At 50.8% G+C, this 110,279-nt stretch overlaps 5 protein-coding genes and 1 long non-coding RNA gene across 24 annotated transcripts; 5 read left to right on the top strand and 1 right to left on the bottom strand.

Moving 5' to 3' along the window:
• The first annotated feature begins 1,866 nt into the window (after positions 1-1,866).
• Dhh (desert hedgehog signaling molecule) lies at positions 1,867-7,370 on the top strand. The gene is given in 3 exon segments (NM_053367.1): positions 1,867-2,464; positions 5,216-5,477; positions 5,745-7,370. Coding segments are annotated over 3 exon segments (1,191 nt in total). The 5' UTR covers positions 1,867-2,161; the 3' UTR covers positions 6,371-7,370.
• An 18,717-nt stretch (positions 7,371-26,087) lies between these two features.
• Positions 26,088-30,197, top strand: Rhebl1 (RHEB like 1). 6 transcript variants are annotated; one of them, XM_087557629.1, is made up of 9 exons: positions 26,088-26,137; positions 26,315-26,438; positions 27,021-27,092; positions 27,786-27,853; positions 28,129-28,211; positions 28,301-28,357; positions 28,559-28,606; positions 29,327-29,408; positions 29,567-30,197. In XM_087557629.1, the coding sequence occupies exons 2-9, from the start codon at positions 26,387-26,389 to the stop codon at positions 29,654-29,656; spliced, it is 552 nt and encodes a 183-aa protein (XP_087413755.1). In that variant the 5' UTR covers positions 26,088-26,137; positions 26,315-26,386; the 3' UTR covers positions 29,657-30,197.
• A 5,183-nt stretch (positions 30,198-35,380) lies between these two features.
• Kmt2d (lysine methyltransferase 2D) lies at positions 35,381-75,592 on the top strand. 12 transcript variants are annotated; one of them, XM_087555243.1, is made up of 56 exons: positions 35,904-36,357; positions 40,408-40,493; positions 40,667-40,793; positions 40,958-41,181; positions 41,278-41,387; positions 41,503-41,665; positions 41,925-42,090; positions 42,184-42,298; positions 42,419-42,576; positions 42,757-42,902; positions 43,020-44,426; positions 44,516-45,624; positions 46,262-46,375; positions 46,651-46,761; positions 47,858-47,962; positions 48,821-49,002; positions 49,185-49,349; positions 49,437-49,546; positions 49,637-49,684; positions 50,247-50,468; positions 50,681-50,800; positions 50,889-50,993; positions 51,191-51,321; positions 51,402-51,552; positions 51,708-51,773; positions 51,912-52,022; positions 52,218-52,355; positions 52,458-52,542; positions 52,742-52,983; positions 53,063-53,136; positions 53,325-53,375; positions 53,458-55,272; positions 55,371-55,553; positions 55,629-55,765; positions 55,963-57,869; positions 59,697-59,820; positions 59,952-60,036; positions 60,133-60,199; positions 60,281-60,528; positions 60,631-63,522; positions 63,624-63,764; positions 63,888-64,055; positions 64,212-64,371; positions 65,099-65,174; positions 65,280-65,455; positions 65,565-65,695; positions 66,206-66,338; positions 66,413-66,540; positions 66,687-67,827; positions 69,891-70,027; positions 70,111-70,241; positions 70,712-70,759; positions 71,847-72,132; positions 72,322-72,395; positions 72,484-72,592; positions 72,693-75,592. In XM_087555243.1, the coding sequence occupies exons 2-56, from the start codon at positions 40,445-40,447 to the stop codon at positions 72,783-72,785; spliced, it is 16,695 nt and encodes a 5,564-aa protein (XP_087411369.1). In that variant the 5' UTR covers positions 35,904-36,357; positions 40,408-40,444; the 3' UTR covers positions 72,786-75,592.
• Positions 75,593-75,753: 161 nt separating this feature from the next.
• On the top strand, positions 75,754-93,395 carry Prkag1 (protein kinase AMP-activated non-catalytic subunit gamma 1). Of its 2 annotated transcripts, none has more exons than XM_087555831.1 (12): positions 75,754-76,131; positions 81,132-81,177; positions 90,484-90,593; positions 90,742-90,823; positions 90,910-90,968; positions 91,104-91,149; positions 91,240-91,294; positions 91,606-91,732; positions 91,905-92,070; positions 92,208-92,245; positions 92,446-92,592; positions 92,708-93,395. In XM_087555831.1, the coding sequence occupies exons 3-12, from the start codon at positions 90,522-90,524 to the stop codon at positions 92,813-92,815; spliced, it is 900 nt and encodes a 299-aa protein (XP_087411957.1). In that variant the 5' UTR covers positions 75,754-76,131; positions 81,132-81,177; positions 90,484-90,521; the 3' UTR covers positions 92,816-93,395. The 2 variants fall into 2 exon arrangements, with proteins under 2 accessions (XP_087411957.1, NP_037142.1); NM_013010.2 differs by having other exon boundaries at positions 75,804-75,828; positions 92,708-93,390.
• Positions 93,396-95,430: 2,035 nt separating this feature from the next.
• LOC148004976 (uncharacterized) lies at positions 95,431-100,144 on the bottom strand. 2 transcript variants are annotated; one of them, XR_015626005.1, is made up of 3 exons: positions 99,911-100,144; positions 98,797-98,892; positions 95,431-97,316 (listed from the first exon to the last, which is right to left on the bottom strand). It is a non-coding gene; the product is annotated as an uncharacterized LOC148004976 (long non-coding RNA). The 2 variants fall into 2 exon arrangements; XR_015626004.1 differs by lacking the exon at positions 95,431-97,316 and having other exon boundaries at positions 97,770-98,892.
• On the top strand, positions 99,332-103,313 carry Ddn (dendrin). Its single transcript, NM_030993.2, is given in 2 exon segments — positions 99,332-99,526; positions 99,935-103,313. Coding segments are annotated over 2 exon segments (1,962 nt in total). The 5' UTR covers positions 99,332-99,479; the 3' UTR covers positions 101,850-103,313.
• The last annotated feature ends 6,966 nt before the right edge of the window (positions 103,314-110,279 follow it).

Here is a 110,279-nt window from a genome sequence, read left to right as displayed (position 1 = left end):
GAACGTATATTTACCATGTATGTGCCTGGTCCCCCAAAATCTCAGGAGGTTATCAGACTCCCTGGAGCTGGAGTTGTGCATAATTGTGAACCACCATGGAACAGAACCTGGGTCCTCCAGGAAGAGCAGCCAGTGCTTTTAACTGCTGAGCCATCTCTCCAGTCCCCTTCCTGATGCTCTTGTCTTGACATCCCTTCACGAATGGACTGCGTTTGGAACATGTGAACTGATTCTTTCCTCCCCAAGTGGCTTCTGGTACCTCATGTTCTCCACGACATTCCTCATAGAGGAACTGACTTAAATGCTAGCTAGGAACTAGTGGGCGAAGTGTCTCTGCCATGAGGCCTGAGGGACTGGAAATCGATTCCGCGGTCCAGAGGGAGGATGTAGAGGATGGAAGGGGAAGGGAGCCGTTCTCTACAGACGAGGACTTTAGGTGCCCACGGTCCTTCAGCAGCTTCCGAATGACAACTCAGACAATGATGAGCTGGATGGAGCCCAGGCTTACAATCCCAGCATTCAGCGCAGCAGGTCTGATGCCAGCTTGGCTACATGTGACTGTCTCAATCAGAGGGAAGTGGGACTGCTGCTCAATACATGAAGATCAGTCGTGTGCTTGCCTAGCATGCCCGAAGTCCCGGGTTTTTATTTTTAATTACTTATTTTTTTTCTGGTTTTTATTTTTGATTTTTAAAAAATGTCTCTCTGTGTAGCCCCGGCTGTCCTGGAACTCACTTTGTAGACCAGGCTGGCCTCAAACTCACAGGATCTGCCTGCCCCTGCTCCCCAGGTGCTGGGATTAAAACCACACCAGCCCTGAGGTTTTGTTTTACATGTGTGGGTGTTTTGCTTGCATGTGTATCTGTGCACCGATTGCATGCCTGTTGCCCGAGGAGACCAGAAGACAGCATGGACCCCTGGTAGGGGGTTAGTTAGCCACCGAGTGGGTGCTATGAGTCTAACTCAGGTCCTCTGGAAAAGCAGCCAGTGCTCTGAACTGCTGAGCTATTGCTCAGCACCACATAAACATGACAGTTCAGTGCTGGAAAGCTAGAGGCCAAAGGAGAAAACACTCAAGGACATCCTTCTCTGTGAAGTGAGTTTGAGACCAATCCTGAACTACATTTGATCCTGTCAAAAGAGGAGAGGGGGAATAAAAAGTGACCCTCGAGTATCTGGCAACCATTTGAGAGGACACCAACCTTGGAAAGTCCTGGTTTGGTAGATCAGCAGGTAACATCACTTAACGCACATGCCCAATTAACGTCCCACTGTGGAAGAAGAAAGCCGACTCTAAAAAGCCCTCTGACCTCCACAGGTGTGCTATGGCGTCCTGCACACGCACAACATATACAGACACAGCAGTGACAAAAAAATATGTCCCAAACTGGATTGTGAGTGTCAGGCTCTGTTCCCAAGAAGACATAAAACCACCAAGGAAAATGCTCCTCTGGGCGTCAGCCTTGGTTATGGGTGAGTATGAAGAGAAACCCGGGAGGACTTGAGGAGCACAGAGAAGGGAGGCTTTGATGGTTTGCCCAAAGGGCTTGGATGGCCTTGGAACTCACACTTCCTGGAGGACAGCAGAGGACATGGTCTGCCAGGGTAGACTTTAGGAGAGCAAAGACCAGTGCCCAGGAAGATAGCTTGGTTCCTAATTTAGACTCGGAGGTAGAAGGATGCTTATCCAGGCAGCCAGGACTCTAAAGCTTCAGGGATTTCCTAAGCAGGTGCCTGCATGGTTTCCAGGATGGGACACACTTCAATGGAGTAATGGAACAGTGGTGACCGCTAGATCCCCCGCCCGGGTGGGAGGGGGCGGGACAGCCCTGGGAGAAGGGCGGGGGGCGGGGCCAGGGACCACTTAAGGCGGAGTCAGGGCGTTTCTGGGAGCACCGGAGCTGGGCAGCAGAAACCGCCTGGGCTGGCACTCACCCTCGACCCACCTGCCCTGTAATGGTAGTCTATCAGTAGTAGGTTCCAGGTTCCCCAGGGCATGTAGGCAGAGTTAGCGGCTGCCAAGTGGTCAGAGCCACAGCGCTCCAGGTACTCTGGGACTTTCTCTATCTGCAGTGCTCTCTAGCTCCTGCGGAGATGCCAAACTGACAGGAGAGCCAGTAAGGACAAGAACGCTCCCTTTCGACCCAAGTCCACTGCACCCATGGCTCTGCCAGCCAGTCTGTTGCCCCTGTGCTGCTTGGCACTCCTGGCACTATCTGTCCAGAGCTGCGGGCCAGGCCGAGGACCGGTTGGCCGGCGGCGTTACGTGCGCAAGCAACTTGTGCCTCTGCTCTACAAGCAGTTTGTGCCTAGTATGCCCGAGCGGACCCTTGGCGCGAGTGGGCCAGCGGAGGGGAGGGTAACAAGGGGGTCGGAGCGCTTCCGGGACCTCGTCCCCAACTACAACCCCGACATAATCTTCAAGGATGAGGAGAACAGCGGCGCTGACCGCCTGATGACAGAGGTAAGGAGAGTTTCTCCCCACCTGCTATACCATACACCACCAGGTCCCCAATTTTCCCACCACAGCCCTGGAGGATAAATTGTCCCTTCATCCTCAGAGACCCTAAACTAAACTAAAATAAAGTAAGATCTCCTTCACCACATCCCTCAAGAAAGCAAATAACCTTGTGGCTAGATAGTGGTTTGGAGGTATCCAAACGGGGCGAGAGCCTGGGATGGGGAGGGGGAGGAGAAACTGGCTAGTGAGAGTGAATCTGGGAGAGGCTGGAGGGAGGGCGGGGAAAGGAGGATGGCGGCAGGCGAGACGGGAAATGGCTGAGGCGTGGACCGGGGGTCAGCTACCGAGCCAGGCAGGAAGGGCTGGGGTGAGCTGGGGGCCAGAAGCTGGCTAGGAAAGGTAGCCTACATAAGGCTTTATACTTAGCCTGGCCCTTAGTCTACTGTGCAAAAGCTCTGTGAGCCAAAAAGAAGGGGGCTGGGAAAGAGATGGGCAAGAGTCAGGTTACCAGACCGTCTACCTGAGAATGGGGTGGTCAGGAATTGTCGTTGCTAATCAGTACAGGCCTGTACTAGGATGAAGGTGGGGGAGCAGTCCTCTGAACAGATCGACACACCTGAGAATCAAGGGTTTCTGGGCCATCTAAACTCAGCTTAGCTTGAGGACTTTGCTTCGAATAAATAAATTCAACTACCATTCTGGAACACGTACTAAAGAGGGGCACTGAACCGACCTGATTCAGTGGACCAGGGCTTGGAAGGAAAGGGCCTAAAAGCCCTATGGCCAGTGCTGGAGGTGTCTGAAAGGAAATTCAGAGGATATATTTCTCCTCCCCACCTCATTTTATATCTGAGTGCTGGGCTTCAGGAGGAAAAGGCATTTAACCAAGGCCTCACAGCCAAACAGTAGCATTGCTGAGACTAGAATTCAGGACTCCTGGTTCTGAGTCCTATATACTTTCCATCACATCACCTAATTGTGTGGGGGGGGGGCGGGGGGGAGTGCGGATTTCCTCTGACTAACTGCCATAGTTTTCCAAGTTATGTGGTTTGGAAAACCCGTACAGAGAAGAATTTCTTTCTTTCTCTTTCTTCCTTTACTTACTTCCTTATTTATTGAGACACTATGTAGCCCTGACAACCTAGAACTTGCTATGTAGCATTCATAGAAATCCTCCTGCCTCTGCATCCTGATTGCTGGGATTAAAGGCGAGAACCAATCACTCCAAGCCAAGAATTCCTTCTTATTCCAGTGATGAAGCCATCCTCTTTCCAGTAAATCTGGACGGAGCATCCCTTCCTTACCTTGATCAGGGGACACTGCAACCTGACCAAGGTTTTGCCTCTGGCCGAAAGTTGCAGAAACCTGCAGTAGATAGAACAAGGGCTACGCTTAGGAGGCTTCCAAGGGCCTGGGAAACCCCCTAACACACACACACACCCAGTCTTGCTTATCTCCCACACCATGACTGCAAAAGGACTCCATTGAGTTGGCTCTGTACTGGGCTACTGCCCCCGCAGGTCAGGGCCTTCTTAGGGGACAAAACAGTTAGAAAGAGCTACCGCTTGTCCTGTGCCTCTGCAGAGGTGAAGTTGACTATAAAGAAGGGTAGGGGCAAATGTCTCTCTCTTCATGTTGAGTCCAAGTTTGAGATGAGAGACAAAAAAAAAAAAAAAAAAAAAAAGTTGCTTTCTGCCGGTCCTCCTGTGCTTCTGCTCCAGCAGTGTCCCCAGCTCTGGTGCGCCAAGGTCTCCAACTCCCATACCGGAGCAGCCAAGATAACTGTGGCATCCCTCCCCCGGGGGTGCGGGCCTGCGGCTGTGGCTCCTTTTCCTCCACTCCCACCCTGAGCGGGGAAGTGGGGGCAGCTTCACGCCGGGGCAGCTCCATTCTCAGGTGCTGCTGCTCCCACGCCTTTCAGGGACGATTCTGGAATAGAGACGGGAGAGATGGGGGGCTCTCAGGACTGACACAGTGGCCGGCTGGCCACGCTGGGGGAGGGGACCTGGCGGGCGGGAGCGGGGATGTAGGGCGCGGCGCTCTGCCCTTTCCTCTCCCTGAGCCGGGGCGGCTGAAAAGCGTCTTTGTAGCTGTGGTTGCTGAGTCCGCTTCTCCCGACGCGTTCCCGGCCCCGGCCCGAGATTCTCGCTTAGTTAAGTCATCCCGGAGAATGGCCATTGTACTGCGTGCAGCCCCCGCCACCCAACCCTTTTTCCAGCAGCCTTGATCCCACGCGGCTCCTCTTGGGCACCTCTGTAGGGGCGCACCCAGACCACCAATGGGTTAATGCTAGAGGCTGAAAGGAGGAGGAGGAGGAAGGAAGGAAGGAAGGAAGCAATGCCCAGTGCCAGGGAAGGCAACCAAACAAAAGATGAATCAGACACAGGGAGGGCAGCTGAGGCCCGGGGCGGGGGTCAAGCTCAAATAGGGCTCGATTCGGGGAGCCAGGCCCTCCCTAGCCAAACTTCCATTCTCCCTCTCTACTATGGTTCTCTTTCTGATTGGGCTGAGGTCCTGGAACAAATAAGAGTGAGGGCAAACATTGGAAATGGGGGAATAACTAGGTATGTAAGCCCCTTTCAACCTCAGAAGGGTTACCCTCCTGGTTTGGTTCTCTAAACATGCCCAGGCAAAGGAGTACAGGTTGGTGACTACACCTATTCAGATCCTCTCTTCCCCACGACTCCCAAACGCTGGGAGGGAGTGAAGGGTATCCAGAGAACCGCTCCTTTATTTTCCCCCGACCCCCATTAGCGTTGCAAAGAGCGGGTGAATGCTCTAGCCATCGCGGTGATGAACATGTGGCCCGGAGTACGCCTACGCGTGACTGAAGGTTGGGACGAGGATGGCCACCACGCACAGGACTCACTGCACTACGAAGGCCGTGCCCTGGACATCACCACGTCTGACCGTGACCGTAATAAGTATGGTTTGTTGGCGCGCCTAGCAGTGGAAGCCGGATTCGACTGGGTCTACTACGAGTCCCGCAACCACATCCACGTGTCGGTCAAAGCTGGTACAGTAGAGGCCAGATGATGTTCTGTCCAAAGGGGCTTTTCTTAGGAAACCGAGTCTACTATAGCCTTCTTGCTACCCTAAGGGAGACCAAACAGGCATTAGTGTTGTAAAACACTTCCATTTCCGCTCACGGTGGGGCTGGATCCTTGGGAAATTAAACTGTCCCGGGGCTGGTGAGATCTGCCTTGGGCTTAACCTACATTTTCGAGACGGTACTTGCACTGGCTGATGGGTACTTAATCCTTTTTATGATTGTGGCTTGCAGATAACTCATTGGCGGTCCGAGCCGGAGGCTGCTTTCCGGGAAATGCCACGGTGCGCTTGCGGAGCGGCGAACGGAAGGGGCTGAGGGAACTCCATCGTGGTGACTGGGTACTGGCCGCTGATGCAGCGGGCCGAGTGGTACCCACGCCGGTGCTGCTCTTCCTGGACCGGGACCTGCAGCGCCGCGCCTCGTTCGTGGCTGTGGAGACCGAGCGGCCACCGCGCAAACTGTTGCTCACACCCTGGCATCTGGTGTTCGCCGCTCGGGGGCCAGCGCCTGCTCCAGGTGACTTTGCACCGGTGTTCGCGCGCCGCTTACGCGCTGGGGACTCGGTACTGGCTCCCGGCGGGGACGCGCTCCGGCCTGCGCGCGTAGCCCGCGTGGCGCGCGAGGAAGCCGTGGGCGTGTTCGCACCGCTCACGGCTCACGGGACGCTGCTGGTCAACGACGTCCTCGCCTCCTGCTACGCGGTTCTAGAGAGTCACCAGTGGGCCCACCGCGCCTTTGCTCCTTTGCGTTTGCTGCACGCGCTCGGGGCGCTGCTCCCCGGGGGTGCAGTCCAGCCGACTGGCATGCATTGGTACTCGCGCCTCCTTTACCGCTTGGCGGAGGAGTTAATGGGTTGAGCTTCCAAGGACAGAGGTCCACCAGGCTTTGCAAGAAACCGAAGGCCCGGAGACCTGCTAGCTGAGATCTGAAGATGTGGGCAGCAGGTGGGAGAGAGGGCGGCGGGAAAGAGAGAGAAAAAAAGGTGGGCTGTGGTTTAGGCAATCTGAGAGGAGTGGTACCTGGTCCTTGATAACTGGGTTTTGCTGGTAGGCACTCTTTTTTTTTTTTTTTTTTTGGAGCTGGGGACCGAACCCAGGGCCTTGCGCTTCCTAGGCAAGCGCGCTACCACTGAGCTAAATCCCACTGAGCTAAATCCCGACCCCTGGTAGGCACTCTTTAACGAGGACTTTTTTGCGGTTTCCCCAGTCGCACGGATAATTTTATTTCCTATTTATAATTTGTAATATGATGATGCGCTTGCTCAGCCCACCAAGGTGAGGACCTGGAGTGTGGCTTTAACACTGTCTGACCCAGCCAGTCAGCCTGACAGCTCACACTTTCACTTTCTCCTCCTCAGGTGGGTTAATAAAGGGAAGGCTTATTGGAAAACACCTTCACTTGGGTGATTCGCCTCCAAAGAGGAGGAGAACTAGGACTAATCGCGTCCACACCTTGCTTCCAGCTCGCCCTTCTTCCTCAGCAGGATCTTCCAAACCCTCTTGCTGAAAAGGGTGCCCCAATCTGTCAGGAATGGACCAGAAATATCCTGTCCTTTTTAAGGTACTGGTTCCACTACTAGCCGGGACCAGAACTTTGCTTATGAGGATGTGTACCAACTTTGAGTGGGGTGGGACTTACCAAGGGAGCACGAAGATTGATGCTCGACCCATTTGGAGTTTTCTATTGTTAGCTATTGTGACCTAACCCTGTAGACTGGATCAGCCCAGCAGTCATCCTGCCTGCTGAAGTGGTCTGATTTTTATCCTGGGATTTTGTTAGGCCAACTGATGAACCATGGGTGTTCCTTACAGTTCACCACACATTCGTGGCCAAAATAAAGATCCTAGAGTGAGCAGGAATGGTGGTCAAATTACAGGAGTACACACTTGCAATCCCAACACTTTGGAGACGGAAAAAGGATAGAACAGGAGGTTCATGAATTCAAGGCTAACTTGGGCTGCACAGTAGGACAGAGAGAAAGGGAGAAAGAGAGAGAGAGAGAGAGAGAGAGAGAGAGAGAGAGAGAGAGAGAGAGAGAGTCAGAGACAGTGACAGAGACAGATGAACAGAGAGAGACAGAGAGACACAGAGAGAGAGAGACAGTGACAGAGACAGAGAGACAGGCAGACAGACAGAGAGACAGAGAGAGACATAGACAGTGACAGAGAGAAGTCGAAGGGAATACTTTCTCATGAACTGCTGGAAACAGGTTTTGGCCTGGGTGTATCAGAGGAAAAGGGGCTCCTCTGTCAAGTTCTAGTAAGGCATTGTGAGTTTCCTCCTTCAGTCCAGTGGTTGTTTCTGCTGGTTCCCCATCCACCCTTTCTTCCCTGTCTCTCATTACTGGCTGGGCTTCTCTGGTTTCTCTGGGCGTTTGGAGAGTTTTTGAATTCCAATGTTGCAGCTGCAGACCGCTGAAGTGCAGCTAGGTTGTTGTCTCTGAGTTAGGGACTGGCATGTAGGACTGCCCTGGAAGTGGGTGTGTAGGAGGGATAGTTAAGGATATGAGGGATAGTTAAGGATATGAGGGATAGTTAAGGGTATGAGGGGTAGTTAAGGGTATGAGGGATAGTTAAGGATATGAGGGGTAGTTAAGGGTATGAGGGATAGTTAAGGGTATGAGGGGTAGTTAAGGATATGAGGGGTAGTTAAGGGTATGAGGGATAGTTAAGGGTATGAGGGGTAGTTAAGGATATGAGGGGTAGTTAAGGATATGAGGGATAGTTAAGGATATGAGGGGTAGTTAAGGATATGAGGGATAGTTAAGGATATGAGGGGTAGTTAAGGATATGAGGGGTAGTTAAGGATATGAGGGGTAGTTAAGGGTATGAGGGATAGTTAAGGGTATGAGGGGTAGTTAAGGGTATGAGGGATAGTTAAGGATATGAGGGGTAGTTAAGGATATGAGGGATAGTTAAGGGTATGAGGGATAGTTAAGGGTATGAGGGATAGTTAAGGATATGAGGGGTAGTTAAGGGTATGAGGGGTAGTTAAAGGTATGAGGGATAGTTAAGGATATGAGGGATAGTTAAGGGTGGCTAGTTAAGGATATGAGGGATAGTTAAGGATATGAGGGATAGTTAAGGGTGGCTAGTTAAGGATATGAGGGATAGTTAAGGATATGAGGGGTAGTTAAGGGTATGAGGGGTAGTTAAGGGTATGAGGGATAGTTAAAAATATGAGGGATAGTTAAGGGTGGCTAGTTAAGGATATGAGGGATAGTTAAGGATATGAGGGATAGTTAAGGGTGGCTAATTAAGGATATGAGGGATAGTTAAGGATATGAGGGATAGTTAAGGGTGGCTAGTTAAGGATATGAGGGATAGTTAAGGATATGAGGGGTAGTTAAGGGTATGAGCGATAGTTAAGGGTATGAGGGATAGTTAAGGGTATGAGGGATAGTTAAGGATATGAGGGGTAGTTAAGGATATGAGGGGTAGTTAAGGGTATGAGGGGTAGTTAAGGGTATGAGGGGTAGTTAAGGGTATGAGGGATAGTTAAGGATATGAGGGATAGTTAAGGATATGAGGGATAGTTAAGGATATGAGGGATAGTTAAGGATATGAGGGGTAGTTAAGGATATGAGGGGTAGTTAAGGATATGAGGGGTAGTTAAGGGTATGAGGGGTAGTTAAGGGTATGAGGGGTAGTTAAGGGTATGAGGGGTAGTTAAGGATATGAGGGGTAGTTAAGGGTATGAGGGGTAGTTAAGGGTATGAGGGGTAGTTAAGGGAATGAGGGGTAGTTAAGGGTATGAGGGATAGTTAAGGATATGAGGGATAGTTAAGGGTGGCTAGTTAAGGATATGAGGGATAGTTAAGGATATGAGGGATAGTTAAGGGTGGCTAGTTAAGGATATGAGGGATAGTTAAGGATATGAGGGGTAGTTAAGGATATGAGGGGTAGTTAAGGGTATGAGGGGTAGTTAAGGGTATGAGGGGTAGTTAAGGGTATGAGGGATAGTTAAGGATATGAGGGGTAGTTAAGGATATGAGGGGTAGTTAAGGGTGGCTAGTTAAGGATATGAGGGGTAGTTAAGGGTATGAGGGGTAGTTAAGGATATGAGGGATAGTTAAGGATATGAGGGGTAGTTAAGGGTATGAGGGGTAGTTAAGGATATGAGGGGTAGTTAAGGGTATGAGGGGTAGTTAAGGGTATGAGGGGTAGTTAAGGGTATGAGGGGTAGTTAAGGGTATGAGGGGTAGTTAAGGGTATGAGGGGTAGTTAAGGGTATGAGGGGTAGTTAAGGGTATGAGGGGTAGTTAAGGGTATGAGGGGTAGTTAAGGGTATGAGGGGTAGTTAAGGGTATGAGGGATAGTTAAGGGTATGAGGGGTAGTTAAGGGTATGAGGGGTAGTTAAGGGTATGAGGGGTAGTTAAGGGTATGAGGGGTAGTTAAGGGTATGAGGGGTAGTTAAGGGTATGAGGGGTAGTTAAGGGTATGAGGGGTAGTTAAGGGTATGAGGGATAGTTAAGGATATGAGGGGTAGTTAAGGATATGAGGGGTAGTTAAGGGTGGCTAGTTAAGGATATGAGGGGTAGTTAAGGGTATGAGGGGTAGTTAAGGATATGAGGGATAGTTAAGGATATGAGGGGTAGTTAAGGGTATGAGGGGTAGTTAAGGATATGAGGGGTAGTTAAGGGTATGAGGGGTAGTTAAGGGTATGAGGGGTAGTTAAGGGTATGAGGGGTAGTTAAGGGTATGAGGGGTAGTTAAGGGTATGAGGGGTAGTTAAGGGTATGAGGGGTAGTTAAGGGTATGAGGGGTAGTTAAGGGTATGAGGGGTAGTTAAGGGTATGAGGGGTAGTTAAGGGTATGAGGGGTAGTTAAGGGTATGAGGGGTAGTTAAGGGTATGAGGGGTAGTTAAGGGTATGAGGGGTAGTTAAGGGTATGAGGGGTAGTTAAGGGTATGAGGGGTAGTTAAGGGTATGAGGGGTAGTTAAGGGTATGAGGGGTAGTTAAGGGTATGAGGGGTAGTTAAGGGTATGAGGGGTAGTTAAGGGTATGAGGGGTAGTTAAGGGTATGAGGGGTAGTTAAGGGTATGAGGGGTAGTTAAGGGTATGAGGGGTAGTTAAGGGTATGAGGGGTAGTTAAGGGTATGAGGGGTAGTTAAGGGTATGAGGGATAGTTAAGGGTATGAGGGATAGTTAGTTAAGGGTATGAGGGGTAGTTAAGGGTATGAGGGGTAGTTAAGGGTGGCTAGTTAAGGATATGAGGGGTAGTTAAGGGTATGAGGGGTAGTTAAGGATATGAGGGATAGTTAAGGATATGAGGGATAGTTAAGGATATGAGGGGTAGTTAAGGATATGAGGGGTAGTTAAGGGTATGAGGGGTAGTTAAGGGTATGAGGGGTAGTTAAGGGTATGAGGGGTAGTTAAGGGTATGAGGGATAGTTAGTTAAGGATATGAGGGGTAGTTAAGGATATGAGGGATAGTTAAGGATATGAGGGGTAGTTAAGGATATGAGGGGTAGTTAAGGGTATGAGGGGTAGTTAAGGGTATGAGGGGTAGTTAAGGGTATGAGGGGTAGTTAAGGGTATGAGGGGTAGTTAAGGGTATGAGGGGTAGTTAAGGGTATGAGGGGTAGTTAAGGATATGAGGGATAGTTAAGGATATGAGGGTAGTTAAGGGTATGAGGGGTAGTTAAGGGTATGAGGGATAGTTAAGGATATGAGGGTAGTTAAGGGTATGAGGGGTAGTTAAGGGTATGAGGGGTAGTTAAGGGTATGAGGGGTAGTTAAGGGTATGAGGGGTAGTTAAGGGTATGAGGGGTAGTTAAGGGTATGAGGGGTAGTTAAGGGTATGAGGGGTAGTTAAGGGTATGAGGGGTAGTTAAGGGTGTGAGGGGTAGTTAAGGGTGTGAGGGGTAGTTAAGGGTGGCTGGTACTTCCAGGAAGTGGGTCCAAGTCGGCTACAATTGTTGCAAGGACGATTGGCTCTTCCAAGCCAACCAAGTCCATGCTGTAAATACGCTGCCCTCTGGTGGCATTGGAGACAATTCTAAGCTTGGGTTCCCTCTGCACCAAAGGGAAATGTATTGCAGTGTTGCACCAGATTTGCTCATAGGAACTACCCGAGAGGGCAGATATATGTGACTTGCACTAACTTTTTTTTTTATGGTGCTACTGTGTCAGGAGATGGTAAGGAACCTGCCTGATTCTTTCTCAGTCCTTGGCATTTTTTACAGCCCTTGTGCCTAGTTCAGCTCTGGGGCTCTGGGAAGCTCAAAGTATAGATAAAGTGCAGAGTGTCCCTCACTCTGGTGACCCTAAAGTCGTGTGGTCAGAAGATAATAGTAAATAGAGCTTCACATAGTTCCTGGTAAAGGTCCTCTATTCACCAATGTCCAAGTCTGCAGACACCAAATGCCTGTTGCCACCCTGCCTTCTCCCTGCCTCGGAGACACATCTCAAACAATAATAGCCTTTTCTACTTTCTTACCGTATCTTGCCTGCATCTCTTAGATCCTGGTACCTCCTGTTATCACCCAGGTGATGAACAGTCTGATAAGCTAACTAGTCTTTCTGTGGTACCTGGCAATCTGTGTACCACTACCTTCCCTAAGTACTACTTGTATCTAAGCTGACATTAGCCTAGTGTGCCCAGAGCCCCAATTTCAATCTCCAGTACCACTCAAATGGTTATGTAATATATTGGTAATATATTGGGGGAGAAGAATTCATTGGTTTTCTTTTTTTCTTTTCTTTTTTTTTTTTTTTTTGGTTCTTTTTTTCGGAGCTGGGGACCGAACCCAGGGCCTTGTGCTTCCTAGGTAAGCGCTCTACCACTGAGCTAAATCCCCAGCCCCTTCTTTTTTTTTTAAAAGATTTATTTTATTTATATGAGTATACCATTGCTCAGAAGAGGGCATCATATCCCATTACAGATGGTTGTGAGCCACCATGTGGTTGCTGGGAATTGAACTCAGGACCTCTGGAAGAGCAGTCAGTGCCATCTCTCCAGCCCCTCATTGGTTTTCATTAAATCATATCCTATAGGTTACTTCCCAGGTTTGAGGCTCACCTCTCCCTCCAATTTTATCCCTTGAGGCCCCTCCCCTCATTCTTTTTTTTTTTTTTTCTTTTTTTTCGGAGCTGGGTACCGAACCCAGGGTCTGGCAAGCGCTCTACCACTGAGCTAAATCTCCAACCCCCCTTCCCCTCATTCTTATCCCTTTGAGGCCCCTCCTCTCATTCTGTCCCCTTGAGGTCCCTCCCCTCATTCTGTCCCCTTGAGGCCCCTCCCTCCGTTCTGTTCCCTTGAGGACCCTCCCCTTATTTTAAACCCTTGAAGTCCCTCCCCATTCTGTTCCCTTGAGGCTCCTCCCCTTATTTTAAACCCTTGAGGTCCCTCCCCCCATTCTGTTCCCTTGAGGCTCCTCCCCTTATTTTATCCCCTTGAGGTCCCTCCCCAGATTCTGTCCCCTCGAGGCCCTTCCCCTCATTCTTGTCGTCCTGAGGCCCCTCCCAGCTATGTGAAAAGTCTGTAAACAGGTAAATGCACCACGTGCTGGCCACAGATGAGCACACTTAACTTGGCTGCCCGCACCTTCAAACAGCAGCAACTGTTCTCAACCCAGGAACCGAGCACACTGGCTTCACATTCCTCTCTCACTGCTGTTGTTGCTCTCTGCTGTCTACTTTCTAAGATTCCACTGAAAGCGTTGTCAGCCTACGCATTTCAGGGCTGAATTTTGTTTTGTTTTTTCAAGCTGGGCGAAGAAAGGAGGAATGTCTTGAGTTCAAGGGCAGCCTGGGCTACTTAGTAAAGCCCTGCCACAAATAAATCTTAATATTTAAAATCAGACGCAACATGACAAATCGGATTTATTTATTTGTTTATTTATTTTGAGATTCAGTCTGCCCTTGAGCTCATAATATTCCTGTTTCAGTTTCCAGAACATTGGGATTGGATTTGTTTTAGGATAAAAGAATAATTTCGAGAAACATGATGGTGCACACATTTAATCCCTGCACTTGAGAGGCAGAGGTAGGGAGATCCCTGAGTTCAGGCCAGCCTGGTCTCCAGAGTGAGTTCCTGAACAGCCAGGGCTACAGAGATACCCCATCTCAAAGAGCCATATTAAAAAAGAAAAAGAAGGGCTGGAGAGATGGCTCAGTGGTTGGGAGCACTGGCTGCTCTTCCAGAGGTCTTGAGTTCAAATCCCAGCAACCACATGGTGGCTCACAACCATCTGTGATGGGATCCTATGCCCTCTTCTGATGTGTCTGAAGACAGCTACAGTGTACTTATATAATAAACAAATAAATCTTTTTAAAAAAAAGGAAGAAAAAGAAGAAGTACAAATACTAGGCACTCTGGCCTGGTGGTGCCCACTTTTAATCCCCACTCTTGGAAGACAGAGGCAGCTTGGTCTCTGTGAATCTGAGGCTGATCTAATCTATAAAGAGTGCACCTGGGGTCGGGGATTTAGCTCAGTGGTAGAGCGTTTGCCTAGCAAGCACAAGGCCCTGGGTTCGGTCCCCAGCTCCGGAAAAAAAAAAAAAAAAAAGTGCACCAGGCCAGCTAGGACTAAACAGAGAGACCAAGTGTCAGAAACAACCTTTCAACACAAAGATATAAAACAAACAAACAAACAAATGACTTTTGGCTAGAGAGATGGCTCAAAACTTATTTTGTCTTAATTTTTATTTCCGGAGCTGAGGACCAAACCCACGACCTTGTGCTTATTAGGCAATCGCTCTACCACTGAGTAAATCCCCAATCCCAGCTCAGAAGTTAAGAACAGAAAACTGACTCTCTTTTGAGAATTTCAGAACAATTTGTGATAACCCTGACAAGACCTCTACATACAGGGTCATCAGAGTTAAAGCCACTACTTAAAGGTTTGGGTCACTTTAAATCCATCTTTTTTTTTTTTTAAACAAGAATTGCTGACCACTTATGGTATAAAACACCATACACAAACGATCAAGAAACTGTTTTCTTGGAAAAGTAGCCATTAATGTATAAATTCCTAGGCTTAGGAATATTATACTACTTAAAGCAATATTATTATCTAGGGGCAAGCCAATTGTCAGAATATACCATGTCAGTATAGAGGGCCTTATGAATAGGGGGGAGCTGAAATGGCGTTTTTGAGGGGTGTGTAGGCGGTCAAGACTGGAAAGGGTATCTCAGGCAAGAGCTTGGCGTCAGGGAGGATATTTGACAGTAGACACTGGTCAGTGGGGTGTGTGGCTGGAGAGATGGTTCGGTGTTTAGGAGCACTGGCTGCTCTCCCAGAGAACCCAGGTTCAATTCCCAGCACCCACATGACAGCTCAACCTGTCTCTAACTCCAGTTCTAGAGATCCAACACCCTCACACAGACATACATACAGACAAGAGACTAATAAAAATAAAAGTAAGTTATATATATATATATATAGCTTATATTTCTGAAAACTCAGTACACAATAGGCCCTGTTCTAGCATGCTCTGCAAATTCCCATTGAATCCTCATAGCATCACAATAAAAGCAACTTAAATGCTGTTCTCTTAACCACCGAGCCATCTCTCCAGTCCCCTTATATGCTATTAACATTGCCTACTTTTTTCTTCTACATTAAGTGTCTTGCCTCCTTAATTAAAATAACATAGCCATCCAGTAAAAGAAATACACAGTGTTCAGGTTTCCAGCAGGCTAGAACCGGTGAGGAAAAGGGTAAGAGAGAAAAGGACAGATTCAGTGGTGGCACACATGCCTAATGTGGGCAAAGCTCTGGCTTTGAGTCAGCAGCACAGTTCTTTTCGGACAGAGCTCTGCAATGTACTGAACACACAGGGTTTCAGAAGAAGTAATTAAGGTGAACTGAGGTGGGTCAGTGACCCACGGCTGCAACCAGCATTCAGCAAGTTGAGAAAAGAGATGACTTACTGGTCAAGAGCACTCTGATTACATTGTGAGTTGCAGGCCACCCCTGGCCTATAGAATGAGACCCTGTTTCAATTTTTAAAAAGTTGGCTATGGGGCTGGAGAGATGGCTCAGTGGTTAAGAGCACTGACTGCTCTTCCAAAGGTCCTGAGTTCAATTCCCAGCAACCACATGGTGGCTCACAACCATCTGTAATGAGATCTGATGCCCTCTTCTGGTGTGTCTGGAGACAGCTACAATGTACTTATACATAATAAATGTTTATAAAATTAAAAAAAAAGTTGGCTATGAGGTCACTATGTCAGCAGATAGACCAATGTGAGTTCAAGGACAGCCTGGTCTACATAGTGAGGGCAAGGTCACCAGGGGCAACACAGTAAGACAGAAGATCCTGTCTTAAAAAAAAAAAACCAAAAAAAAAAAAAAAAAAAAAAAACAGGTGATTCATTCCTACAGTCTTGGGAGTCTAAGTTTCTTCATGGAGGCCATCCTAGACTACATGATACCCTGTCTGAAAACAAAAAAAAACAAAAAAAACAAAAAACAAAAAAAACAAAAAAACAAAAAAAACAAAAAACAAGCAAACAGCAAACCAAAAAGTTAACTAAAGTTTGAAGTACGGGTGGTGTCCCAATGCTATAGGACTAGACCACTTTAAAGAAGAAATATCAAAACATCCCACCTCTCATACACCTTTTAAACATTCGTTATTTTTATTTATTTTTAGTATTTGTGAATAGGTATTTTGACTACAAGTGTGTAAGTCTAGCGAGTGAGTGTAGTTCTTCTATAGGCCAGAAGAGGGCATTATTCCCATTAAACTGAAGTTACCAACAGTTGAGAGTCGCTGTGTTGGGGCTGGGAACCAAACCCAGGTCCTCTGTAAAAGCAGCAAATGCCCTTAGCCATTGAGCCAGCCCTCTGCCCCTCCTAAGTCTTGGGGAAGAACCACATGTGAGAACATATGGGAAGGCTCTGTCTAAAACCCTTAATTGGGAAGAATGTTGATGCTGGTCTCCCAAACTCTAGTTATGGTAATGATGTGTTACCATTACCATTACCATTACGGAGACTCTCATTCTGCAGTCCAGGCTGGCCTGGTGCTCACTTTTTAAGGCAGGCAGACATCACTCTCACACAGTACTCTCTCTCTCTCTCTAAATGAGCCATTTTGTCTTTTTTTTTAAGATTTATTTATTTATTATATATTAGTACACTGTTGCTGTCTTCAGACACACCAGAAGAGGGCATCAGATCTCATTACAGATGGTTGTGAGCCACCATGTGGTTACGGGGAATTGAACTCAGGACCTCTGGAAGAGCAGTCAGTGTTCTCAACCACTGAGCCATCTCTCCAACCCAACACAGTGTGTGTCTCTTTAGTGTTAGGAGCACAGACTCAAGCTATCACATGTCTGTGATGTTTGACTATGGTAGTCAAGAAATAGAGACTTCCAATCTTTAGGAAGAGATCAGAAATAAGGCAAAGACTTTACTTAATAAAAATAGTCCTCTCTTTTGCTGGAGGTGAGGGCCCACACCCACAATCCTGCACTCAGAAGACAGAAGCTGGAAGAGCAGAGCTCTGGGTCAGCTTTGGCTACATTGTGAGTTGTAGAGTGACCTCTGACCTCAGCGCCCACTACTCTTCCAGAGAACTAGAGTTTGATTTCCAGGGACCATATTAGGGGCTGCTGACAACGACTTGAAGCTCCAACTTCAGGGGATCCAAATGTCCAATGTCCTCTGCTGGCCTCTGCAGACAGTGCATCCATGTACACACACACACACACACACACACACACACACACACACACACACCACTAAAACATTAAAACCTAAAAGTAAAACCTTTAAATAAAACAAAAAAATTCATGAAAATTATCATCTCTCTTTCATATAATTTATTTGTATTTTATTTAGTTCATTGGTGTTTTGCCTGCATATACGTCTCCCTGGAAGAGGAGGAGTTACAGAAAGTTGTGAGCTACCATGTGGGTGCTGGAAACTGAGCCCTGTCCTCTGGAAGAGCAGTCGGTGGTCTTATCCTCTGAACCATCTCTCCAGACCCCCAAATCATCAAAACAAAAGAAAAGGAACACCCCCCCCAAAAAGGACAAACAAAAGGAAGAAAAAAGAAAATAGGGAAAGAAAATGAGCATTTTCATTAAGAATCCCTGTCTGGATCTCTAACGATATTTTTGTGAGCTGTGCTTATCAGAGGAGCTTTCCTCTCAGGTGGGGAAACTGAGGCAGCTGTCTGTAGAAAAAAGGCCACGAGCCAAGTGTGGTGGCACATACCCTCAATCCACGATATTCAGGGTTCTATGGAAAAACCGTGTCTCCAAAACCAAACAAATAAATGAGAATCTGGGAGCTGGAGAGATGGCTCAGTGGCTAACAGAATTTGTAGCTTTTGTTGAGGACTCAGCTGGATTCCAGCACACAATTGTCTGTAAGTTTAGTTCCAGGGGATCTGACATCTTCTGGTCCCCACTTCCACCAGGCATGCAAGTGGTACCCTTGCAGGCGAAACACCCATTAAATTAAATTAAATTAGAATTCGGCATCAGACAGGGCTTTTGAAGTGTCCTCATCTCTTCATCTCTAGATAGATTTTTCTCATCTGAAAGTCTGAGTTTCCAGGCTGGAGCTTCAGCCACGAGTAGGAAATGTTCCCACTCTCATGCTATGAAAACAGGTGGAAGTGACACCAGGCTGGGCTGAGAACAGAGCAGGATGCAAGGTCTTTGCTGCTTTGGAAACCCAAGTCCAAACTGTCTCTTAATCTGTCTCCCTATACCCTAAGTATACAGTTGTGCAAACGAACTCTTTAGAAGTAGGGACACGTTCTCTGCTGTTCCCTGTTGCTTTCAAGCGGTTCTCTGAGGAGAACCTTGGCCTTGTTGGAGCTGATGGCTACTGGCTAAGACAGAGCTGCCACCCTAGCAGCCAGGCCTGGAGACTGCAGCTGGAGACTGCAGCTGCCCAGGGGACAGGTGCTTAAGTCCTCAGCAGCTGCAGCAGCTGAGATTAATCTCATATCCACCACACGGCACATCCCTTCCTTGTTATACTCCTGGGCTAGCCTGCCGAGTCTCAGAGCTTTTGTTTTCTTGAGACAGGGTCTCATTGGCAGTTCTGCTCTCCTGGAACTCACTATAGAGACCAACCTGGTCTTGAACTCACAGATACCCTCCTGCCTCTGTTGGCATTGAAAGTGTGCAGCATCATGCCGGGCTTAAAACCACCTAGAACCTTATTATGGATTTTTTTTTTTTAAACTAAATGAGCTAAGTTTCCTACCTACTTCTCCCTGGCACCGCTGGCCCAATACCCTTGGACCTGGATAGGAAGCATTGCATGAGTCTGACTCCTACACACAGCCTCCTCTTTCCCTCCCTCTTATTCTTTTCTTTTCTTTTTTTTTTTTTTTTTTTTTTTCCAGAGCTGGGGACCGAACCCAGGGCCTTGTGCTTGCTAGGCAAGCGCTCTACCACTGAGCTAAATCCCCAACCCCTCCCTCCCTCTTATAAACGGATAGGAATGGAGTATTTCAGCATATGGAGTAAGAATGGAGTTCCGTTTTCAGTGACAAAGTCTAGTGGTGAAGACATTGGTAGGATGAGAAGGTAGATTGGGTTTCTGTTTCTTTCAAAGACCAAGCTAAGTCTTAGAAATTGTTGGCAGTGTCTTGGGGAGAACCCGTGTCATGCTGGAGGTCCTCACTTTTAAACCGGTTGCTTCTCATGGGAAGGAGACTGCACGTCTGAAAACAATAGAGCTGTATGTACTGTTATACTTTTTGGTTCCTTGATGTTGTTTTTGAAACAATGTTTCTCTGTGTAGCCTGAGATCTGCCTGCCTGCCTCTGTCTCCTCAGTCAGTGCCGGAATAAAGGCACGCACAGATACAGCGGCCACCTCTATCACCCCGCCCTGCTTGTTTGTCCGTTTATTCTGTACTTTTAGGCTTTTACCCAACAGTCGTGTCCTTAAGGAAATCACTTTGTTTGGGGTGCTTGAGGATATGGTAAGGTGCTCCCGGGAGGCTGGATAACAGATGCTATAAGATTTAAAAATTAGGGAGCTGGAGAGATAGCTCAGTGGTGAAGAGCTAGAGGTCCTGAGTTCAATTCCCAGCACCCACATGGTGGCTCACACCCATCTGTAATGGGATCCGATGCCCTCTTTTGGTGTGTTTGAAGACAGCTACAGTGTACTTATATACATAAAATAAATCTTTTTTTTTAAAAAAAGATTTAAACAATTAAATAATTAAACAATTTAAACAAAAAAAGGTGAATTAGCACACGGGGAAAGATCAGATCCAGAGACTTGCTTCTCTTTGCTGCAAATACTTATCAGGGCCCGCCATTACTGATAGGTTTTGTGCTGTAGTAAGGACATCTCCCTGTCCACCTTTCTGGTTGATGATGTCTTGCTTTCCTGCCAGCCGTGAGCACCCGGCTCCACCTGGGCATTAATGCAACACCCCTGCCTCAACTCTAATAGCAGGGACTACAAGTGTCTGCTGCAATACTCAGGAGATTTTTAAAATGAAGTGATTTGAGTAGATATATTAATACAATTAAATTTTAGATTGGGGGGGTGGTACAATCAAACTTGAGCTTTTAAAGGTCCTAAGCTTTGTTTGAGTCCCAATGTGGCGGCATGCCTGCTCTCTCTGCTGTCATAGAACCAGGTATAATAGTTAATGGCCCTGCTCAGGAGGCTGAATCCAGGGAATCATGGCTCATGCACCTTGGGGCTGTAAGTTCAAGACCAGCCAGCCTGGTTAACTTAGTATGACCCTGATTCAAAATATAAACTTGGGGTTGGGGATTTAGCTCAGTGGTAGAGCGCTTGCCTAGCAAGCACAAGGCCCTGGGTTCGGTCCCCAGCTCTGAAAAAAAGAAAAAAAAAAAAAGTACACTGTAGCTGTCTTCAGTCATAACAGAAGAGGGCATCATATCCCATTACAGATGCTTGTGAGCCACCATGTGGTTTCTGGGATTTGAACTCAGGACCTCTAGGAAGAGTAGTCAGTGCTCTTAACCACTGAGCCATCTCTCCAGCTCAAGGTTTACTATTTTAATTTTATGTGTATAAGTGTTCTGCCTGGATGCATGAGTGTACAGCATGTGAGTGCCTGGTGTGCCAGGGGCCAGAGGATAGCATCAGATCCCACGGTACTGTGGTTACAGATGGTTGTCAGCTGCATGTGGGTGCTAGAAACTGAACCAGAGTCCCCTTGAAGACCAGAAAGTGCATTTAACTGCTGGGCCATGTCAGCAAGCCCCTTGAAATATAAAGTTTAAAAATGCATAGGGACGGGGTTGGGGATTTAGCTCAGTGGTAGAGCGCTTGCCTAGCAAGCACAAGGCCCTGGGTTCGGTCCCCAGCTCTGAAAAAAAAAAAAAAAAAGGAAAAAAAAAAAGGAAAAAAAAAAAGAAAAAAATGCATAGGGACGATAATTCAGTCTTGGTAGTGCAGAGTTGCCTAGAATGTGTGGGCCCCATGAACAATTCTCAAGACTACCCCACCATTACTACACACACACACACACACACACACACACACACACACACACACACGGGAGGTGGAGAATCCAGAGTTTAAAACCAATTCTCAAACAAACAAAAATACAATCAATATAGCATCAGTAGGAGCTGTGAAGAGAGCTCAGTAAGCAGCAGCCATGCAAATATGAGTGCTGGGGTCTGACCCAGTGCCATGTGAAAAGCTGCCCGTCCTGTCCTGCTCATGAAGTCCCAGCCCTGGAGAAGTGGCACAGAGAGAATCCCAGGGTTCATGGGCAGCAGAGAACCTCACCTAGTCCTGCTACCCAAACCACCCCTACGTCCTATGGAGAGACCCTAATGGAAAAGGCAGGGCTGTTGAGGCAGCTCAGTGAGGAAATGGCCTCCAAAGCCTGGCAACCTGAGTTCACTCCAAGGAAACTACATGAAGATGAAGGGAGAAAGCAGATCCGACAACATGTGTCTTTGACCTTTATGTGAGTGCCCTTCCCCAATACAAATAAAACAACAACAACAACACTATGATAATAAAAAGTAACTACAAATAAAACATGATACCCAAGATGAATAGATCGATATTTGGCCTCCACACACACATGCACCACCCCTGTGAACACACAAACACACACACACACACACACACACACACACACACACAATTTTATCTATATTTGTTTTGTTTTATTTGAGACAGGATCTCTCTATGTTGTTCTAGGTATCCTGGAACTCAATATACAGACCTCAAAGTCACAGGGACCCTTCTGACTCTATCTCCTGAATCCCAGGGACTAAAGGCATGTGCCACTATGTCCAGCCAATATTTAATTTAATTTTTGGTTATATGTATATATCTGTGTCCCTGGATGTATGGGGCCATGAGTGTTTGGGTACCAGGAGGACCAGAAGATAGCATCTGAAACTGGGGTCGCAGAAAGTGACTGACATGGGTGTTAGGAATATAACTCAGATCCTTAGGAAGAACAGAATGCAATTTTAACTGCTGATCCATCTCTACCACCTACACCCCTCAAAAAAAAGACATAAATGAATAATTTAATAAGAATCACCCTCAGGCCTTTAATCCCAGCACCCAGGAGGCAGATGCAGGCAGATCTCTTTGAGGTCAAGTTTAGTCTGGTCTACAAAGGAAGTTCTAGGACAGCCAGGAGTATAGAGAACTACTGTCTCCAAAATCTTAAAAAAAAAAAAAAATCACTTGATGCCAGGTGTGGTGGCTTAAAACTCTGATCTTAGCAACTGGGAGCCTGAGACAAGAGGATTTTCAGTTTGTGGCCAGCATTGGCTATATGGTAAAACTATTTTAAATAAATAGTATAGGCTGCCAATAAACCACGATGCTGTCAAAATTAAATTTGAGTTCAATTAAAATTAAACTTGGTTAGAAGAGACATGCCACCTCTGGTAAAACCAAATAGCCAAGTGCAGTGGCATAGGACTCTATCCCGGCACTGGGAAGGTGGAGGCAGGAGGATCTCTTGAGTTCGTGGCCAGCCCAGCCCGGTCTATGAAGGGAGTTTTAGGACAGCCAGGGCTACACAGAGAAACCCTGACTCTTGGAAGAAGAAATATTCCTGAATGGAGACTCGCTTGGGTTGGAGCTAAGAAGTTAAGAGTGGAGTATAGGGGCCGGAGAAATGGCTCAGTGGTTAAGAGCACTGACTGCTCTTCCAGAGGTCCTGAGTTCAATTCCCAGCAACCACATGGTGGCTCACAACCATCTGTAATGAGATCTGGTGTGTGTGAAGGCAGCTACAGTGTACTCATATATATTAAATAAGTAAATAAAAAAAAAAAAAGAGTGGCGTATAAGGAGAAAGGGTGGGGCTGCAGATAATCGGTTTCTCCTTAAGACACCGGGCAGCAATGGAGATGGAATGAGAGCCACGGAATCGTCTCCAGGCTACAACAGCCATGAATGTGGACTGGAGTTCACATGGCTTAAAGCCCAGGATTCAATCACCAGCAACATGGATCCTTCCAGCTTTCTGGAGTCCGAGGCAGGAGGATTCCAAGTTCAGTAGGTCTATTTCCAAGCACCCGCATGGCAGCTCACAACTGTGAAAATCCAGTTCCGGGGGATCATATGTAGATAATACACCCGGACTCATTAAAAAAAAATAATAATTAGGGCTGGAGATAAGGCTCAGTGGGTAAGAGTCTTCCAGAGGTCCTGAGTTCAAATCCCAGCAACCACATGGTGGCTCACAACCATCTGTAATGGGATCCAATGCCTCCTTCTGGTGTGTCTAAAGATAGCAACAGGGTACTCACATTACTAAATAAATAAACCTTAAAAATAAATAAATAAAGTTCAGGCTCATCCTTGACAGTCGGAGGCTGGCTGTCCCAAGCTGTTCATTATTTTTGTGAGGCAAGGTCTCATTAGGTAGTTCAGGCAGGTTGGGAACTTGTGCTATTTTATAAGTTGTGGCTGTGTGTCCGAGGATTGAACACTTTCCTTCTTCTTGATTCCTCTATCAAGGATTTGCCACTTCCAGGGCCCAAAGCCCAAGAGGCCCTTCCCTTCCTATGGCCTTCTACATCCTTGTAGGAAAGTTCAGGCTCCATCACTCATTGACGAAAAACACATGAAGGGAGTGGGGGAGGGGCAGAGACAGAGAGGAGTCAGACTCAGCCAATACTCAGCACACAGGCCCAGATACTCAAGGTCCTTCTGGACTTTCTACTTCCGTTGAGACGCCAACCCCAGGAACAAATAGAAGACAGGAAACAAGAGAGCAGCTAATTGAGCCCTCGGATCCCAGAGAACACACTGTTTTTCTGGGCCAGCAGTTGGAAGGAGAAGCAGGTGCATCTCTGTGTGTTCAAGGCTAGTTAGTATCTATGACAAAGAGTTCTCTAGGCCAGCCAGGGATACATAGTGAGACAGTGTCTCAAGAAAAGGAAAGGGAAGGGAAGGGAAGGGAAGAAAAAAAAGGCAAGAAAGCCAGTCTTGTGGCGATCACCTTTATCTTAGCACAGGGAGGCAGAGGCAGGCAGATCTCTGTGAGTTCAAGGCCAACCTATTCCAGGAAAAGTCAGAGTTATGTAGTAGAGAGATCCTGTCTCAAAAAACCCAAACCCAACTCAAACAACAACAAAATGCAAAAAGAATAAAAATCTCCCCAAACTCCATATTGTTAAGCCAAAGCCACTAAGTAATGTTGATTATTACTATTATTATTGTTGTTGTTATTATTATTATTATTATTATTATTATTATTATTATTATTATTTTCTCAAGACAGGGTTTCTCTGTATAGCCCTGGCTGTCCTGGAACTTGCTCTGTAGACCAGGCTGGGCTTGAATTCAGAGACCTGCCTGCCTCTGCTTGCTGAGTCCTGAAATTAAAGGTGTGCCCACCACTGCCAGTGGTGTTGTTCATGATGACAAGGACACTTCTTTTTTTTTTTTCCCCTTTGGAGCTGGGGACCGAAACCAGGGCCTCTAGTGCTCTACTGCTGAGCTAAATCCGCAAAAGATGATAAGGACACTTCTTATACACCAAGGAGGAGGTGAATTCTTAGCTGTGGAAAACAAAGACGTCCTAGGAAGCATAGTGTTAGTCAGAATTTTGTATTGCTGTGTCCAAAAAGTGTATTGAGAACAATACACTTCAAGGGGGGAGAGGTTTCTTTCTTTCTTTTTTAAAAATTTATGTATGTGACTATACTGTAGCTGTCTTCAGACACACCAGAAGAGGGCATCGAATCCCCTTACGGATGGTTGTGAGCCACCATGTGGTTGCTGGGATTTGAACTCAGGACCTCTGGAAGAGCAGTCAGTGCTCTTAACCACTGAGCCATCTCTCCATCCCCCTGGAGAGTTTTCTTTTTGGCTCAGAATTGCACATGGTTAGTCTATGATCACTGGGCTCTAAGTTTGTGCCCGCCATGACGAAGTCTCATGGATAGTGGGAGCATGTGATGGAGGAGCTTCTTCTCGGCCGACAGCAAACAAAACTAGGCAGATAGGAAGGGTCCAGAGTGAACCAGAACCTCAAGACCACTCTCCACCAGTGACCGACCTCCTCAGTTCTACCTCAAAGGGATGAAAAAAACCACTGATTAATTTGAAGCTGTCCATGACATACTTGTCTCCCTAAGGTTGTGTGTGTGTGTGTGTGTGTGTGTGTGTGTGTGTGTGCACGCGCTTATCTCTTTGAGCAAACCTACCAGTGTCTTGTCCAGAGCATGTCGAATATGCGCAAATTTCTTTTTCTAAGGCAGGGTCTCTTGGGCTCAAGCTCACCATGTAGCTGAGGCCATAATGAATTTGAACTCCTGACCTTCCTGTCTTCGCCTCTTAAATCCTCCGATTAAAGACCAAGGCTTTTCTTTTCCTTCCCCCCCCCCCCCCAAGGTCTTGGATGGCTTGATCGTGTATAGCCCAGGCGGATCTCAAAGTCACAGCATCCTCCTGCCTCAGTATTTGTTGAATATGTGAATGTCCCTGGTATGATAAGGAAACCTGAGACTGCACACACACACTAAAGAAATTTCCCCAAGAACAAGAACTCCAGTTCTGTGAAAACAGAGACCTAAAATCCCATACCCCACCCCCAACCCCTCCTGAGAATGGGTTTCTCTGTGTATCCCTGGTTGTCCTGAAACTCACTCTGTTGATCTGGTTGGCCTCAAACTCTTGAGATTCGCTTGTCTGCCTCCAGAATGCTGGGATTAAATTCGTGCTTCAGAGGCCTAGAATCTTTTCAACAAAACCTCCAGCTCGAAGCCACGAAGCCACGTGTAGTGGTGCACCCTTTGATCCAGTACTGGGGAGGAGGAGGCAAGTGGATCCCTGTGAGTTTGAAGCCCAGCATAGTTTCCAGTGAGAGCTGTAGGCCAGCCAGGTTACACCAGTAAGACCCTGTCTCAAAAACAAACACTCCAGCCCAACCACAACAGATATTTTCCTTTTTTTTTTTTGTACTTTCACAACAGGTGTTTTCCACCTGAAATTCACATCTTCGTTGGCTCCGCAGCAAGGTCCTCTAGGACCCCGAGTTCCTTTCTCTTTCTTTATGAATGAACAGGCTCACGTCTACGCATGTGCAGCTCCCAAAGATCCCGCTCCACGTGAGGCCCACCCTTCCCTCCCTGTGGGTGACTCCGCCCTCCCCCATTCTAATAGACCAATGGGGAGCAGCATGTGGGGCGGAGCCGGGAGCCGCCCGGCTAGGTATCCCGCTCCTCTTGTCCCCTCCCCTGCCCCCCCCCCCCCGCGCTGGGCTCCCCTGCGTACAGCCGCTGTGTTGTGATCACGTGGGCTGCCCGGGGCGCGCGGCTTGTTTTGGTTTTTCCTTGCGTTTGCCGGGTGAGCTCCGGTGAGCTACTGTCCTTCCCCGTGTCCACCCAGGCCTGCACCTCGGCTGATCTTTGGGCTCCCTCAGCCCGCACTCTGACGAGCCCCGCGGGGCGGCGTCCTGTCATGCCGCTAGTGCGCTACAGGAAGGTGGCCATCCTGGGGTACCGCTCCGTAGGTGAGTCCCCGCCCTCCCGAGAGCACCGTTGCTTTGTGGCCAGAAGAGGCGCGCTGTCGCGGAAATGTGACACGAGGACCCAATGTGGCTTGGGAAGAAATCGGGTTTACTGGCAGGAGATGGAAGGGTGGAGGGATGCTGGAAGAGGAGCGCGCAAGGGTTAAAGTGTATCGGGCTGTGGTTGCACCAGTCATCCCCGCGTTACTCTGGGAGTGGGGGTGGGATCAGTATTTGAAGGCGTGGTGGGGATCTGCGCAGGGTAGACAGTCCTTAGTTTCCTTGGCCTGGTGAAGGAGATCCTGGGGAATCTTTTCCAAAGGGTGAGATGGGGTGGGGGAGGGTTGGGTGGGGGAGGGGAGGGTTTCCTGCGGGCGTCACTGAATGCATTGAGTAGCTAAAACGCTGTGGAATCTATACGTAAGGATGGTGGCAATAAAAGACCAAGGGAAAGCACTGCTTGAGGGGCTCCCACAGCCTAGGAAGCTGATTTGGGGTGCTCTTTGGTCCTGGCCACAGTCCGAAAGGACAAAAGGTGTGACTGTGGGTGGATGATTGTATTACAACGATCTCTGGTCCTGAAAGGGAAGACATCTTTGGCACATCAATTTGTGGAAGGGGAGTTCCTGAAAGGCTACGATCCTACAGTGGAGAATAGTGAGTAGCATCCCCCCCACCCCCTCTGTGTTTGTTTGGAAACAGGCTTTCTTTATGTAGCCTTGGCTGTCCTAGAACTAGCTCTGTAGACCAATTCTGAGATCCGCCTGCCTCTGCCTCTGGAATACTGGGATTAATGTGCCACAACCGCCTGGCATGAGTAATTTTCTTTTAGTGTGAAGGAAACAGAACCTAGATAGATTGGGTGCCCTCTCTAACTCCATAATTTGAGATTTCTTTTTTGCCAAGAGGCTGGTTTATTTATATATTCCTTTGATCAGTTCTGGGAATCCTGTTCTGTAAGTGTCTAGAAAGTGGAGTTTGCAAGGTTTGTCCAGGGATAGTATGGATCAGTGGTTCCCAATCTGTAGGTTGAGACACCCTTTGAAACCCTGTATCTCCAAAAATATGTATACATCATGATTCACAACCATAGCAAAACCATAGCTATGAAGTAGCAACAAATGTAATTTTATGGTTGAGGGTCACCACAACACAAGGGAGTGTTTTAAAGGGTCACAGTATTAGGAAGGATGAGAACCACAGGTGTTGATGAAAACACTTAAGTCTGTGTGTGTCACTCCTGGGGGCCGGAATCTATAGGAACACACGTCACTGGCACTACCAATCACCTCACAGTCAAGAAGCTTTTGTTGTTGTTGTTGTTGTTGTTGTTGTTGTTTGATTTTCCAGCTTACAGCAAGACAGTGACTCTTGGCAAAGATGAGTTTCACCTACATCTAGTGGACACAGCAGGGCAGGTACCAGTGTGGTAGGGTGTCCAAATGTTATAGTTCAGCCCTATATAAAGAAGTCTGGTGGTGTGTGTGTGGTTCATGTGGGACATAGTATGAGAAGAAAAGCATTTAGCTGTTAGCAGTGTGCAAGGCTCAGTGGAGCTGCTTCCTAAAAACTTATTTAATGGAAGAGACTGGAGCAAGGGATGGCCCAGGGAGAGTCACTCGTTTGCTGTGCCACCAGCTTACGCCGTTTGCATGGCATGGGTGTAAATACTCACATTTTTGTTTGATTCTAGGATAAGTACAGCATTCTGCCCTATTCCTTCATCATTGGGGTCCATGGTTACGTGCTTGTGTACAACGTTACCTCCCTGCGCAGGTATGTGACTGGGATTCTGAGTGGGGGCTCGTCAAGACTAACGTCTAATCCTAGAACTAAAACTATAGCTCTGTTTCTTATGTCTGAAGCTTCCAAATCGTTAAGAACCTGTACCAAAAGCTACAGGAAGGCCATGGTAAAACTCGGTAAGTGGCCCTAGGACATAGAGACGTGAGGGGGTGGAAGGAAGCCAAAGGGTAAACTCTTCAAGGAGGCTAGAGGTAGATGATGGCTGGCTTGTTTGGGGAATCACCTAGCCTTGATGGAGTTGGAGTAGATGGGGTCCGTGGAGGATGGGAGAAGGGGATCTTACAAGCATAACTGTAGTAACTGCTTTTTCATCCCAGACTGCCAGTGCTGCTTGTGGGGAACAAGGCAGATCTCTCTGCAGACAGGTGCGTAAGACTCTGCTGCTCGGCAAAGGAAAAGTGACCTGTACCAGGGATCCATCACGATGTAGTCCTTCCCAGCTCTGCTGCTTGACTGAAGCAATTTTACAGCTTGGTTTTTTGGTTTTTTTTTTTTTTTATGTTGTTGTCTGGTTTTTTTTTTTTTTCTTTTTTTTCTTTTTTCTTTTTTTTCGGAGCTGGGGACCAAACCCAGGGCCTTGCGCTCGCTAGGCAAGTGCTCTTCCGCTGAACTAAATCCCCAACCCCGTTTTTTTTTTTTTTTTTGTTTTTGTTTTTGTTTTTGTTTTTGTTTTTTTGAGACAGGATCTTCTTCACCATGTAGCCCAGGCTATCCTTTAACTCCCAATCCTCTAGCTTTCTAAATAGTGCTAGCCTAGAATGTAGCAGTGGGTCACCATGCCTAGCTGGTCCATCTCTGTCCCTGTCCATCCGTCCATCCGCTGCCCCCCCCCCAGCTTTTCATCCTTACTTTGAAGGTCACTTAAGGATGATCTTATCATAATTGATATTTCAGTATTAATACTTATGTATCGTGCTTTTGTTTATATATATATTTTCTTCTCACCTCCTCAAACCTTGGGGTGTGTGTGTGTGTGTGTGTGTGTGTGTGTATTATCAGAAGGAATCTAAATCCTAAAGATTTTTCAGAGAACTTGCTGACGTTTTTCTTTGCTTTCTCTCTTTATGTTCCAAATCTGCTTCCAGAGAGGTGCAGGCAGTTGAAGGGAAGAAGCTAGCAGAGTCCTGGGGTGCAACATTTATGGAGTCATCTGCACGGGATAATCAGGTGCTGTACGTAAAGATTATACTTGGTGGCATGGCTAGCAGTGTCTTCCTTCCTTGAGGCTCGGTGGTGGGGACAGTGAGGGAGTGCTGTGTTTGCCTCAGGGCTGGGTAGTATTGGCCCTGACCCAATCGATGGACCACAGATCTTATTCCTTGTAGCTAATTCAGGACATCTTCATCAGAGTCATCCAGGAGATTGCCCGTGTGGAGAATTCTTATGGACAAGACCGCCGATGCTGTCTTATGTGAACTCTTGGCATGGAATAACTGCCCTGTTTCGGCCACAGGCATTGACCAACCTGCAGCAGTGGGGTCGACCCTCAGGACTTAAGTACTAGGGTTGCCAACTATGTCCTTACTCCTCTGGGCACACAGTAGGGGACCCTTATTTTTGCACACTCATCCCAGGTTCTGGTAACCTGGATGTTAATGTTTACAAAGGGGCAAAACGTCTCAGGGACACTGGCTTCTAACTCCTTGTTTTCCTAAACGAATTTTTATAGTCTGTACAGTTGGGATGAGTCTTGGGCATTGATTACCGAGGATCTGCCCTCCTGGGTATATTTTGGGTGTTGGTTGGGTAAGGGTGTTGGTCACTTGGCAGTTCAGAAGTAGAACTGTCCGGGCTGGGGATTTAGCTCAGTGGTAGAGCGCTTACCTAGGAAGCGCAAGGTCCTGGGTTCGGTACCCAGCTCCGAAAAAAAGAACCAAAAAAAAAAAAAAAAAAAAAAAAGAAGTAGAACTGTCTACTGGGGTAACTGTATATTTCCAAATAAACTGAGAAATCTTTTGTTGTTGACTTTTTTGTCTGGGGAGAGCTGAGGACTGGTGGCTTCAGTATTTAGTATGGCCTCTTGTCTTACTCCTCACTAAGGACCCTACCCTAAGACATAACTTCTCTCCCTTTCCATCTATTTTGATGTTTCTTTTTTGTTTGTTTTGCTATGTTTTGTTTTGTTTGTTTGTTTGGTTTATTTTTGCTTCACCAAGTTCTATTGGGCTGCCCCACCCATCTAAGTTTGTGGGTTCTGAAGATCCCCTTAACTACAGATATATTGCCCTCTAGTGGCTAATTGCTATATGCTGACTCGCTGTTGTCCTGGGACCTTGACATTTGCTGTGTCCCCTCGTTTCGAATGATGTCAAGGAGTGTGTAGGCAGAGACTAGAAGTGTGTGATAACCCAAGAATCTGAGAGGAGAAAGGATGAGCTTGGTGTGAATGTGCTCTAGTAACCCCCGTGCCTCTAACCCCCCCCTTTTATACTCCTACCTCCCAACCCTCCATGGGGTTTCTCTGTGTAGTCCTGACTGTCCTGGAACTCACAGGGATCCTATACACTGCTTTCTAAGAGCCATTTCTTTTTCCTTTATCCATCTGGTCATGTTTTGGCACCTCGCACACCTTTGGGACTGTGCTGTAATTTTTAGTGTTAAAGATGTTGTTTTTCTCATTCAGGGTGTGACAGTAGGATGGCTGTTTGCTAGTAATCGGTAGGTCTTCTTCGATTTTTAAATTACGTGTTTGCATGAGAATACAGGTATTATAAGCCACTGAACATGAGTACTGGGCACTGTACACCGGTCCTAGGCACAAGCAGCGTGTACTCTTAATTGCTGAGCCATCTCTCCAGCCCTCAATTGTCTGCCTTGACTACTCAACCAGTTCACCCTCAGAGAGTTGTAAGGGTGACCTAAGAGCCACTGTAGCGTAGTAGAGGACAAGGACCTTCTCTGCTGACTGTGGGAAGCTGAAGTATCCAATTAGCCTAAGTTTCCCGTTTGTAAAGTATGGTTGAATAGTCTTCAGAAGCTGAGTGTTGTGACACACACACACACACACACACACACACACACACACACACACAGACACATGTAATCCTAGGATTTGAAGGCTGAGGCAGGAGGCCATCCTGGGCTATATATAAAGATGTTACATACTAGCCAAATATTCTACCATTGAGCTGTAGCTTCAGTCCTTTTGTAAAAGTGTGTGTGTGTGTGTGTGTGTGTGTGTGTGTGTGTGTGTGTGTGTGTGTGTGTGTGTGTGCGTGCATGTTCCGGCCATAACATGCAAGTGGAAATTAGAACGCAACTTGCAAGAATTGATCCTCTCCTACATTGTGGGTCCTAGGACTCAGATCTTCAGGTCTGGCAGCAAAGTGTCTTTTATTCGTTGAGCCATCTTGTCAGCCCTTTAGAGAGTTCTTTTTTTTTTTTTTTTTTTTTTTTTTTGAGACAGGGTTTCTCTGTGTACCCCTGGCTGTTGACCAAGTTGGCCTCAAAGTCAGAGATAATCTGTCTGTGCCTCCTAAGTATTGTAATTAAAGGCGTGTTGACACCACCAACAGGTGCCATACTCCTTTTTTAAAAAATAAGTTTTATTTTATATATATGAGTAAATTGTAGCTGTCTTCAGACATAGGAAAAGGATGAGTAAATTGTAGCTGTCTTCAGACATAAGAAGAGGGCATCGGATCCCATTACAGATGGTTGTGAGCCACCGTGTGGTTGCTGAGAATTGAACTTAGGACCTCTGGAAGAGCAGTCAGTGCTCTAAGCTGCTGAGCCATCATCTCTCTAGCCCCAGCTTTACTAATTTTTATCTTTGAGTGTTTTGCCTGCCTGCTTGTCTGCGTCACCAGTGTGCCTGGTGCCTAGAGTCCTTTATCTATTTGGTCATCTTTTTGTGCTTTATGCACCTTTGGAATTGTGCTGTATTTTTTAGGTGTTAAATCAGAAGACGGCATCAAATCCTTTGGAGCTAGAGTTAAAGATGTTGTGAGCCACCATTGGGAATGAATCCTAGGTCCTCCAGAGGAACAAGTACTCATTAACCCCTGAGCCATCTGTACAGTTATAATTTTTTTTTTTAAGATTTATTTTTAGCTAGACGATGGTAGCACACACTTTTAATCCCAGCACTTTGGGATGCAGAGGCAGGGAGATCTCTGAGTTTGAGGCCAGCCTGGTCTACAGAGCAAGTTCCAGGACAGCCAGGGCTATACAGGGAAAACCTGTGTTGAATAAACAAGGAATTCTTTTCTATGAATGGTTTTTTTAGTGTTATGCCTACGTACATCTCAACACCACATCTGAGCAGTGTCCTCTAAGGCCAGAAGAGGGCATCAGACCTCTTGGAAATGGAGTTAGGGATGGTTGTGAACCAAGTCGGTTCTGGGAACCAAACCTAGGTTTGCTGGAAGACCAAGCAAGCAAGGAGTGCTCTTAGCCACTGAATGACCAACTCAGCCTCTGAATGGACTGAAATAGCGTTTCCTTCCCTAGTTGCCCAGGCAGGCCTTGAGTCTGCTGATCCTGCTTTCCCCTTCCCAATAGCTACAACTACAGGTTCCAGATTGTGAATCACAGATTGTGAGAACCCAAGCGTGGTGTTTCTTTTAAAATCTTTTTGTGTGTCGATCTTTTGATGAGATTGTGTGAATGTGGTGTGTGTGTGTGTGTGTGTGTGTGTGTGTGTGTGTGTGTGTGTGTGAGACAGGTGTGCTTTGGTGCAAGTGTGGAGGTCAGAGGACAACTTTCAGGAATTGGCTCTCTACATCCACTCTGGGTCCTGGGAATCAAATTCATGAGGTGCGGTATTGAACTTCCTACGGAGCCACCTCAGCTTAGAGAGTGACTTTGAAGTCCTCATCATCCTTTGCCTTCACATCCCAAGTGCTAGGTCACAGGACTGCAGTGTCAAACTTGGCTCAAGAGCTTGTAATAAAAGGAGTCTTGGGGCTCAGTGGTTAAGAGGGCTCACTGCTCTTGGGGAGGACCTAGGTTTTGTTGTTCCCGGCATCCATACAGTGGCTCACAACCACCTGTAACTCCAGTTTTAAGGGCTCTCATGGCCTATTCTGACTTCCGGAGGGTCTGTATAGTACATAGAAGTTCACAGAACTACACGTCATAAATAAAACTTTTAAGTCTCTCTCAAGAGGATAAAAGAGGGAATGAGGGGCCGGGTGTGGTACATCCGTGTGTGATTCCAGCTCTCAGGAGGGAGAAGTAACAGGGGTTGTCTCTCCAGTTGAGGGGCAGCCTTGTCAGATTCCAGGTCAGTGTTACATAAGACCATGACACCCGCCCGTGAGAACTGAGGTAATATACCCAAGGTTTAGGATAGTCCATGATAGATTAATTAGTATTATCTTCTAGTGGGGGGGTCTGCTTTTCAGTTTTGGGTCTAGGCAATGGGGAGATGCCTTCGACTTTTCAATTCCTAGATAAACTTGTACTATAGCTGAGATAATTTGTGGGATCACCTGAAGTTTCTTTTCTAAGAATTTTGTTGAAATTGGCTTTAGCAATCAGACTAGAAACCTTGACGCTATGTACAGATAGTAGGATGTGCCTGCTATTGATCTCTCCTCCACCATGGCCAGATCCACACGTCCAATATGGAAATCTCACAAGGTTAGGACTAACATAGTTATAATTAAGTTACTGAGTTGCACCACCTACATTTCAAAGTACTCAATAGCTACATGTATCTAGTGGCTCTTTCTGAGGATAAAGCACATTCCCACCAGAACGAACCATGCTGTACTTTTTCCACTGAAATAGACTCAGACCTTACTTGCCAGTTTCTTTTCGCTTTTTTCCTCTTAAATCTTTTTTTAAAAGTTACATTTATTTTATCTTGTGCATTTGTGTGTGCGTGCAAGGGGGGCGGGGGGGAGCATCCTGGACCTGTGAAGGTCAGAGAACAATTTGGATTCAGTTTTCTCTCTCCACTATGTGGGCCAGAGGGATGGAACCCAGGTCTTAAGGCTTGACAGTAAGTGTCTTTTACCCTCCAGGCCATCTTATAGACCCTTAAATCTTTTTTTTTTTTTTTTAAACTAGGGGGGGGGATGTTCCCTCTGGTTTGCATTAAGGGTTAACTTCTCAGAGTGATTCCTTGGGCGATTTCCTCTTGTTTAGCCTCATCCTTTTCATTTGCGATATGGAGATAATTCCACAATCTTGGTGAGGAAAAACGGGGATATAAAGTATCCAGTACACAGTTAATTTGTCTCAACCTGTTTATTCCATGTATACAGTCTATGCAGAAAGGAAATTCTAGTCTTCCTATCTCCCAGACTTGGAGTGCAGGAGTTTGAGGGTCTTATCCAGATTAACAATATTCCAACCAAGTAGCAGAGTATTTATCTTAGTTTAAGGAAGAAAAAAAAGACAGGTTCAGAAGATTTTCGGGAAAATTAAATATGGGGTGGGGACACACTACATTGATGTTTTGGTAGGGAAGTGGTTGGTTGGGGATCGTGAGGACACCGACAATACTTCTGCACCAAAGGGTCTTGGAGTTAGAAGACCTTAGAGTCGTCCAGCTTTCTTCCGGCCCCCAAACGTGGCAAGAACCCACCCTTTACAGCGCCAGGCACCGTGCCTCACTTTCTCCATTTGCGGACTCCAGTTCCCAGGATGCAGAGCTGCGGCCAATCTCCAGGCTCTTTCCACCCCCCAACCCCCCTTGGCAAAGATTGTCCCCGGCCAAAGCAAGGAGTTCCAAGGGTCAGTGACTTTAGGGAACAGAATTAAAAAGTGGTCAGAATCCCAGCTTTACCACCCAGAAGGTAAAGGAGGCAGCTCCTGGGCCGGGGTGAAGAAGAGGGGGGCTTTATTCCCACGTGTCTGCCCGGCGGCCAGCCTGGCGCAGTCGGGGTTAATCTGCGGCGGAGGGATCCCTCAGCGTGTGCGTAGAACTGCAGAGTCACAGCCTTTCCTCCAAGAGGGCTGTACCCCTCCGCCGCCCCGCTCCAACACAAAATAGGGCCTCCTCTTCTCCTTTCTCCCCTTCTTGAGTGGGGTTCCTCAAGCAAAAGGCCCCCCTGGATCTCGCGCCGGACGCTCCACGAGTCTCTACGACCGCTGCCCAGATCCCAGGCGAGGAAAAAGCCTCTTCGCAGGAACCACCCTACCGGCCGAGCAGGAGGCGGAGGGGGGAGGCGGAGCGGCGCCGCGCTGCACTACTTTCCTCTCCGGTTGCAAATGGCTGCCTCGTTCCCCACTTTCCGCTCAGTTTCCTGACCCCCCGGCGCCGGGAGCCGGGGTTGGACCATGCACCTCTAGACCCCCCGCGATCAGAGCCTGCCGGGGGTCTAGGGGGTGCTGCGGACCACAGCCGGCCAGGCCGGGGGCGGGGCAGCTCCCGAGGCCAGAGGGGAAGGGAGGCGAGCGCTGGGCCTGGAGCGGCCGGAGGGGAGCGGGCAGAGGGCTCGCACCGCCCGCCCCTTCCTCTTCCTCGCCCACCAACCCTCCTCCCTTCCCCGGGGGGAGCAGAAGGTGGGGGGCTCGAAGCCGCCGAGGGGGGACGCTCGGGGTCGCGGAGCCGGGCGCTGGGTGTGTGTCAGGTTCGGCCCCGCCGGCTCCGCGTCGCCGTAGCTCGCGCGGCCCCGGGGCGCCGGCCGGGCGGGGAGAGGGGTTCGGCGCGGCTGCGAGGGGCTCACGTTCCATCCGGGCCCGGCGCGCGGCGCGGCGCGGCGCGGCATTCCTTCCGGGCTGCTGGGGAGGCGCCTCGACGTTCCATCTGGAGAGCCTCGACGTTCCGCCCGAGCCCGGCGCGGGCGGCCGGGGCGCTGGCCGGGCCCTAGGACTGAGAGGCCGCCCCGCGACGCGGATGCGGAGCCTGCTTGCCCAAGATCAAAGCCACCGGTGCTCTCTTTGTGTCCGCTCGGGATTCGCCGCCCTGGGGCTGTTCATGGAAACCTAAACTGCTGGAACCCGAGGCAGAGAGCCCTCTTGGATTCTTGCTGCTTTTTTTTTTTTTTTTTTTAAACCCGGGGGAAGGGTGACCACTCCGACCTGGATTTACCGTTCTTGGCCTCCCTAAGCCCCCCCGAGTGGGGGGCGGCTGTGCTCGCTCTGGCGGTTGGAGGTCGGGGAGCGGCCCGGGCTCTGGCCATGTTCTCGGATGAGGATTTCTGGATCGCCCTGTGAAGAGGTGAGTGAAGTCCGCCCGGCCTGGGCCCAGAAAGGGTTGGACTGGGGGCACAGCCAGATGGACTATCTTGGCCGGTGCTGGCCTTTAGGTTGGAGAAAGGGGTGCCAGAGCTGGGGAGGGTTCCTTTGGCAGGGTCTGTCAAGGGGAATCTGAGCCAGTTGCCACGGCAGAACTGAGGCCTGGTTTCTTGGGGTGTGCCTCTTTAAAGATTGGGGGTTCAGGGAACTACAGGAGTTTGGGAACATGTCCAGATAGCCTCTCTGCCTGTTTATTTTTGTGTTGAGGGAGTTCGACCAAACTAGAACCCAGGCCCCGATGCCAGTGCCAACACCAATCCCAGGCTACTATCCCCCACCCCCACCCCTACCCCTACCCCCACCCCCAGGGTTCCTTGGGACAGAACTACTTTGGGGGGGGGTGGCACTGCCAGGTCGGACTTACTGCCAGATTGGACTTTAATGTTGTTCCTACCCACCTGGGCACCCAAAACAATCTGTGGGGAACTCAAGGAGCCCTGGGTCCTTCACCAGGGTCGGGTGTGTGGGAAGCGGTGAAGAGGGGAGCTGGGGCAGCTCTGTCCCTGCCGTTCAACTTAACTACCTCTGCCTTGCAAAGTGACCCCAGCAAGGCCTAGTGGTGTCTTAGCCTGCTTTGCTTCCCCTCCTCTTGGGATGGACATAATCTCTGGGGGATTATAGAAGAGACCGTTGAGATCTGTTCTCTACGAATGTGGGCTGCAAAAAAATGGCTTTTGTCTCCTGCTTTCTCCGGGCCTAGTGTAGAGTTAGCTGCCCATGAGTCCCTGGCCAATCCTGAAAGCCCCTGCCAGACCTCTACAATGCTTTTCAGGCTACCGAGTGGTAAATAGTTCTCAGGTGCTGCCCCGGCTGTACAGAATAGGGGTAGCTTGCACGTCTTTGATGGAGAAATGACTTTATTTATGCTCTTTTCTGCTGGAAGCCAGTGTTTCCAGCCCTGGTAGGAGGTGCTGGGGAGAAGGGGTGTGTATGTACAGCATGAGCCTCCCGCCTCAGCCTCTGGGCCCTGGGCTGGGACAGCCTCTCTCACACCTGTCGAGTTGCCCAGCAGGAATTTGGCTAGTGCATTTTGCTCCCTCATTCCACCCCCTCCAAAATACATTTGCTCAGTCTCCTTGAGTCTTGTCTCAGAAAGGGAAAAGTAGGGGGTTTGCCCTTGAAAGATTTCTGGGAGGTGGCATAGGGGTGTGGAGTAAGGTGAGCTGTCATCTGTGGCCTCTGCCTCTCTAGTCTGCTCTTAGGTTAACAACCTTAGGTGGGACAGTATCTTGTTAGCTCTGGCTGCCCCCTAGGCTACCCAGGGACAATGTGTTACCATTTGGGTCCTTCCTAGAAGGCTGACCCAAAAATGGGGGTGGAGAGAGGTGTGGTTTGATTTCCTAGCTGGGAACCAGGAAGTCCTGAGTCCCACTGAAGAACTGTTGGTTCACTCAGGCCGTCTCCAGCCTTTCACCCCTCCAAGCCTCCATTTCCTCCCTTGCAGAGAAAATGGAGTGAAGTCTTACTGGTCTAGGGTGAACACAGGAAGGAGAGTGGTTGGAGTAAATCTCTGCCACCTTTCTTGCCGTTTTGGGTGTTTCAGGTCTAAGAGTGTCAGCTTCCTAGCTCAGAGCAAGCCTGGCCCAGGTGTTAGCCTAGCTTGACCCAGGGAAAGCCCCTGGGATATATGTGTGCCTCTGTTTACCGGCTATGAATGATGGGACAGGGGCCTTCTCTGCTCAGATGCCTCCAGGAACTTGATTGCTATGGTACTTGGCGTTTTGGTAGAGACGCTGGGCCGAAAGCTTGAGTAGTTAAGAGGCTAAGGTTTCAGGCCTCTTGGAGATGTCCCTGGACTCTTTATGGTACAGAAAAAGGACAGTTTGCTGGTCCATGGGTCTGAGAGTGGGGTGCTTCCTTTTTCGGGGTTCCTACTCTGACCCTCAAGGCTGGATGAAGAAGGTAGTTTCTGTACTTTCTTGGGCATCTGTAGCTTTAGCGGCCTGAGAGAGCTGCGCTTGGGGGAGGGCCGAGGAATGTGTCCCTCTGGCCTTGTGTCAGGCGGCCCTCCTACCCACTGTATCATCACTGTTGCCTTCTATTTGTTGCTGTTTGTGACTCCCTTGGCCTCAACTCTGAGAACAAAGTTGGAAGAGGATCTGTTAGGAAGACATGGTTAGATGGCAAACATTTGGAAAACTTTTAAAGTCCTTGTGGACCTTTGGTGCGACCAGGCTTTGAGGGGTTGAGTGTCAAGAGGGTCCTGACTTGAATCTCAGAGCATGTGCTGTAAGCAGCTAGATAAACACCCTGCCTTCCTGCAAACGGACTGTTGCGCCTGACGCTTGGGAAGAGGTGCTTTGGGAATGGCGGTGATGGGTGTCAGGTGATGTGCTGCTCCTTCTCTGGCAGGTTCAGAGAGTTAGAAGGAAAAAGCAAAGTAGCATCATTACTTCCACGTGGCTCACAGGGGATCGCCAACATTTGGGAGTGGAATTGTGAGCTCAGGGAAGGAAACTGATACTGTGGTAGCTGGGAATTGATTCACTGGTCATCAAGCACTTGGAGGGTTCCCTTGCTGTGATTGGCTGTGGTATTTGCCTTCCAGTGTTAGAGGACAGGATTATCTGTACCCAGGTTGGTGTGGTCACTGACTAAACAAGGGGAGATGAATTGTTCAGCCCTTTATCATTTACAGTTGTTTTTAAGGGAGTCTTCTTACCTCACACCACCACCTTTACAAGCACTAGACACTGGTGAGAAGGTCTACCAACAGCTGCAGGCACTAATCCCGTCTCAGCTTTCTTATGTGGGGTTTCTTTCCTATTCATAATTTTGGGAATGTTTGTCTGTTTAAACAGTTTCACTGTGAAGCTCTGGTTGGCTTGGAGCTTTCAGTGTAGACCAAGCTGTTCTCCAACTTTGATCCCTCTGCTCTGTCTTCCAAGTTATGGTGTCATCAGTGTCTGCCACCAGGCCTAGCATCTGTAATTCTTACTTTCGACTCCTCTCAGTCTTTGTACTCTACTTCAGTGTGCTGCCTTGGAGGGCAACAAAAATACACCCAGTGTTGCATGAGTCTTAAGTTTTCTGATGAGGCTTTAGCGTGTTTCATTTGGTTTTTGAGATACATTGGACTATATGAAATAGGAAAGAGGGACCGTTAACTCTTGAGTATTTGGAAACCCAGCTTGACTTAAGAGGAAGGAAACTATTCTGCTCTGTTAGGTCCTGCCCCATTTAGCCCTCTTCCAAGTAGCAGTGTGCTTCCTGAGACTACAACTCCCAGCATGCTTAGCCCCAGGTCTCCTTACACATGCTCAGTAACTCTTAAGGCCCACTTCTGTTAACTAGGAGCATCTAAGGAAGAAGGGCAGTTGGCGTTGCTAAGGGCAACAAACCTGAGGCCTTCATGTTAGGTGAGACCCAGGGCTCATTTAGGGCTGGGGCCAGTGGTGGTCCTGAGTTTCATATGCCTGGCAATCGAGGTTCCTTCTGTTGTATTTGGGATATCCTTGTTAAAAGCAGTGGAGATCCATTCATAGCTATCCTTTAGATTAGTGTTGTGTTGACTCTTGCAAGAACCTAGGACTCTGCTTTTTGTGAGAGGGATTTTGACATGACTAAGACTTCTGGGTCAAGTGGGTTGCAACGTTCAGGCCTGTAAGACAGTAGCTGACCTGAGACCTAAGAATAAAGGCCAGGGATAGGCCAGGGGTTAAGATGAGGCAATGGATGTGGTTTTAGTTGGAATGATTGCCCTAGGAACTGTTACAGAGGCGGGTGGAAGTGGGAAAATGGAATGGACACCTGAGAATCCAGGATGAGAGAAGGAGGTATGTGCTTGGAGGAGAAGTGGGCAGTGGGGTAAGAGTCAGAAAATGAATTCCCTAGGCACTACGACAGAGATTTGTAGACAAGGCTTGTCTCTGATATCTAAAGGGTCTGCTTACCATTAACTGACTTCTTATAATGGGAAGAGGGCTCACTGGGGAAGCTTAGTGGACATACAAGTATCTTTTGGCACCGACAGGTCTCCCCGAGAGGGCCCTGCCCAGTCGGAGAGAGGGATGGACAGCCAGAAGCCGCCTGCTGAAGATAAAGATTCAGACCCGGCAGGTGAGGAGGACGCATCTCCTAGTTTGCTGACAGCTTTTGGCTCCTCAGGGGTAGCCCTTTATTTCTGGTCCTGGCACAAATCCTGGCTCAGTCTAAAATACACAGGTAGATTGCTGAAGAACTTTGTTCTTTCAGACAAAAGTTTAAATGCCATCTCCTCTCTGTTCATTCAGCTGATGGACTTGCAGCCCCTGAGAAGCCAGGTGCCACTGAGCCACACCTTCCCATCCTGTGTATCGGGGAGGTCTCAGTCCCCAGTTCTGGGAGTTCTAGGCTTCAGAAGCCGCCTCATGACTGCAGGTAACTTGTTTGTGGAAAACGGGGCTTTATGGGCACACAGGGATTTGATTGGAGAGGCAAGGGCTTTCCAGAAGTGTGAGTAGGATGCACGGGTTTGCCAGATCACAGGGTTACGGGGGTGAGGGGTGTTGTCTGCCATGGTGCTGATGTCTGTGTGTCCACAGTGGGGGTCCAGCACGGCGTTGTGCGCTCTGTAACTGTGGGGAGCCCAGTCTGCATGGGCAGAGGGAGCTGCAGCGCTTTGAATTGCCATCTGACTGGCCCGGGTTTCCAGTGGTATCCTCTGGGGGAAGCTCAGGTCCCTGTGAGGCAGTGCTGCCCAATGAGGACCTATCACAAATTGGTTTCCCTGAGGGCCTTACGCCTGCCCACCTAGGAGAGCCTGGAGGTAAGTGGGTTTGGAAGCAGGGTGGAGGCTGGATCGTCCTGAGCTGGTCACAGTGTTAACCTGTTCCTCTCTGTTTACCTCATTCTACCCATCAAGGGCACTGCTGGGCACATCATTGGTGTGCAGCATGGTCAGCAGGTGTATGGGGGCAGGAGGGCCCAGAACTATGTGGTGTGGACAAGGCCGTCTTCTCAGGGATCTCACAGGTAAGGTTAAGGTCAAATGATCGCGTAGGTGAGGGCGGAGTGGGCAGAACTGGGGAAGGGCTAGCGGCTAACCTTTGTTGAGCTGGTTGGCTCTGAGGCTCTCACCTCCTTGCAGCGCTGCTCCCACTGCGCCAGGTTCGGTGCCTCCGTTCCTTGCCGCTCACCCGGATGTTCACGGCTTTACCACTTTCCCTGTGCGACTGCCAGTGGCTCCTTCTTATCCATGAGAACACTGCAGCTGCTCTGCCCGGAGCACAGTGACGGAGCTGCACATTTGGGTGAGAGAGCAAAGGGGGCCGAGTGTGCCTTTGACTTTGGTACTCCACAAACGTTATTCAGTCAGAAACTATAGTCTTTCTGTCTCTGCAAAATAGATGCAAACTTTGTGAGTACAGGGGCTCTGCCCGTATTTGCCTATCTGTAGACACTCCAGTGTCTGCAGTGCCTAGACTAGTATACCTGTTAGCTCTGTGTGACTGTCTTGAGTAGCATGAGCTCTCCGTCACTGACCTGGACTTTCCTTCCTTCCTACTGTAGAGGAGGCTCACTGTGCAGTGTGTGAGGGGCCAGGGGAGCTGTGTGACTTGTTCTTCTGTACCAGCTGTGGGCATCACTATCATGGAGCCTGTCTGGACACTGCTCTGACTGCTCGCAAGCGTGCCGGTTGGCAGTGCCCTGAATGCAAAGTGTGCCAAGCCTGCAGGTAAGAGTGTGAGGGCTAAAGAGTAGCCATATGCAAAGTTTGGATAGAAAATGAGGCTAGGAGGGATCCAACAATGTGTCCTGTGCCTTTTAGGAAACCTGGGAATGATTCTAAAATGTTGGTCTGTGAGACGTGTGACAAAGGGTACCATACCTTCTGCTTAAAGCCACCCATTGAGGACCTGCCCGCTCACTCGTGGAAGTGTAAGGTGAGTGTCTGCTGATAGCCCCTTAGCACGTCCACAGTCGCCTTGGGCTCGTGGGTCACGTGCATGCCTGTGTCCAGCTGTGCTTTGACTAGTGTCTATCTTGCCTTCTCGCTTCCCTAGACATGCCGGATATGTCGGGCCTGTGGGGCAGGCTCAGCGGATTTGAATCCCAACTCCGAGTGGTTTGAGAACTATTCACTCTGTCACCGCTGTCATAAAGTCCAGGGAAGCCAGCCTGTCATTTCTGTTGCTGAACAGCACCCAGCTGTCTGTAGCAGGTAAGTAGTGTCAACTGACTCAGGACAGGGCATCAGGAGGGGTGAGACTGAATGGGCTGGGTTAAGTAGGCAGCCAGCCTGCAGTGCAGCCCCGCCCACCGACACCTCGTCCCAGTAGGCTCCTAGGAGTCTCGTTAGCTGGAGAGAGCCACAGTGCTTGCTCCCCTGCACCTTCTGCAGATTTTCACCCCCAGAGCCTGGTGAGACGCCCACCGAGGAGCCCAGCGCTCTGTACGTCACATGCCAAGGGCAGCCAAAAGGCACACACGTGACCTCTGTGCAACCCAAGGAACCGGGGCCCCTGCAATGTGAAGCCAAACCACTAGGTGAGTAGGGCTTAAAGGTCCCTGTGGCAAGAGACAGTTTTTGCTTTGCCTCAGACCCTGCACTTTTTGTAGAGTTCAATCTGAACTAGGTAGGAAGACGATGTGTTGTGTCTACAGGGAGAGAAGGGACCCAACTTGAAGCCCAGTTGGAGGCTCCCCTAAATGAGGAGATGCCACTGCTGCCCCCACCTGAGGAGTCACCCCTGTCTCCACCACCTGAAGAATCACCAACATCTCCACCACCTGAGGCCTCTCGCCTGTCCCCACCAACTGAGGAGTCACCCCTTTCTCCACCCCCTGAGTCATCACCTTTTTCTCCACTGGAGGAGTCTCCCCCATCTCCTGCACTAGACACACCCCTGTCTCCACCGCCTGAAGCCTCACCCCTATCTCCACCATTTGAGGAGTCTCCTCTGTCCCCCCCACCAGAGGAACTGCCCTCTTCTCCGCCACCTGAAGCATCTCGCCTGTCTCCACCACCCGAAGAGTCGCCCATGTCCCCTCCACCAGAAGAGTCACCCATGTCCCCTCCACCTGAGGCATCTCGTCTTTTCCCACCATTTGAAGAGTCTCCCCTATCTCCTCCACCAGAGGACTCTCCTCTGTCCCCACCTCCAGAGGCATCACGGCTTTCCCCACCCCCCGAGGACTCGCCCATGTCTCCCCCACCTGAAGATTCACCCATGTCCCCCCCACCTGAGGTAGCACGCTTCTCGCCTCTGCCTGTCCTGTCACATCTGTCCCCTCTGCCTGAGGTATCACGGCTGTCCCCGCCACCTGAAGAATCTCCCCTGTCCCCACCACCTGAAGATTCTCCCACTTCACCTCCACCTGAAGCTTCTCGACTGTCCCCACCACCGGAGGACTCTCCTGCCTCACCTCCACCTGAAGCTTCCCAACTGTCCCCTCCCCATGAAGAGTCACCTGCTTCACCACCACCAGAGGACTCACTTATGTCCTTGCCGATGGAGGAGTCACCCTTGTCGCCACTGCCTGAGGAGCTGAGACTCTGCCCTCAGCCCGAGGAACCCTACCTGTCTCCTCAGCCTGAGGAGCCCCGACTTTGTCTCCAGCCCGAGGAGCTGCCGCTGTCCCCACAGTCGGAGGAGCCATGCTTGTCCCCTGTGCTTGCAGAGCCCTGCCTATCTTCTCAGCCTGAGGAACTGCGCTTGTCCCCTGTGCCTCAGGAACCACACCTGTCCCCTCAGCCTAAGCAGCTCCACCTGTCTCCCCAATCTGAGGAGCCATGCCTGTCCCCCATGCCTGAGGAGCCATGCCTGTACTCGCAGCCTGAGGAACTACACCGCTCTCCTCAGCCTCAAGAGCCTCCTGAGGAACCAAGCCAGTGTCCTGCACCCAAGGAGCTGTCCTTGTTTCCCCCAAGTAGGGAGCCACCTTTATCCCCAATGCTTAGAGAGCCAGCCCTGTCTGAGCCTGGGGAACCACCTCTATCCCCACTTCCTGAGGAGCTGCCCTTGTCCCTGTCGGGGGAGCCAGTCTTGTCACCTCAGCTGATGCCACCAGGTAAGGAGGTAGTATTGTCCCATTACTTGGGGTAGTCTTAACACTATGGCAGATCTAATCTAAGAGCCTCATTTTCTCTTCTCCCCCAGATCCTCTTCCTCCTCCACTCTCACCCATTATCCCAGCTGCAGCCCCTCCAGCCTTGTCTCCTTTGGGGGAGCTAGAGTACCCCTTTGGTGCCAAAGGGGACAGTGACCCTGAGTCACCGTTGGCGGCCCCCATCCTCGAGACACCTATCAGCCCTCCACCAGAAGCCAACTGCACTGACCCTGAGCCTGTACCCCCCATGATTCTTCCCCCATCTCCGGGCTCCCCGATGGGGCCTGCTTCTCCGATCCTCATGGGGCCGCTTCCACCACCTTGCTCTCCGCTCCTTCAGCACTCCTTGCCTCCTCCAACCCCTCCTCCCTCCCACTGCTCACCTCCTGCCCTGCCCCTCTCTGTTCCCTCCCCACTGAGTCCTGTGCAGAAGGAGGTGGGTGTCTCAGGTGAAGCTGGGCTGCACGAGATGGAGACTGAGAAGGGTCCAGAGCCTGAGTGCCCAGCCTTGGAACCCAGGGCCACCAGTCCTCTGCCATCCCCTATGGGGGACCTCTCTTGCCCTGCCCCCAGCCCTGCCCCAGCCCTGGATGACTTCTCTGGCTTGGGAGAAGACACAACGCCCCTAGATGGGACTGATGCTGATCCTTTGCAGTCACAGACTGGACAGAACTCTGGCAGTTTGGCTAGTGAACTTAAAGGTTCTCCTGTGCTCCTGGACCCTGAGGAGCTGATCCCTGTGACCCCTATGGAGGTCTATGGCCCAGAATGCAAGCAGGCAGAGCAGGGCTCACCCTGTGAAGAGCAGGAGGAGCCTGGTGCACCAATGGCCCCTATGCCACCCACGCTCATCAAATCCGACATCGTCAATGAGATCTCTAATCTGAGCCAGGGTGATGCTAGTGCCAGTTTTCCTGGTTCAGAGCCCCTCCTGGGCTCTCCTGACCCTGAGGGAGCTGGCTCCTTGTCCATGGAGCTGGGAGTGTCTACAGATGTTAGTCCAGCCCGGGATGAGGGCTCCCTGCGCCTCTGCACCGACTCGCTGCCAGAGACTGATGACTCCCTGTTGTGTGACACTGGGACAGCCACCAGTGGAGGCAAAGCTGAGGGGGACAAAGGGCGGCGGCGCAGTTCCCCCGCCCGGTCCCGAATCAAACAGGTAAGAGGCTCTTGTGCCCCAGATGTGCTCAAGCTCCTGCTGCCTGCCATGAGTCAGAGCCTGGCGCTACCTTTGCACTTGACTTTGTGCAGCCTAGACTATAGATCCTGTAGTCCAACTTCGCTGACTGCCATGCGTAGAGGAGGTAAATGATTTACCCTGGTTCATGGCCACTCAGAAATACAATTGGGACTGAAAACTCGGTACTCTGAAGTCATTTCTTGTTGCTTTTGTCCTTCTCCTGTGGTGTCTGTTCTTGGAAGGCAAGGCCACTCACTCAGTATTTGTCGATATTTGGAACTTTGACTTTTTTTCTGTTTTTTTAAAGTTCCTCTTTTATTTTATGTATATGAGTACATTGTCGCTGTCTTCACACACCAGAAGAGGGCATCAGATCTCATTACAGGTGGTTGTGAGCCACCATGTGGTTGCTGGGAATTGAACTCAGGACCTCTGGAAGAGCAGTCAGTGCTCTTAACCGCTGAGCCATCTCTCCAGCCCGTTTTTTTTTCTGTCCTTTGAGTGGGACATCTGGGTCATTTTAAAAATGCTGTTAGATTCTTCATTTGTCATCTTTCCCTCCAAGCCTGTGGGTCCAACATACCCAGTCCTGTAATGGGCCTCTCCCATCACTTAGGGTCGGAGTAGCAGTTTCCCAGGAAGACGCCGGCCTCGTGGAGGAGCAGCACATGGAGGACGAGGGAGAGGACGGGCCCGACTAAAATCAACCACTTCTTCCATTGAGACACTGGTAGTAAGGACAGACTTTGCACACACACACCCCGCCCCCCAAGCATGCCTCATGTTCCTTAAAAGTTAAGCATGCTTAGAATCCTGTCAGTCCGTTGTTTGCCCTGAGGATTCTTAAAACCTCTGCCATGGGCCCCCAGCAGGGGAGTCAGTGTTCTGTCTCTCAGGCCTTTAGCTTAGCCAGGCATTCACACCTGTTTTCTGAGTATGGGAGAGAGGGCAGCTTAGCTGAGGCAGACTTTCTTCTTCACTTTCTACAACTTTCTGCTTATTAAGGTGGCTGATATTGATAGTTCTCCTAGCAAGGAGGAGGAGGAGGAAGATGATGACACCATGCAAAATACCGTGGTTCTCTTCTCTAACACAGACAAATTTGTCCTAATGCAGGTACTGTACTGAGCTGCAATGACCCAGCTTTAGCAGTAAGAGAAGGCATGCTGAGTGCATTCGCTCTCTTTCTCTCTCTTTCTATCTTGGCATCTCTCTCTCCCCATCACTCTATCTCGCCCTCTCTCTTTCTCTCTCTCTCTCTCTCTCCATCTCTCCATCTTGCCCTCTCTCTTATCTCCCCATCTCTCTCCACTGCTCTATGTCACCTTCTCTCTCCATCGCTCCATCTCGGCTCCCCCCCATATGTGCGTGTGTGCGTGCGTGCGTGCGTGTGTGTGTGTGTGTGTGTGTGTGTGTGTGTGTGTGTGTGTGCTTGCTCATGAGCTTACTTTGCTGAGCAGGTGGATGGGAAGAATCTGGGGCTTATTTTGCCTGTTTGAATGCCTACCTGGTGAGATGGCTTGTAAATGCTGCAAAGGACTGGAAAGGGTAGGAAATGTAGCCCAGGGAGCCTGTGCAGTTGCCCCCAGATAATCTTGAGCCTACTTTCTTTGTTGTCACAAACAGCTCTTACTGAATAAGTCTCTACCTGGCTGGTCTTCCTGTAACTCCTTAAACTGGTGATAGACTATATTTCTAGTTACTCAATTAGACCAGGAAGGTTTCCTAGGGGCACAGCTCTTCTGAATTGGGAGGGAGATGTAAGGGACTCCTGGTGACCTAGTGCTGTCTTAATACTTTGGGATGGACTTCTGATTCCCTGGTCTTTGGCTGGGACTGGGGACAACAGACATGTTTACAGGGCTGGGTAGATGGCTTTGGAGTAATGATTGCTCTGCAAACAAGAGGCCCTGAGTTTAGATCCCCAGGACCTATTTAAAAGCTGGCTCTGGCCGTGCATGTCAGTACCGGTGTTCGGGGAGGGAGATCGCAGGGCTTGCTTGTTGGCTAACTATCTTAGTTGGAATTGTGAACTTTGGGTTCAGTGAGACTGTGTCTCAAAAAAAGGGTGCAATATAATAGAGGAAGACTTTGACTCCCTCCATATACTGTTTTCATCCCCTACCTCGAGATAGACAAACATAGGGACAGAGATAGACAGAAGACAGAGGCAGAGGCATACTTGCACATTGGGGTTTTTGTTCCTCTGCAGGACATGTGTGTGGTGTGTGGCAGCTTTGGCCGGGGTGCCGAGGGCCACCTCTTGGCCTGTTCGCAGTGTTCTCAGTGCTATCACCCGTACTGTGTCAACAGCAAGGTAAGCTCAGGGCCTGGAATGTGTGGGCAGTGGGTAGAGTCAGTTCTCTATTATCCTAAAGCCCCACACTATTTATTTCATTATTTTATGACATTTATTTATCTGGTGGGGGGAGGGGGAACACATATGTCAGGGTATAATTGTTGAGGTCAGAGGACAACTTGGATCACTTCTCTCTTTCCACCATGTGGATTCCAGGGAACAGACTCAGGTCATCAGGCTTGGTGGCAAGGGCCTTTATCTGCTGAGCCGTCTCACCATCTGACACTTGATTTACTAGTAGAAAACATGCGTTATGGCCAGGAGTAGTGGCACATACCTTTAATCTCAGACAGAGACAGGCAGATCTTTGTGAGTTTGAGGTCAGCCTGGTGTACATAGTGAGCCCCAAGTCATAGTGAGACCTTGTCTCAAACCAGACAGATAACAAAACCAGACCATGGTGCAGGCTGGAAGTAGATCAGAGGATCGAAACTGCAGCTCCACATGCACAGAGAGGTAGCATTATTTTTAACCTAAGGTCTAATCAGTCCTAAAACTACCAACTTATTAATTAATACACTAGTAACATTTATTGGCTCGTATTAGTAACAGGTTCTAAAAGGTGAAGAAAAATCGAGGGGAATTAACCATGTCGGTTTGGTGCCTGCTTAATGACAGATGTGTTGTTCACGCAGGGAGGCTGTGGCCAGAGGCTGTCTGTTCACTCAGCTCCTGGGAGTCTCTAGAGAGGCACTTTTAGATGTCAGAGTGCGCTCTACAAAGCCCTGTGTGCTCAGAGATCTGCCTGCCTTCGAGTGTGTGAGCTCTGCACACCTTCTCGCACCACTGAGCTGAGGCGTGTCTTTTCTCCCCCAGATCACCAAGGTGATGCTGCTTAAGGGCTGGCGTTGTGTGGAGTGTATCGTGTGCGAGGTATGCGGCCAGGCCTCCGACCCTTCACGCCTGCTGCTCTGTGATGACTGTGACATTAGCTACCACACATACTGCCTGGACCCCCCACTGCTCACTGTGCCCAAGGGTGGCTGGAAGTGCAAGTGGTAAGGAGAAGGAGCCTGGGATCTGACAGGAGATGGTGAATGAGCCTGAGAGACACTTAGAGCAGACACAATGTTGAATGCATGATACCCTGTGTTACAGAGAGCAGCCTGCTGGGATGGTTCTCAGTGGGGCGTCTCTGGGGTCCTAGGTTGGGTGCTGAAGGTCTTTCTGCTTCTACTAGGTGTGTGTCGTGTATGCAGTGTGGGGCCGCCTCCCCTGGCTTCCACTGTGAATGGCAGAATAGTTACACACATTGTGGGCCATGTGCCAGCCTGGTGACCTGTCCTATCTGTCATGCTCCCTATGTGGAGGAAGACCTGCTGATCCAGTGTCGCCACTGTGAACGGTGAGGGCACCCCTTCCTCCTCAGGCAGCTCCGAGTGCTGCTGTTGGCTGGCCTTGCTGAGGCTCATCCTCGTCTTCCCCTCCCCAGGTGGATGCATGCTGGCTGCGAGAGCCTGTTCACAGAGGATGAAGTAGAGCAGGCTGCCGACGAGGGCTTTGACTGTGTCTCCTGCCAGCCCTATGTGGTTAAGCCTGTGGGTGAGTATCGGGTTGGAGAAGGACGGAGGCTATGAGTGTCTTACCTTGGACAGTGTCCTGAGCTGCCTTTGGTCTGTCCTCCTTCCACAGTACCTGTTGCCCCACCAGAGTTGGTACCTGTGAAGGTAAAAGAGCCAGGTAAGCCACCAAACCAAACTAGCTAAGACCATAGACTATCTCCTCTGCTCCAACCTCCAAACTTTTAAAGACTTAGGGTAAATGGCCAAGTCAGTGGCAAAGTTATGATCAGAACCAAGGTTTTCCTATTCCCAGACATGGTTCCTTCAGCAGGCAAATCAGCTAATGAGCTTCTTTACTACACGAATCTCATTCCAGAGAGCACAGCTTTCTCCTCACAGATGGGACAAGGCCATCTTTTCCGCCAGTGTGGGCAGCACTCTTAACAAGTATGCTGGCGTTCATCAAGTAGAGGCCTTCCTGTCTCTTGACAGCTAGAGAGTCCGTTTGGTGAACCTGTGGTTGGTTAGTAGGTTCTGGACATGGCTAGGCTTCTCTAACAGCAGACTTATCTCAGGACCCCTCAGTCACTGCTAGAGCCTTTAGTGGCCTGCTATTTCAGAAACAGACAGGACTGGTCTGTCACTGCTTGTGTCTCAGTTGGGGACATGGGTTGACGTGTGGAGTTTCGGTTTCCCTGGGGCCCCTGTCCAGGGGTCATATGTTTTTCCCTGTTGTCCAGAGCCCCAGTTCTTTCGCTTCGAGGGTGTGTGGCTGACAGAAACTGGCATGGCGGTGCTGCGTAACCTGACCATGTCACCACTGCACAAGCGGCGCCAGCGGCGAGGACGGCTAGGCCTCCCAGGCGAGGCAGGGCTGGAGGGTTCTGAGCCCTCAGATGCCCTTGGCCCTGATGACAAGAAGGATGGGGACCTGGACACTGAGGAGCTGCTCAAGGGTGAAGGTTGGGCTGGGATCTCAGAGAAAGGCAGAGAGCGGGACACAGCCCATTTGAGCTGGGATGTTGGGTAGGGGCTACAGAGCCACTCCTGGTCTTGCACTAGCACTTCGTCTTGCTCAGGTGGCACTGTGGCAGGTTACTGGGTTCCCTCTTCAGCGTAATAAGGATAAAAGGACCCATTCTCTGATCTGCCGATCTTCTTCTGTTACATGCAGGTGGTGTTGAGCAAATGGAATGTGAAATTAAACTAGAAGGCCCCGCCAGCCCTGATGTAGAACTTGGCAAAGAAGAGACAGAGGAAAGCAAAAAGCGCAAGCGCAAACCCTATCGGCCGGGTGAGGCCCTGGAGTGGTGGTGTAGGGCAGTAAAGGGCAGCCCACAGGCTCTGGTGGCTGCTCACTCTTGGCTTGTGTTTGCCCACAGGCATCGGGGGTTTCATGATCCGGCAGCGGAAGTCTCATACCCGAGTGAAGAGGGGACCTGCTGCACAGGCGGAAGGATCGAGTGGGGACGGGCAGCCCGACGAGGGTGAGACGTTGAGGGCTCCAGGGGGCTCTGGGAAGGTGGGGATCACAGCGCACAGGGGCAATGGCAGTGAGGCCAGAGTGTGAACTCACCCTGAGAAAGCAGGGGTAAGGTCTAGTTGGTTGGGGAACCAAGGCAGAGGTAAGAGTTGAAGCCAGCCATGTGTCTCCAGAAAGCCTGAGTCGTCCTCTTGTCTGCAGTGATGCCTGCCGACCTGCCTGCAGAGGGCTCTGTGGAGCAGAGCCTCGCTGAGGGGGATGAGAAGAAGAAGCAACAGCGACGAGGACGCAGAAAGAGCAAGCTGGAGGACATGTTCCCTGCTTACCTGCAGGTAGGTGTCACAATCCTGCAGTGAGGGACGGCTGTACCTGCAGGCCATCAAGGAATCATTTCTCTTGATGCTTCCTGCAGGAAGCCTTCTTTGGAAAGGAACTGCTGGACCTGAGTCGGAAGGCCCTGTTTGCAGTTGGGGTGGGCCGTCCAGGCTTTGGACTGGGAACCTCAAAACCCCGAGGGGACGGAGGTTCAGATCGGAAGGAGCTTGTGACAGCCTTGCACAAAGGTTAGTTAATAACAATGAACTGTTCTGAGGTGTCCAGTCTCCCTTCTGCCTTGTAGCTGGCAAGGGTGTCTGGAGGTGGGAGTGGGTGGGGTATTAACTAAGGGTGGGCATCAGGCGTCACTCGTCTCTGATTGGAGTGGGACCCTTGCTCTTAGGAGATGATGGTCCAGACGTTGCAGATGAGGAGTCCCACGGGCCTGAGGGCACGGCTGACGTAGCAGGTGAGGGCTGCGGGGATTGGGCCCTGTCTTGCTCTTGCTTGTTATCAGTGGACACCGTTTTGTCTCTTGTGGTTCCTATCGGCTTGAAGGGTGTTTGTGCCTCCATTCTGCTGATGGTACTCTCTTCTGGTATTATAGGGCTTGAGGATGGGGCTGTAAAGGCATCCCCAGTGCCCAGTGACCCTGAGAAGCCAGGCACCCCGGGTGAAGGAGTGCTTAGCTCTGACTTAGACAGGATTCCCACAGAAGGTGAGGCCTGCGTGGTGTCTTCTGGGTATGAGGGTCCTCCATGGGAAAAGAAGGCCCCACCTGTGGCCTGGATCTGTACTGCTCTGGTGGGAGCAGCCTGCTTACACTCCTTGGCCATGAGCTGTGGATCAGTGGTGATGTGTGACACTCTCTTATACAGCTCAGCAGCATGTATACCTTGTCATTCTCCCACAGAACTGCCCAAAATGGAGTCTAAGGACCTGCAGCAGCTCTTTAAGGATGTCCTGGGCTCAGAACGAGAACAGCATTTGGGTTGTGGAACTCCTGGCCTAGAAGGTAGCCGTACGCCACTGCAGAGGCCCTTTCTCCAAGGTACTTCTGGCAGGAGGTGGGCTGCAAGTCTGCCTGCTGTAGCCAGCCTTGTGACTGAGCGGCTGAGCGGCTTCTTCCCCTCTGACCCTGATGCTCTTGCAGGTGGGCTCGCCCTGGGCAGTCTCCCCTCCAGTAGCCCAATGGACTCCTACCCAGGCCTCTGCCAGTCCCCCTTCTTGGATTCTAGGTTGGTTTCTATGCTTAACTGTCTTTGGTGTTCCCTGTTATCCTTTCCCTCCACGTGGCTGCCTGCTTTGCCTCCTTTTGACTTTGAGCCATAGGACTTCCTTAAGTGGGGCAAAGCAGGGGCTTGGGGTTCTGCGCAGTTTGTCTGGGGTGAGTCTTGAAATCCCTGCCCTATATGACTCTCTGCCCCTGCGCCCCAGGGAGCGCGGGGGCTTCTTTAGCCCAGAACCCGGTGAGCCAGACAGCCCTTGGACAGGCTCAGGGGGTACTACCCCCTCCACCCCCACCACGCCTACCACAGAGGGCGAGGGCGACGGGCTGTCCTATAACCAGCGGAGTCTGCAGCGTTGGGAGAAAGATGAGGAACTGGGCCAGCTCTCCACTATTTCACCTGTACTCTATGCCAACATTAACTTTCCTAATCTCAAGCAAGATTACCCAGGTAGTTCTGGGCGAGGGCAAGGGAAACAGCCTGGGGCAGGTGGAGGGGTTTCCTCTGACTTGACCTCTCTACTCCCCAGACTGGTCTAGCCGATGTAAACAAATCATGAAGCTCTGGAGAAAGGTTCCAGCTGCTGACAAAGCCCCCTACCTGGTAAGACAGCATGGGCCAGCTAGAAGCCTGAAGTAGCATTTTTAGGTGCTTCCCTCAGGTCCTTGTTTTCCTGTCATCCCCTAAGCACCTGGGTGAGGGACTGACCTCTGGGGAGGCGGTTTGATAGGAGGGATGGAGCTCGGCTGCAGGCTGAGCATGAAGCCCTATGTTGTGTCCTTGTCCCTCAGCAAAAGGCCAAAGATAACCGGGCTGCTCACCGCATCAACAAGGTGCAAAAGGTGAGTGGGTGACTGTTCTAGGATTGAGGGATGTGGATCGTACCTTCATCAGCAGCCTGACTGCTCCACTTGGTCTCTGTAGCAGGCTGAGAGCCAGATCAGCAAGCAAGCCAAGATGGGCGACGTAGCCCGGAAGACTGAGCGACCGGCCCTCCATCTCCGCATTCCCTCCCAGCCAGGGGCACTGGGCAGTCCGCCTCCTGCTGCGGCCCCCACCATTTTCCTTGGCAGCCCCACCACCCCTGCTGGCTTGTCTACCTCTGCGGACGGGTTCCTGAAGCCACCAGCGGGCACAGTACCCGGCCCTGACTCACCTGGTGAGCTCTTCCTCAAGCTCCCGCCCCAGGTGCCCGCCCAAGTGCCTTCGCAGGACCCCTTTGGACTGGCCCCTGCCTACGCCCCGGAGCCCCGCTTCTCTGCGGCACCACCCACTTATCCTCCTTACCCAAGCCCTACTGGAGCCCCTGTCCAGCCCCCAATGCTGGGTACCACAACTCGACCTGGGACTGGCCAGCCAGGGGAATTTCATACTACCCCACCGGGTACCCCCAGACACCAGCCTTCCACGCCTGACCCTTTCCTCAAACCTCGCTGCCCCTCATTGGACAACCTGGCTGTGCCTGAGAGCCCAGGGGTAGCGGGAGGCAAGGCTTCTGAGCCTCTGCTCTCACCCCCGCCTTTTGGGGAGTCCCGGAAGTCCCTAGAAGTGAAGAAGGAAGACCTTGGGGCATCCTCTCCTGGCTATGGTCCCCCGAACCTGGGCTGTGTTGACTCACCTTCTTCAGGTCCCCATCTGGGTGGCCTGGAGTTAAAGGCACCTGATGTCTTCAAAGCCCCCCTAACCCCTCGGGCATCTCAGGTAGAGCCCCAGAGCCCGGGCCTGGGCTTACGGGCCCAGGAGCCACCCCCTGCCCAGGCTTTGGCCCCTTCTCCTCCCAACCATCCAGATATCTTTCGTTCTGGCCCATACCCTGACCCCTATGCCCAGCCCCCATTGACTCCTCGGCCCCAGCCACCACCCCCTGAGAGCTGCTGTGCCCCGCCTCCCCGCTCACTGCCCTCTGACCCTTTCTCCAGAGTGCCCGCCAGTCCACAGTCCCAGTCCAGTTCCCAGTCCCCATTGACCCCACGTCCTCTGTCGACTGAGGCTTTCTGCCCATCTCCTGTGACCCCTCGCTTCCAGTCTCCTGACCCTTACTCTCGCCCACCCTCACGCCCTCAGTCTCGTGATCCCTTTGCTCCATTGCATAAGCCACCCCGACCCCAGCCCCCTGAAGTTGCCTTTAAGGCTGGGCCCCTAGCCCACACACCGCTGGGAGCTGGGGGCTTCCCAGCAGCCCTGCCCTCTGGCCCAGCAGGTGAACTCCATGCCAAGGTCCCAAGTGGGCAGCCCACTCATTTTGCCCGTTCTCCTGGGACAGGCACATTTGCGGGCACCCCATCTCCCATGCGGTTCACTTTCCCACAGGGGGTAGGGGAGCCTTCCCTAAAACCCCCTGTCCCTCAGCCTGGTCTCCCTTCACCCCATGGGATCAACAGCCATTTTGGGCCTGGCCCTACCTTGGGCAAGCCTCAAAGCACAAACTACGCAGTAGCCACGGGGAATTTTCACCCATCAGGCAGCCCCCTGGGGCCCAACAGCGGGCCCACAGGGGAGGGCTATGGGCTGTCCCCACTACGCCCCGCATCCGTTCTGCCACCTCCCACACCTGATGGATCCCTCCCCTACTTGTCACATGGAGCCTCACAAAGGGTGGGCATCACCTCTCCAGTGGAGAAGAGAGAAGACCCAGGAGCTACAATGAGTAGTAGCTCTGTGGCAACACCTGAACTCTCAAGTGCCCAGGACACAGGCATGTCTAGCCTCAGCCAGACAGAGCTGGAGAAGCAACGGCAGGTGCGCAGATCTACATCTGCACCCACGGTGCTCATACCCACCCTGTACCAGCCCTATGGTTGGAGTGGATTGGACTGACTTCTCTGTTTTCCGGACAGCGCCAGCGACTACGGGAACTGCTGATTCGACAGCAGATCCAGCGGAACACCCTACGGCAGGAGAAGGAGACAGCTGCAGCAGCTGCAGGTGCAGTGGGGCCTCCAGGCAACTGGGGTGCTGAACCCAGCGGCCCTGCCTTTGACCAGCTGAGTCGAGCCCAGACCCCTTTCACCGGGTCTCAGGTAGGTAGATTGGCAAGGGGTGGTGGGGCCAGCGCCCTGAAGGTGGCTACACCTTCATCCGTTCCTGTCATCTAGGATAGGAACAGCGTTGTGGGGTTACCCTCAAGCAAGCTAGGTGGTCCCATCCTGGGACCAGGAGCCTTCTCCAGTGATGATCGACTCTCTCGGCCACTTCCACCAGCCACACCTTCTTCCATGGACATGAACAGCAGGTGAGGTTCCAGGATTACGTGTGTGATTTTACCATCACTATATTCTGCCTCAGGTCTTTCTCCTGTCACTGACTCTTCTGTTATGACTTTCTCTTCCTCCTCCTTTCCCTCTCTTTTGTCTTTCCTCACTAGCCTAAGCACTCTGCTCTTGCCCTCCATGCTGATTGATTCTCATAGACTACTGTATATTTTTCCAGGCAACTTGTTGGAGGCTCCCAGGCCTTCTATCAGCGAACACCCTATCCTGGGTCCCTGCCCTTGCAGCAGCAGCAGCAGCAGCAGCAGCAACAGCAACAGCAACAGCAACAGCAACAACAACTGTGGCAGCAGCAGCAGGCAGCAGCGGCAGCAGCAACCTCCATGAGACTTGCCATGTCTGCTCGATTCCCATCAACTCCTGGACCTGAACTTGGCCGCCAAGCACTAGGTTCCCCCTTGGCAGGAATCCCCACCCGCCTTCCAGGCCCTGCTGAGCCAGTTCCTGGTCCAGCTGGTCCTGCTCAGTTCATTGAGTTACGACATAATGTACAGAAAGGACTTGGACCTGGGGTATCTCCGTTTCCTGGTCAAGGCCCCCCTCAGAGGCCCCGTTTTTACCCAATAAGCGAGGAGCCCCATCGATTGGCTCCTGAAGGTCTTCGGGGCCTGGCTGTTTCAGGCCTTCCCCCTCAAAAGCCCTCAGCCCCACCAGCCCCTGAGTTGAACAACAGCCTCCATCAGCCGCCCCATACCAAGGGTCCTACCCTACCAGCTGGCTTGGAACTGGTCAGCCGCCCACCATCGACCACTGACCTTGGTCGTCCCCCTCTGGCCTTGGAGGCTGGGAAGTTGCCTTGCGAGGATCCTGAGCTGGACGATGACTTCGATGCCCATAAGGCCCTAGAGGACGATGAAGAGCTGGCTCACCTGGGCCTGGGTGTGGATGTGGCCAAGGGTGATGATGAATTGGGCACCCTGGAGCACCTGGAGACCAATGACCCCCACTTAGATGACCTCCTGAACGGAGATGAATTTGACTTGCTAGCATATACTGACCCTGAGCTCGATACTGGTGACAAGAAGGACATCTTTAATGAGCACCTAAGACTGGTGGAGTCAGCAAATGAGAAGGCTGAGCGAGAAGCCCTGCTTCGGGGGGTGGAGCCAATATCCTTGGGGCCTGAGGAACAACGCCCTCCACCTGCCCCTGATAACTCTGAGCCTCGCCTAACATCTGTGCTCCCTGAGGTGAAGCCCAAAGTGGAGGAGGGAGGACGCCATCCTTCTCCTTGCCAGTTCACCATTAATACCCCCAAGGTGGAGCCAGCTCCTCCTGCCACTCCCCTAAGCCTGGGTCTGAAGCCAGGGCAGACTGTGATGGGGAGCCGGGACACTCGAGTAGGAGTAGGAACAGGACCGTTCCCCAGCAGTGGACACACAGCTGAGAAGGGCCCATTTGGGGCCACAGGAGGAACCCCAGCTCACTTGTTGAACCCCAGCTCACTGAGTGGCTCAGCTGGATCCTCTCTTCTAGAAAAGTTTGAGCTAGAAAGTGGAACCCTAACCTTGCCAAGTGGAAATGTAGCACCTGGGGATGAGCTGGACAAGATGGAGAGCTCACTGGTAGCCAGCGAGCTGCCCCTGCTCATTGAGGACCTTTTGGAGCACGAGAAGAAGGAGCTGCAGAAGAGGCAGCAGCTTTCAGCACAGACTGTGCTCCCTGCACAGCCACAGCAGCAGCAGCAGCAACACCAGCATCCCCTCCTTCCCGTACCAGGCCCTGCCCAGGCCCTGCCCTTGCCACATGAGTCTGGGCCACCACAGCAGCTTGCTCTGGGTCTTGGAAGTACCCGACAGCCAGGCCTGGGGCAGTCAATGATGGCTGCCCAGTCACCAGCTCATGCCCTTCAGCAGCGCCTGGCCCCATCTGTGGCTATGGTGTCTAACCAAGGGCATATGCTAAGTGGGCAGCAAGCGGGGCAGACAAGCCTGGTGCCCCAGCAGAGCTCACAGCCAGTATTAGCACAGAAGCCCATGAATGCCATGCCAGCATCCATGTGCATGAAGCCCCAGCAGCTGGCGATGCAGCAGCAGCAGCTGGCTAACAGTTTCTTCCCAGACACAGGTAAATCCACATTGGCTTGTAAGTCTGATGCTGCTTATCACCAAGTGGGCACTCAGTCTAGTTAAGGGAGGTGGGACACCAGGGATGTTGGCTGAAATAGCAAAGTACTGTAAGAATGTTGAGGCTTTTAAGAAGAGAGATGGATGGGTGGGTGGGTGGGTGGATGGATGGATGGATGGAACGAACCTGATGAGCAAAGACTTTATGTCTGGTTAAGTTTGGAACTGGGAGAGAAATGGATGTGCAGTCAAGGTGCGTGAGGTTAAATGAAGCTGTGGCAGGCAGTGAGTGTGGCAGAGAGCGGCACTGCTCTTGTTCAGTGGGTTGTAGTGAGGATCTCCTCAAAATGACAGTGTTATTGAATAGTTACTGTGCTGGGTGCTGTTTGCCACCAAATGCTTGATTTCATAACAGACTCATGAAATAAGTCTAGTTGGTTTTGATTGTAGATGAGGAAACTGAGGCATAAATTAAGTAACCTGTCTGAGCTTATACAAGTAGGAGAACTGGGTCTGAACTTACTGGCATTAAAATTTCATGAGCATGAGATTAATTCGTCTTTTCCAAAGCTGAGGGTCAGTTTCCCAAGCAGGAGAGATACAACAGTGTAGGCTGGGCATGGTGGTGTAAATCACAGCACCGAGAGACAGAGGCAGCAGGATCTTTGCCTGTTGAAGACCAGTCTATTCTATATACTGAGTTCCAGGACAGCCAGAGCTATATAGGGAGACCCTTTCCCAAATAAATAAACAGTTAAATAAAAGCACCCCAAAAACAAAGTGTAGGGTTTTACAGGTTTGGTTTTTGTTTTTTTGGTTTTTTTCATGCTTTCTTTATGGTTTTGTTTGTTTGATGGGGAGGGGATAAGAGTAGAACGGGAGGTGGGATCTCATGTTCCCCAGGGCTAACCCTCAGACTCTCTGTATCTGTGTTCGAGGGTGATGTTGAATTTAGGACTCTCCTGTTTCAGCCATCAAGTACTAGAATTATAAGCATATGCTGCCATACCTGGTTTATCCTTGTTTTTTTTTTTTTTTTTTTTTTTTTTTTTTTTTTTTTTTTTTTTTTTCCCAGAGCTGGGGACCGAACCCAGGGCCTTGTGCTTGTTAGGCAAGCACTCTACCACTGAGCTAAATCCCCAGCCCCCCCCCCCCCCCCCGGTTTGTTTTTTAAGGCAGGGTCTCACTATATAGCACAGACTGGTCTTAAATATAAAATCCTGTATAGTAGACACCATGTGCTGGAATTACAGATGTGCACCACACCACTGTAGTCCTAGACTAGCAGGACAGCAGGCTGTTGGGTGATGTTTTGTGTCACAAACAACTGCTTTCTAAGGCTTTGCCACGGTGCCTTTACCTTGGGTAAGCGGGCTGTGTTGGTTGTAGAATACTACTTGAAAGAGGCTGGCTCAGAAAGCGCTCCCTTATTCTTGTCTCGGGATCCTCTCTAGCACTGGGAGGTAGGCAGAGTAGCAATCTTTGTCTCTCATCAAGTGAGAGACACTGAGGCTTGAACCAGTAGAGTGACGCATGCCGGCTGACTGCACAGATGCCCGCTGACTCCGTCTTCTTACAGTGTGCAGACAGATATGAGGACCGTGTTTCAGGGACACTGGTGCTGCATCACCAAGTTCCTGGCCTACTGAGTGGACTTGACACATCATTGTTCTTATGTAGAGGGCAGGGCATTGGAGAAGCAGCCATGGCTGTGGGGCCTTGGCTCTCAGACCCAGTTTCTTATGTAGAGGGCAGGGCATTGGAGAAGCAGCCATGGCTGTGGGGCCTTGGCTCTCAGACCCAGTTTCTTTATTTCTTCCTTTCTCAGACCTGGACAAATTTGCTGCAGAAGACATCATTGATCCTATTGCAAAGGCCAAGATGGTAGCTTTGAAAGGCATCAAGAAAGTGATGGCTCAGGGCAGCATCGGGGTGGCCCCTGGTATGAACAGGTGAGACTCAGGGCTGGGTGGGGCTGACTTAGCTATGATGTCTGTTGTCCTGGTTTCCTCCCAGCATGCCCGTTTGTGTGTGACCTGTGCCTTCACTGACACCAGAATCCCCTCTGCTTTATAAATTGTAGGCAGCAAGTGTCGCTGCTGGCGCAGAGGCTCTCTGGGGCGTCTGGCAGTGATCTTCAGAACCATGCGGCAGCTGGGAGTGGCCAGGTAAGGGGAAATGGAGACCTGTGTACTGTCTCACCGGGCTACTTCTCTTAGGGCCTGCCATGAACAATGACCTTCTAAAAATCTCTCTTACCACAGGAACGAAATGCTAGTGACCCTTCCCAGCCTCGTCCCAACCCACCCACGTTTGCCCAGGGAGTAATCAGTGAGTACGGGCAGAGAAGGAGGTGCAGAGCGGCGCCGAGGAGTCTGGGGGGAGGCCATTGCTTTGTGCATCTTAACATAGAAGCTCTGTCCCCAGATGAGGCTGATCAGCGGCAGTATGAGGAGTGGTTGTTCCATACCCAGCAGCTCCTACAGATGCAGCTGAAGGTGCTGGAGGAGCAGATTGGTGTGCACCGCAAGTCTCGGAAGGCTCTGTGTGCCAAGCAGCGTACCGCCAAAAAGGCTGGCCGTGAGTTCCCAGAAGCTGATGCTGAGAAGCTCAAGCTGGTCACAGAGCAGCAGAGCAAGATCCAGAAGCAGCTGGACCAGGTGGGGAGAGAGCAGTTCGACTTAGATAAACCCAGAGACCAGGGAAAAGGGATGGCAGGGTGGGCAGTCCCCAGGCTGACCTCTCCAACCCTCCTATGTTAGGTCCGAAAACAGCAGAAAGAGCATACAAATCTCATGGCAGAATATCGGAACAAGCAGCAGCAGCAACAGCAGCAGCAGCAACAACAGCAGCAGCACTCAGCAGTACTGGCTGTCAGCCCTTCTCAAAATCCTCGGGTACTCACCAAACACCCTGGCCAGCTGCTCCCTGGCCATGGGTTACAGCCGCCACAGGTACCTCCTGGTGGACAAGCTGGAGGTCTTCGTCTGCCTCCAGGGGGCATGGTACTACCTGGACAGTCTGGTGGTCCGTTCCTCAATACTACCTTGGCCCAGCAGCAGCAGCAGCAGCAGCAGCAGCAGCAGCAGCAGCAGCAGCAGCAGCAGCAGCATTCTGGTGTGGCTGGATCCTTGACTGGCCCCTCGGGGAGCTTCTTCCCTGGCAATCTTGCTCTCCGAAGCCTTGGACCTGACTCAAGGCTTTTACAGGAAAGGCAACTACAGCTGCAGCAACAACGAATGCAGCTGGCCCAGAAACTGCAGCAGCAGCAGCAGCAGCAGCAGCAGCAGCAGCAGCAGCAGCAGCTCTTAGGGCAGGTGGCAGTCCAACAACAACAGGGTCCTGTAGGACAGAACCAGGCTCTGGGTCCTAAGCCTCAGGGCCTTCTGCCTCCCAGCAACCACCAGGGTCTCCTGGTTCAACAGTTGTCCCCCCAACAATCACAGGGGTCCCAGGGCATGCTAGGTTCTTCCCAGGTGGCAGTGCTGCAACAGCAGCAGCAGCAGCAGCAGCAGCAGCAGCAGCAGCAGCAGCAGCAGCAGCAGCAGCAGCAGCACTCTGGAGCTTTGGGTCCTCAGGGCCCTCACAGACAGGTGCTTATGACTCAGTCCAGGGTACTGAGCTCCCCTCAGCTGGCACAGCAGGGTCATGGCCTTATGGGACACCGGCTGCTCACAGCCCAGCAGCAGCAGCAGCAGCAGCAGCAGCAGCAGCAGCAGCAGCAGGGATCTATGACCGGGCTTTCCCAGCTTCAGCAAGGAATGATGTCACATGGTGGACAGCCCAAAATGAGTGTTCAGGCCTTGGGTTCTTTACAGCAGCAGCAGCAACAACAGCAGCAGCTACAGCAGCAACAGCAACAGATGCAACAGCTACAGCAGCAACAGCAACAACAGCTACAGCAGCAACAGCAACAACAGATGCAGCAGCTACAGCAACAACAGCAACAGCTACAACAGCAACAACAGCAGCAGCAGCAACAGCAGCAGCTGCACTTGCAGCAGCAGCTGCACCAGCAACAACAGCTGCAACAGCAACAGTTGCAGCTTCAGCAGCAGCAGCAACAGATGAGCCTGTTAAACCAGAATCGAACTTTATTATCTCCACAGCAGCAGCAGCAGCAGCAGCAGCAAGTGACACTTGGCCCTGGCATGCCAGTCAAACCTCTTCAACACTTTTCTAGTCCTGGAGCCCTAGGCCCAGCCCTCCTGCTGACAGGCAAGGAACAAAACATTGCAGAGACAGCACTTCCCTCAGAGGTCACTGAGGGACCCTCAGCACATCAAGGAGGGCCACCAACAGTGGGGACTACACCTGAGTCGATGTCTGTTGAGCCAGGGGAGGTAAAGCCCTCCATTTCTGGAGACTCCCAGCTCTTGCTTGTCCAGTCTCAGCCCACCTCAGTGCAGTTGCAGCCACCACTAAGGCTCCCAGGACAACCCCAGCAGGTGAACTTGCTTCACACGACAGGTGGAGGAAGCCATGGGCAGCAGCTAGGGAGTGGATCGTCCTCTGAGGCCCCATCTGGACCCCACCTGTTGGCCCAACCCTCTGTTTCCTTGGGGGAGCAGCCTGGACCTATGGCTCAGAACCTTCTGGGCTCCCAGCAGCCTCTTGGGCTAGAGCGACCCATTCAAAATAACACAGGGTCACAGCCTCCCAAATCGGGACCTGCCCCTCAGTCTGGGCAGGGTCCTCCTGGAGTTGGAGTCATGCCTACAGTGGGTCAACTTCGAGCACAGCTCCAAGGAGTCCTGGCTAAAACCCCGCAGCTGCGGCACCTCAGCCCCCAGCAACAGCAGCAGCTCCAGGCACTCCTCATGCAGAGGCAGCTACAGCAGAGCCAGGCAGTCCGCCAGATGCCACCAGGCCAGGAGTCCGGGACCCAGCCCTCCCCTCTACAGGGCCTCCTGGGCTGCCAACCTCAACCTGGGGTTTTTTCTGCTTCTCAGATAGGACCCCTCCAGGAGCTAGGGGCAGGGTCTCGACCTCAGGGCCCACCCCGGCTCCCTGTCCCACAAGGAGCCTTATCTACAGGACCAGTGCTTGGCCCTGTTCATCCCACACCTCCACCTTCCAGTCCCCAAGAGCCAAAGAGACCTTCACAGTTACCTTCCCCCAGTGCCCAGCTAACCCCAACCCATCCAGGGACTCCCAAGCCCCAGGGGCCAGCCTCGGAGCTGCCTCCTGGGAGGGTCTCACCTGCTGCTGCCCAGCTTGCAGATGCGTTCTTTGGCAAGGGACTAGGGCCTTGGGACCCCTCAGACAACCTCCCAGAGGCCCAGAAGCCAGAGCAGAGCAGCCTGGCAGCCGGGCGTCTGGAGCAGGTGAACGGACAGGTGGCACATGAGCCATCCCATCTCAGCATCAAGCAGGAGCCTCGGGAAGAGCCGTGTGCCCTGGGTGCACAGACAGTGAAAAGGGAGGCCAATGGAGAGCCGGCTGGGGCGCCAGGCACCAGCAACCACCTTCTGTTAGCAGGCTCCCGCTCGGAGGCTGGGCATCTGCTCTTGCAGAAGCTTCTGCGAGCAAAGAATGTGCAACTTGGTGCTGGGCGGGGGCCTGAGGGGCTTCGAGCTGAGATCAATGGACACGTGGACAGCAAGCTGTCTGGGCAGGAGCAGAAGCTACAGGGCACTTCCAGCAGCAAAGAGGTGCGTGCTTTGGATAGAGTGCTGTGGCAGCGGAGGTCAGAGGAGCAGGGCTGGGCCACAATAGATAAGGCAGCTGCCTTCATGGCACTTCTCTGGTTTAGGATGCAGCCGCAAGAAAGCCTTTGATGGCAAAGCCTAAGCGGGTACAGAAGACAAGCGACAGATTGGCCAGCTCCCGGAAGAAGCTGCGGAAAGAAGATGGTGTCAGGGCCAATGAGGCCTTACTGAAACAACTAAAACAGGTGATCCCAGGAGCCTGTCCCATGGTCCCCTCAGGCTAGGAGGAGGGGGGTAGCCTGTGCTCCAAGGTCTGAAGGGCGGCTGTGGAGGCCACAGCTTCCCAGCATTGTCATCTTGCCCCCTAGGAGCTGTCTCAGCTGCCGCTGACGGAGCCTACCATCACCGCCAACTTTAGCCTCTTCGCTCCCTTTGGCAGTGGCTGCCTAGTTGGTGGGCAGAGCCAGCTCAGGGGGGCCTTTGGAAGTGGGGCTCTACACACCGGCCCTGATTACTATTCTCAGCTGCTCACCAAGGTCAGAAAAATGGCAATACTTTTTGGGAATTATAAGATTGTTGGGGTTGGAGGTGGGGATGAAAGGCTGGAGGGAGATGCTGGTGGAATGTGGGGCCAGGAGGTTATTCCAGCCTCCCTATGCCGTCTTGCACACAACACCCACCCCACCCCCCAGAATAACCTGAGTAACCCGCCGACACCACCCTCGTCGCTGCCCCCCACCCCACCCCCATCGGTGCAGCAGAAGATGGTGAATGGTGTCACTCCTTCTGAGGAGCTGGGGGAGCACCCCAAGGACGCAGCCTCTGCCCAGGACAGTGAAAGAACGCTGAAGGGTGAGTGAGAAGCTGGCCTGTCTTGGACGTGATGGGTGAGTTCAAGGTGTAGGGTGGTGTCCTGCCTGCCACTCAGTGTCAGAAAGGGGAAGGGTTGCGCACTGCCTTGCTGCACTTACACCGAGACATTGGTGGGAAGGGACTGTTCGGAAGGGCAGAGGCCTGCAGAAGTGACAGGGTGAGTCTGAGGGCATCTTGAGAAGAAACGGCCCAGCGTTTGTGGATATGGAACCCCAGCCTAACCCGCATTTTTTTTTTTTTTTTTTTGGTTCTTTTTTTTTTTTTTCGGAACTGGGGACCGAACCCAGGGCCTTGTGCTTCCTAGGCAAGCGCTCTACCACTGAGCTAAATCCCCAACCCCCTAACCCGCATTTAAACCTTAGCGCATGAGCGTGCTTAGCTGTGACACTTGGGCCAAGTAGCTTGATTGACTTGTTTGAGCCATGCAGTCCGTACTCCTCATAGACTGGGTACTGTAAACGTCATCTCCCGGTTGTTAAAGGGTGTAAATGCAGATACTGTGACTCCGCACCTGGGATCCTGGTCGAAACCGAGGAAGGAAAAAGATTGTAGGGTTATGAAGTCAGCTAGCCTGTGCTGAAATGAGTGTGGCACACGAGGAAGACTCAGTGTCTGTAGTTCTCCTGCCCCAAACTGTTAGTCCAGTAGGTAGTTGATCCCAGTAGCTCACAGGACTCACCTGACTGTCCTCCCTCCCACCCCTCAGATGCCGCAGAAGTGAAGAGCTTGGACCTGCTGGCTGCCCTGCCTACGCCCCCTCACAATCAGACTGAGGACGTCAGGTGGGGACAGGGTGGAGGGTTGTAGTTATGGCTGCACCTCCTGGTCTCTAGCTCTGAGGGGGAATCCATGAGGCCAGCCCAACACTGTTTGCATCCAACCTGCAGAATGGAGAGTGATGAGGACAGTGATTCTCCTGACAGCATTGTGCCAGCTTCATCCCCTGAGAGCATCCTTGGGGAAGAGGCCCCACGTTTCCCTCAGCTGGGCTCTGGCCGGTGGGAGCAAGACACCCGGGCCCTCTCTCCCGTCATCCCTATCATCCCTCGCACCAGCATCCCTGGTATGTGCCGCTTCCTGCATGGGGCTGGCACAGTGTGGCTGGGTAGTCCGTGGGGACTAGGGTGATGGTGGGAAGTGACTGAATATACCTGTTCCTTTTCTCCATCCAGTCTTCCCAGATACCAAACCTTATGGGGTCCTTGACCTGGAGGTCCCTGGAAAACCACCCGCCACAGCTTGGGAGAAGGGCAAGGGGAGTGAGGTGTCAGTCATGCTCACAGTCTCTGCCGCCGCTGCCAAGGTGTGTCCCAGGGGTACCTGGAGGCCATGGAGCACTTGGGTCAGAGGATAGTCTTCAGAGCTTGTCTGGATAAAAAAAAAAATTGTAACTGTTCAAATATTTGTCCCAAGTGCCTGCTCTTTTTTTTTTTTTTTTTTTGAAAGGTTGGGCTAAGAACTGGGCTCAGTGAGGGAAGTAGGTCCTTCCTAGGGCTCATCATCCACAGATACAGAGCCAATCATCCTACAGACTGTCAAGTGTCAGATGCTACAAGTCCTCCCCTCCTCCAGTCACAGGTCTGCAGTCATAGTCTGCAGGGTCTATGGTCAAAGAAAGCTGGGAAACAGTGAAAACAACCGCAGCAGTTCCTCGATGCAAAGCTCTGTGTGCCTGCCATGGCTTAGGAAAGGCTGTGTGAGGAGAGCTCAGCGGGACAGGGAGCTCTGAGCGCCCTCATCGGTGCTTGCCGTGTGCTCACTGCACACACTGCCATGGGTTGGCTCACATCCTCTCTTCTGCCTGCCTCTGCAGAACCTGAATGGTGTGATGGTAGCCGTGGCTGAACTGCTAAGCATGAAGATCCCCAACTCCTATGAGGTGCTGTTCCCAGATGGCCCTGCCCGGGCAGGCTTTGAACCCAAGAAGGGGGAAACTGAGGGTTCTGGTAAGTAGAGCAGGAGACCACCTTCAGACCAGAGAGAAGCTGTGCTGGAAGACTGACCCTCTTCCTTTCTATAGGTGGGAAAGAAAAAGGTTTGAGTGGCAGGGGCCCAGACACTGGACCTGACTGGCTGAAACAGTTTGATGCAGTGTTGCCTGGCTACACCCTCAAGAGCCAGTTAGACATCTTGAGCCTCTTGAAGCAGGTGGGTCGGGGAGAAGGGTCTGTTTTAGGAAGTGGTGCTCCCGGAGCAGAGAGTACAGTGGCCTTGTGAGGGAGTGGAGTCTGGTTGGAAGGGCTGGGGTTGGTTGGCTGAAGAACTGGCACTAACATCCAGGGGTGTTCCTGTAGGAGAGTCCTGCCCCAGAGCCATCCATCCAGCACAGCTACACCTACAATGTCTCCAACCTGGATGTGAGGCAGCTCTCTGCCCCGCCTCCTGAGGAACCTTCCCCACCTCCGTCCCCTTTGGCACCCTCTCCTGCCAGTCCTCCAGCTGAGCCCATGGTTGAACTTCAGGCGGAACCGCCCGCTGAGCCTCCCATCCCTTCACCTCTGCCACTGGCTTCATCCCCCGAAGCTACCCGCCCCAAACCCCGAGCCCGGCCCCCTGACGAGAGCGAAGATTCCCGTCCCCCACGACTCAAAAAGTGGAAAGGGGTACGCTGGAAGCGGCTGCGGCTCCTGCTGACCATCCAGAAGGGCAGTGGTCGGCAAGAGGATGAACGGGAGGTGGCAGAGTTTATGGAGCAGCTTGGTACAGCTTTGAGACCAAGCAAGGTGCCTCGAGACAACCGCCGATGCTGCTTCTGTCATGAAGAGGGGGATGGTGCCACTGATGGGCCCGCCCGCCTGCTTAACCTTGACTTGGACCTCTGGGTACACCTCAACTGTGCCCTGTGGTCCACGGAAGTGTATGAGACCCAGGGTGGGGCATTGATGAATGTGGAGGTTGCCTTGCACCGAGGATTGCTAACCAAATGCTCCCTGTGCCAGCGGACTGGTGCCACCGGCAGCTGTAACCGCATGCGCTGCCCCAATGTCTACCATTTTGCCTGTGCCATCCGTGCTAAGTGCATGTTCTTCAAGGACAAGACCATGCTGTGTCCAATGCACAAGATCAAGGGCCCCTGCGAGCAGGAGCTGAGCTCATTCGCCGTCTTCCGGAGGGTCTACATTGAGCGGGACGAGGTGAAGCAGATTGCCAGCATCATCCAGCGCGGGGAGCGGCTACACATGTTCCGAGTAGGGGGCCTTGTGTTTCATGCCATCGGACAGCTGCTCCCACACCAGATGGCTGACTTCCACAGTGCCACTGCCCTCTATCCTGTGGGCTACGAGGCCACTCGCATCTACTGGAGTCTCCGTACCAACAATCGTCGCTGCTGCTACCGCTGTTCCATCAGTGAGAATAATGGACGGCCTGAGTTTGTGATCAAAGTCATTGAACAGGGTTTAGAGGATCTGGTCTTCACTGATGCATCTCCCCAAGGTGAGCACCTCTGGATCTGGGCAGGTTATTCCGGGAGTTCACTTTGCAGAGAAGGAGGTGTCTGTCCAGCTCTTACATGGTGCCCTGAAAAATGGGGTTCAGCCTTTCTCAGTCACTTTAAATACCTTTGCCGGGGCTGGGGATTTAGCTCAGCGGTAGAGCGCTTACCTAGGAAGCGCAAGGCCCTGGGTTCCGTCCCCAGCTCCGAAAAAAAGAACCAAAAAAAAAAAAAAAAAAAACCTTTGCCATTGAAACTTGGCCAAGCATACTGCCTATAATCCCAGTACGTGGGAGGTTAAGGGTGGAAGCTCCTGAGTTCAAAGCCGTCCTCAGCTATCAAGTGAACTGGAAGCCAGCCTGGGCTACATGAGACCTTTTTTCAAAAAAAAAAAAAGTTTCATATTTTAGTTTTTTTCCCATGACCTTGGTAGATTAAATGGTTGGGGGTGTGTGTGTGTGTGCATGTTCATGCATGTGTCAGTGTGCACATGTGTGGTTTGATTTTTTTTCTTTGGTTTTTTTTTTTTTTTTTTTTTTTTTTGAGACACATTTTTTCTGTGTGGCGTGGCTGTCCTGGAACTCACTCTGTAGACCATGCTGGCCTTGAACTCAGAAATGCTCCTGTGAGGCGTGTGTCATCGGTGCCTGGCCTTTTTTCTTTTTCTTTTTCTTTTTTTTTTTTTTTTTTTTTAAGGATGTCTTTTTTTTTTTTTTTTTTTTAATTTTTTTTTTTCAAGCTACTTTTTTTTTTTTTTTTTTTTGGTTCTTTTTTTTTCGGAGCTGGGGACCGAACCCAGGGCCTTGCGCTTCCTAGGCAAGCCCTCTACCACTGAGCTAAATCCCCAACCCCCTTTTTTTTTTTTAAGATTTATTCATTTATTATATATAAGTACACTGTAGCTGTCTTCAGACACACCAGAAGAGGGCATCGGATCTCTTTACAGATGGTTGTGAGCCACCATGTGGTTGCTGGGAATTGAACTCAGGACCTCTGGAAGAGTAGTTGGGTGCTCTTAACCGCTGAGCCATCTCTCCAGCCCCCTTTTCTTTTTCTTTAACTTTGTGTGTATTGGTGTCTTTCCATGCGTATGTACCACATGTATTGAGTTAGTCTTTTGCAAGCTGCCGTGTGGGTGCTGGGATTGAACATGGGTCTCTGGAAGAGCAGCCTGTGCTCTTCAACCGTCAGGCCATCTCTCCAGCCCCCCAATTTTTTTTTTAATTTGAAAGTTTTTTGGTTTTGTTTTTCAAGACTGTTTCTCTGTGTAACAACTCTGGCTGTCATGGAACTAGTTTTGTAGACCAGATTGGCCTTGAGTTCAGAGATCCACCTGCTTCTGCCTCCTACGTGCTGGAATTTGAGGTGTGTGCCACCTTGCCTGGCTGTATGTTTGTTTGTTTTGTATTGTGTGTACGGGTGTTTTCCAGCATGTATGTCTGTATTTCATCTATACAGTACCCTTGGAGGCCAGAAGTAGGTGTTGTTAGATCCCCTGGGAGTGGTGTTAAAAGATGGTTACTGGGAACTGAGCCTGGGTCCTTCGGAGAGCAGCCATTGTTCCTAACTGCTGAGTCGTTCTTTCATCCCTGCTTCTGCATTGATGATAAGTAAGGCAGCGGGCAGTAGGTTTGCGAGAGCATGTGCGTATGTCACAGTTGAGCTAAAAGAATGAGTCGTGCAGGTTGTTCTGTCCACTGTGACGCAGGAGGTGAGCCCTGTCATATGGGTGTAGACACACAGTGACTGAGTCTCGGGAGACTTGAGTGTTTGCCTTGAGTCCCATAGCCATTACTCTAACTTCAGCATACTCTTTCCAACTCCAAAGCGTGTCCGTCCATTCAGTAAGAACTGTGGCTTCCGCTAGGTCTCTGGGCCCTGTGCTTCTCTGCCACAGGCTCTGTCACTCCCCTCCACATTGGAGCTTCTCTAGGAAAGGAGGAGGATCCTGAAGGGCCATAGGGAAGTGATGGCCACGTGGTGGAAACTAGAGCTAAGGAGTAGGATTAAGCTGCGATCAGTGAGCAAATGAGACCATAGAGGGTGCTGTCTGCCTCCCATCTAGCTGTGTGGAACCGCATCATCGAGCCTGTGGCTGCCATGAGGAAAGAAGCCGACATGCTGAGGCTCTTCCCCGAGTACCTGAAAGGCGAAGAGCTCTTTGGGCTGACAGTGCATGCTGTGCTTCGCATAGCCGAATCGGTAAGCGGGTGGCAAGGAGCTGGGGGCCCGGCGGGAACATTGGTCCTGTCTCATGAGTAAGGCAGTGATCCCTGTGTCCACAGCTACCTGGGGTGGAGAGCTGTCAGAACTATTTATTCCGCTATGGACGCCACCCCCTGATGGAACTACCGCTCATGATCAACCCCACCGGCTGTGCCAGATCAGAACCGAAAATCCTCACACACTACAAGCGGTGAGCTTGTGCGACTGGGCCACGGGCTGTAGGTGTGGATGTGGGTAAGGCCATCCGGCCTCTTTCTGAGGGTTTGAGATGCAGATCAGAGTTGTTTCCAAGAACCTGAGAGTCACCCTTAGACCTGATTAGAGGTACACAAGTGTTCTAGGGTACCCCTTTCTTCTTCCTAATCAGCTCAGGTCACTGGGTTGACCAGGAAGCAGGACAGAGTACTCTTGGGTCCCTGGGAATGGCTCCTGGGAGGTTCTTGGTAGACAATGGTGAAATAGATATGGGAGCTGGTCACTTCTTTCTTCTTGGGTTTTGCTTCCAGAGGGGCCGGTGATTCTCCCAAACTTGAGACACCCCTTGGTGACTAGGGCACATTGCCTTTGCAAAGCTGAGGTGATTTGGAAATAACTAGAAGTTATAGAAAAGCAGTACTACAGCCTTCCATTGTACAGCACTTTATACTTTTTTTTTCAAAGCGTTTTCACATCCATTATCTCATTTGATCCTCACAACAACCTCATGAGGTAGGTAGGGCAGGTGGTATGACCCCGTGTTATAGCTGAGAAAACTGAGTCTCAGAAAGACTGTGTGACTAGAAGGTCACACAGCTGGGACTAGGCCCTCCTCTTAACTTGTGGGTTGCTGGTCTTTCTGTACCACAGTAGCCTAACCTTGGTCCTCGGGTAGAGGGAGGCAGAACCCACGGTAGTAGGCTTTCCATGAAGGCCTTTGGTGGCTTGAAGGCTGTCATAGAATGTCGAACACTCTACCCCTAGTTAGCCCTAGACCTTGAAGCTCTACAACAGTGGTTTTCAAACTATAAGCATATTGTTCCCAAAGTCCCAGAACACAGAAGCCAGTGGGCAGACTTGCCCTTGTGTGTGTAACTGCACCTTCTTAAGATTGGACTTAGCCAGAGAATCTCTGTTTTCACCTGTGGATTGGAGGTACAGTCAACATTTTGCTGAAGAAAAGAATCCGCTAAATAAAACAGAAAATCACCCAAGTGTTTGAAAACCACTGCTCCGGGCCAGGCCTTCCTAGGGCGGTGAAAGGCCCCCGCCAGGCAGCAGCCTTCCCCTGCACTGAGCTGTCTGCACAGAGCCCAATGCTATGCTGCAGAGCGGAACAGCCTGAAGAGACGACAATATCATCTTCAGGCTGTGAACTCCCAGCCCCTTAAGAGTCAGATGGAGCCACTGTGGCACAGCGGCTCGTTTTCAGGGCTTACAGCATACTCGGAGGAGGACTCACCTGAGTAAACAAACCGTCAGCACAAATTGTGGGCCTGGGGCAAGACTCCGAGAGTGTGGCATTGAGCCTAGTTTGGCATGAGGGTGGTAGACAGTATGCAGTGGGAGAGCGGGCTCAGTGTAGGGGAATTGGTGCCTCTTCCCTTTCTACCTGCTCCCTGTTCTGGGTGGTCTTTGCTACCCAGGGTGTCTGGAAGGGTCTCAGCAGGGAGTTGCTGCCTCTTCAAAGCTGAGACCCAGGCGCCTTCACTCCACTCCTACAGCAGCAGGCACTTGTACTTGCTGATGGCACATTCCCAGGGAGGAGGTGGGCAAGGTTTGCTTGGTCTGCCGTGTCATGGACTGTATCGCCTCCCAGGCCCCATACCTTGAACAGCACCAGCATGTCTAAGGCATATCAGAGCACCTTCACAGGCGAGACCAACACCCCGTACAGCAAGCAGTTTGTGCACTCCAAGTCATCTCAGTACCGGCGCCTGCGTACCGAGTGGAAGAACAATGTTTATCTGGCTCGTTCACGTATCCAGGGCCTAGGCCTCTATGCAGCCAAGGACCTCGAGAAGCACACAATGGTCATCGAGTACATTGGCACCATCATTCGCAATGAGGTGGCCAATCGGCGGGAGAAAATCTATGAGGAGCAGGTACTACAGGAGAGCTGGGGGCTGGCGCGGTGCAGTGTACACCCTCTGCCTAGGAGCATGGGGGCATGTTTGAACCCAGGAAGCAGTTGGAAAACAGCAGGGAGGGAGAAGACAGCAGAACTTCTGTCCAATAAGCCCCTGTCTGGTTTGCTTGCTAACATTCCTGCTCCTCCCCAACCGCCTTTCTAGAACAGAGGCATTTACATGTTCCGGATAAACAATGAGCACGTGATTGACGCCACACTGACCGGAGGCCCTGCCAGGTGAGAGAGGAAGGATTCATGTGTCTCTGGTGGCCATGTTGTGGGTGTTGCCTGGTATCTCTGACACTGACTCTGTCGTGCCATCCAGGTACATTAACCACTCCTGTGCCCCTAACTGTGTAGCGGAGGTTGTGACATTTGACAAGGAGGACAAAATCATTATCATCTCCAGCCGTCGAATCCCAAAAGGAGAGGAGGTGAGAGGAGAGCCTTTGCCCTGCGGCTCCCAGGACCATCGAGGCCCCTTGCCCGCATCCCCACAGGCTCGCTTTGACTCTGTCCCTCTTTTCCTTCCAGCTGACCTATGACTATCAGTTTGATTTTGAGGATGATCAGCACAAGATCCCCTGTCACTGTGGAGCCTGGAACTGTAGGAAATGGATGAACTAAGAAGCTTTGAGGCTACCAGGCAGGGGAGTCCCCACTCCTGCCTCTTCCCTGAAAGGGAGGAGGGGGAAGAGAGGTAGCAGCCAGAGCCAGGACCCAGGGCTGGGGCTGCCGGCTGACCGGAGCCCCTGGAGCAGGAGGCTGGGGATGGAGAACCCTAGGCCAAGCCTACCCTGGGCACCAGGGACAACCTTCTTCCCTGCCACCGGCCCTTAGGCTGGCATCTGCCCCCAGTTCCAGGAGGGGACAGACAGAAGCAGCCACTGGGCATCTCAGGTTTGAGGGGGATATGGGCCGGGACTACCCAGAAGTGTCAGGGAGCAGGAGGGGTGTGCAGCCGGGCCTCACAGCCCTGCTGCCTCCACCAACCTCGCTGGCCCAACTCACGGCTGCAAAGAGACTTGACTAAGCTTGACAATCCCAAAGGCCGGGTCCCACACCTGGCCCTGCCTGCCGGGTCCTGCCCCTACCCTCACCCCCACCCCTTCCTCTCTGTCTCTGTCCCCCTCTTTTCCTCTGTGTTTCTGTCTCTCTATGGGTTGTGTTTCCTTGTTTTCCACTCTGACAAATGCAACATGACGGGAAAGAGGCATCCAGATGCCCAGGAGGGCAAGCCGGGCAAGCCGGGCAAGGAGACCCCGCACCCACACCTACCTCATTTAAGTGTTGGATTTTTTGCTGTTTTGAAATGTGAGACCCTCTCCGAGCCCCCTACTGCCCCGACTCTCTCCCCCACCTCACTGCCCTCTTCTAGTGGGTGGAAGGGGGGGTAGGAGAAGGACAACAACAACAATAACAACAACAAAAATCCATCTTTGTTTTTAATTATGGGCGTGGGATGTCGGCTGAGGCAAATGGTGATGAAGATTGGGGTAACTGGTCTCTAGTTGCTCTAGGACCTCCTTCTCCATCTGGACATGGAGGCAGGAGGGGTGTGCTAAACCTAGGACCAGGATCTCACTCTCCTGTTTTCCCAGCCTCATCCTGAGCCCGTCTGCCCTCCAGCCCCTGGACGGGGTGTGGGGGGTAGGGTGAGGGCTATCCCTGAGTGGCGTGCCCATACCCAATGAGGCAGGGTGTGGCCCAGAGCTCTCACTTGCCCTCAGTCACCAAACTGCTGCTGGTCTGGTGGGAATGGGTGGTGATGTGGGGGTGGGGAGCTTAGTGTCAGCGCGGGGAGGGTGGGGGGTATTTATCTATTTATACATGGGGTTGTACATAGTCTTGTGGGGCATGGGGGAGCCGGCCGGAGGCGAGAGCCCTCCCCTCTCCCTCTACCCCCGGGGAGAGCAAATGTAAAACTACTAATTTTTGTGCTTTATATATTCTATATAAATATATCTATTTTCTTTTTACAAAACCAGTTTATAAATGGTAGGGGGGTGTGGGGCGGACACATGGAGCTCCCCTTGTGGGGGGGCCCCTCCACTACCCAACCTACCGCCCTTTCCTCCCCCCTCCCCACCCCCTGGCTGTGACTGCTGTAAGGTGGGGTTATAGAGAGAGGCTGGGTGATTCTTACCCGGGTTGTAAAGCTGGACTATGTTATAACGCACAAAGTAAGCTGGCCCCAGGGGGAGCCAGAGGGTGAGGGGTACCCTTATCTTCCTTTTTCCTTCCTCTTTCTGCCCGAGCTTGTGCTGCAGTTGAACCTCTTCCTGTGGGTGGCAGTAGGGTAGAGGGTGTGTGAGGCCTCAGACCCCTCTCTGGTAGGGAGCCGAGGGGATGAGATGAAGCTTCTATGCAGTTCTCTCCTGGGGCTGTGGGCAAAGGGCATTTTGTAATTAATATTCTCAAGAATCAGATAATCTGGACTGTAGAGATGGGCTGGATGGTGGCACATGGGCAGGCCTGCTGGAGGGGTAGAGCGGTTGCTGTTGTGATTTTAGGTTTTTGTTTTGTTTTAAACTTGGGGGATTGTGGATTGATGGGGGTAGGGAGATTTTTTTCTTTTTTTTTTTTTTCTGGCCTTTTTTTTTTTTTTTTAAGCTGCTTCCTCAACTGTTTCAAGCTGCAAATGTTTATGAGAATAACAACTCCCTACACACTCCCACAGAAACCATTGTAATTAGATCAGACAGTGGGAAAACTGGGCTTGCTGTCCCCAAAGCCACAGAGCTGAAAGGTCTAGGCATTAGTTGGGGGGTTGGGGGGGGAGATTGTCTCCTGTGAGTGGGGCTCTGGCTGGGGCTTGGGCCCTAGAACTGGGAACGGAGAAGGGGCAGACTTTGTAAGCATATGCTAGGTATCCGATAGTCCTGTAGAATTTAGTGAAGAAACCTTATACAGCTTTTAATTTTTATATAAACTATAACTCAGACCCACGCTACAAGGTTGGAATTTTGGTTGTTGTTGGTTTTTTTTTTTTTAAGTACCCCGCCTGTATAATTGCATCAGAATCCCACCCCCAACCCCGCCCCCTGTTTGTATTTTGGGTTGGTTTACACTTGCACATACTCAATTTTCAGTTTCTCCCTTTTACCTTCTACCCTCACCTCCAGGACCCTCCCCCTTCTTAAAAAAATAAATCGCTGACAAGTGTGAATCCCGTGAAGAACTTTATTTTGTGTTGTGTGTATCCTGTACAGCAAGGTTGGTCCTTCGTAACAACGGATGAAATGGTTCCCTTTTTTAAAGCGCTCTCTCTTCCTCCACCCCCAGCGCCCCTGTCCTTGGCATGTTTTGTATCAGCGATCATTCTGAACTGTACATAATTTATGTTGCGAGAGGCAAAGGGCAAGTTTTGGATTTTGCTTCTTCAAAGTTTGTTTTTAAACGATAAATAAAAAAAGAACATTTTAAATACAAAAGCGCCTCTGTCCCATGACCCTCGCCGTTAGCCAGATCTTAAGGTCCGGGAGAGCTGGGCGAGGAAGGTGATCCAAGGCAGGCTCAGCCACCGCCGGAAGGGTGGGTTCCCCGCCTTCCGCCCTGGGCCTGGGGCGTGACGTAGGCGGAAGTGGCGCGAGGCACCGGATGTGGGGCGGGGCCTACTGCAAGGGAGCTTTCCAAGCTGAGGAACTGGCGGGTGCTAGCAATGGAGTCGGTGAGTGGCGCAGGGGGGCGGCGGGGGGCGCTGTGGAGCCGGAGACCCCCTGCTAGGAGCCGGGGAGGGCCGGGCCCAGCTTGCCGCGGGAGTCCGGGACTCCCCTCCTCTGCTTCGGTGGGTGCATCTCCGAGGTCTGGGCCACACCCGTGTCCGCCTGGGGTCTGCAGTACCCTGAGAGACGAAGCGGGCTGTGAGCTTGGAGCCCACAAACACCAGGATGATCATGCCCCCCTGTTTATGAGTGCCTCCGGTTCTTTGAGAAGTTTGCATGAAAGCGGAGTTGTGATCCCGCTTATTTAGGTGAGCGACCCCGGCTTACAGAAAGCTCCAGGACCCCGTATATGCGACCGCTTAAGCAGTTCTGACATCTGAAAGAATATACTGCATCAGTGAGGTTCCATTGCTTTCATAATGGAGTTTTCCCGTGAAGGAAAGAATGCAGGAAGCCACTGTGTCCCTTGGACAAGTTTAGGTCGTGTCCTGATTGGTGACGCTATGCATGCGTGTTGACAGTTCGTTCTTGGCGAGCAGTGTTGACCAAGGGTGGCAGATTCCCGCCAGCTCCTTACAGATGCTGTAGGTTATCTGCTACTTGTTTGACCTACCTCATTCACAGGAGCCTTTCTCTGCCACTCCGAAGGCCCTCCCATCGACTTCCTGTTCCATAGTTTTTTAACTAAATATCTTCTGTGGGCAGCTTGGGGTTTGTCTTCTCCCATTGTATAGCTATGTAATACTTGCACGTTCACCCTTAGGATTTTTTTTTTTTTTTTTTTGGTTCTTTTTTTTTCGGAGCTGGGGACCGAACCCAGGGCCTTGCGCTTCCTAGGTAAGCGCTCTACCACTGAGCTAAATCCCCAGCCCCGGATTTTTTATTTTTTTTTTTTTCTTTTCTCATTTTCTTTGAGTCAGTTACTTGGCTTGGAGCAACCCCACTCCCCACCCCCCAACCCTGGCACCTTTGTCTGCAGAGGAATAGTATAACTTGACTTATAAAAAAGAAAAGATAACAGTTGTAAAGCAGTTACCAAGCAAGGATTTCATTTTCTACAGAGAAAGTATTTTCAGCAAAAGTAGTCTTATTTTTTAACTTGTAGATGTATTGTTTACAACTTAAGTATAAATGATAAACTGTGAGTATAAAGTTTAAAAGCAACTTTTCTGTATGTTAAATTTAGCCCTTTGCTAAATTTAATATCTATTGGATTGCAGAGAGATGGAGATGAGAGGTATGGGGAAGGCTGTTAGTTAAGGTAGGTTGTAGTTAAAGTACTATCCTCATGCTACAGACACCTGAAAGGAAAGGAAGGAGAAATTACAGTGAGTACAGGCCCATGACTTGGTGATGTTGAAACTGGATTTTGGTCCCGGTGTAAGAAAAACTGGCTAAGAGCATTGTTTTCTCTCTCTCTCTCTCTCTCTCTCTCTCTCTCTCTCTCTCTCTCACTCACACACACACACACACACACACACACACACACTCTCTCTCTCTCACACTTTTTTGGAAACAGGGTCCCAGTAGGTAGCTCAGATTTTCTGTGTCAGTGTGGACATGAGCCAATACTCCCAGCTTGGCCTTTTGTAGTAATGGGACCAGTGGGAGATTTATGAGCAAGGAGGCAGGGGATGGTCTCAACAGCTTTCTGTGAACAGACAAAACCACTCAGAAAGTAAGTTTTGTTTGGTTTGGTTTTTATTTTGACGTGTGTGTGTGTGTGTGTGTGTGTGTGTGTGTGTGTGTGTGTGTGTGGTGTGTGGTATGTGAATGTGGTGTGTGTGGTGTGTGTGTGTGTGTGTGTGTGAGAGAGAGAGAGAGAGAGGGAAGGAGGGAGGGAGGGAGATAGGGGTGGGAGAAAGTGCATTGGTGCCTTGGAACAAATGTGGAGGCCAAGGACAATTTCTTGGAGTTGCTTTTCTCTTTCTACTGACGTAGGTTTGGGGATCCAACACGGGTCATCTGGCTTATGGGGCAAGCTCTTTTATTCACTGAACCATCTCACAAGCCTGGGGAAATATGTTTTATGTGGTTGGATATGAAGTTTTCTCCAGACGAGCTACTCCAGCTATCAGCTGATCAGAGTATAAAGCAAGGAGACGATAAAATGCAGAGCAGGGAAACTGAGTCAGAGAATGCCGGGCAACAAAGCGGACGGAGTTGGGGCAGAGCGTTTCTAACCTGTCTTACATGTAAGGAAGCAGAACTACCATCCCAGGCACTGGAAAGATGGCAGAGTTGCACTGAAAAAACAAAAAAGTCACAGGTTAAGAACAGGATGGGAAGACAGATATTCTCTATTATCTTATCAATAGTCTTTGTAACGTGTGGTTGAGACGCAACTGGAAGCGTAGATCAGGAGTTTGGAAAGTAGTTTTGTCTTAGTGTCAGAGGATCTAGCCTGCGTCTCTGTAATAATACTTCACACGTGTGTTGTATAGTGATATGTTTTTGGTTCCCTGAAGTGGTTTGTTTTGGGTGTTTTGTTATCGTTTTGAGTCAGGGTCTAATGTAGCACAGTCTAACCTTGAATTCACTCTGTAGCTGAGGTTGGTCTTGAACTCCTAATCCTTCTAACTGTGTCTCCTGAGCACTGGGAACACAGTTGTACACCACTGCCCAGAGTTCTCAGCCCCGTCTCATTAAAGGAAGAGGGGAGTGGCCCTAATTCTCCCACTCGTGGAGAAACAGGCAGGAAGGATGAAGTCACGTTTAATTGTTTCTATGGTGGGTTCATTAGTTGTGTCTGACTGTTTGCCTTGTCAACTTGATACAACCTGGAATCACCTGGGAAGAGAGCCTCAATGAAGGGTTATCTGTCTATATTGGGTTGGCCTGTGGCCATGTCTGTGGCATACTGTCTTAGTAACTGCTATGGGAAGACTTAGTCCACTATGAGTGGCACCATCCCCTAGGTAGACGGTTGTATGAGAGTGGAGAAATGAAACAGTGCAGCAAGCAAGCAAGTGAGAGTATGTCCATTCATTCCTCTCTGCTCTTGACTGAGTACTATTTGGCCAGCTTCCTGAAGTCCCTGCTGCTGTGTCCTCCCTACAGTGACCTCCCCACAGTGACCTCACAATGATGGGCTGTATCCGTATATAAGTACACTGTCGCTGTCTTCAGACACACCAGAAGAGGGCATCGGATCCCATCACAGATGGTTGTGAGCCACCATGTGGTTGCTGGGAATTGAACTCAGGACCTCTGGAAGAGCAGTCACTGCTCTTAACCACCGAGCCATCTCTCCACCCCTTCGTCAGGGTGTTTTACCACAGCAAGAGAAAAGAAAGTAGCACTGGCAGGCTCTTCAATATCTTCTCTTCGTGTCTGCTTACACCATTATTAGAGTCTTCTTTAAGCTGTAAATTATGTACAGTGCCCCATGCTAGGGGGGAAAATACAAAGTATAAGATAGTAGAAGGCTTCTGGGAATTCATAATCTGTTGCAGTAGATAATGCGCAAAATAAACCGTAGCGCAGTGCCCTGTGTGCTATGAGATAGGTGCCATCACTTTCACAAGTAGCTGCCTCTGTGCCTTTGTGTCGAGCATGAGAGCTGATGTCAAGTGTGCCTCTTTACCGAGGAAGAGCACGCCCCAGTTTTAAACAATGAGGTTGTTGTCATTCCATAACCTTCCCAAAACTGTCAGAGCAGGCTGATAGCCCAGAGGAAAGAGAATTACCTGCCCACCCAGTGTACTGGAAGGAGATTTAGGGTTGTCCTGCCCCCTGGACCCCGTTCCCCAGCCGTCTCTTCAGGTTCAACCCCAGGCCTTTTACTTCGCCTCCACATCAACTGTGGCAATGAAGTAACGTTTAAGTCTATGTAGGGCACGTTACCCAGAGCAGACGGAGCCAAGGTATGGGTGACGGCAGACACTTCGATGATCCCTTGGTTCCTAGACAGCAATACAGTTTCTGAATGCTCCACTCGAGAGAGAGCCCTGTGAAAGCTTGCTTGTGTGAGATCTCCCAGAGTCTCAGACTTTCTCAGGAAAGGAAACTTGAAAGCCCTGTATCCAACCCTTAGATTCCCAAGGGTGCTGAGAGAACTCCTGCCCCCTCAGTTGCAGACGGTCCTTATCGCCAAGTTTCGTTTGTTTCGGTGGGATGGTCTGCCGCTTGGGTCTCTCTCAGTAGTAAGGCATATGACAGGCTCTAGTACCACAGCTGTGTTTGTGCGTATTTGGGAAAAGCTATGTTATCTAAGGCATTTATGTGGGTTTGGGGCTTGCCTCAAGTTCATACCATACCCCAGAGTGGCCTCAAATTCGTCACCCTCTGCTTCTGCCTTCCTAGTCGGGTCAGAGGTGTGCAATACCATACCCTACGAGCCCTTGTTTTAATAAAGTAGATCAGTGAGAACCTTTTGGCACCAACTTTAAGCTCATATTTTGGCCGTAACTCTGGTTTTGCTTTAGGACTTTTGAGACAGTTTTACTGTTGTAGCCCTGGCTAGCCCATATAGACCAGGCTGGTCTCAACACTCCTTATGATCCCCCTGTGTCTGCCTCCAGGGCGCCGAGATTACAAGCATGCTCTGTCCCAGCTACTCGATGTTTTGGTTTCACTGAAGGGCACACCTGATGCCAGCTATGAGAAGGCAAGAGGAACTTAAGTGTGAGACCAGCACAGTCTACAGTTGAAACATTGCCTTAAATAAGCAACCAACCAACCAGCCAGGACCTACTGTTTCATTAGCAGTGGGCTGTGACGGGACGGGAGCTTTGAAAACAGACAGATCAGTGTTCAGGTCCCTACCTACCTTACCTTTTAGCAGCCATGTGAGCCTGGACAGGCCACTACTGCCTCTTGAGTTTTATTTCCCTACTGTTAATAACATTGTTTACTTCAGGTTGTTAAAAAATACTAAATGAGATAATATCTTTCCTCTCTTCTTTTGAGGGAATGTTGAGACAGAGTCTCATGTAGCCCAGGCTAACCTCAAACCTGTTTCAAACCAGATCCTCTCTTCCTCACCCTCCCAAGTGGTGGGTGCCACCATCCTCAACTAAACTACTATTTCTTGAAGAGTCTTGCTTTCTAAAGGAAATCATTAGTTCATCAGACACTACTCTGTCTCCCTAAGCCATTGCAGCTCTCTCTCTCTCTCTCTCTCTCTCTCTCTCTCTCTCTCTCTCTCTCTCTTTTTTCCTGTATCTTTTTGAGATAGTTTAGCATCTCTCTCTCCCAGGCTGGCTGACGATGTTCCTTCCCACCTAAGTCTTCGGAGTAGCCTTTTCCTAATGTGGCGCTAGGATTGAGCCTCAGTTGAGGTGACTCTGCTTCTCTTGTCTTGCAGGTTGCTGCAGAGAGCGCTCCAGCTCCGGAGAATGAACACTCTCAAGGTATGTTTGCCGTGAAATCAGCTGAGTAAAGGAAACCGAAGGGAAAGCCATAGCCTGACCTTGTCCTCAGTGGCACCTACGAGTCTCTTGGGGTTCTCCTAGGGACAGAGGCAGGCTTTCTGGGGGTGTAGTTCAGTGGTAGAGGACTCGCCTACCTACACATGTGAGGCCTTAGAGTCACACCCAAGTCCACAAATGAATGGAGGAATCAGTTTGCTGCCTCTCTGGAAAAGGATTCTGCCCAGGAGCACCCTTGCTATCATCTTTATTGTATTAAGACATGCATTTTGGGCACGAAGAGATGACTCAGAGGTTGAGAGCACTGACTGCTGTTCCAGAGGTCCTGAGTTCAATTCCCAGCAACCACATGGTGGCTCACAACCATCTATAATGGGATCTGGCGCCCTCTCCTGGCGCGCGGGCGTACACGCGGGCAGAGCACTATGCATAATAACTACATGTTTAAAAAAGAGAGAGAGACATCTTCTAAAAAGATTAAAATAGAGACTGAGTAGAAATCTCTAGAGATGGTTCAAGGTTTTAAGCACTTCCTGTGCAATCGTGAGGACCCTCTGACAAGCCATGCATCCCACACCTCCTATATGCCAAGCTGGGAGGGGACAGAGACAGAAGGTGTGCTGGTGGCAGGGAAAACATGGGCCGCAGCGTCAGGGAGGGACCCTGCCTGGGAGTGGGAGGGACAGGTAGAGAGCGACAGTGGCCTTGGTTTTTTTCCTCAGCAGACTGATTCAGGATATGTAAGCCGAGTGAACCGTCTCCTACCCGGGTTGCTTTGCTCACGGTGGTGACAGCAGCCCCAGGGCAGTAGCTGGGGATGTGTGCTCACTTAGGCAAGGACCCTAACAACTGAGCGACACCCCAACCTGAGAATCCATCCCCTCTGTAAATTTAAAAAGCATTTTGTGTATTTATGTGTGTTGGTGTTTTGTCTGCATGTATATCTGTATGCCACATCTGTGCCTAGTCTCTGTGGAGGCCAGAAGAGGGTGTTGGGTCCCTTGAGACTAGAGTTAACAGGCTGGCAGTTGTAAACCACCATGTAAGCGCTGGGGAGCGAACCCAGGTCTTCTAGAAGAACAGTTAGTGTTCTTCTGAGTCCTCTCTCCAGCTCCCAAATTCCCTTTTTAAAAGACATAGGTCTTCTACCTGTTTTCCTCACTTTACGTGAGGACATTCTCGTTATCAACTTTCCTCCCGTTGCCCCTTTCTGTCTCCTTCCTTATACTGTATTTACTTCGGGTTTCTCTGTGTAGCTCTGTTGTCCCGGAACTCACTCTGTAGACCAGGATGGCCTTGAACTCACAGAGGTGATCTGTTGGGAGATTGTTTCCTACATTGTGTATTCAGGTGCTGATTTCTGTGCCCAGAGATCTGGTTGCAGTCTGGACTTTGGCATTGTCATATTTAGAGCATATTTAGAGGAGAAGGTGTCTCAGTGATGCGTGAAAATTCATATCCATTGACTGGTTAATGAAGAGCTGGTTCCCCCATAGAGACCTGCTTTCTTCTGCCTCTTGGGTGCCCAATCACTTTTTTTTAAATTTATTTCATGTATGTGAGTTGCTGTCTTCATACACACCAGAAGAGGACATCAGATCCCATTACAGATGGTTGTGAGCCACCATGTGGTTGCTGGGAATTGAACTCAGGACCTCTGGAAGAGCAGTCAGCGCTCTTAACCACTGAGCCATCTCTCCAGCCCCCGGGTCACTTTTTTATACTTAAAAAAAAATTTTTTTTTGCACATATGAGTGTTTTGTCTGTGTGTATGTCTGTGCTCCATGTATGTGATGGTGCCTGTGGCAGTCAGAAGACGGTGTTGGATCCTCTGGAACTGGAATTTTAAGATAATTGCGAGTCACCATGTGGGTGGTGGGAACCGTGTCTTGGATAAGAACAAGAAATTCTTTTAACCACTAAGCCATCTCTCTGTCCCCTACACTTTCTTTAGATGTTTGCTAATCCTTGGTCTAAAATAGGAAAAGATTTTACTTCAAAAGAATGAGTCTGAATTTCCAGAACTCACATGAAAGCAGATTAGGCGTGGCCTCTAATCCCACAAAGATGGAGGATCCCCAGAGAAAGTGTTTGGGAGGACCTACGGTAGCTGAGGTGGAAGTGAGGCCCTCAGCATTATTTTAACTTCTACACACACTCCTGTGTACGTACATTTGGATACATGTATGGGGGGGAAAGGATTCAAATATTCACTCCAATACACAGAAACACAAAGTTAGAAAAAAAAAATCACAACATAGTCTAGTGTCTGAAAATCCCCAGGACATATTATTAAGACTTGAATTTTTGGGGTTGGGGATTTAGCTCAGTGGTAGAGCGCTTACCTAGGAAGCACAAGGCCCTGGGTTCGGTCCCCAGCTCCGAAAAAAAGAACCAAAAAAAAAAAAAAAAAAAAGACTTGAATTTTTGACAAGAAATTTAAATCATTCTGCTTTAGTGGTCTTAAAAAAAGCAAAAACAAAAACAAAAAATAACAACCCATGATGGCCCAGGCCTTTAATCCCAGCACTTGGGAGGCAGAGGCAGATGGATCTCTGAGTTCCAGGACAGCCAGGGCTACACAGAGAAACCCTATGTCTTCTTTTTTTTTTTTTTTTAAGATTTATTTATTATATATAAGTACACTGTAGCTGTCTTCAGACACCCCAGAAGAGGGCATCAGATATTACTACAGATGGTTGTGAGCCACCATGTAGTTGCTGGGATTTGAACCTAGGACCTCTGGAAGAGCAGTCAGAGCAGTAGGCAAGCGCTCTACCACTGAGCTAAATCCCCAACCCCGACCTTGCCAACTCTTATAAAGGGAAACATTTAATTAGGACTGGCTTACAGTTCAGAGGTTCAGTCCATTACCGTCATGGTGGGAAATATGTTGATATACAGGCGGACATGGTGTGGAGAAGGAGCTGACCGTTAGTTCTACACTCTGATGGCCAATTCGGGGAGGGGAGGGATGGCTTGAGCATTTGAAACCCTGAAGCCCTCTCCCAGTGACACACTCCTTAGGCCACACCCACTCCAACAGTAGTACATTAGCATAATGCCACTCCCTAGGCATTGAAATATGACTCCCTGGGGGGCCATTCCCCCCCCCCCCCCCCCCCCCGGCTGGGGACCGAACCCTAGGCAAGCGCTCTACCGCTGAGCTAAATCCCCAACCCCCTCCTGGGGGCCATTCTTAATCAAGCCATCACACCCTGTCTTGAAGAACAAATTTAAAAAAACAATGTCATCATATGTTATGTTATCAAGATGCCTTCCTATCTTTGAATATTGCACATGATATCTGTACCTGTTGTAAGTGTCTGAGTATCTATGGGAGCTCCAAGACATGTGGCAGAAACTCAGCTTGTTTATGTGGATCCTTGCAGATGAGGTAGGGTAACCACAACAGCTTAACAACGTGCGTCTCCGTATAAGGAGGCAGCTACTATCTAGCTCTGCTCAATTAAGACCTATTTTTTGCCAGATCTGGTTTTTGTAAAGAAACCGAGAATTTGGATTTTTATGTAAATCTGTAAAGTTTTTAAATTTGGAAACTGATTTAGATTATTTTTAAAACTGGGAAATCCAAATTCATTATGTGCGTGGGCTTCTGACTTAACGTGATAGCACCTAACTCTAGCATACCCTCATCTGGTCCCTAAAGCTGTGCCTCGGCGTCTGTGAGTTCACGTTTGCTCCTGCACATCAACTTTGCCACTTCCAGTTAACATGGCGGATTCAGGGCCTCAGCCCTTCTTTGAAAAACAAAGCAAGGGGCTCAGAGATGGTTCACCCATTAAGAGCACCACTGCTCTTCCAGGGGCTCTAGGTTCCATTCCTAGAACCCTTCTGGCTGCTCCCAACTGTCTGTGTGCAGTCCCGGTTCCAAGGAATCCAATGCCCTCTCCTGGCCTCCACAGGCACTGTGTGCACACAGTAGGCCCACATAGACTCAGACAAAACCCCCACAAACATAAAATAAAAATTAAAACCCTGGGCTGCTGAGATGACAGATAAAGATGCTTTCCACGTAAGCCTGGTGAGCTGAGTGTGTTATCCACAACCCACGTACAGGTGGAGGGAGAGAACCAACTACACACACGCACGCACACACAGACACCCTAGCACATACACAAAAGTAAGAAATGGATTCTGGAAGCTTCAGCATGTGGGAGATAATTCAGTGACTTAGCTGGTCTGAGTCTGGCAGTAAAGCAGGCCTGGAAGCATGAGAAGCCGGCCTACGACTGAATGTCTGTCTCATTACACCTTGCTGAACTGTGGTGGTCTTCCGCCCAGGCCAAGGCCGGAGGTGTGGAGGGGGGCTTATATACTGCACTGAAAACCAGAGCCTGAACCCTCCCACTCATCCCCCAAATTCAGCCTCCAAAATACTAGCAGAAAATACTCCAGTCTTCCAGGCTCAGAATTAAAGAATCATTAGGCTCTCCTGGATGGGAAAACCTGCAGACCCAAGTATTGGATGTTCCTGCAGTGGCTTACGGGCAGAAAACCTGTTTACACATTTAGAGATCCGGCCAGTGTACAAGTGTTTGCACTGAAGATATGTTCTGGTTAAAAGGATCAAAACTAGAATTTGAATCCTGTTTCTCTCTGCGTGTGAATGTCAGGGCCGTATGTGCTGGCATGTGGGAGCCCGAACTCGATGTTAGGCCTCCTTCAGTCTGTCTCTCTTCCTCCGCTGTATTGACTGAACCTAGGGCTCAGTAGTTACGACTGTCTAGTTGGCTAGCCTGCCCTGGGGTCCTCTGCCTGGGCTAGGACCTGACCAGGTTTTCACACAGGTTCTGACCCTTGGGGGAAGCCCTTTATCACTGAGCCACCACCCCAGCCCTCAAATCCTGGCTTAAACCAAGGATTAGCAGACATCTAAAGAAAGTCTTAAAAAGTTAATCTAGAGGGGTTGGGGATTTAGCTCAGTGGTAGAGCACTTGCCTAGCAAGCGCAAGGCCCTGGGTTCGGTCCCCAGCTCCGAAAAAAAGAAAAGAAAAAAAAAAAGTTAATCTAGGGGGCTGGAGAGATGGCTCAGTGATTAAGAGCACTGACTGCTCTTCCAGAGGTCATGAGTTCAATTCCTAGCAACCACATGATGGCCCAGAACCATCTGTAATGGGATCTGATGCCCTCTTCTGGTGTGTCTGAAGATAGCAACAGTGCATTCACATAAAAATAAATAAATAGGGCTGGAGAGATGGTTCAGAGGTTAAGAGCACACTGACTGCTCTTCCAGAGGTCCTGAGCTCAAACCCCAGCAACCACATGGTGGCTCACAACCATCTGTAATGGGATCCGATGCCCTCTTCTGGTGTGTCTGAAGACAGCTACAGCGTACTTATATATAATAAAGTAAATCTTTAAATAAATAAATAAATAAATCTTTAAAAAAAAAAAAAAAGGTGATCTCTAAATGGTCCCCTGTGCCAAAAGGGAACAAAAGCGTCAATGATGGCTCAGTGGTTAGGAACACCAACTCTTCTTCAAGAGGGCCTGAGTTCAGTTCTCAGCAACTTTGCATTGGCTCACAACCATCTGTAATGGATCCGGTGCCCTCTTCTAGTGTGTCTGAAGACAGCTAGTTTGTTTCTGTGTGTGTGTGTGTGTGTGTGTGTGTGTGTGTGTGTGTGTGTGTGTAATAATTCTTTTAAAAAGCTGCACATTAAATGAAAGAGCATTTGAGCCCTGTGTAGTGTTCCCCAGCACTCGGGAGACGGATCTCTGTGAGTTTGAAGTCAGCCTGGTCTTCATAGCAAGCTCCAAGACAGCCAGGGCTACACAGAGAGACCTTGTCTCAAAAAGAAAAATGGAGTCCCAGCAGACCTGAGGGGCTCAGTGTGGAAATCCCCGTGTCTAAGTCTACCTCACAGAAAGAGGAAAACAGCCTGACAAAGGGAAGACCAGAGTCAAGACGACAGTGACAGCATCCCAGGTCTAAAAACCAGCAGTGCTTAGTAGCCAACCAGATTATAAATCAACAGAGATATGTGTGGGTCCCAAACACTTCCTTTTATACATGTGTCTTCCCTAGGGAGTTACTGGACGACTGTCTCTATCAAAACAAAGCGCAGTGATAAAGTGTGCAGGAAACAGAGTTCAAACAGGAGGGTATAAAATACCCCTGAGCAGTGGAGAAGGAGACCCCGAGGTGGCAGGTCAGAAGGCCTCAAAGAGACACCTTCCAATATTCCAAATTCTGGATTTTCTGAGATTCAAATAATTGATAGACTCTGGCGATTGAATCATTTGTGAATGTTATATATAGAAAAATTTTAAAAAACATATATATAAATTTAAACAAATGAATAAAACCGTTGTTAACTCCAGGGATGATAGAAAGTGCCAAAGAAAAATGTTTCTTTTTTAAACTTGTTTTTTAATTATTTCCAATTGTGTGTATGAGCACGCTCATCAGAATACATGTGGTCACAGAGGCCAGAGGTGTCTGATGCCCCTGGAGATGGAGTCCCAGGGCTTGTGAGCCGTCTCATATAGGTACTAGGACTCAAACTTGGAGCTTCTGGAAGAGCAATATGTGGCGTTAACCACTGAGCCACCTCTCCAGCTCCAAGGAAAAGGTTCTTTTCGTTTCTTTCTTTTTTTTTTTTTTTTTGGAGTTGGGGACCGATCCCAGGACCTTGCGCTTGCTAGGCAAGCGCTCTACCACTGAGCTAAATCCCCAACCCCAAAAGGTTCTTATTTAACTTAGCTCTGATATATTTATTCAAATGGTAAACAGCATTAGCTTTAACTCCTGGGAAGAGAGGGGCTTCAAAATGGGAGGTGTTTGTTGATGTTGGCTTGGTGAGAATTGAAACTGCTTGTCTTTGTCAGGAAGGTAATGATTGAAGGGAAGTTAAGTCAGAAGACACCAGTGTAAGCACGTCACCCAAGATGCTTGGGAATAAGGAGCGTCTGGGTGTGCGAGCGCACACCCGTGGTCCCAGCTCTCAGAGGTTGGAGCAAGAATGTTTGGAGAGTATATAGCAAGATCCTGACTTAAAAAACAAAACAAAACAAAAAAAACAAAATCCATGGGGCTGGAGAGATGGCTCAGTGGTTAAGAGAGCTGACTGCTCTTTCAGAGAACCCAGGTTCAATTCCCAGCACCCATGTGGTGGCTCACAGCCATGTATACAACTCCAGTCCCAGGGGATCTGATATCTTTTTGACCTCTGACGGCACCAGGCATGCCTGTGATATTGCGACTTACATGCAGGTAAGATGTCCACACACAAACATAAATAAATAAAAATGTTAGGAAAAGGGAAAAGAAGCACTGTTAAGGTCCCTGAAGAGGGGGCTGGAGAGAGGGCTCAGCAGTTAAGAGCACTGACTGCTCTGCCAGAGGTTCTGAGTTCAGTTCCCAGCAACCACATGGTGGCTCACAACCATCTGTAATGGGATCATATGCCCTCTTCTGGTGTGTCTGAAGACAGCTACAGTGTACTCATGTGAAATAAATAAATCTTTAAAAAAAAAGGGGGGGGGGTCCTTGAAGAACTACTCCCTCTGCTGGGTGGGTGTGTCATTGCATCCCTGTGGGAGCTGGAGGCAGGAGGGTCAGGTGGTTGTTTGAGGACACTGATAGGAACCATGGGTTTGCCCATAATCCCATCACCAGAGAGGCCAGAGTGGCTCTGGGCTTCCTGCCAAGTCCAGGACTAGCCTGACCAAACATCACAAGCTAGGAATATGCAGTCTGGTGGCTCAGTGTGTGCCTAGCATTACAAAGCCCTAGGTTTGCTCCCTAGCACCGAGAGGGAGATGATTAGAAATCCTATTTTGGGGGGCTGGGGATTTAGCTCAGTGGTAGAGCGCTTACCTAGGAAGCGCAAGGTCCTGGGTTCAGTCCCCAGCTCCGAAAAAAAGAACAAAAAAAAAAAAAAGAAATCCTATTTTGTTTGTTTGTGTTTTTGAGACAGCGTCTGTCTGTGAAGCCCTGGCTGTCCTGGAACTGGCTCTGTAGAACAGGCTGGCCTCAAACTCAGAGTTCCACCTGTTTCTGCCTCCTGAGTGCTGGGACCGAAGACCACCCCTGCCAGCTAGATGTTGTTTTTAGTCAGCTGGGGTACTGGGAGTGAGGTACAGAATTAGTCAGGACTCCAAGTGGTTCTCGCCACTAACTCAATGATATGACGACCTTGAACAGTTCTTCTAACTGTCTGCATGTATTCTCATTTCAAACATGAAGACAATACTTACTTAATAGACCAGTAAGAATTCAGAGTTTCGGAGTGAATGCAGCGTGGCAGACACCTTTAATCTCAGTACTGGGGAGGCAGAGGCAGGTGGGTTTCTCAATTCGAGAGAGTTCCAGGACAACCAGGGCTGCATAGAGAGACCCTGTCTTGAAAAATGGGAAAGGGGCCTGTGGGGGATGAAATGATGCATTATTTTGAAGTGTAAAGTACGTCAGACATCTAGATCGTCACTGTGGAGGTTGCCCTCCCCATTAGAGCAGGCAGATGAAAACACAGACTGTCAGGCATAGCTGCATACATCCCTGCAATCCCAACACTTGGAAAACGAAGGCAGTAGGATTACTACAAACTTGAGGCCAGGCGGGGCGTATAGCAAGGTTCTATCTCGAGTAAATGAAGGAGTCAGAGAGTTGGCTCAGCGTAAGAACACTGACTTCTCTTCCAGAGGACGAGTGGTCAACTCAGCACCCACATGGCAGCTCCCAGCTGTCGGTAATTCCCAGGCCTCAGCAGGCAGCAGGCACACATGTGTGCACAGGCAACAAAGTAAAACACCCATTCAGAAAAAGCAAATCGGGTTGGGGATTTAGCTCAGTGGTAGAGCGCTTGCCTAGGAAGCGCAAGGCCCTGGGTTCGGTCCCCAGCACCGGAAAAAAAAAAAAGAACCAAAAAAAAAGAAAAGAAAAAGCAAATCCCCCCCACCCCAAGAAAATCAAGTTTTTCTTTTAAAAACCCCTTACAATTATTTAAAAGACAAAAACTGGGGTTGGGGATTTAGCTCAGTGGTAGAGCGTTTGCCTAGCAAGCGCAAGGCCCTGGGTTCGGTCCCCAGCTCCCAAAAAAAAAAAAAAAAAAAAAAAAAAAAGACAAAAACCCCAAAAGTCATAATCCAGAAGAATGGAGGGAAACCTGGCCAGGCCCCGCCATTTGGATTTCTGAATCTTGGGTGGTCCTCCATGCTCTGGCCAGGTTGACTGAGCGCTTAGTATTATTAGCAACGGCCTTGCCTGGACCGTGAGTTCTCCACCTACGTAAAAGTGATGCACGACTCTTCCACCCATAGAGACCCCGGAATCGAACAGTAGTGTGTACACCACCTTCATGAAGTCTCATCGCTGCTATGACCTGATCCCCACAAGCTCCAAGCTGGTGGTATTTGATACTTCGCTGCAGGTGGGTAGAGCCCTTCCTTTCTACGTTCCTCAAACGCGCTAGTCCAAAGCCCGTCATCATCCGCCATACTCCCCCACACACCAACCCATTCTTCTTGCAGCTGTGCCTTGTGAGGATTTTCCTTAGGATGTTGCTCTCTTGGCCATAGGTAAAGAAAGCCTTCTTTGCCCTGGTGACTAACGGTGTTCGTGCTGCCCCTTTGTGGGATAGTAAGAAGCAGAGCTTTGTGGGTAAGCAGAAGTTCCTGGAATACAGTTATTGCCAGTCAGGGAGAAAAGCTCTGGACTGTGCTGAGGGCTCTTGTCTTGGCTTCTAGGCATGCTGACCATCACTGACTTCATCAATATTCTGCACCGATACTACAAGTCAGCCCTGGTAAGGAACCTGAACCTCCGAACCAAAACCACAGCCCTGCCTTTGGCTCCACTGTGCCTTGTTTTCTCCCCTCCAAGCCAAGCTCCTTGGGTTAAGAGGGGAAGTGAGTCTCAAGTCTGCTGCTCCTGCTTCTAGGTGCAGATCTATGAACTGGAGGAGCACAAGATAGAGACTTGGAGAGGTATGGACAAGTTGTAGCAGATGAGGGATGGAGGGTGTCCCGGGAAGCACTTACGTGGCAGTGTTTGTGAACTGTCCCTGTTCTCTTCAGAGGTCTACCTGCAAGACTCCTTTAAGCCACTTGTCTGCATTTCTCCAAATGCCAGGTGAGTTCTGGTTTTGTGTTTATCCCTAAACACCTGAAGACCCCGCCTCGTGAACGCTGCCTTTGGTTGTTTGTTTGCTTGTGAAGAAGTCTTCCCAGAGCCACAGCTGGCCTTGACCTTTCTGTAGAGTTCAGGCTGTCCTGAACCTGTAACTCTTCTGTTTGTCCTAGTACAGACTTACAAGTATTCACCACGCCCAGCCGTTACACACAGCTCGTCAAGTCTGAGCACTGAGCTATAACCACACTCTAAGGGGCTGTGCAGCTGGGCTTTAGCCCTGTGGAACCTGACTATGATCTGTCTTCTCACAGCTTGTTCGATGCTGTCTCTTCATTAATTCGAAATAAGATCCACAGGCTTCCAGTTATTGACCCGGAGTCAGGCAACACCTTGTACATTCTTACTCACAAGCGGATCCTCAAGTTCCTCAAGTTGTTTGTAAGTATACCTCAGCCGTTCATCCGTCTTATATGATGGATTGGAGACATATGCACAGCAGTTTGGAGGCCCTAAAGGTCGAGCTGACAGGTCAGTGGTTTGGTGCTGAGGATTGAACCTAGCACCTCATGGTCTACCAGGAAAGCTCCTGAAAACTGATGGCTTTCCTCAGATCACTGAGTTCCCCAAGCCGGAATTCATGTCTAAGTCTCTGGAAGAGCTACAGATTGGCACCTACGCCAATATTGCCATGGTCCGTACCACTACACCTGTCTATGTGGCTCTGGGCATCTTTGTACAGCACCGAGTCTCCGCCTTGCCTGTGGTGGATGAGAAAGGTGAGTGATGGGGCAAGAAGAGGGAGGCTGCCAGGCTCAGGCAGGTCTCCCCAACCCAGCCCGGAAGGTGGTCCACAGGGAGTGGGGCTTTGGCCACCACACTCCTCTGTTTCACTGACTTGCCTCTGTCTCCCTAGGGCGTGTGGTGGACATCTACTCCAAGTTTGATGTGATTGTGAGTGGTGGGGCTGGGAGATAGGGGAGGGGAGGGGGTGCTGGGGGTGGAGAGGGAGCAGAGGGGTCTCCTCCGCCTGAACCAGCTGGCAGAACTGCTTGTGAGCAATGGTCAAGAGCGCCCTCACTCCCTCTAGTGAGGTCGGGTTGGTCCAGGGTTTGGGAACTGACTCCCCTTCAAAGCCTGCTCCCCACTTCCAGAATTTGGCAGCAGAAAAGACATACAACAACCTAGATGTGTCTGTGACAAAAGCCCTACAGCACCGGTCACACTACTTCGAGGGTGTTCTCAAGTGCTACCTACATGAGACTCTAGAAGCAATCATCAATAGACTGGTGGAAGCAGAGGTAGGAAGCGGCCAGCCTCAGGCAGCCAGTGGGGAGTGGCCCCAAGAGGGTAGGGGTGAGGCAGCTACCCTAACTGCAGCTAGCACTCACATTACTTCTTGTTCCTCTGTGCCAGGTTCACCGTCTGGTGGTGGTGGATGAACATGACGTGGTCAAGGGCATTGTATCGCTGTCTGACATCTTACAGGCTCTGGTGCTCACAGGTGGAGAGAAGAAGCCCTGAGCATGGGGCGGAACAGGCAGTGCCTGGGGAGATGGCCCCCTCACTGCCTGCCTGCTGTAAGAGCCGGAATCAGATGGAATCCTGAGAGAACGGAGTCTTCCCTCAGGAGCTCCACGCCCACTGTCTAGAACTAGAGAAGGGGAAAGGAGGAGAAGGACTGTTAGCTTCTCTCACCATCGTGCTACACTTGAGAAAACACTTGTCAGCCTAGCCAGCCCCAGTCGCTCGTCACAGCCCCCTTGTGGGTGAACCATGGGTTTTGTGCTCCTCAGGCAGATCCTGATCTCTAAGAGATCCCTAGACCTCACCACGCCCCACCTCTGTCTCTGCCCTTACTCCACTAAGAGAATAGCTCTGCAGAAGTCTTGGTAAAGTATTTTTATTCCTCTTTCTTCACTCTGTGTGGAGGAGGCTGGGCTGTTTGCTGTCAGTCCTTCCCATGAGTCTCGGGAGGTGCGTCCCGGCTCCTGGGCTGTGCAGACGAAGGCAGATGGCTCTGTGGAGGAGGGCGGTGGGTAGGGAGCCAAGATTAATGCTTTTTGTGGCGAACCTAATTAAATGACAAGGTTTCATCATGGTATTGCAGTGTTTGATTTCTGCATTTGATAGACACTGTTTCGCCAACCTCCCTACCTCATAAAGCTGCTCCACCTCTTACTGAGAGCAGCAGTAATACCTTACAGAGAAGCACCAGACAGTCAGCGCTTACCTACGCAGGCCTGCGTCCTAACCGAGTGTATAAGCAGTATGGTTTGGGGAGGATTTATGAACTTTTTAAAAGATTTAGTTTTAAAAAATACAGGGGTTGGGGATTTAGCTCAGTGGTAGAGCGCTTGCCTAGCAAGCGCAAGGCCCTGGGTTCGGTCCCCAGCTCCGAAAAAAAGAAAAGAAAAAAAAACACACACACACACACACACACACACACACACACACACACACACAAACAGTGTAGCTGTCTTCAGACACACCAGAAGAGGGCATCGGATCCCATTACAGATGGTTGTGAGCCACCATGTGGTTGCTGGGATTTGAACTCAGGACCTCTAGAAGAACAGTCTCCTAACCACTGAGCCATCTCTCCAGCCTGATTTTCTTCTTCTTCTTCTTCTTTTTTTTATTGAAACAAGATCAGGCTGCCCTCAGATTTGCAGCAATCCTCTTGCCTCAGCTTCCTAAGTACTGGGATTTTAATGGTGTGTTCATCCAAGGTCAGACTTTATTTTTAAAGAAATAAATTAAAATATATATATATACTATATATACTACATACATATATATATATATATATACACATACATATGTGTGTGTGTGTGTGTGTGTGTGTGCGCGTGTGTGCAGGCATATGGAGGCTGTAGGCAAACCTTGTTGTGACAAACAATACTGTACTTTTCCCTTGTTTTAAACAGGATTTTGTTTTTTCCTTTTTCAAGACAGGGCTTCTCTGTGTAGCCCTGACTGTCTTGGAACTTGCTGTGTAGACCAGGCTGGCCTTGAACTCAGAGATCTGCCTCTGCCTCTGCCTCCCAGGTGCTAGGATTAAAGGTGTGTGCCACCCCTGCCTGGTTTTACAACGATTTTTTTTTTTTTTTTTTGGTTCTTTTTTTTTTTTTTTTTTTTCGGAGCTGGGGACCGAACCCAGGGCCTTGTGCTTCCTAGGTAAGCGCTCTACCACTGAGCTAAATCCCCAGCCCCACAACGATTTTTTTTTGAGACAGGATCTTGAGTATGTAATCCTGGCTGGCTGAAGCTCACAGTATAGACCAGACTAGCCTCAAGCTCAGAGATCTGTCTGTCTCTTTCACATAAGTGCTGGCATTAACGGGTGCCACCACACTCAACCTATGGACTTTTTTAGGTTTATTTTTGAGTATGCATGTGTGTGCATGTGAGTGTAATTGCCCAAGAAGTCCAGAGGCACCAGACCTGAAGCAAGGGTTATAGGCAATTGTGAGGTACCTGACTGCTGGGATTGAGCTGGGGTCCTCTGAGAGAACAATACATGCTCCTAACACTTGTAGCATTTTCCAAGGTCCTAAACATAATTTGTTTACAGTTGTGTGTTCAGGTGTTTTGTCTGCACATATGTCTGTGTGCTGTGTGTGTGCCTGGTGCCCATGGATCCAACGGCTGTCAACTGTCCTGTGAACGAAAGAATTGAACCCAGATCCTTTGGAGAAGCAGCCAGTGTTCTTAACTGCTAAGCCATTCCCCCTTCACCCCGCCTCTACCCCTTTTAAAACAGCGTTCTACTCATTCCATTTGTGACGACGGATATGTGTGCATACGTGTGTAAGTTGGAAGACAACCTGAAACAGGGGTCCTCAGGAGGGACCCCTGGGCATGGGGGATGGGGTGGGCTTTCACCACATAGACAAGGTTGGCTGGCCACCAGGCCCCAAAGATCCGTGGGATTAAAAAAGCACACGTGGCTTTTTAATGTAGGTTCTGAGAATCGGACCCAGCTCCTCAAGCTTTCAAGACGTGTGTTTACCACCTGAGCTGTCTCCCCAGCACCTTTTCCAGTTTTAAGAGAATTTTTTTTTAAACTGAAGCACAGAGACTGGCTGTGGTCCAGAGCCACACTGCTAGTGAAAAGCTAGGCTAACTGGTAAAGTCACTAGCCGGGCAAGCCCGGTTACCCAAGTTTATTTATTTAAAGGGGGAAAGAGAAAACAAACACCACAAAGTTGTCCTCTGACCTCCATGCGTACAGCATGGCATGTGTGCCAATACACACATAGAACATCGTGCATACACATGAATAAAATGTTTTAAGGCAAAACTGGTAGACAAGCATGGCGGGATATGCCTTTAGTTCCAGCATTTGGAAGGTAGAGGCAGACAGCTCTTGAGTTTAGGCTAGCCTAGTCTACATACATAGCAAGTTCCAGGAACTACATCATGAATTCATGTCTATTATTAAAAAAAAAAAAAAGCCAGGTGATGGTGCACACCTTGAATCACAGCGCTCTGGGAGGCAGAAGCACATGGATCTCTTGAGTTAGAGGCCAGCCTGGTCTACAGAGCAAGTTACAGGACAACCAGGGAGGGCTACACAGAGAAACCCTGGTTTGAAAAACCCAAATAGGGGCTGGGGATTTAGCTCAGTGGTAGAGCCCTTGCCTAGGAAGCGCAAGGCCCTGGGTTTGGTCCCCAGCTCCGGGGAAAAAAGAAAAAAAATGAAAAACCAAAATAAAAATTTAAAAACTAGCATTTAAACTTAAGCTGTCTGGTTCTCAGTTTTATGCCTTCCTGCCTTCTTTTTCTTTTCTTTTTTTTTTTAAAAAAAGATTAATAAATCTTATGTATGTGAGTACACTGTAGCTGTCTTCAGACACACCAGAAGAGGATCTCATTACAGATGTTCACCATGTGGTTGCTGGGAATTGAACTCAGGTCCTCTGGAAGAGCAGTCAGTGCTCTTAACCACTGAGACATCTCTCCAGCACCCCCTCCCTTTTAAATTTTTTGTCCCCTCCACCCCCAGCTGAGGACCAGGGCCTTGCACTTGCTAGGCAAGCGCTCTACCATTAAGCTAAATCCTCAACCCACCTTCCTACTTCACACCAGATTTTTGTCTTCTCTGGTCTATGCTGACTGTTCACACCTTATTTCCTGTAGTTACTCTCCCTTACTTTCTCTGCTTGGACCATAGTTAGCTAAGGCCCATGCAAATTTTCCTAACATGTCAGGTCTCTGGAAAGTAGAAACCCATTAGGGTCTTTGAGCAATGTCATGGTTTGAATATGCTTGGCCGAGGGAGTGGCATTTGCAGGTGGGGCCTTGTTGGAGCAGGTGTGTCACTGTGGGCGTGGGCTTTAAGACCCTCACCCTAGCTGCCTGGAAGTCAGTATTCTAGCAGCCTTCAGATGAAGACATAGAACTCTCAGCATCCCCCTGCACCATGCCTGCCTGGATGCTGCCATGTTCCTGCCTTGATGATAATGGACTGAACCTCTGAACCTGTAAGCCAGCCCCAATTAAATGTTGTCCTTATAAGACTTGCCTTGGTCAAGGGGTGTCTGCTCACAGCAGTAAAACCTTAACTAAGGGGGTTGGGGATTTAGCTCAGTGGTAGAGCACTTGCCTAGCAAGTGCAAGGCCCTGGGTTCGGTCCTCAGCTCCAAGAAAAAAAAAACAACAAAACAAAACCCTAACTAAGGGAAGGTTGAACTGTTTGGATGTTGCTGCCGGACCGGTACTCTGTTTGAACCCACAATCCCCTTGCCTTTCCTCTAAGATAGAGAGTACATTATGGGGGAATAGCAGAGCTGGGGTCAACCCAGCAGTCCCATCATCTGTGCTGAGAGTGATGCCAAACACCTTGAGGACGGAAGACTGCCAGGCTCTGCCTCCTTCTACCACAGCTTGCTGATAGGACCCATTAGCATCCAAGCCAGGAGCAGGTTCTGAGTAATTCCCTGGTTCATTCTCTCTTCTCTTGCCTATGCCTTCAGAGGAACCTGGGCCACACGATTCATGTTTTCACAAAGCCTGCTTCCTGAGGAACACAGGGAGCAAACACATCAGGCACTTGTTAGAGGTCAGCTTTCAGTGCACCCACATCTTTGCTCTCAGCACATTCCCAAGCTTGGGGGAGGGAGGCCTCCAAATGATTATAATTAGAGCATGTGTGTGTGTGTGTGTATGTGTGTGTAGGGGGTGGAAAGGACAAATGTCTCCTCGTGTCACATTCCTTCACCAAGGAGGATTTGTCCAGGGAGGAGGCAAGGCTTTAAAAGCTGTGGGACTCTATTGGAACCTGGTGAAAAGCAGTGCCTGCAAGCCATCTTCAGGGCAGCCGGTAGGTGCATGGAATCATGGGTCTGAGGGCAGGGGAAGGGGTCAGGGGAGGGGGCCAGGGGAGGTCAGGTTCTACCTTGCTGTTTCTCAATGAGTGTGCACTATAACAACTCTTTTGGTCCCTGTCCCCTTAGAAAGAAGGCTCTGTATCCAAATGTTCCATGCATTTTTATGGAAAACCAACTGTGATCTTTTGTCTCTCCCATTTACCCCCCAAGAACCCCAACAAGTCTCAGCCCAAGGAAGCAGCTGAAGGAGACCAGGGATACAATGTGGAAGCTCACAGGCTTCTGATCTTAAAGTCAGGAGCAGCAAATGCAAGTGGTCCCTTCTTCCTCAGGAGCCATTGCCACCCTCTCAGCCCGCTCCCTGCACCCCTCCCCTCCACTGAGCTGCTGCTACGGTTGCCAGGCATGGTTGCTAAGTCTCTGCATGGAAGGGTTGGCGTGGGCTGTGCTGCCACTAACATTACCATGGTGAATCAGGGGACACCTGGTACAGGCTTAGGGGGAGGGATGCTGAGGGTGCAAGCAGCACCCCACCCCAAGAATAGGGTGAGCCCAAAAGGTGAGCTGCATATCAGGGCAGTCAAATGAACTAGGCATGGCGACAGTCGTGAGTGGAAGCCCCAATTTAGGAGAGAAAGGCCACTTTTATCTTTTCTGTTGCTAGGGGATTTGGCTGTGTCACAAGAGCACACTAGTCCATCCGCCTCTGTTAGGGTACAAGTGTATATAAGCACTCTATCTGCACTCCACATAAGGCTTGGTAGAGCTGTGTGGGCACAGAACTGTGTAACCCTAGAATCCTGGCTTCTGGGTTAGGGGAGCTAGCCTGCTGCTCATGGAAGGCTCTGTGGGTGTCCAAGGACACCCATATCTAGAGTGGGAGTTGCCCTGCTGCTTGATACCAGGATAGACTGAGTTCTGCCTCAGCAGAGAAAGCTGAGGAGTACAGGTGCACCTTTCTGAGATCTTGGGGGAGCAGCTGTCCCCCAAAGTCGCACAAAAGCTTCCCGAAAGCGGTGCCTCTTCTCTGCACTGCTTAGGAACTGGTTACTCATCTCAGCTGCACCCGAATGCCACCGAAACTAAAAATAGCCCGCTCCCCCCAGCTGTGGGCCGGTCTCTCTTGCACCCCAACCCCATGGAAAGCAGCAGCGAGTGGCAGGCATAGACCTTGAGTTCTGTTCTCACCACTCCCTGTCAAGAGAAAGGAGTCCAGGCGAGCAGGCAGGCAGGCAGTCAGAGATAGAGCACTGGTGGTTAGGCAACCTGACAAACAGGAAAGCAAAGGGTTAAAACTTCGGGAAGGATGAAGAAATGGGGGCTGGGGGAGAGGGCATCGAAAGCTTGGCAAGAATCCGAAGTCTCTCCCCACCCACTCGCGGGTCCCATTAGGCTTGGGGGACCTGAGCAGTGAGTGGGAAGGGGCGTCCAATCCCAGGCCCCAGGGGGCGGCCGTGCACATGGGGGGAGGAAGCAGCGCGGAGCCGTCCACGGCGGCGTGTCACATGCGCGCGCGCTCGCGCGCTCGCACACACACTCACACACACACAGACAGGCACACACGTGTGCCCGGGTATATATAGTTGCCAGTCCCTGGGCCTGCCGCTCTGCAGTGGGCGCCGGCTCCCTGGGTTGGGAGGGGGCTCACGGGGCGGGTGGGAGGGTGGGGGGCCGGGGTGGGGTGGGGCAGGATGCTGGATGGCCCGTTATTCTCCGAGGGGCCCGACAGCCCCCGGGAGCTCCAGGATGAGGAGTCCGGCAGCTGCCTCTGGGTGCAGAAGTCCAAGCTGTTGGTGATTGAAGTGAAGACTATTTCCTGTCATTATAGCCGTCGCGCTGCTTCTCGACAGTCCATGGACATCCAGGCCAGCTACTGGGCCCGTGGGCCCCAGAACCGCACGTGAGTGAAGGAGGGGTGAGGGGCAGCAAGTGGTGGGGCGGGAAGTGGGGTCCAGACCTCCCCCCCGCTGGCACCAGCGATTGCTGCTGGCCCCTTCTCTTTCCCGCGTCTCCCTCCCCCACTCGTCGAGGACTGGGGCCTGACTCATTGAGCGCTGTTTGGGGGGACAGGAGTGGTGCTAGTGGCAGGCGGTGAGATGGGGCAGTCGCTGTTAAAGTGTGCACGGAGAGATGGTGAGGAGTCTCATTTCGACTTCAGCCCTAACACATACGCACGTGCACTCGCTCAGACACTCACACGAACCCTCCCACATGGCTGCCCCAAGTGGTCTCCAGTGCTCCCAGCTCCCCGGACCTCGGCTCCTTGTCCCCGCAAACTGCTCACCTGGGTTCCTGCTCATTGTCCCAGGTGTAGGCTGCGCCCCGGATCCCCTGAGCCGCCACCCCGCCGACCCTGGGCCTCCAGGGTGCTGCAGGAGGCGACCAACTGGCGGGCAGGGCCCCCCGCCGAGGTCCGAGCCCGAGAACAGGAGAAAAGAAAGGCGGCGTCGCAGGAGCGGGAGGCCAAGGAGACCGAGAGAAAAAGGCGCAAGGCTGGCGGGGCCCGACGGAGTCCCCTAGGTCAGCCCCGCCCAGAGCTCCGGAACGCCCTTCGGGCGGCCCAACCTACAGGGTTTCCAGTTTTCTCCAGACCAGAGCGCTTCGGGCAGGTGGGGCGAGCGCCCCGACCATCCGCGCTCCCGCAGGGTGACCCAGGGGTTGCATGGGCGGGGCCATGGGGAGGCAGAAGGCCAGGGCCTCCTAGCTACGAGGCTCACCTGCTGCTGAGAGGCGCTGCAGGCACAGCCCCAAGACGCCGCTGGGACCGGCCGCCACCCTACGTGGCTCCACCTTCTTATGAAGGTCCCCACAGGACCCTGGGGACTAAGCGAGGCCCGGAGCTCTCCCGGGCGCCCACCTCATCAGCCCCAGTGCCAGCTACCACCAGGACAGAGGGAGGGCGCACGAAGAAGAGGCTGGATCCTCGAATCTACCGGGATGTTCTAGGAGCTTGGGGTCTCAGACAGGGACGGGGACTCTTAGGAGGAGCTCCAGGCTGTGCAGCAGCCAGAGCTAGGCCAGAGTCTTGCAAAGGGGCTGTAGAGAAAAGTTCAGGCCTAGCTGCTGCTGGCCTAAACAGTGGTGGTGATGGTCATTCCCAAGCCAAAACTACTGGTCCAGTCACGGAGGTCGCTCTCTCTGGGTCCACGATCAGTAGCCCACCACGTCCTGTTCCCAGGTCTAGGCAGCACCTCAGGGGATCAAGGAAAGGGAAAGAAGGAAGTGAGGAGATGTGGCTTCCCACGTGTTGGCTTTCCTCCCCTAAAAAGCCTCCAGTTAGGCATAGCCAGACCCTCCCCAGACCCTGGGCTCCTGGAGGCACCGGGTGGAAAGAGTCCCTGGGTCAAAGAGAGGGGACAGAGCATGAGACCCTGGAAGTCTGGAAGGTGACCCGCCGTGCCCACACCCTGCCCCGCAGTTCCCGAGGTCCCGCTGGTAGAGAAGGCATCTTTGTCATTGATGCCACATGCGTGGTGATAAAGTCCCAGTACGTTCCAACCCCTCGAACCCAGCAGAGGCAGCTCGCGCCCTCTGGGGAGTCATGCATCGTGAGCGACAGCCTCAGGCAACCCAAACCCTGCCTTGAGGAGGAGGGCAAAGGGGCCGCTGCCAACCCTTCAGTTTGCCAAAAGCGACTGTTGAGCAGTCGAGTCTTAAACCCACCGAGTGAGGGTCGCGAGTTCGAGGCTGAGGGCAGACAGCAGGGGGATTCTTCATTGGAGGAGCGCTCCTCCAGCGGTTTGGGGTTCCCTGTCGGCGAAGTGAACCCGCGAGATGCCCCCACGCATCCAGGTAGCCCAGAGCACTCGACCTTAGGCCCAGCGGCTCCGGGATGCGCGGGCAGCGTGAAGGGCCCAGAAGCAGCTGGGGTCCCGCGGCGCGCGGGCGGGGGCTGGGCGCGGACTCCAGGGCCCTACGCCGGAGCCTTGCGGGAAGCCGTGTCCCGCATCCGCCGCCACACCGCCCCAGATTCGGACTCAGACGAAGCCGAGGATCTCAGCGCCCATAGTGGCTCCTCTGATGGAAGCGACACAGACGCCCCAGGCGCCTCCTGGCGGAATGAGAGGACCCTGCCTGCGGTTGGGAACACCCGGCCCAGGGAAGGCGGGAAGACAGCTGAGCTGGGCGACAGTATCGGGGAGATTCTAGATGTCATCAGTCAAACCGAGGAAGGCCTCGTCCGAGAGGACACCAGGAAAACGCCACAGGGAAAGAGAGAGTGAGAGTGAGCGACGCCCCTCCTTGTCCTCGTGTCGCTCGGCCCAGCCAGCCTTGGGCTCACCGCGCTCCTTTCCTCTCTCCAGGCTTCGTTTGCTTCCTTTTCTTCTTTCCTACCTGTACCTGTTCCCTTGAGACAGAGGAGAGGGGAGGAACGAGGGAACTGACTCAAGAGTCAGTTTCAGGGAAAGAGAGGGTGGGATCCCACACCTGCTACATTCGGTGTGGAACTGTTCAGAGAGGCAAAGTGAAGGGCAGGGCAGGGTCCCTGGCAGGAGAGGAAAAGTAACGGAGAGGCTTTTGAACCTAGTGACCTAGTGCAGGAGACAGAGGGCTTTTAGCAGAGAAGAAATGAATGCAGAATGCATACACTCAACCAGCAAATTGGCAAGAGGGCTCTCCTAGATGTTACAACTCAAGTTTCAATTCCAACTCTGCCACTGACTTAGCTGGTGGATCTCAGAGTGACTACTTTTCTGCCCGGGCATCAGGGACTAATGTAAATGTAAAACGAGCGATTTCTGCCTCCCATTCTTTTGTCCCTAGAATTTTGTGAACGAGCGAGTAGAATTTGAGGGTTCTTACCCACTTCTGCCATCCTCAGTTCGGAAGACAGTCAGGGTTTTCAGATTTAAACGGGCAAAGGGCTTCTATTCCAATTTCCCGAGTTTAGGTGAATGCTCCCCAAAGCAGGGCAAGATAAAGGTCCGGTCACTGCCTCTGGCCTGCTGTGATCCAAGCTGGAGAGGGAAGGTAGCCAATGAATCAGCTTGGAACACTTTTAGGCCTGCCCCTTTCCTCCATCTCCGTGTCCTTAGTGATGCTCTACGTGTTACCGGACGCAGACGGTATGGCCCACCGGATAGACCCTGACTATCTCTGTGTCTCTCCTGGAAAACAGCCAGGCAAGGAGGAAGGTTGATCACAGCAGACGGTGTGGGTGTGATACTCGCTGTAGCCACTACGGGGCGCGCGCAGGTCGCGGATTCCCCCCCGGTTGCTGGTGCTCGAGTGCCCCTACACCAGCACTGCCAGTTATCTGGATCCCTTATTTCCCGGCGCCGGTTTCCCGCCTTGACACCTCCAAACCGCGCGCGGGGCCGGGAGCAGGCCTCCGGTCTCCCAGACTTCTGGGGCGCGCCGAGCCCTTCTTTGTATTAATCCACGCCTACCGGTTTGAGACTGACATTCAAGTCTTTTTTTTTTTTTTCTTTCCTTTTCCTTTTTCTGTTTTCTTTTCCTTCTTTCCAACCCTGGGCACTTCCTCTGTGTCTGCCACTTACTAGCCATGTGACCTTGGCCAAATCACTTCACCTCCCTGAGCCTCAGTTTCCTCATCTGTCAAATGGGGGTTTATAAACACCTACCTCGCAGGGTTGTTGTGAGGATTTAATGAGGTAATGTATATAAAGCGTCTTGCACAGTGCCTGGCACATAGTAGGCGCCCAATAAATCTACTCGTCCCTTTATGCAGCTCTGGAGTTTCTCTTTCGCTGACCCAGCCCCACTCTGTCCCTCCCTCAGGGCTTCTTGACTTCTTCCCGCTCATTGTGAGGGGGAGGAGGACTCCTTTCTGGTGGAAACTTCTAGTCCATCCTGTTCCCTGGCTGGGACTCTCCCTTCCTTGCCCCCTCCCGTCCCACCCCTGCCGGCTCTTCCCTCTGCCCCGGTGCACTCCCCCAACCCCTCATTCCGGGCAAGGGCTGAGTCAGTCTAGGTAAATTTAGCCACCGGCTGGGCAGGAGCAGGGGCTTTGCCCAGACTCAGTCGCCAGGTCGAACCCGTCCCCGGCCCCACCTCTGTCCCTACTCCCGCTAACCCTAACTCCCGCAACTCCTTAGACCGCTCTCAAACCACTCAGGTTTTTAGTCTCCAATTAGCTCACATCACACCCAGAGAGACTCAAAGACAGGACTCAGAGGGGGCAGGGCTCCCAGACCACAGCCCTGGCTGGCCTTGATTCAGCGAATGAGGGTCTCCTATTCGGCTCTCCCAACTCTAGGGGCGTTCACTGGTCAGAACTCCGCAGGAATATTCTCCTGCGATCCTGTCTGTAACCTACACATTTCCTGTTGCTCTTGGTAGAGGAGGCCAAGGAAGCCGGGTCACCCTAGGCAGAGATCAAAGATACCGAAGGTCTTACCACGTTCAGTGCAGGTCTTACTGTTGCCAAGCAAAACTAGCATTTACTGAGCGCTTCCTAGGAATGAGGCTCTGGGCTGGGCTCAAGGGTAAAAACGGGTAGGGCCTGCCTGACACTGAGGGTGATTGGGTTAAGTTCTGGAAAGAGTCAGTCCAGGGAGATTCTAACTTTAGGAGATTGGGGAGAGTTCACAGAGGAGGTGACATTTAGATAAAAAATTAGTGAAGGAAGCCCGGTTGGTAGCACTCGCCCTTAATCTCAGCACTCAGAAGGCAGAGGCTGGTGGGTCTCTGGGTGTTCAAGGTCAGACTGGTATACATAGTGAGCTGCTTGCCATCCAGGCAAAAGAAACATATATGTTAAAGAAAGATGGGAAGGAGGGGGAGAGGGCTGGAGAGATGGCTCAGAGGTTAAGAGCACTGAATGCTCTTCTAGAAGTCCTGAGTTCAAATCCCAGCAACCACATGGTGGCTCACAACCATCTGTAATGGGATCTGATGCCCTCTTCTGGTGTGTCTGAAGACAGCTACAGTGTACTCATATACATTAAATAAATATTTACAAGGTAAGGGGAAAACTGATTTAGAGAGAGAGAGAGAGAGAGAGAGAGAGAGAGAGAGAGAGAGAGAGAGAGAGAGAAAGAGAGAACCAGGACTAGAGTCAGAAGCAGGAAGATGGTTACAAGTTTGAGCCTAGCATGGTTTACATAGCAAATTCCAGCCAATCCTGGTTCAGTCCAGCAAGATTCTGTCTCCAAAACACAAAAAAAGAAGAGGGGAGGGGAGTGCAATTCCTTGGGGCCAGTGTTGTGGTGGTGGCTCAGTGGTAATATGTTTGACTAGAATGGATACAGTCCTGAGTTTCGGTCCCCAGCATTGAAAAAGACGAATCTTAGGTTAGATAGCAGCCGCCCCTTTTGTGTGAGGGAACATTTGGGTATTTAGGGTGTCAGGGCAACGTGCGCCTTCTTCCAGAGCTTGCCAAGGATAGAGTCGGAGCCAGCTGCCAAAGTTCTGGGTGAGGAGAGAAGTGACTGCAGGGTTCAGGGCCAGATCCTGGGAAGGAGTATCTTAGGCCCCATGGGGCCCTGTGGGTGGCAAGTTAGCGACTCCCTGCTGTGAAAATGACTTCTAAATCTAGCTATGTCTGCCAGCCACCCAGCCTTCTGAAGGAGGGCACAACCACCCCTTCCCTGGATCTGCCCCCCTTGATCAGGAGAAAAGATAGCAGGTACAGGAGAGCTGCTCTGTTGGGGGCAACAGATCTTAGGTTAACAGGGGATCCCATGACTCTCCCAACAGCCAGTTCTTCCTGGGAGCATCTTCTGCCCCAGAGTTCTGTCATGCTTAGGCACCACACATGTAAGACATTAGGGGAGCCAGGAGCCTTGCCCTTTTCAGAGAACTCTGAGGTGTCCTGCGCCCCCCTACAAATGGGCAAGGAATCACAAGCTGTAACTGAGAGGTGGAAGAGATCAGCCATGTGGATGTGTTTGCAAGAGGAGAGCTGCTCGCAGGGTCCTGGGATGTGTGCATGGGTTGTCCATGGAGGACAGGGTAGTGTTCTCTCAGTAATTACTCATTTGTCCATTTGCCAATGAACCATATGTGCCAGGAGCATCAAGAAGACTGAGGAGACCTTCTACCTTTGGGGAGCTCACATGTACACAAAATATGGAGCAATAGAGGGAAGGTTAGTGTGGTGCCTATGCAAGAATGACATTCAAATTTGTGAACCCTTCCATATTTTATGGAAAGAGGTGGGAGGAGGACAGGCAAGCACAGAGAGGAACACCTCCTTGATTTGGACTTACAGGAAATGAGATATATCCATGAATGCCTCCGGGAGACAAGTCTCCAAGGGTGCACATATAAAGAAGATTCTAAGCTAGGGGTATCCCTGCTCCTGCATGACATAGCATGGGGTAGGTTCCCGTCTTTGATTCACCTTGTACTAGCTACTATATGCAAGTCATCTTGTGGATGGATGCTCCACCCATCCACCCACCCACCCATCCATCCATCTATCCATCTATTCATCCATCCGCCCATACAATCATCCATTCATCTACTCACTCATCCATCCGTCCATCCATCTATACACCCATTCACTCACCCAGCCATCCACCCATACAACCATCCACCCACCCACCCATACAACCATCCATCCATCCACCCATCCATCCATCTACCCACCCACCCATCCATCCACCTATACAACCATCCACCCACCTATACAACCATCCATCCATCTACCCATCCATCCATCTATCCACCCACCCATACATACATACATACAACCATCCACCCACCCATACACCCATCTACCCATCCACCCACCCACCCATCTATCCATCCATCTACTCATCCATCCATCCATCTACTCATCCATCCACCCACCTACCCATCCATCCACGCATCCACCCATCCACCCACCCACCCACCCACCTACCCATCCATCCATCCATCCACCCACCTGCCCATCTATCCACCCACCCATCCATCCATTGATCCATCCACTCATTCACCCACCCTCCCACCCATCCATTCATTCATCCACCCATCCACCCACCCACCCATCCATCCACCCACCCATTCATCCACCCACCCACCTACCCACCCACCTACCCACTCACCCATCTATCCACCCACCCATCCATCCATCGATCCATCCACTCATTCACCCACCCACCCATCCATCCATCCATCCACCCATCCACCCACCCACCAAACCATCCACCCACTCACCCATCCACCCACCCACCCATCTATCCACACACCCGCCCATCTATCCACCCACCCATCCATCCTATGCACCCCACCTATGCACTTACTGATCTACCCACAACTCATCCATCATCCGTCCCAGTGCCTCTCCATATCCATCCATCCATGTATCTATTTCTTCATCCATGAACCCACTTATTCATCATCTAATGAGGGCTTATGATGTCCGTATCTGGTGCTGGAAAGGATGGCAAAGGGAAAGACGCCTAGCCTGTGTGCTCAGACAGGTGGAAGCCTGGTCTACTGAATGCACTGCTGGTCAGCAAAGCATTTCAGACAGGCAAGGTCACTCCGCCAAAGGGTAAGCTGAATAGGAATGTGTGAGGTAGTTCTCACCTGAGAATACAGAGGAAGGATGCGTGTCCAGAATGTGAGACGACATATGATTTCCACAGAGAACAAGGCCCCGAAGAAGAAGGAGGACTTGGTCACCAGGATAAAGTACCTGACCTTCACTAGGGGCAGAAACACAGACCTATAGTCCCAGTTACATGGGGTGGGGAAGGCTGTGGTAGGGAATCCCTTGAGCCCAGGAATTCCAATGCAACATGGGAAAAGCAATGAGGCTCTGCCTCTGGCTAAAGAAACACAGGAGCTTTTGTGGGAGGAATAGAAAGAGCGATGACAGATAGTTTTGGGCTGGGAGTATCTTATTGTATTTCAGCCCAATACTTCTCCCATTCTCCATCGTGACCTTTGCTGTGTTTTCCCTGTTTGATTGGTTTGGTTTGGTGGTGATGGTGATGCTGTATTGGAGGTAGGGGTCTCACCACATAGACCCAACTCACTTGGAACCCTCTATTTAAACCAAACTGCCCTCGAGCTCCCAGAAGTCCATCCATCTCTGCTCCCCAGACGCTGTGAGGAAAGGCGTGTGCCACCACCACCGCCATGTCGGCATCTTTGCTGACTTGATTCCCCTTTGACATTTGGTACTAAAATATGATTTACTTACGGATCGCAGCCACTAAATCTTGGCATGCAACATGTCCTCCAAAAAGGATTGTGTAGGAAGGGGAAAATGAGGCAGGGGGATGTAACTCAGAGATACTCATCTAGATCTCGAAAGGCCTCGCAGTCGGTCCCCAGAACTCTATAAACTGGACATGGTAGCCCCATAAGCCCTAGCATCCAGGGAGTGCAGGCACATTGGAAACTTAAGGACAGCCTGGGGTGGACGATACTTCACTTCAAAAAATGGAGGAGCGATTTAAAATAAAAGGCTGTGAGGACAACACAGCCATGAAGGAGAACGGCTTCTGCCCAGCCTGAGCCTGAGCCCCTGCGGCTGCTGGCTCCATCTTCTGAGCTAGTGTCTCCAGAAGCTCTCCCAAGGTTTACCACGAGGTGGCGCTGTTCGAACTTTAGCTCTGAGCTCTACCAAGATCCCTAGTGCTTCAAGCTGGTCAGTTGCCCATTCAGGACTGTCCAGGAATGCTCTAGACATCTCTTTTTTACCGAGAACTAGGTAAATGAAGAGCCTGAGGACAGATGTTTAAGAGAAGATCTGGGGGCTGGGGATTTAGCTCAGTGGTAGAGCGCTTACCTAGGAAGCGCAAGGCCCTGGGTTCGGTCCCCAGCTCCGAAAAAAAGAACCAAAAAAAAAAAAAAAAAGAGAGAAGATCTGGCAGACCGCAACATCGATGCAAGCACAGGCCTTATCTATCCTGTCGTTCGAGGTATAATATTAGAATCTTGTAAAAATAACAGTAACCAGGGGCTGGGGATTTAGCTCAGTGGTAGAGTGCTTACCTAGGAAGCGCAAGGCCCTGGGTTCGGTCCCCAGCTCTGAAAAAAAGAACCAAAAAAAAAAAAAAAAAAAAGTAACAGTAACCAAAGCATAATATTTGCCGTCAAGGATCTCCAAATCAGTCTCATCCAAATCTACCCTTCTTTATTATATCTTGAATACACACACACACTACACAAGCATACAGAGATGAGTTCACACACATACATGTACATACAACACATGCATACATGTTACACATATACATACGCGTGCGCTCACACACACACACACATCACACACACACACACACACACACACATCACACACACACACACACACACACACACACACATCACACATTTACGTTCCAGGACTATTTTCTTAACCCAGAAGGCCATCTTCATATGACATCTACTACTCTTTGGGACTACTCACGTGTCTAAATTGGGATTTTTCTCGAGCTTGCTCCACAGCACTAATTAATGGCCCTGTTGGTGTGGCCCTGGGGAATGTTCTGACTCTAGATTGCTTCTTCCCAGGATGCTCTGCACCCTGCCCTTCTGCTCCCTGACACACCCTTTCCTGTTCTTTCCACTTCCAGAACCTCTTCAGAGCGCATCTAGTAGGCAATAGTATATGCCCCCTAACACTCCAAAGTCCTGTAGGAACATGTGAAGGCCCCGTGAGACCTTGGTGCCATTTACCCGGAAATGAAGTGTGCGGGCCTGGCGGTGGCCTGAGGGTTCTGCGGGGGACAAGCCCATGTGCCTTCTTCTCTCGCCAACTTTAGGAGAACCATGTTTCTCCTCAACACAACTCCATAGTGGTGGCGGCTTTGGGAGACATTGCTTGATGGTGGAACATTGTGGAACATTGTCCACTTTCCCAACATGCTCCAGGGCCCATCTTGGCCCTTGGCGCGTTTTGGAGAGGAAGGGAGGGAGGGTTGGTGCCCAGAGTGGGAGCCAGGCCCATCGAGGTCCCGGGAGTGAATGCGGCATTGTTGGCCAGGCCAGAGTCACAGATAATTACCTCAATTAGTGACAATGGGAGAGTAATAAATACAGGCTTAGTGTCTCCTACCCCACCAGGGCTCCGAAGATTAATCCAGGCTGACGGGCGGGCCCTGAAAGGCGTGATGGACAATTCATTAAACTCCCCAAATGCCGCACAACCTGGGCGTGAAGGCTGAGTTAGCCCCCTGGGGGCTGCGCCTTTGTCCTGATTGTGTGTCTCCGCCACAGCAGAGCCGAGCAGCCCCTAGAGAGCCGGGAGGTGAGTGGGGCTCCCTGAGCCCGGCCAGGCGGAGGGGGGATTAGGCCTCGGTCTGGCCCTGGTTGCCCCAGCACACTGGCCCGGCCTGACTGGAATGTCCGTCGGGGGGAGCGGACCGAGCGGAGGGGCGGGGCCGACAAGGTGGAGTAAGGGGGGCACACAAAACCAGGGGCAGGAGGAGTTAATTAGACGCCAGCCGAGGAGGGCGAGGGGCCACAATAGGGCTGAAGGGCCGCCAGGGACGGCCCCTTCACTTCCGAGGATTAATAGGGAGGAGGGAGAAGGGAGGGGTTCAGTCCTGGAAGAGGTGGGCTGCCCCTCTTGCCTAGATGGGCACCTACTTAGCAAGTGTCTGGGAGGCAGGATGCTCTAGTAGCCTGGTTCATACCCTCAGCATCCCACAGAATGACTGTCCCTTCCTACGGGTTGGTACACAGCAGTCACGCAGAGGATGGTTGTGATGAGGAAGAGAAAGGTCTTATCCACCAGGAAAAGCAAA

Source organism: Rattus norvegicus, chromosome 7, assembly GCF_021556685.1.
Source record: "Rattus norvegicus strain SHRSP/BbbUtx chromosome 7, alternate assembly SHRSP_T2T, whole genome shotgun sequence".
In the NCBI taxonomy this organism is placed as follows: domain Eukaryota; kingdom Metazoa; phylum Chordata; class Mammalia; order Rodentia; family Muridae; genus Rattus; species Rattus norvegicus.
The sequence above is the reverse complement of the archived record's forward strand: the minus strand, read 5'-3'. Positions and strand labels throughout refer to the sequence as shown.

Coding starts and splice junctions, on each gene's coding strand:
- Rhebl1 (XM_087557634.1), top strand. CDS start 26,387: ATGCCGCTAGTGCGCTACAGGAAGGTGGCCATCCTGGGGTACCGCTCC. Junction 28,358..28,558: donor GAAGGCCATGGTAAAACTCG/GTAAGTGGCCCT, acceptor TTTTCATCCCAG/ACTGCCAGTGCTGCTTGTGG. Junction 28,607..29,326: donor GCAGATCTCTCTGCAGACAG/GTGCGTAAGACT, acceptor ATCTGCTTCCAG/AGAGGTGCAGGCAGTTGAAG.
- Prkag1 (NM_013010.2), top strand. Junction 90,824..90,909: donor TAAGAAGCAGAGCTTTGTGG/GTAAGCAGAAGT, acceptor CTTGGCTTCTAG/GCATGCTGACCATCACTGAC. Junction 91,150..91,239: donor CAAGATAGAGACTTGGAGAG/GTATGGACAAGT, acceptor TGTTCTCTTCAG/AGGTCTACCTGCAAGACTCC.
- Kmt2d (XM_087555242.1), top strand. CDS start 40,445: ATGGACAGCCAGAAGCCGCCTGCTGAAGATAAAGATTCAGACCCGGCA. Junction 46,762..47,857: donor ACAAATTTGTCCTAATGCAG/GTACTGTACTGA, acceptor GTTCCTCTGCAG/GACATGTGTGTGGTGTGTGG. Junction 65,456..65,564: donor CCCTCGCACCAGCATCCCTG/GTATGTGCCGCT, acceptor TTCTCCATCCAG/TCTTCCCAGATACCAAACCT.